Here is a 144,179-nt window from a genome sequence, read left to right as displayed (position 1 = left end):
CCTAACCCTAACGCCTCAAATACATGGAGTCATTTTTCCAGATGCGACCGGTCATAAAGTTCTAACCCTGAACATTTAGAAACCGGTATTGTCTTTATTTTAGAGCCTAAGGAACTCTTTCCGGCCGTAAAGCAAAAAACCGTGAGCCTAACAACTTCTTCACTCAAATCGACAGCTCAGACGATCAGAAAAGGCCGAGACCATTGAAAAAGTTGGCGTACCATTTCGGTCGATATGGAATTGCAGTACCCCAAAAAACAGTGTCACGATGGAGAACTTGTCCAGACACCATTTTCTACGATACTAACCCTCAATTATAAGGGCGCTTTCACCCCTAACCGTAACCCCTCAAATACATGGAGTCATTTTTCCAGATGCGACCGGTCATAAAGTTCAAACCCTGAACATTTAGAAACCGGTATTGTCTTTATTTTAGAGCCTAAAGAACTATCTTTCCGGCCGTAATGCAAAAAAGCCGTAAGCCTAACAACTTCTTCACTCAAATCGACAGCTCAAACGATCAAAAAAGGCCGAGCCCATTGAAAAAGTTGGCGTACCATTTCGGTCGATATGGAATTGCAGTACCCCAAAAAACAGTTTCACGATGGAGAACTTGTCCAGACACCATTTCCTACGATACTAACCCTCAATTTTAAGGGCGCTTTCTCCCCTAACCCTAACCCCTCAAATACATGGAGTCATTTTTCCAGATGCGATCGGTCATAAAGTTCTAACCCTGAACATTTAGAAACCGGTATTGTCTTTATTTTAGAGCCTAAGGAACTATCTTTCCGGCCGTAATGCAAAAAAGCCGTAAGCCTAACAACTTTTTCACTCAAATCGACAGCTCAGACGATCAGAAAAGGCCGAGACCATTGAAAAAGTTGGCGTACCATTTCGGTCGATATGGAATTGCAGTACCCCAAAAAACAGTTTCACGATGGAGAACTTGTCCAGACACCATTTCCTACTATACTAACCCTCAATTTTAAGGGCGCTTTCAACCCTAACCCTAACCCCTCAAATACATGGAGTCATTTTTCCAGATGCGACCGGTCATAAAGTTCTAACCCTGAACATTTAGAAATCGGTACTGTCTGTATTTTAGAGCCTAAAGAACTATCTTTCCGGCCGTAATGCAAAAAAGCCGTAAGCCTAACAACTTTTTCACTCAAATCGACAGCTCAGACGATCAGAAAAGGCCGAGACCATTGAAAAAGTTGGCGTACCATTTCGGTCGATATGGAATTGCAGTACCCCAAAAAACAGTTTCACGATGGAGAACTTGTCCAGACACCATTTCCTACGATACTAACCCTCAATTTTAAGGACGCTTTCACCCCTAACCCTAACGCCTCAAATACATGGAGTCATTTTTCCAGATGCGACCGGTCATAAAGTTCTAACCCTGAACATTTAGAAACCGGTATTGTCTTTATTTTAGAGCCTAAGGAACTATCTTTCCGGCCGTAATGCAAAAAAGCCGTAAGCCTAACAACTTTTTCACTCAAATCGACAGCTCAGACGATCAGAAAAGGCCGAGACCATTGAAAAAGTTGGCGTACCATTTCGGTCGATATGGAATTGCAGTACCCCAAAAAACAGTTTCACGATGGAGAACTTGTCCAGACACCATTTCCTACGATACTAACCCTCAATTTTAAGGACGCTTTCACCCCTAACCCTAACGCCTCAAATACATGGAGTCCATTTTCCAGATGCGACCGGTCATAAAGTTCTAACCCTGAACATTTAGAAACCGGTATTGTCTTTTTAATTTAGAGCCTAAGGAACTATCTTTCCGGCCGTAAAGCAAAAAACCGTAAGCCTAACAACTTCTTCACTCAAATCGACAGCTCAGACGATCAGAAAAGGCCGAGCCCATTGAAAAAGTTGGCGTACCATTTCGGTCGATATGGAATTGCAGTACCCACAAAAAACAGTGTCACGATGGAGAACTTGTCCAGACACCATTTTCTACGATACTAACCCTCAATTATAAGGGCGCTTTCAACCCTAACCCTAACCCCTCAAATACATGGAGTCATTTTTCCAGATGCGACCGGTCATAAAGTTCAAACCCTGAACATTTAGAAACCGGTATTGTCTTTATTTTAGAGCCTAAGGAACTATCTTTCCGGCCGTAATGCAAAAAAGCCGTAAGCCTAACAACTTCTTCACTCAAATCGACAGCTCAAACGATCAAAAAAGGCCGAGCCGATTGAAAAAGTTGGCGTACCATTTCGGTCGATATGGAATTGCAGTACCCCAAAAAACAGTTTCACGATGGAGAACTTGTCCAGACACCATTTCCTACGATACTAACCCTCAATTTTAAGGGCGCTTTCACCCCTAACCCTAAGCCTTCAAATACATAGAGTCATTTTTCCAGATGCGACCGGTCATAAAGTTCTAACCCTGAACATTTAGAAACCAGTACTGTCTGTTTTTTAGAGTCTAAGGAACTATCTTTCCGGCCGTAATGCAAAAAAGCCGTAAGCCTAACAACTTCTTCCCACAAATCGACAGCTCAGACGATCAGAAAAGGCCGAGACCATTGAAAAAGTTGGCGTACCATTTCGGTCGATATGGAATTGCAGTACCCCAAAAAACAGTTTCACGATGGAGAACTTGTCCAGACACCATTTCCTACGATACTAACCCTCAATTTTAAGGGCGCTTTCACCTCTAACCCTAACCCCTCAAATACATGGAGTCATTTTTCCAGATGCGACCGGTCATAAAGTTCTAACCCTGAACATTTAGAAATCGGTACTGTCTGTATTTTAGAGTCTAAGTAACTATCTTTCCGGCCGTAATGCAAAAAAGCCGTAAGCCTAACAACTTCTTCACTCAAATCGACAGCTCAAACGATCAGAAAAGGCCGAGACCATTGAAAAAGTTGGCTTACCATTTCGGTCGATATGGAATTGCAGTACCCCAAAAAACAGTTTCACGATGGAGAACTTGTCCAGACACCATTTCCTACGATACTAAACCTCAATTTTAAGGGCGCTTTCTCCCCTAACCCTAACGCCTCAAATACATGGAGTCCATTTTCCAGATGCGACCGGTCATAAAGTTCTAACCCTGAACATTTAGAAACCGGTATTGTCTTTTTAATTTAGAGCCTAAGGAACTATCTTTCCGGCCGTAAAGCAAAAAACCGTAAGCCTAACAACTTCTTCACTCAAATCGACAGCTCAGACGATCAGAAAAGGCCGAGCCCATTGAAAAAGTTGGCGTACCATTTCGGTCGATATGGAATTGCAGTACCCACAAAAAACAGTGTCACGATGGAGAACTTGTCCAGACACCATTTTCTACGATACTAACCCTCAATTATAAGGGCGCTTTCAACCCTAACCCTAACCCCTCAAATACATGGAGTCATTTTTCCAGATGCGACCGGTCATAAAGTTCAAACCCTGAACATTTAGAAACCGGTATTGTCTTTATTTTAGAGCCTAAGGAACTATCTTTCCGGCCGTAATGCAAAAAAGCCGTAAGCCTAACAACTTCTTCACTCAAATCGACAGCTCAAACGATCAAAAAAGGCCGAGCCCATTGAAAAAGTTGGCGTACCATTTCGGTCGATATGGAATTGCAGTACCCCAAAAAACAGTTTCACGATGGAGAACTTGTCCAGACACCATTTCCTACGATACTAAACCTCAATTTTAAGGGCGCTTTCTCCCCTAACCCTAACGCCTCAAATACATGGAGTCCATTTTCCAGATGCGACCGGTCATAAAGTTCTAACCCTGAACATTTAGAAACCGGTAATGTCTTTTTAATTTAGAGCCTAAGGAACTATCTTTCCGGCCGTAAAGCAAAAAACCGTAAGCCTAACAACTTCTTCACTCAAATCGACAGCTCAGACGATCAGAAAAGGCCGAGCCCATTGAAAAAGTTGGCGTACCATTTCGGTCGATATGGAATTGCAGTACCCACAAAAAACAGTGTCACGATGGAGAACTTGTCCAGACACCATTTTCTACGATACTAACCCTCAATTATAAGGGCGCTTTCAACCCTAACCCTAACCCCTCAAATACATGGAGTCATTTTTCCAGATGCGACCGGTCATAAAGTTCTAACCCTGAACATTTAGAAATCGGTACTGTCTGTATTTTAGAGTCTAAGGAACTATCTTTCCGGCCGTAATGCAAAAAAGCCGTAAGCCTAACAACTTCTTCACTCAAATCGACAGCTCAAACGATCAGAAAAGGCCGAGACCATTGAAAAAGTTGGCTTACCATTTCGGTCGATATGGAATTGCAGTACCCCAAAAAACAGTTTCACGATGGAGAACTTGTCCAGACACCATTTCCTACGATACTAAACCTCAATTATAAGGGCGCTTTCACCCCTAACCGTAACCCCTCAAATACATGGAGTCATTTTTCCAGATGCGACCGGTCATAAAGTTCAAACCCTGAACATTTAGAAACCGGTATTGTCTTTATTTTAGAGCCTAAGGAACTATCTTTCCGGCCGTAATGCAAAAAAGCCGTAAGCCTAACAACTTTTTCACTCAAATCGACAGCTCAGACGATCAGAAAAGGCCGAGACCATTGAAAAAGTTGGCGTACCATTTCGGTCGATATGGAATTGCAGTACCCCAAAAAACAGTTTCACGATGGAGAACTTGTCCAGACACCATTTCCTACTATACTAACCCTCAATTTTAAGGGCGCTTTCAACCCTAACCCTAACCCCTCAAATACATGGAGTCATTTTTCCAGATGCGACCGGTCATAAAGTTCTAACCCTGAACATTTAGAAATCGGTACTGTCTGTATTTTAGAGCCTAAAGAACTATCTTTCCGGCCGTAATGCAAAAAAGCCGTAAGCCTAACAACTTTTTCACTCAAATCGACAGCTCAGACGATCAGAAAAGGCCGAGACCATTGAAAAAGTTGGCGTACCATTTCGGTCGATATGGAATTGCAGTACCCCAAAAAACAGTTTCACGATGGAGAACTTGTCCAGACACCATTTCCTACGATACTAACCCTCAATTTTAAGGACGCTTTCACCCCTAACCCTAACGCCTCAAATACATGGAGTCATTTTTCCAGATGCGACCGGTCATAAAGTTCTAACCCTGAACATTTAGAAACCGGTATTGTCTTTATTTTAGAGCCTAAGGAACTATCTTTCCGGCCGTAATGCAAAAAAGCCGTAAGCCTAACAACTTTTTCACTCAAATCGACAGCTCAGACGATCAGAAAAGGCCGAGACCATTGAAAAAGTTGGCGTACCATTTCGGTCGATATGGAATTGCAGTACCCCAAAAAACAGTTTCACGATGGAGAACTTGTCCAGACACCATTTCCTACGATACTAACCCTCAATTTTAAGGACGCTTTCACCCCTAACCCTAACGCCTCAAATACATGGAGTCCATTTTCCAGATGCGACCGGTCATAAAGTTCTAACCCTGAACATTTAGAAACCGGTATTGTCTTTTTAATTTAGAGCCTAAGGAACTATCTTTCCGGCCGTAAAGCAAAAAACCGTAAGCCTAACAACTTCTTCACTCAAATCGACAGCTCAGACGATCAGAAAAGGCCGAGCCCATTGAAAAAGTTGGCGTACCATTTCGGTCGATATGGAATTGCAGTACCCACAAAAAACAGTGTCACGATGGAGAACTTGTCCAGACACCATTTTCTACGATACTAACCCTCAATTATAAGGGCGCTTTCAACCCTAACCCTAACCCCTCAAATACATGGAGTCATTTTTCCAGATGCGACCGGTCATAAAGTTCAAACCCTGAACATTTAGAAACCGGTATTGTCTTTATTTTAGAGCCTAAGGAACTATCTTTCCGGCCGTAATGCAAAAAAGCCGTAAGCCTAACAACTTCTTCACTCAAATCGACAGCTCAAACGATCAAAAAAGGCCGAGCCCATTGAAAAAGTTGGCGTACCATTTCGGTCGATATGGAATTGCAGTACCCCAAAAAACAGTTTCACGATGGAGAACTTGTCCAGACACCATTTCCTACGATACTAACCCTCAATTTTAAGGGCGCTTTCACCCCTAACCCTAAGCCTTCAAATACATAGAGTCATTTTTCCAGATGCGACCGGTCATAAAGTTCTAACCCTGAACATTTAGAAACCAGTACTGTCTGTATTTTAGAGTCTAAGGAACTATCTTTCCGGCCGTAATGCAAAAAAGCCGTAAGCCTAACAACTTCTTCCCACAAATCGACAGCTCAGACGATCAGAAAAGGCCGAGACCATTGAAAAAGTTGGCGTACCATTTCGGTCGATATGGAATTGCAGTACCCCAAAAAACAGTTTCACGATGGAGAACTTGTCCAGACACCATTTCCTACGATACTAACCCTCAATTTTAAGGGCGCTTTCACCTCTAACCCTAACCCCTCAAATACATGGAGTCATTTTTCCAGATGCGACCGGTCATAAAGTTCTAACCCTGAACATTTAGAAATCGGTACTGTCTGTATTTTAGAGTCTAAGTAACTATCTTTCCGGCCGTAATGCAAAAAAGCCGTAAGCCTAACAACTTCTTCACTCAAATCGACAGCTCAAACGATCAGAAAAGGCCGAGACCATTGAAAAAGTTGGCGTACCATTTCGGTCGATATGGAATTGCAGTACCCCAAAAAACAGTTTCACGATGGAGAACTTGTCCAGACACCATTTCCTACGATACTAAACCTCAATTTTAAGGGCGCTTTCTCCCCTAACCCTAACGCCTCAAATACATGGAGTCCATTTTCCAGATGCGACCGGTCATAAAGTTCTAACCCTGAACATTTAGAAACCGGTATTGTCTTTTTAATTTAGAGCCTAAGGAACTATCTTTCCGGCCGTAAAGCAAAAAACCGTAAGCCTAACAACTTCTTCACTCAAATCGACAGCTCAGACGATCAGAAAAGGCCGAGCCCATTGAAAAAGTTGGCGTACCATTTCGGTCGATATGGAATTGCAGTACCCACAAAAAACAGTGTCACGATGGAGAACTTGTCCAGACACCATTTTCTACGATACTAACCCTCAATTATAAGGGCGCTTTCAACCCTAACCCTAACCCCTCAAATACATGGAGTCATTTTTCCAGATGCGACCGGTCATAAAGTTCAAACCCTGAACATTTAGAAACCGGTATTGTCTTTATTTTAGAGCCTAAGGAACTATCTTTCCGGCCGTAATGCAAAAAAGCCGTAAGCCTAACAACTTCTTCACTCAAATCGACAGCTCAAACGATCAAAAAAGGCCGAGCCCATTGAAAAAGTTGGCGTACCATTTCGGTCGATATGGAATTGCAGTACCCCAAAAAACAGTTTCACGATGGAGAACTTGTCCAGACACCATTTCCTACGATACTAAACCTCAATTTTAAGGGCGCTTTCTCCCCTAACCCTAACGCCTCAAATACATGGAGTCCATTTTCCAGATGCGACCGGTCATAAAGTTCTAACCCTGAACATTTAGAAACCGGTAATGTCTTTTTAATTTAGAGCCTAAGGAACTATCTTTCCGGCCGTAAAGCAAAAAACCGTAAGCCTAACAACTTCTTCACTCAAATCGACAGCTCAGACGATCAGAAAAGGCCGAGCCCATTGAAAAAGTTGGCGTACCATTTCGGTCGATATGGAATTGCAGTACCCACAAAAAACAGTGTCACGATGGAGAACTTGTCCAGACACCATTTTCTACGATACTAACCCTCAATTATAAGGGCGCTTTCAACCCTAACCCTAACCCCTCAAATACATGGAGTCATTTTTCCAGATGCGACCGGTCATAAAGTTCTAACCCTGAACATTTAGAAATCGGTACTGTCTGTATTTTAGAGTCTAAGGAACTATCTTTCCGGCCGTAATGCAAAAAAGCCGTAAGCCTAACAACTTCTTCACTCAAATCGACAGCTCAAACGATCAGAAAAGGCCGAGACCATTGAAAAAGTTGGCTTACCATTTCGGTCGATATGGAATTGCAGTACCCCAAAAAACAGTTTCACGATGGAGAACTTGTCCAGACACCATTTCCTACGATACTAAACCTCAATTATAAGGGCGCTTTCACCCCTAACCGTAACCCCTCAAATACATGGAGTCATTTTTCCAGATGCGACCGGTCATAAAGTTCAAACCCTGAACATTTAGAAACCGGTATTGTCTTTATTTTAGAGCCTAAGGAACTATCTTTCCGGCCGTAATGCAAAAAAGCCGTAAGCCTAACAACTTTTTCACTCAAATCGACAGCTCAGACGATCAGAAAAGGCCGAGACCATTGAAAAAGTTGGCGTACCATTTCGGTCGATATGGAATTGCAGTACCCCAAAAAACAGTTTCACGATGGAGAACTTGTCCAGACACCATTTCCTACTATACTAACCCTCAATTTTAAGGGCGCTTTCAACCCTAACCCTAACCCCTCAAATACATGGAGTCATTTTTCCAGATGCGACCGGTCATAAAGTTCTAACCCTGAACATTTAGAAATCGGTACTGTCTGTATTTTAGAGCCTAAAGAACTATCTTTCCGGCCGTAATGCAAAAAAGCCGTAAGCCTAACAACTTTTTCACTCAAATCGACAGCTCAGACGATCAGAAAAGGCCGAGACCAATGAAAAAGTTGGCGTACCATTTCGGTCGATATGGAATTGCAGTACCCCAAAAAACAGTTTCACGATGGAGAACTTGTCCAGACACCATTTCCTACGATACTAACCCTCAATTTTAAGGACGCTTTCACCCCTAACCCTAACGCCTCAAATACATGGAGTCATTTTTCCAGATGCGACCGGTCATAAAGTTCTAACCCTGAACATTTAGAAACCGGTATTGTCTTTATTTTAGAGCCTAAGGAACTATCTTTCCGGCCGTAATGCAAAAAAGCCGTAAGCCTAACAACTTTTTCACTCAAATCGACAGCTCAGACGATCAGAAAAGGCCGAGACCATTGAAAAAGTTGGCGTACCATTTCGGTCGATATGGAATTGCAGTACCCCAAAAAACAGTTTCACGATGGAGAACTTGTCCAGACACCATTTCCTACGATACTAACCCTCAATTTTAAGGACGCTTTCACCCCTAACCCTAACGCCTCAAATACATGGAGTCATTTTTCCAGATGCGACCGGTCATAAAGTTCAAACCCTGAACATTTAGAAACCGGTATTGTCTTTATTTTAGAGCCTAAGGAACTATCTTTCCGGCCGTAATGCAAAAAAGCCGTAAGCCTAACAACTTCTTCACTCAAATCGACAGCTCAAACGATCAAAAAAGGCCGAGCCCATTGAAAAAGTTGGCGTACCATTTCGGTCGATATGGAATTGCAGTACCCCAAAAAACAGTTTCACGATGGAGAACTTGTCCAGACACCATTTCCTACGATACTAAACCTCAATTTTAAGGGCGCTTTCTCCCCTAACCCTAACGCCTCAAATACATGGAGTCCATTTTCCAGATGCGACCGGTCATAAAGTTCTAACCCTGAACATTTAGAAACCGGTAATGTCTTTTTAATTTAGAGCCTAAGGAACTATCTTTCCGGCCGTAAAGCAAAAAACCGTAAGCCTAACAACTTCTTCACTCAAATCGACAGCTCAGACGATCAGAAAAGGCCGAGCCCATTGAAAAAGTTGGCGTACCATTTCGGTCGATATGGAATTGCAGTACCCACAAAAAACAGTGTCACGATGGAGAACTTGTCCAGACACCATTTTCTACGATACTAACCCTCAATTATAAGGGCGCTTTCAACCCTAACCCTAACCCCTCAAATACATGGAGTCATTTTTCCAGATGCGACCGGTCATAAAGTTCTAACCCTGAACATTTAGAAATCGGTACTGTCTGTATTTTAGAGTCTAAGGAACTATCTTTCCGGCCGTAATGCAAAAAAGCCGTAAGCCTAACAACTTCTTCACTCAAATCGACAGCTCAAACGATCAGAAAAGGCCGAGACCATTGAAAAAGTTGGCTTACCATTTCGGTCGATATGGAATTGCAGTACCCCAAAAAACAGTTTCACGATGGAGAACTTGTCCAGACACCATTTCCTACGATACTAAACCTCAATTATAAGGGCGCTTTCACCCCTAACCGTAACCCCTCAAATACATGGAGTCATTTTTCCAGATGCGACCGGTCATAAAGTTCAAACCCTGAACATTTAGAAACCGGTATTGTCTTTTTAATTTAGAGCCTAAGGAACTATCTTTCCGGCCGTAAAGCAAAAAACCGTAAGCCTAACAACTTCTTCACTCAAATCGACAGCTCAGACGATCAGAAAAGGCCGAGCCCATTGAAAAAGTTGGCGTACCATTTCGGTCGATATGGAATTGCAGTACCCACAAAAAACAGTGTCACGATGGAGAACTTGTCCAGACACCATTTTCTACGATACTAACCCTCAATTATAAGGGCGCTTTCAACCCTAACCCTAACCCCTCAAATACATGGAGTCATTTTTCCAGATGCGACCGGTCATAAAGTTCAAACCCTGAACATTTAGAAACCGGTATTGTCTTTATTTTAGAGCCTAAGGAACTATCTTTCCGGCCGTAATGCAAAAAAGCCGTAAGCCTAACAACTTCTTCACTCAAATCGACAGCTCAAACGATCAAAAAAGGCCGAGCCCATTGAAAAAGTTGGCGTACCATTTCGGTCGATATGGAATTGCAGTACCCCAAAAAACAGTTTCACGATGGAGAACTTGTCCAGACACCATTTCCTACGATACTAACCCTCAATTTTAAGGGCGCTTTCACCCCTAACCCTAAGCCTTCAAATACATAGAGTCATTTTTCCAGATGCGACCGGTCATAAAGTTCTAACCCTGAACATTTAGAAACCAGTACTGTCTGTATTTTAGAGTCTAAGGAACTATCTTTCCGGCCGTAATGCAAAAAAGCCGTAAGCCTAACAACTTCTTCCCACAAATCGACAGCTCAGACGATCAGAAAAGGCCGAGACCATTGAAAAAGTTGGCGTACCATTTCGGTCGATATGGAATTGCAGTACCCCAAAAAACAGTTTCACGATGGAGAACTTGTCCAGACACCATTTCCTACGATACTAACCCTCAATTTTAAGGGCGCTTTCACCTCTAACCCTAACCCCTCAAATACATGGAGTCATTTTTCCAGATGCGACCGGTCATAAAGTTCTAACCCTGAACATTTAGAAATCGGTACTGTCTGTATTTTAGAGTCTAAGTAACTATCTTTCCGGCCGTAATGCAAAAAAGCCGTAAGCCTAACAACTTCTTCACTCAAATCGACAGCTCAAACGATCAGAAAAGGCAGAGACCATTGAAAAAGTTGGCGTACCATTTCGGTCGATATGGAATTGCAGTACCCCAAAAAACAGTTTCACGATGGAGAACTTGTCCAGACACCATTTCCTACGATACTAAACCTCAATTTTAAGGGCGCTTTCTCCCCTAACCCTAACGCCTCAAATACATGGAGTCCATTTTCCAGATGCGACCGGTCATAAAGTTCTAACCCTGAACATTTAGAAACCGGTATTGTCTTTTTAATTTAGAGCCTAAGGAACTATCTTTCCGGCCGTAAAGCAAAAAACCGTAAGCCTAACAACTTCTTCACTCAAATCGACAGCTCAGACGATCAGAAAAGGCCGAGCCCATTGAAAAAGTTGGCGTACCATTTCGGTCGATATGGAATTGCAGTACCCACAAAAAACAGTGTCACGATGGAGAACTTGTCCAGACACCATTTTCTACGATACTAACCCTCAATTATAAGGGCGCTTTCAACCCTAACCCTAACCCCTCAAATACATGGAGTCATTTTTCCAGATGCGACCGGTCATAAAGTTCAAACCCTGAACATTTAGAAACCGGTATTGTCTTTATTTTAGAGCCTAAGGAACTATCTTTCCGGCCGTAATGCAAAAAAGCCGTAAGCCTAACAACTTCTTCACTCAAATCGACAGCTCAAACGATCAAAAAAGGCCGAGCCCATTGAAAAAGTTGGCGTACCATTTCGGTCGATATGGAATTGCAGTACCCCAAAAAACAGTTTCACGATGGAGAACTTGTCCAGACACCATTTCCTACGATACTAAACCTCAATTTTAAGGGCGCTTTCTCCCCTAACCCTAACGCCTCAAATACATGGAGTCCATTTTCCAGATGCGACCGGTCATAAAGTTCTAACCCTGAACATTTAGAAACCGGTAATGTCTTTTTAATTTAGAGCCTAAGGAACTATCTTTCCGGCCGTAAAGCAAAAAACCGTAAGCCTAACAACTTCTTCACTCAAATCGACAGCTCAGACGATCAGAAAAGGCCGAGCCCATTGAAAAAGTTGGCGTACCATTTCGGTCGATATGGAATTGCAGTACCCACAAAAAACAGTGTCACGATGGAGAACTTGTCCAGACACCATTTTCTACGATACTAACCCTCAATTATAAGGGCGCTTTCAACCCTAACCCTAACCCCTCAAATACATGGAGTCATTTTTCCAGATGCGACCGGTCATAAAGTTCTAACCCTGAACATTTAGAAATCGGTACTGTCTGTATTTTAGAGTCTAAGGAACTATCTTTCCGGCCGTAATGCAAAAAAGCCGTAAGCCTAACAACTTCTTCACTCAAATCGACAGCTCAAACGATCAGAAAAGGCCGAGACCATTGAAAAAGTTGGCTTACCATTTCGGTCGATATGGAATTGCAGTACCCCAAAAAACAGTTTCACGATGGAGAACTTGTCCAGACACCATTTCCTACGATACTAAACCTCAATTATAAGGGCGCTTTCACCCCTAACCGTAACCCCTCAAATACATGGAGTCATTTTTCCAGATGCGACCGGTCATAAAGTTCAAACCCTGAACATTTAGAAACCGGTATTGTCTTTATTTTAGAGCCTAAGGAACTATCTTTCCGGCCGTAATGCAAAAAAGCCGTAAGCCTAACAACTTTTTCACTCAAATCGACAGCTCAGACGATCAGAAAAGGCCGAGACCATTGAAAAAGTTGGCGTACCATTTCGGTCGATATGGAATTGCAGTACCCCAAAAAACAGTTTCACGATGGAGAACTTGTCCAGACACCATTTCCTACTATACTAACCCTCAATTTTAAGGGCGCTTTCAACCCTAACCCTAACCCCTCAAATACATGGAGTCATTTTTCCAGATGCGACCGGTCATAAAGTTCTAACCCTGAACATTTAGAAATCGGTACTGTCTGTATTTTAGAGCCTAAAGAACTATCTTTCCGGCCGTAATGCAAAAAAGCCGTAAGCCTAACAACTTTTTCACTCAAATCGACAGCTCAGACGATCAGAAAAGGCCGAGACCATTGAAAAAGTTGGCGTACCATTTCGGTGGATATGGAATTGCAGTACCCCAAAAAACAGTTTCACGATGGAGAACTTGTCCAGACACCATTTCCTACGATACTAACCCTCAATTTTAAGGACGCTTTCACCCCTAACCCTAACGCCTCAAATACATGGAGTCATTTTTCCAGATGCGACCGGTCATAAAGTTCTAACCCTGAACATTTAGAAACCGGTATTGTCTTTATTTTAGAGCCTAAGGAACTATCTTTCCGGCCGTAATGCAAAAAAGCCGTAAGCCTAACAACTTTTTCACTCAAATCGACAGCTCAGACGATCAGAAAAGGCCGAGACCATTGAAAAAGTTGGCGTACCATTTCGGTCGATATGGAATTGCAGTACCCCAAAAAACAGTTTCACGATGGAGAACTTGTCCAGACACCATTTCCTACGATACTAACCCTCAATTTTAAGGACGCTTTCACCCCTAACCCTAACGCCTCAAATACATGGAGTCCATTTTCCAGATGCGACCGGTCATAAAGTTCTAACCCTGAACATTTAGAAACCGGTATTGTCTTTTTAATTTAGAGCCTAAGGAACTATCTTTCCGGCCGTAAAGCAAAAAACCGTAAGCCTAACAACTTCTTCACTCAAATCGACAGCTCAGACGATCAGAAAAGGCCGAGCCCATTGAAAAAGTTGGCGTACCATTTCGGTCGATATGGAATTGCAGTACCCACAAAAAACAGTGTCACGATGGAGAACTTGTCCAGACACCATTTTCTACGATACTAACCCTCAATTATAAGGGCGCTTTCAACCCTAACCCTAACCCCTCAAATACATGGAGTCATTTTTCCAGATGCGACCGGTCATAAAGTTCAAACCCTGAACATTTAGAAACCGGTATTGTCTTTATTTTAGAGCCTAAGGAACTATCTTTCCGGCCGTAATGCAAAAAAGCCGTAAGCCTAACAACTTCTTCACTCAAATCGACAGCTCAAACGATCAAAAAAGGCCGAGCCCATTGAAAAAGTTGGCGTACCATTTCGGTCGATATGGAATTGCAGTACCCCAAAAAACAGTTTCACGATGGAGAACTTGTCCAGACACCATTTCCTACGATACTAACCCTCAATTTTAAGGGCGCTTTCACCCCTAACCCTAAGCCTTCAAATACATAGAGTCATTTTTCCAGATGCGACCGGTCATAAAGTTCTAACCCTGAACATTTAGAAACCAGTACTGTCTGTATTTTAGAGTCTAAGGAACTATCTTTCCGGCCGTAATGCAAAAAAGCCGTAAGCCTAACAACTTCTTCCCACAAATCGACAGCTCAGACGATCAGAAAAGGCCGAGACCATTGAAAAAGTTGGCGTACCATTTCGGTCGATATGGAATTGCAGTACCCCAAAAAACAGTTTCACGATGGAGAACTTGTCCAGACACCATTTCCTACGATACTAACCCTCAATTTTAAGGGCGCTTTCACCTCTAACCCTAACCCCTCAAATACATGGAGTCATTTTTCCAGATGCGACCGGTCATAAAGTTCTAACCCTGAACATTTAGAAATCGGTACTGTCTGTATTTTAGAGTCTAAGTAACTATCTTTCCGGCCGTAATGCAAAAAAGCCGTAAGCCTAACAACTTCTTCACTCAAATCGACAGCTCAAACGATCAGAAAAGGCCGAGACCATTGAAAAAGTTGGCTTACCATTTCGGTCGATATGGAATTGCAGTACCCCAAAAAACAGTTTCACGATGGAGAACTTGTCCAGACACCATTTCCTACGATACTAAACCTCAATTTTAAGGGCGCTTTCTCCCCTAACCCTAACGCCTCAAATACATGGAGTCCATTTTCCAGATGCGACCGGTCATAAAGTTCTAACCCTGAACATTTAGAAACCGGTATTGTCTTTTTAATTTAGAGCCTAAGGAACTATCTTTCCGGCCGTAAAGCAAAAAACCGTAAGCCTAACAACTTCTTCACTCAAATCGACAGCTCAGACGATCAGAAAAGGCCGAGCCCATTGAAAAAGTTGGCGTACCATTTCGGTCGATATGGAATTGCAGTACCCCAAAAAACAGTTTCACGATGGAGAACTTGTCCAGACACCATTTCTTACGATACTAATCCTCAATTTTAAGGGCACTTTCTCCCCTAACCCTAACCCCTCAAATACATGGAGTCATTTTTCCAGATGCGACCGGTCATAAAGTTCTAACCCTGAACATTTAGAAACCAGTACTGTCTGTATTTTAGAGTCTAAGGAACTATCTTTCCGGCCGTAATGCAAAAAAGCCGTAAGCCTAACAACTTCTTCCCACAAATCGACAGCTCAGACGATCAGAAAAGGCCGAGACCATTGAAAAAGTTGGCGTACCATTTCGGTCGATATGGAATTGCAGTACCCCAAAAAACAGTTTCACGATGGAGAACTTGTCCAGACACCATTTCCTACTATACTAACCCTCAATTTTAAGGGCGCTTTCACCCCTAACCCTAACCCCTCAAATACATGGAATCATTTTTTCAGATGCGACCGGTCATAAAGTTCTAATCCTGAACATTTAGAAACCGGTATTGTCTTTATTTTAGAGCCTAAGGAACTATCTTTCCGGCCGTAATGCAAAAAAGCCGTAAGCCTAACAACTTTTTCACTCAAATCGACAGCTCAGACGATCAGAAAAGGCCGAGACCATTGAAAAAGTTGGCGTACCATTTCGGTCGATATGGAATTGCAGTAGCCCAAAAAAACAATTTCACGATGGAGAACTTGTCCAGACACCATTTCCTACGATACTAACCCTCAATTTTAAAGACGCTTTCACCCCTAACCCTAACCCCTCAAATACATGGAGTCATTTTTCCAGATGCGACCGGTCATAAAGTTCTAACCCTGAACATTTAGAAATCGGTACTGTCTGTATTTTAGAGTCTAAGGAACTATCTTTCCGGCCGTAATGCAAAAAAGCCGTAAGCCTAACAACTTCTTCACTCAAATCGACAGCTCAAACGATCAGAAAAGGCCGAGACCATTGAAAAAGTTGGCTTACCATTTCGGTCGATATGGAATTGCAGTACCCCAAAAAACAGTTTCACGATGGAGAACTTGTCCAGACACCATTTCCTACGATACTAACCCTCAATTTTAAGGGCGCTTTCTCCCCTAACCCTAACGCCTCAAATACATGGAGTCCATTTTCCAGATGCGACCGGTCATAAAGTTCTAACCCTGAACATTTAGAAACCGGTATTGTCTTTTTAATTTAGAGCCTAAGGAACTATCTTTCCGGCCGTAAAGCAAAAAACCGTAAGCCTAACAACTTCTTCACTCAAATCGACAGCTCAGACGATCAGAAAAGGCCGAGCCCATTGAAAAAGTTGGCGTACCATTTCGGTCGATATGGAATTGCAGTACCCACAAAAAACAGTTTCACGATGGAGAACTTGTCCAGACACCATTTTCTACGATACTAACCCTCAATTATAAGGGCGCTTTCAACCCTAACCCTAACCCCTCAAATACATGGAGTCATTTTTCCAGATGCGACCGGTCATAAAGTTCAAACCCTGAACATTTAGAAACCGGTATTGTCTTTATTTTAGAGCCTAAGGAACTATCTTTCCGGCCGTAATGCAAAAAAGCCGTAAGCCTAACAACTTCTTCACTCAAATCGACAGCTCAAACGATCAAAAAAGGCCGAGCCCATTGAAAAAGTTGGCGTACCATTTCGGTCGATATGGAATTGCAGTACCCCAAAAAACAGTTTCACGATGGAGAACTTGTCCAGACACCATTTCCTACGATACTAACCTTCAATTTTAAGGGCGCTTTCACCCCTAACCCTAAGCCTTCAAATACATAGAGTCATTTTTCCAGATGCGACCGGTCATAAAGTTCTAACCCTGAACATTTAGAAACCGGTATTGTCTTTATTTTAGAGCCTAAGGAACTATCTTTCCGGCCGTAATGCAAAAAAGCCGTAAGCCTAACAACTTTTTCACTCAAATCGACAGCTCAGACGATCAGAAAAGGCCGAGACCATTGAAAAAGTTGGCGTACCATTTCGGTCGATATGGAATTGCAGTACCCCAAAAAACAGTTTCACGATGGAGAACTTGTCCAGACACCATTTCCTACGATACTAACCCTCAATTTTAAGGGCGCTTTCACCTCTAACCCTAACCCCTCAAATACATGGAGTCATTTTTCCAGATGCGACCGGTCATAAAGTTCTAACCCTGAACATTTAGAAATCGGTACTGTCTGTATTTTAGAGTCTAAGGAACTATCTTTCCGGCCGTAATGCAAAAAAGCCGTAAGCCTAACAACTTCTTCACTCAAATCGACAGCTCAAACGATCAGAAAAGGCCGAGACCATTGAAAAAGTTGGCTTACCATTTCGGTCGATATGGAATTGCAGTACCCCAAAAAACAGTTTAACGATGGAGAACTTGTCCAGACACCATTTCCTACGATACTAACCCTCAATTTTAAGGGCGCTTTCACCCCTAACCCTAACGCCTCAAATACATGGAGTCATTTTTCCAGATGCGACCGGTCATAAAGTTCTAACCCTGAACATTTAGAAACCGGTATTGTCTTTATTTTAGAGCCTAAGGAACTCTTTCCGGCCGTAAAGCAAAAAACCGTGAGCCTAACAACTTCTTCACTCAAATCGACAGCTCAGACGATCAGAAAAGGCCGAGACCATTGAAAAAGTTGGCGTACCATTTCGGTCGATATGGAATTGCAGTACCCCAAAAAATAGTGTCACGATGGAGAACTTGTCCAGACACCATTTTCTACGATACTAACCCTCAATTATAAGGGCGCTTTCACCCCTAACCGTAACCCCTCAAATACATGGAGTCATTTTTCCAGATGCGACCGGTCATAAAGTTCAAACCCTGAACATTTAGAAACCGGTATTGTCTTTATTTTAGAGCCTAAAGAACTATCTTTCCGGCCGTAATGCAAAAAAGCCGTAAGCCTAACAACTTCTTCACTCAAATCGACAGCTCAAACGATCAAAAAAGGCCGAGCCCATTGAAAAAGTTGGCGTACCATTTCGGTCGATATGGAATTGCAGTACCCCAAAAAACAGTTTCACGATGGAGAACTTGTCCAGACACCATTTCCTACGATACTAACCCTCAATTTTAAGGGCGCTTTCTCCCCTAACCCTAACCCCTCAAATACATGGAGTCATTTTTCCAGATGCGATCGGTCATAAAGTTCTAACCCTGAACATTTAGAAACCGGTATTGTCTTTATTTTAGAGCCTAAGGAACTATCTTTCCGGCCGTAATGCAAAAAAGCCGTAAGCCTAACAACTTTTTCACTCAAATCGACAGCTCAGACGATCAGAAAAGGCCGAGACCATTGAAAAAGTTGGCGTACCATTTCGGTCGATATGGAATTGCAGTACCCCAAAAAACAGTTTCACGATGGAGAACTTGTCCAGACACCATTTCCTACTATACTAACCCTCAATTTTAAGGGCGCTTTCAACCCTAACCCTAACCCCTCAAATACATGGAGTCATTTTTCCAGATGCGACCGGTCATAAAGTTCTAACCCTGAACATTTAGAAATCGGTACTGTCTGTATTTTAGAGCCTAAGGAACTATCTTTCCGGCCGTAATGCAAAAAAGCCGTAAGCCTAACAACTTCTTCCCTCAAATCGACAGCTCAGACGATCAGAAAAGGCCGAGACCATTGAAAAAGTTGGCGTACCATTTCGGTCGATATGGAATTGCAGTACCCCAAAAAACAGTTTCACGATGGAGAACTTGTCCAGACACCATTTCTTACGATACTAATCCTCAATTTTAAGGGCACTTTCTCCCCTAACCCTAACCCCTCAAATACATGGAGTCATTTTTCCAGATGCGACCGGTCATAAAGTTCTAACCCTGAACATTTAGAAACCGGTATTGTCTTTATTTTAGAGCCTAAGGAACTATCTTTCCGGCCGTAATGCAAAAAAGCCGTAAGCCTAACAACTTTTTCACTCAAATCGACAGCTCAGACGATCAGAAAAGGCCGAGACCATTGAAAAAGTTGGCGTACCATTTCGGTCGATATGGAATTGCAGTACCCCAAAAAACAGTTTCACGATGGAGAACTTGTCCAGACACCATTTCCTACGATACTAACCCTCAATTTTAAGGACGCTTTCTCCCCTAACCCTAACGCCTCAAATACATGGAGTCCATTTTCCAGATGCGACCGGTCATAAAGTTCTAACCCTGAACATTTAGAAACCGGTATTGTCTTTATTTTAGAGCCTAAGGAACTATCTTTCCGGCCGTAAAGCAAAAAACCGTAAGCCTAACAACTTCTTCACTCAAATCGACAGCTCAGACGATCAGAAAATGCCGAGCCCATTGAAAAAGTTGGCGTACCATTTCGGTCGATATGGAATTGCAGTACCCCAAAAAACAGTGTCACGATGGAGAACTTGTCCAGACACCATTTTCTACGATACTAACCCTCAATTATAAGGGCGCTTTCAACCCTAACCGTAACCCCTCAAATAAATGGAGTCATTTTTCCAGATGCGACCGGTCATAAAGTTCAAACCCTGAACATTTAGAAACCGGTATTGTCTTTATTTTAGAGCCTAAGGAACTATCTTTCCGGCCGTAATGCAAAAAAGCCGTAAGCCTAACAACTTCTTCACTCAAATCGACAGCTCAAACGATCAAAAAAGGCCGAGCCCATTGAAAAAGTTGGCGTACCATTTCGGTCGATATGGAATTGCAGTACCCCAAAAAACAGTTTCACGATGGAGAACTTGTCCAGACACCATTTCCTACGATACTAACCCTCAATTTTAAGGGCGCTTTCACCCCTAACCCTAAACCTTCAAATACATAGAGTAATTTTTCCAGATGCGACCGGTCATAAAGTTCTAACCCTGAACATTTAGAAACCGGTATTGTCTTTATTTTAGAGCCTAAGGAACTATCTTTCCGGCCGTAATGCAAAAAAGCCGTAAGCCTAACAACTTTTTCACTCAAATCGACAGCTCAGACGATCAGAAAAGGCCGAGACCATTGAAAAAGTTGGCGTACCATTTCGGTCGATATGGAATTGCAGTACCCCAAAAAACAGTTTCACGATGGAGAACTTGTCCAGACACCATTTCCTACGATACTAACCCTCAATTTTAAGGGCGCTTTCACCTCTAACCCTAACCCCTCAAATACATGGAGTCATTTTTCCAGATGCGACCGGTCATAAAGTTCTAACCCTGAACATTTAGAAATCGGTACTGTCTGTATTTTAGAGTCTAAGTAACTATCTTTCCGGCCGTAATGCAAAAAAGCCGTAAGCCTAACAACTTCTTCACTCAAATCGACAGCTCAAACGATCAGAAAAGGCCGAGACCATTGAAAAAGTTGGCTTACCATTTCGGTCGATATGGAATTGCAGTACCCCAAAAAACAGTTTAACGATGGAGAACTTGTCCAGACACCATTTCCTACGATACTAACCCTCAATTTTAAGGGCGCTTTCACCCCTAACCCTAACGCCTCAAATACATGGAGTCATTTTTCCAGATGCGACCGGTCATAAAGTTCTAACCCTGAACATTTAGAAACCGGTATTGTCTTTATTTTAGAGCCTAAGGAACTCTTTCCGGCCGTAAAGCAAAAAACCGTGAGCCTAACAACTTCTTCACTCAAATCGACAGCTCAGACGATCAGAAAAGGCCGAGACCATTGAAAAAGTTGGCGTACCATTTCGGTCGATATGGAATTGCAGTACCCCAAAAAACAGTGTCACGATGGAGAACTTGTCCAGACACCATTTTCTACGATACTAACCCTCAATTATAAGGGCGCTTTCACCCCTAACCGTAACCCCTCAAATACATGGAGTCATTTTTCCAGATGCGACCGGTCATAAAGTTCAAACCCTGAACATTTAGAAACCGGTATTGTCTTTATTTTAGAGCCTAAAGAACTATCTTTCCGGCCGTAATGCAAAAAAGCCGTAAGCCTAACAACTTCTTCACTCAAATCGACAGCTCAAACGATCAAAAAAGGCCGAGCCCATTGAAAAAGTTGGCGTACCATTTCGGTCGATATGGAATTGCAGTACCCCAAAAAACAGTTTCACGATGGAGAACTTGTCCAGACACCATTTCCTACGATACTAACCCTCAATTTTAAGGGCGCTTTCTCCCCTAACCCTAACCCCTCAAATACATGGAGTCATTTTTCCAGATGCGATCGGTCATAAAGTTCTAACCCTGAACATTTAGAAACCGGTATTGTCTTTATTTTAGAGCCTAAGGAACTATCTTTCCGGCCGTAATGCAAAAAAGCCGTAAGCCTAACAACTTTTTCACTCAAATCGACAGCTCAGACGATCAGAAAAGGCCGAGACCATTGAAAAAGTTGGCGTACCATTTCGGTCGATATGGAATTGCAGTACCCCAAAAAACAGTTTCACGATGGAGAACTTGTCCAGACACCATTTCCTACTATACTAACCCTCAATTTTAAGGGCGCTTTCAACCCTAACCCTAACCCCTCAAATACATGGAGTCATTTTTCCAGATGCGACCGGTCATAAAGTTCTAACCCTGAACATTTAGAAATCGGTACTGTCTGTATTTTAGAGCCTAAGGAACTATCTTTCCGGCCGTAATGCAAAAAAGCCGTAAGCCTAACAACTTCTTCCCTCAAATCGACAGCTCAGACGATCAGAAAAGGCCGAGACCATTGAAAAAGTTGGCGTACCATTTCGGTCGATATGGAATTGCAGTACCCCAAAAAACAGTTTCACGATGGAGAACTTGTCCAGACACCATTTCTTACGATACTAATCCTCAATTTTAAGGGCACTTTCTCCCCTAACCCTAACCCCTCAAATACATGGAGTCATTTTTCCAGATGCGACCGGTCATAAAGTTCTAACCCTGAACATTTAGAAACCAGTACTGTCTGTATTTTAGAGTCTAAGGAACTATCTTTCCGGCCGTAATGCAAAAAAGCCGTAAGCCTAACAACTTTTTCACTCAAATCGACAGCTCAGACGATCAGAAAAGGCCGAGACCATTGAAAAAGTTGGCGTACCATTTCGGTCGATATGGAATTGCAGTACCCCAAAAAACAGTTTAACGATGGAGAACTTGTCCAGACACCATTTCCTACGATACTAACCCTCAATTTTAAGGGCGCTTTCACCCCTAACCCTAACGCCTCAAATACATGGAGTCATTTTTCCAGATGCGACCGGTCATAAAGTTCTAACCCTGAACATTTAGAAACCGGTATTGTCTTTATTTTAGAGCCTAAGGAACTCTTTCCGGCCGTAAAGCAAAAAACCGTGAGCCTAACAACTTCTTCACTCAAATCGACAGCTCAGACGATCAGAAAAGGCCGAGACCATTGAAAAAGTTGGCGTACCATTTCGGTCGATATGGAATTGCAGTACCCCAAAAAACAGTGTCACGATGGAGAACTTGTCCAGACACCATTTTCTACGATACTAACCCTCAATTATAAGGGCGCTTTCACCCCTAACCGTAACCCCTCAAATACATGGAGTCATTTTTCCAGATGCGACCGGTCATAAAGTTCAAACCCTGAACATTTAGAAACCGGTATTGTCTTTATTTTAGAGCCTAAAGAACTATCTTTCCGGCCGTAATGCAAAAAAGCCGTAAGCCTAACAACTTCTTCACTCAAATCGACAGCTCAAACGATCAAAAAAGGCCGAGCCCATTGAAAAAGTTGGCGTACCATTTCGGTCGATATGGAATTGCAGTACCCCAAAAAACAGTTTCACGATGGAGAACTTGTCCAGACACCATTTCCTACGATACTAACCCTCAATTTTAAGGGCGCTTTCTCCCCTAACCCTAACCCCTCAAATACATGGAGTCATTTTTCCAGATGCGATCGGTCATAAAGTTCTAACCCTGAACATTTAGAAACCGGTATTGTCTTTATTTTAGAGCCTAAGGAACTATCTTTCCGGCCGTAATGCAAAAAAGCCGTAAGCCTAACAACTTTTTCACTCAAATCGACAGCTCAGACGATCAGAAAAGGCCGAGACCATTGAAAAAGTTGGCGTACCATTTCGGTCGATATGGAATTGCAGTACCCCAAAAAACAGTTTCACGATGGAGAACTTGTCCAGACACCATTTCCTACTATACTAACCCTCAATTTTAAGGGCGCTTTCAACCCTAACCCTAACCCCTCAAATACATGGAGTCATTTTTCCAGATGCGACCGGTCATAAAGTTCTAACCCTGAACATTTAGAAATCGGTACTGTCTGTATTTTAGAGCCTAAAGAACTATCTTTCCGGCCGTAATGCAAAAAAGCCGTAAGCCTAACAACTTTTTCACTCAAATCGACAGCTCAGACGATCAGAAAAGGCCGAGACCATTGAAAAAGTTGGCGTACCATTTCGGTCGATATGGAATTGCAGTACCCCAAAAAACAGTTTCACGATGGAGAACTTGTCCAGACACCATTTCCTACGATACTAACCCTCAATTTTAAGGACGCTTTCACCCCTAACCCTAACGCCTCAAATACATGGAGTCATTTTTCCAGATGCGACCGGTCATAAAGTTCTAACCCTGAACATTTAGAAACCGGTATTGTCTTTATTTTAGAGCCTAAGGAACTATCTTTCCGGCCGTAATGCAAAAAAGCCGTAAGCCTAACAACTTTTTCACTCAAATCGACAGCTCAGACGATCAGAAAAGGCCGAGACCATTGAAAAAGTTGGCGTACCATTTCGGTCGATATGGAATTGCAGTACCCCAAAAAACAGTTTCACGATGGAGAACTTGTCCAGACACCATTTCCTACGATACTAACCCTCAATTTTAAGGACGCTTTCACCCCTAACCCTAACGCCTCAAATACATGGAGTCCATTTTCCAGATGCGACCGGTCATAAAGTTCTAACCCTGAACATTTAGAAACCGGTATTGTCTTTTTAATTTAGAGCCTAAGGAACTATCTTTCCGGCCGTAAAGCAAAAAACCGTAAGCCTAACAACTTCTTCACTCAAATCGACAGCTCAGACGATCAGAAAAGGCCGAGCCCATTGAAAAAGTTGGCGTACCATTTCGGTCGATATGGAATTGCAGTACCCACAAAAAACAGTGTCACGATGGAGAACTTGTCCAGACACCATTTTCTACGATACTAACCCTCAATTATAAGGGCGCTTTCAACCCTAACCCTAACCCCTCAAATACATGGAGTCATTTTTCCAGATGCGACCGGTCATAAAGTTCAAACCCTGAACATTTAGAAACCGGTATTGTCTTTATTTTAGAGCCTAAGGAACTATCTTTCCGGCCGTAATGCAAAAAAGCCGTAAGCCTAACAACTTCTTCACTCAAATCGACAGCTCAAACGATCAAAAAAGGCCGAGCCCATTGAAAAAGTTGGCGTACCATTTCGGTCGATATGGAATTGCAGTACCCCAAAAAACAGTTTCACGATGGAGAACTTGTCCAGACACCATTTCCTACGATACTAACCCTCAATTTTAAGGGCGCTTTCACCCCTAACCCTAAGCCTTCAAATACATAGAGTCATTTTTCCAGATGCGACCGGTCATAAAGTTCTAACCCTGAACATTTAGAAACCAGTACTGTCTGTATTTTAGAGTCTAAGGAACTATCTTTCCGGCCGTAATGCAAAAAAGCCGTAAGCCTAACAACTTCTTCCCACAAATCGACAGCTCAGACGATCAGAAAAGGCCGAGACCATTGAAAAAGTTGGCGTACCATTTCGGTCGATATGGAATTGCAGTACCCCAAAAAACAGTTTCACGATGGAGAACTTGTCCAGACACCATTTCCTACGATACTAACCCTCAATTTTAAGGGCGCTTTCTCCCCTAACCCTAACCCCTCAAATACATGGAGTCATTTTTCCTGATGCGATCGGTCATAAAGTTCTAACCCTGAACATTTAGAAACCGGTATTGTCTTTATTTTAGAGCCTAAGGAACTATCTTTCCGGCCGTAATGCAAAAAAGCCGTAAGCCTAACAACTTTTTCACTCAAATCGACAGCTCAGACGATCAGAAAAGGCCGAGACCATTGAAAAAGTTGGCGTACCATTTCGGTCGATATGGAATTGCAGTACCCCAAAAAACAGTTTCACGATGGAGAACTTGTCCAGACACCATTTCCTACTATACTAACCCTCAATTTTAAGGGCGCTTTCAACCCTAACCCTAACCCCTCAAATACATGGAGTCATTTTTCCAGATGCGACCGGTCATAAAGTTCTAACCCTGAACATTTAGAAATCGGTACTGTCTGTATTTTAGAGCCTAAGGAACTATCTTTCCGGCCGTAATGCAAAAAAGCCGTAAGCCTAACAACTTCTTCCCTCAAATCGACAGCTCAGACGATCAGAAAAGGCCGAGACCATTGAAAAAGTTGGCGTACCATTTCGGTCGATATGGAATTGCAGTACCCCAAAAAACAGTTTCACGATGGAGAACTTGTCCAGACACCATTTCTTACGATACTAATCCTCAATTTTAAGGGCACTTTCTCCCCTAACCCTAACCCCTCAAATACATGGAGTCATTTTTCCAGATGCGACCGGTCATAAAGTTCTAACCCTGAACATTTAGAAACCAGTACTGTCTGTATTTTAGAGTCTAAGGAACTATCTTTCCGGCCGTAATGCAAAAAAGCCGTAAGCCTAACAACTTCTTCCCACAAATCGACAGCTCAGACGATCAGAAAAGGCCGAGACCATTGAAAAAGTTGGCGTACCATTTCGGTCGATATGGAATTGCAGTACCCCAAAAAACAGTTTCACGATGGAGAACTTGTCCAGACACCATTTCCTACTATACTAACCCTCAATTTTAAGGGCGCTTTCACCCCTAACCCTAACCCCTCAAATACATGGAATCATTTTTTCAGATGCGACCGGTCATAAAGTTCTAATCCTGAACATTTAGAAACCGGTATTGTCTTTATTTTAGAGCCTAAGGAACTATCTTTCCGGCCGTAATGCAAAAAAGCCGTAAGCCTAACAACTTTTTCACTCAAATCGACAGCTCAGACGATCAGAAAAGGCCGAGACCATTGAAAAAGTTGGCGTACCATTTCGGTCGATATGGAATTGCAGTAGCCCAAAAAAACAATTTCACGATGGAGAACTTGTCCAGACACCATTTCCTACGATACTAACCCTCAATTTTAAAGACGCTTTCACCCCTAACCCTAACCCCTCAAATACATGGAGTCATTTTTCCAGATGCGACCGGTCATAAAGTTCTAACCCTGAACATTTAGAAATCGGTACTGTCTGTATTTTAGAGTCTAAGGAACTATCTTTCCGGCCGTAATGCAAAAAAGCCGTAAGCCTAACAACTTCTTCACTCAAATCGACAGCTCAAACGATCAGAAAAGGCCGAGACCATTGAAAAAGTTGGCTTACCATTTCGGTCGATATGGAATTGCAGTACCCCAAAAAACAGTTTCACGATGGAGAACTTGTCCAGACACCATTTCCTACGATACTAACCCTCAATTTTAAGGGCGCTTTCTCCCCTAACCCTAACGCCTCAAATACATGGAGTCCATTTTCCAGATGCGACCGGTCATAAAGTTCTAACCCTGAACATTTAGAAACCGGTATTGTCTTTTTAATTTAGAGCCTAAGGAACTATCTTTCCGGCCGTAAAGCAAAAAACCGTAAGCCTAACAACTTCTTCACTCAAATCGACAGCTCAGACGATCAGAAAAGGCCGAGCCCATTGAAAAAGTTGGCGTACCATTTCGGTCGATATGGAATTGCAGTACCCACAAAAAACAGTGTCACGATGGAGAACTTGTCCAGACACCATTTTCTACGATACTAACCCTCAATTGTAAGAGCGCTTTCAACCCTAACCCTAACCCCTCAAATACATGGAGTCATTTTTCCAGATGCGACCGGTCATAAAGTTCAAACCCTGAACATTTAGAAACCGGTATTGTCTTTATTTTAGAGCCTAAGGAACTATCTTTCCGGCCGTAATGCAAAAAAGCCGTAAGCCTAACAACTTCTTCACTCAAATCGACAGCTCAAACGATCAAAAAAGGCCGAGCCCATTGAAAAAGTTGGCGTACCATTTCGGTCGATATGGAATTGCAGTACCCCAAAAAACAGTTTCACGATGGAGAACTTGTCCAGACACCATTTCCTACGATACTAACCTTCAATTTTAAGGGCGCTTTCACCCCTAACCCTAAGCCTTCAAATACATAGAGTCATTTTTCCAGATGCGACCGGTCATAAAGTTCTAACCCTGAACATTTAGAAACCGGTATTGTCTTTATTTTAGAGCCTAAGGAACTATCTTTCCGGCCGTAATGCAAAAAAGCCGTAAGCCTAACAACTTTTTCACTCAAATCGACAGCTCAGACGATCAGAAAAGGCCGAGACCATTGAAAAAGTTGGCGTACCATTTCGGTCGATATGGAATTGCAGTACCCCAAAAAACAGTTTCACGATGGAGAACTTGTCCAGACACCATTTCCTACGATACTAACCCTCAATTTTAAGGGCGCTTTCACCTCTAACCCTAACCCCTCAAATACATGGAGTCATTTTTCCAGATGCGACCGGTCATAAAGTTCTAACCCTGAACATTTAGAAACCAGTACTGTCTGTATTTTAGAGTCTAAGGAACTATCTTTCCGGCCGTAATGCAAAAAGCCGTAAGCCTAACAACTTCTTCCCACAAATCGACAGCTCAAACGATCAGAAAAGGCCGAGACCATTGAAAAAGTTGGCTTACCATTTCGGTCGATATGGAATTGCAGTACCCCAAAAAACAGTTTCACGATGGAGAACTTGTCCAGACACCATTTCCTACGATACTAACCCTCAATTTTAAGGGCGCTTTCACCCCTAACCCTAACGCCTCAAATACATGGAGTCATTTTTCCAGATGCGACCGGTCATAAAGTTCTAACCCTGAACATTTAGAAACCGGTATTGTCTTTATTTTAGAGCCTAAGGAACTCTTTCCGGCCGTAAAGCAAAAAACCGTGAGCCTAACAACTTCTTCACTCAAATCGACAGCTCAGACGATCAGAAAAGGCCGAGACCATTGAAAAAGTTGGCGTACCATTTCGGTCGATATGGAATTGCAGTACCCCAAAAAACAGTGTCACGATGGAGAACTTGTCCAGACACCATTTTCTACGATACTAACCCTCAATTATAAGGGCGCTTTCACCCCTAACCGTAACCCCTCAAATACATGGAGTCATTTTTCCAGATGCGACCGGTCATAAAGTTCAAACCCTGAACATTTAGAAACCGGTATTGTCTTTATTTTAGAGCCTAAAGAACTATCTTTCCGGCCGTAATGCAAAAAAGCCGTAAGCCTAACAACTTCTTCACTCAAATCGACAGCTCAAACGATCAAAAAAGGCCGAGCCCATTGAAAAAGTTGGCGTACCATTTCGGTCGATATGGAATTGCAGTACCCCAAAAAACAGTTTCACGATGGAGAACTTGTCCAGACACCATTTCCTACGATACTAACCCTCAATTTTAAGGGCGCTTTCTCCCCTAACCCTAACCCCTCAAATACATGGAGTCATTTTTCCAGATGCGATCGGTCATAAAGTTCTAACCCTGAACATTTAGAAACCGGTATTGTCTTTATTTTAGAGCCTAAGGAACTATCTTTCCGGCCGTAATGCAAAAAAGCCGTAAGCCTAACAACTTTTTCACTCAAATCGACAGCTCAGACGATCAGAAAAGGCCGAGACCATTGAAAAAGTTGGCGTACCATTTCGGTCGATATGGAATTGCAGTACCCCAAAAAACAGTTTCACGATGGAGAACTTGTCCAGACACCATTTCCTACTATACTAACCCTCAATTTTAAGGGCGCTTTCAACCCTAACCCTAACCCCTCAAATACATGGAGTCCATTTTCCAGATGCGACCGGTCATAAAGTTCAAACCCTGAACATTTAGAAACCGGTAATGTCTTTATTTTAGAGCCTAAGGAACTATCTTTCCGGCCGTAATGCAAAAAAGCCGTAAGCCTAACAACTTCTTCACTCAAATCGACAGCTCAAACGATCAGAAAAGGCCGAGCCCATTGAAAAAGTTGGCGTACCATTTCGGTCGATATGGAATTGCAGTACCCCAAAAAACAGTTTCACGATGGAGAACTTGTCCAGACACCATTTCTTACGATACTAATCCTCAATTTTAAGGGCACTTTCTCCCCTAACCCTAACCCCTCAAATACATGGAGTCATTTTTCCAGATGCGACCGGTCATAAAGTTCTAACCCTGAACATTTAGAAACCAGTACTGTCTGTATTTTAGAGTCTAAGGAACTATCTTTCCGGCCGTAATGCAAAAAAGCCGTAAGCCTAACAACTTCTTCCCACAAATCGACAGCTCAGACGATCAGAAAAGGCCGAGACCATTGAAAAAGTTGGCGTACCATTTCGGTCGATATGGAATTGCAGTACCCCAAAAAACAGTTTCACGATGGAGAACTTGTCCAGACACCATTTCCTACTATACTAACCCTCAATTTTAAGGGCGCTTTCACCCCTAACCCTAACCCCTCAAATACATGGAATCATTTTTTCAGATGCGACCGGTCATAAAGTTCTAATCCTGAACATTTAGAAACCGGTATTGTCTTTATTTTAGAGCCTAAGGAACTATCTTTCCGGCCGTAATGCAAAAAAGCCGTAAGCCTAACAACTTCTTCACTCAAATCGACAGCTCAAACGATCAGAAAAGGCCGAGACCATTGAAAAAGTTGGCTTACCATTTCGGTCGATATGGAATTGCAGTACCCCAAAAAACAGTTTAACGATGGAGAACTTGTCCAGACACCATTTCCTACGATACAAACCTTCAATTTTAAGGGCGCTTTCTCCCCTAACCCTAACGCCTCAAATACATGGAGTCATTTTTCCAGATGCGACCGGTCATAAAGTTCTAACCCTGAACATTTAGAAACCGGTATTGTCTTTATTTTAGAGCCTAAGGAACTATCTTTCCGGCCGTAAAGCAAAAAACCGTGAGCCTAACAACTTCTTCACTCAAATCGACAGCTCAGACGATCAGAAAAGGCCGAGACCATTGAAAAAGTTGGCGTACCATTTCGGTCGATATGGAATTGCAGTACCCCAAAAAACAGTGTCACGATGGAGAACTTGTCCAGACACCATTTTCTACGATACTAACCCTCAATTATAAGGGCGCTTTCAACCCTAACCGTTACCCCTCAAATACATGGAGTCATTTTTCCAGATGCGACCGGTCATAAAGTTCAAACCCTGAACAATTAGAAACCGGTATTGTGTTTATTTTAGAGCCTAAGGAACTATCTTTCCGGCCGTAATGCAAAAAAGCCGTAAGCCTAACAACTTCTTTACTCAAATCGACAGCTCAAACGATCAAAAAAGGCCGAGCCCATTGAAAAAGTTGGCGTACCATTTCGGTCGATATGGAATTGCAGTACCACAAAAAACAGTTTCACGATGGAGAACTTGTCCAGACACCATTTCCTACGATACTAACCCTCAATTTTAAGGGCGCTTTCTCCCCTAACCCTAACCCCTCAAATACATGGAGTCATTTTTCCAGATGCGATCGGTCATAAAGTTCTAACCCTGAACATTTAGAAACCGGTATTGTCTTTATTTTAGAGCCTAAGGAACTATCTTTCCGGCCGTAATGCAAAAAAGCCGTAAGCCTAACAACTTTTTCACTCAAATCGACAGCTCAGACGATCAGAAAAGGCCGAGACCATTGAAAAAGTTGGCGTACCATTTCGGTCGATATGGAATTGCAGTAGCCCAAAAAACAGTTTCACGATGGAGAACTTGTCCAGACACCATTTCCTACGATACTAACCCTCAATTTTAAGGACGCTTTCACCCCTAACCCTAACCCCTCAAATACATGGAGTCATTTTTCCAGATGCGACCGGTCATAAAGTTCTAACCCTGAACATTTACAAATCGGTACTGTCTGTATTTTAGAGTCTAAGGAACTATCTTTGCGGCCGTAATGCAAAAAAGCCGTAAGCCTAACAACTTCTTCACTCAAATCGACAGCTCAAACGATCAGAAAAGGCCGAGACCATTGAAAAAGTTGGCTTACCATTTCGGTCGATATGGAATTGCAGTACCCCAAAAAACAGTTTCACGATGGAGAACTTGTCCAGACACCATTTCCTACGATACTAACCCTCAATTTTAAGGGCGCTTTCTCCCCTAACCCCTCAAATACATGGAGTCCATTTTCCAGATGCGACCGGTCATAAAGTTCTAACCCTGAACATTTAGAAACCGGTATTGTCTTTATTTTAGAGCCTAAGGAACTATCTTTCCGGCCGTAAAGCAAAAAACCGTAAGCCTAACAACTTCTTCACTCAAATCGACAGCTCAGACGATCAGAAAAGGCCGAGCCCATTGAAAAAGTTGGCGTACCATTTCGGTCGATATGGAATTGCAGTACCCCAAAAAACAGTGTCACGATGGAGAACTTGTCCAGACACCATTTTCTACGATACTAACCCTCAATTATAAGGGCGCTTTCAACCCTAACCCTAACCCCTCAAATACATGGAGTCATTTTTCCAGATGCGACCGGTCATAAAGTTCAAACCCTGAACATTTAGAAACCGGTATTGTCTTTTTAATTTAGAGCCTAAGGAACTATCTTTCCGGCCGTAAAGCAAAAAACCGTAAGCCTAACAACTTCTTCACTCAAATCGACAGCTCAGACGATCAGAAAAGGCCGAGCCCATTGAAAAAGTTGGCGTACCATTTCGGTCGATATGGAATTGCAGTACCCACAAAAAACAGTGTCACGATGGAGAACTTGTCCAGACACCATTTTCTACGATACTAACCCTCAATTATAAGGGCGCTTTCAACCCTAACTCTAACCCCTCAAATACATGGAGTCATTTTTCCAGATGCGACCGGTCATAAAGTTCAAACCCTGAACATTTAGAAACCGGTATTGTCTTTATTTTAGAGCCTAAGGAACTATCTTTCCGGCCGTAATGCAAAAAAGCCGTAAGCCTAACAACTTCTTCACTCAAATCGACAGCTCAAACGATCAAAAAAGGCCGAGCCCATTGAAAAAGTTGGCGTACCATTTCGGTCGATATGGAATTGCAGTACCCCAAAAAACAGTTTCACGATGGAGAACTTGTCCAGACACCATTTCCTACGATACTAACCCTCAATTTTAAGGGCGCTTTCACCCCTAACCCTAAGCCTTCAAATACATAGAGTCATTTTTCCAGATGCGACCGGTCATAAAGTTCTAACCCTGAACATTTAGAAACCGGTATTGTCTTTATTTTAGAGCCTAAGGAACTATCTTTCCGGCCGTAATGCAAAAAAGCCGTAAGCCTAACAACTTTTTCACTCAAATCGACAGCTCAGACGATCAGAAAAGGCCGAGACCATTGAAAAAGTTGGCGTACCATTTCGGTCGATATGGAATTGCAGTACCCCAAAAAACAGTTTCACGATGGAGAACTTGTCCAGACACCATTTCCTACGATACTAACCCTCAATTTTAAGGGCGCTTTCACCTCTAACCCTAACCCCTCAAATACATGGAGTCATTTTTCCAGATGCGACCGGTCATAAAGTTCTAACCCTGAACATTTAGAAATCGGTACTGTCTGTATTTTAGAGTCTAAGTAACTATCTTTCCGGCCGTAATGCAAAAAAGCCGTAAGCCTAACAACTTCTTCACTCAAATCGACAGCTCAAACGATCAGAAAAGGCCGAGACCATTGAAAAAGTTGGCTTACCATTTCGGTCGATATGGAATTGCAGTACCCCAAAAAACAGTTTAACGATGGAGAACTTGTCCAGACACCATTTCCTACGATACAAACCTTCAATTTTAAGGGCGCTTTCTCCCCTAACCCTAACGCCTCAAATACATGGAGTCATTTTTCCAGATGCGACCGGTCATAAAGTTCTAACCCTGAACATTTAGAAACCGGTATTGTCTTTATTTTAGAGCCTAAGGAACTATCTTTCCGGCCGTAAAGCAAAAAACCGTGAGCCTAACAACTTCTTCACTCAAATCGACAGCTCAGACGATCAGAAAAGGCCGAGACCATTGAAAAAGTTGGCGTACCATTTCGGTCGATATGGAATTGCAGTACCCCAAAAAACAGTGTCACGATGGAGAACTTGTCCAGACACCATTTTCTACGATACTAACCCTCAATTATAAGGGCGCTTTCAACCCTAACCGTAACCCCTCAAATACATGGAGTCATTTTTCCAGATGCGACCGGTCATAAAGTTCAAACCCTGAACAATTAGAAACCGGTATTGTGTTTATTTTAGAGCCTAAGGAACTATCTTTCCGGCCGTAATGCAAAAAAGCCGTAAGCCTAACAACTTCTTTACTCAAATCGACAGCTTCAACGTTCAAAAAAGGCCGAGCCCATTGAAAAAGTTGGCGTACCATTTCGGTCGATATGGAATTGCAGTACCACAAAAAACAGTTTCACGATGGAGAACTTGTCCAGACACCATTTCCTACGATACTAACCCTCAATTTTAAGGGCGCTTTCTCCCCTAACCCTAACCCCTCAAATACATGGAGTCATTTTTCCAGATGCGATCGGTCATAAAGTTCTAACCCTGAACATTTAGAAACCGGTATTGTCTTTATTTTAGAGCCTAAGGAACTATCTTTCCGGCCGTAATGCAAAAAAGCCGTAAGCCTAACAACTTTTTCACTCAAATCGACAGCTCAGACGATCAGAAAAGGCCGAGACCATTGAAAAAGTTGGCGTACCATTTCGGTCGATATGGAATTGCAGTAGCCCAAAAAACAGTTTCACGATGGAGAACTTGTCCAGACACCATTTCCTACGATACTAACCCTCAATTTTAAGGACGCTTTCACCCCTAACCCTAACCCCTCAAATACATGGAGTCATTTTTCCAGATGCGACCGGTCATAAAGTTCTAACCCTGAACATTTACAAATCGGTACTGTCTGTATTTTAGAGTCTAAGGAACTATCTTTGCGGCCGTAATGCAAAAAAGCCGTAAGCCTAACAACTTCTTCACTCAAATCGACAGCTCAAACGATCAGAAAAGGCCGAGACCATTGAAAAAGTTGGCTTACCATTTCGGTCGATATGGAATTGCAGTACCCCAAAAAACAGTTTCACGATGGAGAACTTGTCCAGACACCATTTCCTACGATACTAACCCTCAATTTTAAGGGCGCTTTCTCCCCTAACCCCTCAAATACATGGAGTCCATTTTCCAGATGCGACCGGTCATAAAGTTCTAACCCTGAACATTTAGAAACCGGTATTGTCTTTATTTTAGAGCCTAAGGAACTATCTTTCCGGCCGTAAAGCAAAAAACCGTAAGCCTAACAACTTCTTCACTCAAATCGACAGCTCAGACGATCAGAAAAGGCCGAGCCCATTGAAAAAGTTGGCGTACCATTTCGGTCGATATGGAATTGCAGTACCCCAAAAAACAGTGTCACGATGGAGAACTTGTCCAGACACCATTTTCTACGATACTAACCCTCAATTATAAGGGCGCTTTCAACCCTAACCCTAACCCCTCAAATACATGGAGTCATTTTTCCAGATGCGACCGGTCATAAAGTTCAAACCCTGAACATTTAGAAACCGGTATTGTCTTTTTAATTTAGAGCCTAAGGAACTATCTTTCCGGCCGTAAAGCAAAAAACCGTAAGCCTAACAACTTCTTCACTCAAATCGACAGCTCAGACGATCAGAAAAGGCCGAGCCCATTGAAAAAGTTGGCGTACCATTTCGGTCGATATGGAATTGCAGTACCCACAAAAAACAGTGTCACGATGGAGAACTTGTCCAGACACCATTTTCTACGATACTAACCCTCAATTATAAGGGCGCTTTCAACCCTAACTCTAACCCCTCAAATACATGGAGTCATTTTTCCAGATGCGACCGGTCATAAAGTTCAAACCCTGAACATTTAGAAACCGGTATTGTCTTTATTTTAGAGCCTAAGGAACTATCTTTCCGGCCGTAATGCAAAAAAGCCGTAAGCCTAACAACTTCTTCACTCAAATCGACAGCTCAAACGATCAAAAAAGGCCGAGCCCATTGAAAAAGTTGGCGTACCATTTCGGTCGATATGGAATTGCAGTACCCCAAAAAACAGTTTCACGATGGAGAACTTGTCCAGACACCATTTCCTACGATACTAACCCTCAATTTTAAGGGCGCTTTCACCCCTAACCCTAAGCCTTCAAATACATAGAGTCATTTTTCCAGATGCGACCGGTCATAAAGTTCTAACCCTGAACATTTAGAAACCGGTATTGTCTTTATTTTAGAGCCTAAGGAACTATCTTTCCGGCCGTAATGCAAAAAAGCCGTAAGCCTAACAACTTTTTCACTCAAATCGACAGCTCAGACGATCAGAAAAGGCCGAGACCATTGAAAAAGTTGGCGTACCATTTCGGTCGATATGGAATTGCAGTACCCCAAAAAACAGTTTCACGATGGAGAACTTGTCCAGACACCATTTCCTACGATACTAACCCTCAATTTTAAGGGCGCTTTCACCTCTAACCCTAACCCCTCAAATACATGGAGTCATTTTTCCAGATGCGACCGGTCATAAAGTTCTAACCCTGAACATTTAGAAATCGGTACTGTCTGTATTTTAGAGTCTAAGTAACTATCTTTCCGGCCGTAATGCAAAAAAGCCGTAAGCCTAACAACTTCTTCACTCAAATCGACAGCTCAAACGATCAGAAAAGGCCGAGACCATTGAAAAAGTTGGCTTACCATTTCGGTCGATATGGAATTGCAGTACCCCAAAAAACAGTTTAACGATGGAGAACTTGTCCAGACACCATTTCCTACGATACAAACCTTCAATTTTAAGGGCGCTTTCTCCCCTAACCCTAACGCCTCAAATACATGGAGTCATTTTTCCAGATGCGACCGGTCATAAAGTTCTAACCCTGAACATTTAGAAACCGGTATTGTCTTTATTTTAGAGCCTAAGGAACTATCTTTCCGGCCGTAAAGCAAAAAACCGTGAGCCTAACAACTTCTTCACTCAAATCGACAGCTCAGACGATCAGAAAAGGCCGAGACCATTGAAAAAGTTGGCGTACCATTTCGGTCGATATGGAATTGCAGTACCCCAAAAAACAGTGTCACGATGGAGAACTTGTCCAGACACCATTTTCTACGATACTAACCCTCAATTATAAGGGCGCTTTCAACCCTAACCGTAACCCCTCAAATACATGGAGTCATTTTTCCAGATGCGACCGGTCATAAAGTTCAAACCCTGAACAATTAGAAACCGGTATTGTGTTTATTTTAGAGCCTAAGGAACTATCTTTCCGGCCGTAATGCAAAAAAGCCGTAAGCCTAACAACTTCTTTACTCAAATCGACAGCTCAAACGATCAAAAAAGGCCGAGCCCATTGAAAAAGTTGGCGTACCATTTCGGTCGATATGGAATTGCAGTACCACAAAAAACAGTTTCACGATGGAGAACTTGTCCAGACACCATTTCCTACGATACTAACCCTCAATTTTAAGGGCGCTTTCACCTCTAACCCTAACCCCTCAAATACATGGAGTCATTTTTCCAGATGCGACCGGTCATAAAGTTCTAACCCTGAACATTTAGAAATCGGTACTGTCTGTATTTTAGAGTCTAAGTAACTATCTTTCCGGCCGTAATGCAAAAAAGCCGTAAGCCTAACAACTTCTTCACTCAAATCGACAGCTCAAACGATCAGAAAAGGCCGAGACCATTGAAAAAGTTGGCTTACCATTTCGGTCGATATGGAATTGCAGTACCCCAAAAAACAGTTTAACGATGGAGAACTTGTCCAGACACCATTTCCTACGATACAAACCTTCAATTTTAAGGGCGCTTTCTCCCCTAACCCTAACGCCTCAAATACATGGAGTCATTTTTCCAGATGCGACCGGTCATAAAGTTCTAACCCTGAACATTTAGAAACCGGTATTGTCTTTATTTTAGAGCCTAAGGAACTATCTTTCCGGCCGTAAAGCAAAAAACCGTGAGCCTAACAACTTCTTCACTCAAATCGACAGCTCAGACGATCAGAAAAGGCCGAGACCATTGAAAAAGTTGGCGTACCATTTCGGTCGATATGGAATTGCAGTAGCCCAAAAAACAGTTTCACGATGGAGAACTTGTCCAGACACCATTTCCTACGATACTAACCCTCAATTTTAAGGACGCTTTCACCCCTAACCCTAACCCCTCAAATACATGGAGTCATTTTTCCAGATGCGACCGGTCATAAAGTTCTAACCCTGAACATTTACAAATCGGTACTGTCTGTATTTTAGAGTCTAAGGAACTATCTTTGCGGCCGTAATGCAAAAAAGCCGTAAGCCTAACAACTTCTTCACTCAAATCGACAGCTCAAACGATCAGAAAAGGCCGAGACCATTGAAAAAGTTGGCTTACCATTTCGGTCGATATGGAATTGCAGTACCCCAAAAAACAGTTTCACGATGGAGAACTTGTCCAGACACCATTTCCTACGATACTAACCCTCAATTTTAAGGGCGCTTTCTCCCCTAACCCCTCAAATACATGGAGTCCATTTTCCAGATGCGACCGGTCATAAAGTTCTAACCCTGAACATTTAGAAACCGGTATTGTCTTTATTTTAGAGCCTAAGGAACTATCTTTCCGGCCGTAAAGCAAAAAACCGTAAGCCTAACAACTTCTTCACTCAAATCGACAGCTCAGACGATCAGAAAAGGCCGAGCCCATTGAAAAAGTTGGCGTACCATTTCGGTCGATATGGAATTGCAGTACCCCAAAAAACAGTGTCACGATGGAGAACTTGTCCAGACACCATTTTCTACGATACTAACCCTCAATTATAAGGGCGCTTTCAACCCTAACCCTAACCCCTCAAATACATGGAGTCATTTTTCCAGATGCGACCGGTCATAAAGTTCAAACCCTGAACATTTAGAAACCGGTATTGTCTTTGTCTCAAATACATGGAGTCATTTTTCCAGATGCGACCGGTCATAAAGTTCTAACCCTGAACATTTAGAAATCGGTACTGTCTGTATTTTAGAGTCTAAGGAACTATCTTTCCGGCCGTAATGCAAAAAAGCCGTAAGCCTAACAACTTCTTCACTCAAATCGACAGCTCAAACGATCAGAAAAGGCCGAGACCATTGAAAAAGTTGGCTTACCATTTCGGTCGATATGGAATTGCAGTACCCCAAAAAACAGTTTCACGATGGAGAACTTGTCCAGACACCATTTCCTACGATACTAACCCTCAATTTTAAGGGCGCTTTCTCCCCTAACCCTAACGCCTCAAATACATGGAGTCCATTTTCCAGATGCGACCGGTCATAAAGTTCTAACCCTGAACATTTAGAAACCGGTATTGTCTTTTTAATTTAGAGCCTAAGGAACTATCTTTCCGGCCGTAAAGCAAAAAACCGTAAGCCTAACAACTTCTTCACTCAAATCGACAGCTCAGACGATCAGAAAAGGCCGAGCCCATTGAAAAAGTTGGCGTACCATTTCGGTCGATATGGAATTGCAGTACCCACAAAAAACAGTGTCACGATGGAGAACTTGTCCAGACACCATTTTCTACGATACTAACCCTCAATTATAAGGGCGCTTTCAACCCTAACCCTAACCCCTCAAATACATGGAGTCATTTTTTCAGATGCGACCGGTCATAAAGTTCAAACCCTGAACATTTAGAAACCGGTATTGTCTTTATTTTAGAGCCTAAGGAACTATCTTTCCGGCCGTAATGCAAAAAAGCCGTAAGCCTAACAACTTCTTCACTCAAATCGACAGCTCAAACGATCAAAAAAGGCCGAGCCCATTGAAAAAGTTGGCGTACCATTTCGGTCGATATGGAATTGCAGTACCCCAAAAAACAGTTTCACGATGGAGAACTTGTCCAGACACCATTTCCTACGATACTAACCCTCAATTTTAAGGGCGCTTTCACCCCTAACCCTAAGCCTTCAAATACATAGAGTCATTTTTCCAGATGCGACCGGTCATAAAGTTCTAACCCTGAACATTTAGAAACCGGTATTGTCTTTATTTTAGAGCCTAAGGAACTATCTTTCCGGCCGTAATGCAAAAAAGCCGTAAGCCTAACAACTTTTTCACTCAAATCGACAGCTCAGACGATCAGAAAAGGCCGAGACCATTGAAAAAGTTGGCGTACCATTTCGGTCGATATGGAATTGCAGTACCCCAAAAAACAGTTTCACGATGGAGAACTTGTCCAGACACCATTTTCTACGATACTAACCCTCAATTTTAAGGGCGCTTTCACCCCTAACCCTAACGCCTCAAATACATGGAGTCATTTTTCCAGATGCGACCGGTCATAAAGTTCAAACCCTAAACATTTAGAAACCGGTATTGTCTTTATTTTAGAGTCAAAGGAACTATCTTTCCGGCCGTAATGCAAAAAAGCCGTAAGCCTAACAACTTCTTCACTAAAATCGACAGCTCAGAGGATCAGAAAAGGCCGAGCCCATTGAAAAAGTTGGCGTACCATTTCGGTCGATATGGAATTGCAGTACCCCAAAAAACAGTTTCACGATGGAGAACTTGTCCAGACACCATTTCCTACGATACTAACCCTCAATTTTAAGGGCACTTTCACCCCTAACCCTAACCCCTCAAATACATGGAGTCATTTTTCCAGATGCGACCGGTCATAAAGTTCTAACCCTGAACATTTAGAAACCGGTACTGTCTGTATTTTAGAGTCTAAGGAACTATCTTTCCGGCCGTAATGCAAAAAAGCCGTAAGCCTAACAACTTCTTCCCACAAATCGACAGCTCAAACGATCAGAAAAGGCCGAGACCATTGAAAAAGTTGGCTTACCATTTCGGTCGATATGGAATTGCAGTACCCCAAAAAACAGTTTCACGATGGAGAACTTGTCCAGACACCATTTCCTACGATACTAACCCTCAATTTTAAGGGCGCTTTCTCCCCTAACCCTAACGCCTCAAATACATGGAGTCAATTTTCCAGATGCGACCGGTCATAAAGTTCTAACCCTGAACATTTAGAAACCGGTATTGTCTTTTTAATTTAGAGCCTAAGGAACTATCTTTCCGGCCGTAAAGCAAAAAACCGTAAGCCTAACAACTTCTTCACTCAAATCGACAGCTCAGACGATCAGAAAAGGCCGAGCCCATTGAAAAAGTTGGCGTACCATTTCGGTCGATATGGAATTGCAGTACCCACAAAAAACAGTGTCACGATGGAGAACTTGTCCAGACACCATTTTCTACGATACTAACCCTCAATTATAAGGGCGCTTTCAACCCTAACCCTAACCCCTCAAATACATGGAGTCATTTTTCCAGATGCGACCGGTCATAAAGTTCAAACCCTGAACATTTAGAAACCGGTATTGTCTTTATTTTAGAGCCTAAGGAACTATCTTTCCGGCCGTAATGCAAAAAAGCCGTAAGCCTAACAACTTCTTCACTCAAATCGACAGCTCAAACGATCAAAAAAGGCCGAGCCCATTGAAAAAGTTGGCGTACCATTTCGGTCGATATGGAATTGCAGTACCCCAAAAAACCATTTCACGATGGAGAACTTGTCCAGACACCATTTCCTACGATACTAACCCTCAATTTTAAGGGCGCTTTCACCCCTAACCCTAAGCCTTCAAATACATAGAGTCATTTTTCCAGATGCGACCGGTCATAAAGTTCTAACCCTGAACATTTAGAAACCGGTATTGTCTTTATTTTAGAGCCTAAGGAACTATCTTTCCGGCCGTAATGCAAAAAAGCCGTAAGCCTAACAACTTTTTCACTCAAATCGACAGCTCAGACGATCAGAAAAGGCCGAGACCATTGAAAAAGTTGGCGTACCATTTCGGTCGATATGGAATTGCAGTACCCCAAAAAACAGTGTCACGATGGAGAACTTGTCCAGACACCATTTTCTACGATACTAACCCTCAATTATAAGGGCGCTTTCAACCCTAACCGTAACCCCTCAAATACATGGAGTCATTTTTCCAGATGCGACCGGTCATAAAGTTCAAACCCTGAACAATTAGAAACCGGTATTGTGTTTATTTTAGAGCCTAAGGAACTATCTTTCCGGCCGTAATGCAAAAAAGCCGTAAGCCTAACAACTTCTTTACTCAAATCGACAGCTTAAACGATCAAAAAAGGCCGAGCCCATTGAAAAAGTTGGCGTACCATTTCGGTCGATATGGAATTGCAGTACCACAAAAAACAGTTTCACGATGGAGAACTTGTCCAGACACCATTTCCTACGATACTAACCCTCAATTTTAAGGGCGCTTTCTCCCCTAACCCTAACCCCTCAAATACATGGAGTCATTTTTCCAGATGCGATCGGTCATAAAGTTCTAACCCTGAACATTTAGAAACCGGTATTGTCTTTATTTTAGAGCCTAAGGAACTATCTTTCCGGCCGTAATGCAAAAAAGCCGTAAGCCTAACAACTTTTTCACTCAAATCGACAGCTCAGACGATCAGAAAAGGCCGAGACCATTGAAAAAGTTGGCGTACTATTTCGGTCGATATGGAATTGCAGTAGCCCAAAAAACAGTTTCACGATGGAGAACTTGTCCAGACACCATTTCCTACGATACTAACCCTCAATTTTAAGGACGCTTTCACCCCTAACCCTAACCCCTCAAATACATGGAGTCATTTTTCCAGATGCGACCGGTCATAAAGTTCTAACCCTGAACATTTACAAATCGGTACTGTCTGTATTTTAGAGTCTAAGGAACTATCTTTGCGGCCGTAATGCAAAAAAGCCGTAAGCCTAACAACTTCTTCACTCAAATCGACAGCTCAAACGATCAGAAAAGGCCGAGACCATTGAAAAAGTTGGCTTACCATTTCGGTCGATATGGAATTGCAGTACCCCAAAAAACAGTTTCACGATGGAGAACTTGTCCAGACACCATTTCCTACGATACTAACCCTCAATTTTAAGGGCGCTTTCACCCCTAACCCTAACCCCTCAAATACATGGAGTCATTTTTCCAGATGCGACCGGTCATAAAGTTCTAACCCTGAACATTTAGAAATCGGTACTGTCTGTATTTTAGAATTTAAGGAACTATCTTTTCGGCCGTAATGCAAAAAACCCGTAAGCCTAACAACTTCTTCACTCAAATCGACAGCTCAGACGATCAGAAAAGGCCGAGCCCATTGAAAAAGTTGGCATACCATTTCGGTCGATATGGAATTGCAGTACCCCAAAAAATAGTTTAACGATGGAGAACTTGTCCAGACACCATTTCCTACGATACTAACCCTCAATTTAAATGGCGCTTTCACCCCTAACCCTAACCCCTCAAATACATGGAGTCATTTTTCCAGATGCGACCGGTCATAAAGTTCTAACCCTGAACATTTAGAAACCGGTATTGTCTTTATTTTAGAGCCTAAGGAACTATCTTTCCGGCCGTAATGCAAAAAAGCCGTAAGCCTAACAACTTCTTCACTCAAATCGACAGCTCAGACGATCAGAAAAGGCCGAGACCATTGAAAAAGTTGGCTTACCATTTCGGTCGATATGGAATTGCAGTAGCCCAAAAAACAGTTTCACGATGGAGAACTTGTCCAGACACCATTTCCTACGATACTAACCCTCAATTTTAAAGGCGCTTTCACCCCTAACCCTAACCCCTCAAATACATGGAGTCATTTTTCCAGATGCGACCGGTCATAAAGTTCTAACCCTGAACATTTAGAAACCGGTATTGTCTTTATTTTAGAGCCTAAGGAACTACCTTTCCGGCCGTAATGCAAGAAAGCCGTAAGCCTAACAACTTTTTCACTAAAATCGACAGCTCAGAGGATCAGAAAAGGCCGAGCCCATTGAAAAAGTTGGCGTACCATTTCGGTCGATATGGAATTGCAGTACCCCAAAAAACAGTTTCACGATGGAGAACTTGTCCAGACACCATTTCCTACGATACTAACCCTCAATTTTAAGGGCACTTTCACCCCTAACCCTAACCCCTCAAATACATGGAGTCATTTTTCCAGATGCGACCGGTCATAAAGTTCTAACCCTGAACATTTAGAAACCGGTACTGTCTGTATTTTAGAGTCTAAGGAACTATCTTTCCGGCCGTAATGCAAAAAAGCCGTAAGCCTAACAACTTCTTCCCACAAATCGACAGCTCAGACGATCAGAAAAGGCCGAGACCATTGAAAAAGTTGGCGTACCATTTCGGTCGATATGGAATTGCAGTACCCCAAAAAACAGTTTCACGATGGAGAACTTGTCCAGACACCATTTCCTACTATACTAACCCTCAATTTTAAGGGCGCTTTCACCCCTAACCCTAACCCCTCAAATACATGGAGTCATTTTTCCAGATGCGACCGGTCATAAAGTTCAAACCCTGAACATTTAGAAACCGGTATTGTCTTTATTTTAGAGCCTAAGGAACTATCTTTCCGGCCGTAATGCAAAAAAGCCGTAAGCCTAACAACTTCTTCACTCAAATCGACAGCTCAAACGATCAGAAAAGGCCGAGCCCATTGAAAAAGTTGGCGTACCATTTCGGTCGATATGGAATTGCAGTACCCCAAAAAACAGTTTCACGATGGAGAACTTGTCCAGACACCATTTCCTACGATACTAACCCTCAATTTTAAGGGCGCTTTCACCCCTAACCCTAAGCCTTCAAATACATGGAGTCATTTTTCCAGATGCGACCGGTCATAAAGTTCTAATCCTGAACATTTAGAAACCGGTATTGTCTTTATTTTAGAGCCTAAGGAACTATCTTTCCGGCCGTAATGCAAAAAAGCCGTAAGCCTAACAACTTTTTCACTCAAATCGACAGCTCAGACGATCAGAAAAGGCCGAGACCATTGAAAAATTTGGCGTACCATTTCGGTCGATATGGAATTGCAGTAGCCCAAAAAACAGTTTCACGATGGAAAACTTGTCCAGACACCATTTCCTACGATACTAACCCTCAATTTTAAGGACGCTTTCACCCCTAACCCTAACCCCTCAAATACATGGAGTCATTTTTCCAGATGCGACCGGTCATAAAGTTCTAACCCTGAACATTTAGAAATCGGTACTGTCTGTATTTTAGAGTCTACGGAACTATCTTTCCGGCCGTAATGCAAAAAAGCCGTAAGCCTAACAACTTCTTCACTCAAATCGACAGCTCAAACGATCAGAAAAGGCCGAGACCATTGAAAAAGTTGGCTTACCATTTCGGTCGATATGGAATTGCAGTACCCCAAAAAACAGTTTCACGATGGAGAACTTGTCCAGACACCATTTCCTACGATACTAACCCTCAATTTTAAGGGCGCTTTCTCCCCTAACCCTAACGCCTCAAATACATGGAGTCCATTTTCCAGATGCGACCGGTCATAAAGTTCTAACCCTGAACATTTAGAAACCGGTATTGTCTTTATTTTAGAGCCTAAGGAACTATCTTTCCGGCCGTAAAGCAAAAAACCGTAAGCCTAACAACTTCTTCACTCAAATCGACAGCTCAGACGATCAGAAAATGCCGAGCCCATTGAAAAAGTTGGCGTACCATTTCGGTCGATATGGAATTGCAGTACCCCAAAAAACAGTGTCACGATGGAGAACTTGTCCAGACACCATTTCCTACGATACTAACCCTAAATTATAAGGGCGCTTTCAACCCTAACCCTAACCCCTCAAATACATGGAGTCATTTTTCCAGATGCGACCGGTCATAAAGTTCAAACCCTGAACATTTAGAAACCGGTATTGTCTTTATTTTAGAGCCTAAGGAACTATCTTTCCGGCCGTAATGCAAAAAAGCCGTAAGCCTAACAACTTCTTCACTCAAATCGACAGCTCACACGATCAGAAAAGGCCGAGACCATTGAAAAAGTTGGCTTACCATTTCGGTCGATATGGAATTGCAGTACCCCAAAAAACAGTTTCACGATGGAGAACTTGTCCAGACACCATTTCCTACGATACTAACCCTCAATTTTAAGGGCGCTTTCTCCCCTAACCCTAACGCCTCAAATACATGGAGTCCATTTTCCAGATGCGACCGGTCATAAAGTTCTAACCCTGAACATTTAGAAACCGGTATTGTCTTTATTTTAGAGCCTAAGGAACTATCTTTCCGGCCGTAAAGCAAAAAACCGTAAGCCTAACAACTTCTTCACTCAAATCGACAGCTCAGACGATCAGAAAATGCCGAGCCCATTGAAAAAGTTGGCGTACCATTTCGGTCGATATGGAATTGCAGTACCCCAAAAAACAGTGTCACGATGGAGAACTTGTCCAGACACCATTTCCTACGATACTAACCCTAAATTATAAGGGCGCTTTCAACCCTAACCCTAACCCCTCAAATACATGGAGTCATTTTTCCAGATGCGACCGGTCATAAAGTTCAAACCCTGAACATTTAGAAACCGGTATTGTCTTTATTTTAGAGCCTAAGGAACTATCTTTCCGGCCGTAATGCAAAAAAGCCGTAAGCCTAACAACTTCTTCACTCAAATCGACAGCTCAAACGATCAGAAAAGGCCGAGCCCATTGAAAAAGTTGGCGTACCATTTCGGTCGATATGGAATTGCATTACCCCAAAAAACAGTTTCACGATGGAGAACTTGTCCAGACACCATTTCCTACGATACTAACCCTCAATTTTAAGGGCGCTTTCTCCCCTAACCCTAACGCCTCAAATACATGGAGTCATTTTTCCAGATGCGACCGTTCATAAAGTTCTAACCCTGAACATTTAGAAACCGGTATTGTCTTTATTTTAGAGCCTAAGGAACTATCTTTCCGGCCGTAAAGCAAAAAAACGTGAGCCTAACAACTTCTTCACTCAAATCGACAGCTCAGATGATCAGAAAAGGCCGAGCCCATTGAAAAAGTTGGCGTACCATTTCGGTCGATATGGAATTGCAGTACCCCAAAAAACAGTTTCACGATGGAGAACTTGTCCAGACACCATTTCCTACGATACTAACCCTCAATTTTAAGGGCGCTTTCTCCCCTAACCCTAACCCCTCAAATACATGGAGTCATTTTTCCAGATGCGATCGGTCATAAAGTTCTAACCCTGAACATTTAGAAACCGGTATTGTCTTTATTTTAGAGCCTAAGGAACTATCTTTCCGGCCGTAATGCAAAAAAGCCGTAAGCCTAACAACTTTTTCACTCAAATCGACAGCTCAGACGATCAGAAAAGGCCGAGACCATTGAAAAAGTTGGCGTACCATTTCGGTCGATATGGAATTGCAGTACCCCAAAAAACAGTTTCACGATGGAGAACTTGTCCAGACACCATTTCCTACTATACTAACCCTCAATTTTAAGGGCGCTTTCAACCCTAACCCTAACCCCTCAAATACATGGAGTCATTTTTCCAGATGCGACCGGTCATAAAGTTCTAACCCTGAACATTTAGAAATCGGTACTGTCTGTATTTTAGAGCCTAAGGAACTATCTTTCCGGCCGTAATGCAAAAAAGCCGTAAGCCTAACAACTTCTTCCCTCAAATCGACAGCTCAGACGATCAGAAAAGGCCGAGACCATTGAAAAAGTTGGCGTACCATTTCGGTCGATATGGAATTGCAGTACCCCAAAAAACAGTGTCACGATGGAGAACTTGTCCAGACACCATTTCCTACGATACTAACCCTAAATTTTAAGGGCGCTTTCTCCCCTAACCCTAACCCCTCAAATACATGGAGTCATTTTTCCAGATGCGATCGGTCATAAAGTTCTAACCCTGAACATTTAGAAACCGGTATTGTCTTTATTTTAGAGCCTAAGGAACTATCTTTCCGGCCGTAATGCAAAAAAGCCGTAAGCCTAACAACTTTTTCACTCAAATCGACAGCTCAGACGATCAGAAAAGGCCGAGACCATTGAAAAAGTTGGCGTACCATTTCGGTCGATATGGAATTGCAGTACCCCAAAAAACAGTTTCACGATGGAGAACTTGTCCAGACACCATTTCCTACTATACTAACCCTCAATTTTAAGGGCGCTTTCAACCCTAACCCTAACCCCTCAAATACATGGAGTCATTTTTCCAGATGCGACCGGTCATAAAGTTCTAACCCTGAACATTTAGAAACCGGTATTGTCTTTATTTTAGAGCCTAAGGAACTATCTTTCCGGCCGTAATGCAAAAAAGCCGTAAGCCTAACAACTTCTTCACTCAAATCGACAGCTCAAACGATCAGAAAAGGCCGAGCCCATTGAAAAAGTTGGCGTACCATTTCGGTCGATATGGAATTGCAGTACCCCAAAAAACAGTTTCACGATGGAGAACTTGTCCAGACACCATTTCCTACTATACTAACCCTCAATTTTAAGGGCGCTTTCAACCCTAACCCTAACCCCTCAAATACATGGAGTCATTTTTCCAGATGCGACCGGTCATAAAGTTCTAACCCTGAACATTTAGAAATCGGTACTGTCTGTATTTTAGAGCCTAAGGAACTATCTTTCCGGCCGTAATGCAAAAAAGCCGTAAGCCTAACAACTTCTTCCCTCAAATCGACAGCTCAGACGATCAGAAAAGGCCGAGACCATTGAAAAAGTTGGCGTACCATTTCGGTCGATATGGAATTGCAGTACCCCAAAAAACAGTGTCACGATGGAGAACTTGTCCAGACACCATTTCCTACGATACTAACCCTAAATTTTAAGGGCGCTTTCTCCCCTAACCCTAACCCCTCAAATACATGGAGTCATTTTTCCAGATGCGATCGGTCATAAAGTTCTAACCCTGAACATTTAGAAACCGGTATTGTCTTTATTTTAGAGCCTAAGGAACTATCTTTCCGGCCGTAATGCAAAAAAGCCGTAAGCCTAACAACTTTTTCACTCAAATCGACAGCTCAGACGATCAGAAAAGGCCGAGACCATTGAAAAAGTTGGCGTACCATTTCGGTCGATATGGAATTGCAGTACCCCAAAAAACAGTTTCACGATGGAGAACTTGTCCAGACACCATTTCCTACTATACTAACCCTCAATTTTAAGGGCGCTTTCAACCCTAACCCTAACCCCTCAAATACATGGAGTCATTTTTCCAGATGCGACCGGTCATAAAGTTCTAACCCTGAACATTTAGAAACCGGTATTGTCTTTATTTTAGAGCCTAAGGAACTATCTTTCCGGCCGTAATGCAAAAAAGCCGTAAGCCTAACAACTTCTTCACTCAAATCGACAGCTCAAACGATCAGAAAAGGCCGAGCCCATTGAAAAAGTTGGCGTACCATTTCGGTCGATATGGAATTGCAGTACCCCAAAAAACAGTTTCACGATGGAGAACTTGTCCAGACACCATTTCCTACGATACTAACCCTCAATTTTAAGGGCGCTTTCTCCCCTAACCCTAACGCCTCAAATACATGGAGTCATTTTTCCAGATGCGACCGGTCATAAAGTTCTAACCCTGAACATTTAGAAACCGGTATTGTCTTTATTTTAGAGCCTAAGGAACTATCTTTCCGGCCGTAAAGCAAAAAACCGTGAGCCTAACAACTTCTTCACTCAAATCGACAGCTCAGATGATCAGAAAAGGCCGAGCCCATTGAAAAAGTTGGCGTACCATTTCGGTCGATATGGAATTGCAGTACCCCAAAAAACAGTTTCACGATGGAGAACTTGTCCAGACACCATTTCCTACGATACTAACCCTCAATTTTAAGGGCGCTTTCTCCCCTAACCCTAACCCCTCAAATACATGGAGTCATTTTTCCAGATGCGATCGGTCATAAAGTTCTAACCCTGAACATTTAGAAACCGGTATTGTCTTTATTTTAGAGCCTAAGGAACTATCTTTCCGGCCGTAATGCAAAAAAGCCGTAAGCCTAACAACTTTTTCACTCAAATCGACAGCTCAGACTATCAGAAAAGGCCGAGACCATTGAAAAAGTTGGCGTACCATTTCGGTCGATATGGAATTGCAGTACCCCAAAAAACAGTTTCACGATGGAGAACTTGTCCAGACACCATTTCCTACTATACTAACCCTCAATTTTAAGGGCGCTTTCAACCCTAACCCTAACCCCTCAAATACATGGAGTCATTTTTCCAGATGCGACCGGTCATAAAGTTCTAACCCTGAACATTTAGAAATCGGTACTGTCTGTATTTTAGAGCCTAAGGAACTATCTTTCCGGCCGTAATGCAAAAAAGCCGTAAGCCTAACAACTTCTTCCCTCAAATCGACAGCTCAGACGATCAGAAAAGGCCGAGACCATTGAAAAAGTTGGCGTACCATTTCGGTCGATATGGAATTGCAGTACCCCAAAAAACAGTGTCACGATGGAGAACTTGTCCAGACACCATTTCCTACGATACTAACCCTAAATTTTAAGGGCGCTTTCTCCCCTAACCCTAACCCCTCAAATACATGGAGTCATTTTTCCAGATGCGATCGGTCATAAAGTTCTAACCCTGAACATTTAGAAACCGGTATTGTCTTTATTTTAGAGCCTAAGGAACTATCTTTCCGGCCGTAATGCAAAAAAGCCGTAAGCCTAACAACTTCTTCCCTCAAATCGACAGCTCAGACGATCAGAAAAGGCCGAGACCATTGAAAAAGTTGGCGTACCATTTCGGTCGATATGGAATTGCAGTACCCCAAAAAACAGTGTCACGATGGAGAACTTGTCCAGACACCATTTCCTACGATACTAACCCTAAATTATAAGGGCGCTTTCAACCCTAACCCTAACCCCTCAAACACATGGAGTCATTTTTCCAGATGCGACCGGTCATAAAGTTCAAACCCTGAACATTTAGAAACCGGTATTGTCTTTATTTTAGAGCCTAAGGAACTATCTTTCCGGCCGTAATGCAAAAAAGCCGTAAGCCTAACAACTTCTTCACTCAAATCGACAGCTCAAACGATCAGAAAAGGCCGAGCCCATTGAAAAAGTTGGCGTACCATTTCGGTCGATATGGAATTGCAGTACCCCAAAAAACAGTTTCACGATGGAGAACTTGTCCAGACACCATTTCCTACGATACTAACCCTCGATTTTAAGGGCGCTTTCTCCCCTAACCCTAACGCCTCAAATACATGGAGTCATTTTTCCAGATGCGACCGGTCATAAAGTTCTAACCCTGAACATTTAGAAACCGGTATTGTCTTTATTTTAGAGCCTAAGGAACTATCTTTCCGGCCGTAAAGCAAAAAACCGTGAGCCTAACAACTTCTTCACTCAAATCGACAGCTCAGATGATCAGAAAAGGCCGAGCCCATTGAAAAAGTTGGCGTACCATTTCGGTCGATATGGAATTGCAGTACCCCAAAAAACAGTGTCACGATGGAGAACTTGTCCAGACACCATTTTCTACGATACTAACCCTCAATTATAAGGGCGCTTTCAACCCTAACCCTAACCCCTCAAATACATGGAGTCATTTTTCCAGATGCGACCGGTCATAAAGTTCAAACCCTGAACATTTAGAAACCGGTATTGTCTTTTTAATTTAGAGCCTAAGGAACTATCTTTCCGGCCGTAAAGCAAAAAACCGTAAGCCTAACAACTTCTTCACTCAAATCGACAGCTCAGACGATCAGAAAAGGCCGAGCCCATTGAAAAAGTTGGCGTACCATTTCGGTCGATATGGAATTGCAGTACCCACAAAAAACAGTGTCACGATGGAGAACTTGTCCAGACACCATTTTCTACGATACTAACCCTCAATTATAAGGGCGCTTTCAACCCTAACTCTAACCCCTCAAATACATGGAGTCATTTTTCCAGATGCGACCGGTCATAAAGTTCAAACCCTGAACATTTAGAAACCGGTATTGTCTTTATTTTAGAGCCTAAGGAACTATCTTTCCGGCCGTAATGCAAAAAAGCCGTAAGCCTAACAACTTCTTCACTCAAATCGACAGCTCAAACGATCAAAAAAGGCCGAGCCCATTGAAAAAGTTGGCGTACCATTTCGGTCGATATGGAATTGCAGTACCCCAAAAAACAGTTTCACGATGGAGAACTTGTCCAGACACCATTTCCTACGATACTAACCCTCAATTTTAAGGGCGCTTTCACCCCTAACCCTAAGCCTTCAAATACATAGAGTCATTTTTCCAGATGCGACCGGTCATAAAGTTCTAACCCTGAACATTTAGAAACCGGTATTGTCTTTATTTTAGAGCCTAAGGAACTATCTTTCCGGCCGTAATGCAAAAAAGCCGTAAGCCTAACAACTTTTTCACTCAAATCGACAGCTCAGACGATCAGAAAAGGCCGAGACCATTGAAAAAGTTGGCGTACCATTTCGGTCGATATGGAATTGCAGTACCCCAAAAAACAGTTTCACGATGGAGAACTTGTCCAGACACCATTTCCTACGATACTAACCCTCAATTTTAAGGGCGCTTTCACCTCTAACCCTAACCCCTCAAATACATGGAGTCATTTTTCCAGATGCGACCGGTCATAAAGTTCTAACCCTGAACATTTAGAAATCGGTACTGTCTGTATTTTAGAGTCTAAGTAACTATCTTTCCGGCCGTAATGCAAAAAAGCCGTAAGCCTAACAACTTCTTCACTCAAATCGACAGCTCAAACGATCAGAAAAGGCCGAGACCATTGAAAAAGTTGGCTTACCATTTCGGTCGATATGGAATTGCAGTACCCCAAAAAACAGTTTAACGATGGAGAACTTGTCCAGACACCATTTCCTACGATACAAACCTTCAATTTTAAGGGCGCTTTCTCCCCTAACCCTAACGCCTCAAATACATGGAGTCATTTTTCCAGATGCGACCGGTCATAAAGTTCTAACCCTGAACATTTAGAAACCGGTATTGTCTTTATTTTAGAGCCTAAGGAACTATCTTTCCGGCCGTAAAGCAAAAAACCGTGAGCCTAACAACTTCTTCACTCAAATCGACAGCTCAGACGATCAGAAAAGGCCGAGACCATTGAAAAAGTTGGCGTACCATTTCGGTCGATATGGAATTGCAGTACCCCAAAAAACAGTGTCACGATGGAGAACTTGTCCAGACACCATTTTCTACGATACTAACCCTCAATTATAAGGGCGCTTTCAACCCTAACCGTAACCCCTCAAATACATGGAGTCATTTTTCCAGATGCGACCGGTCATAAAGTTCAAACCCTGAACAATTAGAAACCGGTATTGTGTTTATTTTAGAGCCTAAGGAACTATCTTTCCGGCCGTAATGCAAAAAAGCCGTAAGCCTAACAACTTCTTTACTCAAATCGACAGCTCAAACGATCAAAAAAGGCCGAGCCCATTGAAAAAGTTGGCGTACCATTTCGGTCGATATGGAATTGCAGTACCACAAAAAACAGTTTCACGATGGAGAACTTGTCCAGACACCATTTCCTACGATACTAACCCTCAATTTTAAGGGCGCTTTCTCCCCTAACCCTAACCCCTCAAATACATGGAGTCATTTTTCCAGATGCGATCGGTCATAAAGTTCTAACCCTGAACATTTAGAAACCGGTATTGTCTTTATTTTAGAGCCTAAGGAACTATCTTTCCGGCCGTAATGCAAAAAAGCCGTAAGCCTAACAACTTTTTCACTCAAATCGACAGCTCAGACGATCAGAAAAGGCCGAGACCATTGAAAAAGTTGGCGTACCATTTCGGTCGATATGGAATTGCAGTAGCCCAAAAAACAGTTTCACGATGGAGAACTTGTCCAGACACCATTTCCTACGATACTAACCCTCAATTTTAAGGACGCTTTCACCCCTAACCCTAACCCCTCAAATACATGGAGTCATTTTTCCAGATGCGACCGGTCATAAAGTTCTAACCCTGAACATTTACAAATCGGTACTGTCTGTATTTTAGAGTCTAAGGAACTATCTTTGCGGCCGTAATGCAAAAAAGCCGTAAGCCTAACAACTTCTTCACTCAAATCGACAGCTCAAACGATCAGAAAAGGCCGAGACCATTGAAAAAGTTGGCTTACCATTTCGGTCGATATGGAATTGCAGTACCCCAAAAAACAGTTTCACGATGGAGAACTTGTCCAGACACCATTTCCTACGATACTAACCCTCAATTTTAAGGGCGCTTTCTCCCCTAACCCCTCAAATACATGGAGTCCATTTTCCAGATGCGACCGGTCATAAAGTTCTAACCCTGAACATTTAGAAACCGGTATTGTCTTTATTTTAGAGCCTAAGGAACTATCTTTCCGGCCGTAAAGCAAAAAACCGTAAGCCTAACAACTTCTTCACTCAAATCGACAGCTCAGACGATCAGAAAAGGCCGAGCCCATTGAAAAAGTTGGCGTACCATTTCGGTCGATATGGAATTGCAGTACCCCAAAAAACAGTGTCATGATGGAGAACTTGTCCAGACACCATTTTCTACGATACTAACCCTCAATTATAAGGGCGCTTTCAACCCTAACCCTAACCCCTCAAATACATGGAGTCATTTTTCCAGATGCGACCGGTCATAAAGTTCAAACCCTGAACATTTAGAAACCGGTATTGTCTTTTTAATTTAGAGCCTAAGGAACTATCTTTCCGGCCGTAAAGCAAAAAACCGTAAGCCTAACAACTTCTTCACTCAAATCGACAGCTCAGACGATCAGAAAAGGCCGAGCCCATTGAAAAAGTTGGCGTACCATTTCGGTCGATATGGAATTGCAGTACCCACAAAAAACAGTGTCACGATGGAGAACTTGTCCAGACACCATTTTCTACGATACTAACCCTCAATTATAAGGGCGCTTTCAACCCTAACTCTAACCCCTCAAATACATGGAGTCATTTTTCCAGATGCGACCGGTCATAAAGTTCAAACCCTGAACATTTAGAAACCGGTATTGTCTTTATTTTAGAGCCTAAGGAACTATCTTTCCGGCCGTAATGCAAAAAAGCCGTAAGCCTAACAACTTCTTCACTCAAATCGACAGCTCAAACGATCAAAAAAGGCCGAGCCCATTGAAAAAGTTGGCGTACCATTTCGGTCGATATGGAATTGCAGTACCCCAAAAAACAGTTTCACGATGGAGAACTTGTCCAGACACCATTTCCTACGATACTAACCCTCAATTTTAAGGGCGCTTTCACCCCTAACCCTAAGCCTTCAAATACATAGAGTCATTTTTCCAGATGCGACCGGTCATAAAGTTCTAACCCTGAACATTTAGAAACCGGTATTGTCTTTATTTTAGAGCCTAAGGAACTATCTTTCCGGCCGTAATGCAAAAAAGCCGTAAGCCTAACAACTTTTTCACTCAAATCGACAGCTCAGACGATCAGAAAAGGCCGAGACCATTGAAAAAGTTGGCGTACCATTTCGGTCGATATGGAATTGCAGTACCCCAAAAAACAGTTTCACGATGGAGAACTTGTCCAGACACCATTTCCTACGATACTAACCCTCAATTTTAAGGGCGCTTTCACCTCTAACCCTAACCCCTCAAATACATGGAGTCATTTTTCCAGATGCGACCGGTCATAAAGTTCTAACCCTGAACATTTAGAAATCGGTACTGTCTGTATTTTAGAGTCTAAGTAACTATCTTTCCGGCCGTAATGCAAAAAAGCCGTAAGCCTAACAACTTCTTCACTCAAATCGACAGCTCAAACGATCAGAAAAGGCCGAGACCATTGAAAAAGTTGGCTTACCATTTCGGTCGATATGGAATTGCAGTACCCCAAAAAACAGTTTAACGATGGAGAACTTGTCCAGACACCATTTCCTACGATACAAACCTTCAATTTTAAGGGCGCTTTCTCCCCTAACCCTAACGCCTCAAATACATGGAGTCATTTTTCCAGATGCGACCGGTCATAAAGTTCTAACCCTGAACATTTAGAAACCGGTATTGTCTTTATTTTAGAGCCTAAGGAACTATCTTTCCGGCCGTAAAGCAAAAAACCGTGAGCCTAACAACTTCTTCACTCAAATCGACAGCTCAGACGATCAGAAAAGGCCGAGACCATTGAAAAAGTTGGCGTACCATTTCGGTCGATATGGAATTGCAGTACCCCAAAAAACAGTGTCACGATGGAGAACTTGTCCAGACACCATTTTCTACGATACTAACCCTCAATTATAAGGGCGCTTTCAACCCTAACCGTAACCCCTCAAATACATGGAGTCATTTTTCCAGATGCGACCGGTCATAAAGTTCAAACCCTGAACAATTAGAAACCGGTATTGTGTTTATTTTAGAGCCTAAGGAACTATCTTTCCGGCCGTAATGCAAAAAAGCCGTAAGCCTAACAACTTCTTTACTCAAATCGACAGCTCAAACGATCAAAAAAGGCCGAGCCCATTGAAAAAGTTGGCGTACCATTTCGGTCGATATGGAATTGCAGTACCACAAAAAACAGTTTCACGATGGAGAACTTGTCCAGACACCATTTCCTACGATACTAACCCTCAATTTTAAGGGCGCTTTCACCTCTAACCCTAACCCCTCAAATACATGGAGTCATTTTTCCAGATGCGACCGGTCATAAAGTTCTAACCCTGAACATTTAGAAATCGGTACTGTCTGTATTTTAGAGTCTAAGTAACTATCTTTCCGGCCGTAATGCAAAAAAGCCGTAAGCCTAACAACTTCTTCACTCAAATCGACAGCTCAAACGATCAGAAAAGGCCGAGACCATTGAAAAAGTTGGCTTACCATTTCGGTCGATATGGAATTGCAGTACCCCAAAAAACAGTTTAACGATGGAGAACTTGTCCAGACACCATTTCCTACGATACAAACCTTCAATTTTAAGGGCGCTTTCTCCCCTAACCCTAACGCCTCAAATACATGGAGTCATTTTTCCAGATGCGACCGGTCATAAAGTTCTAACCCTGAACATTTAGAAACCGGTATTGTCTTTATTTTAGAGCCTAAGGAACTATCTTTCCGGCCGTAAAGCAAAAAACCGTGAGCCTAACAACTTCTTCACTCAAATCGACAGCTCAGACGATCAGAAAAGGCCGAGACCATTGAAAAAGTTGGCGTACCATTTCGGTCGATATGGAATTGCAGTACCCCAAAAAACAGTGTCACGATGGAGAACTTGTCCAGACACCATTTTCTACGATACTAACCCTCAATTATAAGGGCGCTTTCAACCCTAACCGTAACCCCTCAAATACATGGAGTCATTTTTCCAGATGCGACCGGTCATAAAGTTCAAACCCTGAACAATTAGAAACCGGTATTGTGTTTATTTTAGAGCCTAAGGAACTATCTTTCCGGCCGTAATGCAAAAAAGCCGTAAGCCTAACAACTTCTTTACTCAAATCGACAGCTCAAACGATCAAAAAAGGCCGAGCCCATTGAAAAAGTTGGCGTACCATTTCGGTCGATATGGAATTGCAGTACCACAAAAAACAGTTTCACGATGGAGAACTTGTCCAGACACCATTTCCTACGATACTAACCCTCAATTTTAAGGGCGCTTTCTCCCCTAACCCTAACCCCTCAAATACATGGAGTCATTTTTCCAGATGCGATCGGTCATAAAGTTCTAACCCTGAACATTTAGAAACCGGTATTGTCTTTATTTTAGAGCCTAAGGAACTATCTTTCCGGCCGTAATGCAAAAAAGCCGTAAGCCTAACAACTTTTTCACTCAAATCGACAGCTCAGACGATCAGAAAAGGCCGAGACCATTGAAAAAGTTGGCGTACCATTTCGGTCGATATGGAATTGCAGTAGCCCAAAAAACAGTTTCACGATGGAGAACTTGTCCAGACACCATTTCCTACGATACTAACCCTCAATTTTAAGGACGCTTTCACCCCTAACCCTAACCCCTCAAATACATGGAGTCATTTTTCCAGATGCGACCGGTCATAAAGTTCTAACCCTGAACATTTACAAATCGGTACTGTCTGTATTTTAGAGTCTAAGGAACTATCTTTGCGGCCGTAATGCAAAAAAGCCGTAAGCCTAACAACTTCTTCACTCAAATCGACAGCTCAAACGATCAGAAAAGGCCGAGACCATTGAAAAAGTTGGCTTACCATTTCGGTCGATATGGAATTGCAGTACCCCAAAAAACAGTTTCACGATGGAGAACTTGTCCAGACACCATTTCCTACGATACTAACCCTCAATTTTAAGGGCGCTTTCTCCCCTAACCCCTCAAATACATGGAGTCCATTTTCCAGATGCGACCGGTCATAAAGTTCTAACCCTGAACATTTAGAAACCGGTATTGTCTTTATTTTAGAGCCTAAGGAACTATCTTTCCGGCCGTAAAGCAAAAAACCGTAAGCCTAACAACTTCTTCACTCAAATCGACAGCTCAGACGATCAGAAAAGGCCGAGCCCATTGAAAAAGTTGGCGTACCATTTCGGTCGATATGGAATTGCAGTACCCCAAAAAACAGTGTCACGATGGAGAACTTGTCCAGACACCATTTTCTACGATACTAACCCTCAATTATAAGGGCGCTTTCAACCCTAACCCTAACCCCTCAAATACATGGAGTCATTTTTCCAGATGCGACCGGTCATAAAGTTCAAACCCTGAACATTTAGAAACCGGTATTGTCTTTATTTTAGAGCCTAAGGAACTATCTTTGCGGCCGTAATGCAAAAAAGCCGTAAGCCTAACAACTTCTTTCCTCAAATCGACAGCTCAGACGATCAGAAAAGGCCGAGCCCATTGAAAAAGTTGGCGTACCATTTCGGTCGATATGGAATTGCAGTACCCCAAAAAACAGTTTCACGATGGAGAACTTGTCCAGACACCATTTCCTACGATACTAACCCTCAATTTTAAGGGCGCTTTCACCCCTAACCCTAACCCCTCAAATACATGGAGTCATTTTTCCAGATGCGACCGGTCATAAAGTTCTAACCCTGAACATTTAGAAATCGGTACTGTCTGTATTTTAGAATTTAAGGAACTATCTTTTCGGCCGTAATGCAAAAAAGCCGTAAGCCTAACAACTTCTTCACTCAAATCGACAGCTCAGACGATCAGAAAAGGCCGAGCCCATTGAAAAAGTTGGCATACCATTTCGGTCGATATGGAATTGCAGTACCCCAAAAAATAGTTTAACGATGGAGAACTTGTCCAGACACCATTTCCTACGATACTAACCCTCAATTTAAATGGCGCTTTCACCCCTAACCCTAACCCCTCAAATACATGGAGTCATTTTTCCAGATGCGACCGGTCATAAAGTTCTAACCCTGAACATTTAGAAACCGGTATTGTCTTTGTCTCAAATACATGGAGTCATTTTTCCAGATGCGACCGGTCATAAAGTTCTAACCCTGAACATTTAGAAATCGGTACTGTCTGTATTTTAGAGTCTAAGGAACTATCTTTCCGGCCGTAATGCAAAAAAGCCGTAAGCCTAACAACTTCTTCACTCAAATCGACAGCTCAAACGATCAGAAAAGGCCGAGACCATTGAAAAAGTTGGCTTACCATTTCGGTCGATATGGAATTGCAGTACCCCAAAAAACAGTTTCACGATGGAGAACTTGTCCAGACACCATTTCCTACGATACTAACCCTCAATTTTAAGGGCGCTTTCTCCCCTAACCCTAACGCCTCAAATACATGGAGTCCATTTTCCAGATGCGACCGGTCATAAAGTTCTAACCCTGAACATTTAGAAACCGGTATTGTCTTTTTAATTTAGAGCCTAAGGAACTATCTTTCCGGCCGTAAAGCAAAAAACCGTAAGCCTAACAACTTCTTCACTCAAATCGACAGCTCAGACGATCAGAAAAGGCCGAGCCCATTGAAAAAGTTGGCGTACCATTTCGGTCGATATGGAATTGCAGTACCCCAAAAAACAGTTTCACGATGGAGAACTTGTCCAGACACCATTTCCTACGATACTAACCCTCAATTTTAAGGGCGCTTTCACCCCTAACCCTAAGCCTTCAAATACATAGAGTCATTTTTCCAGATGCGACCGGTCATAAAGTTCTAACCCTGAACATTTAGAAACCGGTATTGTCTTTATTTTAGAGCCTAAGGAACTATCTTTCCGGCCGTAATGCAAAAAAGCCGTAAGCCTAACAACTTTTTCACTCAAATCGACAGCTCAGACGATCAGAAAAGGCCGAGACCATTGAAAAAGTTGGCGTACCATTTCGGTCGATATGGAATTGCAGTACCCCAAAAAACAGTTTCACGATGGAGAACTTGTCCAGACACCATTTTCTACGATACTAACCCTCAATTTTAAGGGCGCTTTCACCCCTAACCCTAACGCCTCAAATACATGGAGTCATTTTTCCAGATGCGACCGGTCATAAAGTTCAAACCCTAAACATTTAGAAACCGGTATTGTCTTTATTTTAGAGTCAAAGGAACTATCTTTCCGGCCGTAATGCAAAAAAGCCGTAAGCCTAACAACTTCTTCACTAAAATCGACAGCTCAGAGGATCAGAAAAGGCCGAGCCCATTGAAAAAGTTGGCGTACCATTTCGGTCGATATGGAATTGCAGTACCCCAAAAAACAGTTTCACGATGGAGAACTTGTCCAGACACCATTTCCTACGATACTAACCCTCAATTTTAAGGGCACTTTCACCCCTAACCCTAACCCCTCAAATACATGGAGTCATTTTTCCAGATGCGACCGGTCATAAAGTTCTAACCCTGAACATTTAGAAACCGGTACTGTCTGTATTTTAGAGTCTAAGGAACTATCTTTCCGGCCGTAATGCAAAAAAGCCGTAAGCCTAACAACTTCTTCCCACAAATCGACAGCTCAAACGATCAGAAAAGGCCGAGACCATTGAAAAAGTTGGCTTACCATTTCGGTCGATATGGAATTGCAGTACCCCAAAAAACAGTTTCACGATGGAGAACTTGTCCAGACACCATTTCCTACGATACTAACCCTCAATTTTAAGGGCGCTTTCTCCCCTAACCCTAACGCCTCAAATACATGGAGTCAATTTTCCAGATGCGACCGGTCATAAAGTTCTAACCCTGAACATTTAGAAACCGGTATTGTCTTTTTAATTTAGAGCCTAAGGAACTATCTTTCCGGCCGTAAAGCAAAAAACCGTAAGCCTAACAACTTCTTCACTCAAATCGACAGCTCAGACGATCAGAAAAGGCCGAGCCCATTGAAAAAGTTGGCGTACCATTTCGGTCGATATGGAATTGCAGTACCCACAAAAAACAGTGTCACGATGGAGAACTTGTCCAGACACCATTTTCTACGATACTAACCCTCAATTATAAGGGCGCTTTCAACCCTAACCCTAACCCCTCAAATACATGGAGTCATTTTTCCAGATGCGACCGGTCATAAAGTTCAAACCCTGAACATTTAGAAACCGGTATTGTCTTTATTTTAGAGCCTAAGGAACTATCTTTCCGGCCGTAATGCAAAAAAGCCGTAAGCCTAACAACTTCTTCACTCAAATCGACAGCTCAAACGATCAAAAAAGGCCGAGCCCATTGAAAAAGTTGGCGTACCATTTCGGTCGATATGGAATTGCAGTACCCCAAAAAACCATTTCACGATGGAGAACTTGTCCAGACACCATTTCCTACGATACTAACCCTCAATTTTAAGGGCGCTTTCACCCCTAACCCTAAGCCTTCAAATACATAGAGTCATTTTTCCAGATGCGACCGGTCATAAAGTTCAAACCCTGAACATTTAGAAACCGGTATTGTCTTTATTTTAGAGCCTAAGGAACTATCTTTCCGGCCGTAATGCAAAAAAGCCGTAAGCCTAACAACTTTTTCACTCAAATCGACAGCTCAGACGATCAGAAAAGGCCGAGACCATTGAAAAAGTTGGCGTACCATTTCGGTCGATATGGAATTGCAGTACCCCAAAAAACAGTGTCACGATGGAGAACTTGTCCAGACACCATTTTCTACGATACTAACCCTCAATTATAAGGGCGCTTTCAACCCTAACCGTAACCCCTCAAATACATGGAGTCATTTTTCCAGATGCGACCGGTCATAAAGTTCAAACCCTGAACAATTAGAAACCGGTATTGTGTTTATTTTAGAGCCTAAGGAACTATCTTTCCGGCCGTAATGCAAAAAAGCCGTAAGCCTAACAACTTCTTTACTCAAATCGACAGCTTAAACGATCAAAAAAGGCCGAGCCCATTGAAAAAGTTGGCGTACCATTTCGGTCGATATGGAATTGCAGTACCACAAAAAACAGTTTCACGATGGAGAACTTGTCCAGACACCATTTCCTACGATACTAACCCTCAATTTTAAGGGCGCTTTCTCCCCTAACCCCTCAAATACATGGAGTCCATATTCCAGATGCGACCGGTCATAAAGTTCTAACCCTGAACATTTAGAAACCGGTATTGTCTTTATTTTAGAGCCTAAGGAACTATCTTTCCGGCCGTAAAGCAAAAAACCGTAAGCCTAACAACTTCTTCACTCAAATCGACAGCTCAGACGATCAGAAAAGGCCGAGCCCATTGAAAAAGTTGGCGTACCATTTCGGTCGATATGGAATTGCAGTACCCCAAAAAACAGTGTCACGATGGAGAACTTGTCCAGACACCATTTTCTACGATACTAACCCTCAATTATAAGGGCGCTTTCAACCCTAACCCTAACCCCTCAAATACATGGAGTCATTTTTCCAGATGCGACCGGTCATAAAGTTCAAACCCTGAACATTTAGAAACCGGTATTGTCTTTATTTTAGAGCCTAAGGAACTATCTTTGCGGCCGTAATGCAAAAAAGCCGTAAGCCTAACAACTTCTTTCCTCAAATCGACAGCTCAGACGATCAGAAAAGGCCGAGCCCATTGAAAAAGTTGGCGTACCATTTCGGTCGATATGGAATTGCAGTACCCCAAAAAACAGTTTCACGATGGAGAACTTGTCCAGACACCATTTCCTACGATACTAACCCTCAATTTTAAGGGCGCTTTCACCCCTAACCCTAACCCCTCAAATACATGGAGTCATTTTTCCAGATGCGACCGGTCATAAAGTTCTAACCCTGAACATTTAGAAATCGGTACTGTCTGTATTTTAGAATTTAAGGAACTATCTTTTCGGCCGTAATGCAAAAAAGCCGTAAGCCTAACAACTTCTTCACTCAAATCGACAGCTCAGACGATCAGAAAAGGCCGAGCCCATTGAAAAAGTTGGCATACCATTTCGGTCGATATGGAATTGCAGTACCCCAAAAAATAGTTTAACGATGGAGAACTTGTCCAGACACCATTTCCTACGATACTAACCCTCAATTTAAATGGCGCTTTCACCCCTAACCCTAACCCCTCAAATACATGGAGTCATTTTTCCAGATGCGACCGGTCATAAAGTTCTAACCCTGAACATTTAGAAACCGGTATTGTCTTTATTTTAGAGCCTAAGGAACTATCTTTCCGGCCGTAATGCAAAAAAGCCGTAAGCCTAACAACTTCTTCACTCAAATCGACAGCTCAGACGATCAGAAAAGGCCGAGACCATTGAAAAAGTTGGCTTACCATTTCGGTCGATATGGAATTGCAGTAGCCCAAAAAACAGTTTCACGATGGAGAACTTGTCCAGACACCATTTCCTACGATACTAACCCTCAATTTTAAAGGCGCTTTCACCCCTAACCCTAACCCCTCAAATACATGGAGTCATTTTTCCAGATGCGACCGGTCATAAAGTTCTAACCCTGAACATTTAGAAACCGGTATTGTCTTTATTTTAGAGCCTAAGGAACTACCTTTCCGGCCGTAATGCAAGAAAGCCGTAAGCCTAACAACTTTTTCACTAAAATCGACAGCTCAGAGGATCAGAAAAGGCCGAGCCCATTGAAAAAGTTGGCGTACCATTTCGGTCGATATGGAATTGCAGTACCCCAAAAAACAGTTTCACGATGGAGAACTTGTCCAGACACCATTTCCTACGATACTAACCCTCAATTTTAAGGGCACTTTCACCCCTAACCCTAACCCCTCAAATACATGGAGTCATTTTTCCAGATGCGACCGGTCATAAAGTTCTAACCCTGAACATTTAGAAACCGGTACTGTCTGTATTTTAGAGTCTAAGGAACTATCTTTCCGGCCGTAATGCAAAAAAGCCGTAAGCCTAACAACTTCTTCCCACAAATCGACAGCTCAGACGATCAGAAAAGGCCGAGACCATTGAAAAAGTTGGCGTACCATTTCGGTCGATATGGAATTGCAGTACCCCAAAAAACAGTTTCACGATGGAGAACTTGTCCAGACACCATTTCCTACTATACTAACCCTCAATTTTAAGGGCGCTTTCACCCCTAACCCTAACCCCTCAAATACATGGAGTCATTTTTCCAGATGCGACCGGTCATAAAGTTCAAACCCTGAACATTTAGAAACCGGTATTGTCTTTATTTTAGAGCCTAAGGAACTATCTTTCCGGCCGTAATGCAAAAAAGCCGTAAGCCTAACAACTTCTTCACTCAAATCGACAGCTCAAACGATCAGAAAAGGCCGAGCCCATTGAAAAAGTTGGCGTACCATTTCGGTCGATATGGAATTGCAGTACCCCAAAAAACAGTTTCACGATGGAGAACTTGTCCAGACACCATTTCCTACGATACTAACCCTCAATTTTAAGGGCGCTTTCACCCCTAACCCTAAGCCTTCAAATACATGGAGTCATTTTTCCAGATGCGACCGGTCATAAAGTTCTAATCCTGAACATTTAGAAACCGGTATTGTCTTTATTTTAGAGCCTAAGGAACTATCTTTCCGGCCGTAATGCAAAAAAGCCGTAAGCCTAACAACTTTTTCACTCAAATCGACAGCTCAGACGATCAGAAAAGGCCGAGACCATTGAAAAATTTGGCGTACCATTTCGGTCGATATGGAATTGCAGTAGCCCAAAAAACAGTTTCACGATGGAAAACTTGTCCAGACACCATTTCCTACGATACTAACCCTCAATTTTAAGGACGCTTTCACCCCTAACCCTAACCCCTCAAATACATGGAGTCATTTTTCCAGATGCGACCGGTCATAAAGTTCTAACCCTGAACATTTAGAAATCGGTACTGTCTGTATTTTAGAGTCTACGGAACTATCTTTCCGGCCGTAATGCAAAAAAGCCGTAAGCCTAACAACTTCTTCACTCAAATCGACAGCTCAAACGATCAGAAAAGGCCGAGACCATTGAAAAAGTTGGCTTACCATTTCGGTCGATATGGAATTGCAGTACCCCAAAAAACAGTTTCACGATGGAGAACTTGTCCAGACACCATTTCCTACGATACTAACCCTCAATTTTAAGGGCGCTTTCTCCCCTAACCCTAACGCCTCAAATACATGGAGTCCATTTTCCAGATGCGACCGGTCATAAAGTTCTAACCCTGAACATTTAGAAACCGGTATTGTCTTTATTTTAGAGCCTAAGGAACTATCTTTCCGGCCGTAAAGCAAAAAACCGTAAGCCTAACAACTTCTTCACTCAAATCGACAGCTCAGACGATCAGAAAATGCCGAGCCCATTGAAAAAGTTGGCGTACCATTTCGGTCGATATGGAATTGCAGTACCCCAAAAAACAGTGTCACGATGGAGAACTTGTCCAGACACCATTTCCTACGATACTAACCCTAAATTATAAGGGCGCTTTCAACCCTAACCCTAACCCCTCAAATACATGGAGTCATTTTTCCAGATGCGACCGGTCATAAAGTTCAAACCCTGAACATTTAGAAACCGGTATTGTCTTTATTTTAGAGCCTAAGGAACTATCTTTCCGGCCGTAATGCAAAAAAGCCGTAAGCCTAACAACTTCTTCACTCAAATCGACAGCTCACACGATCAGAAAAGGCCGAGACCATTGAAAAAGTTGGCTTACCATTTCGGTCGATATGGAATTGCAGTACCCCAAAAAACAGTTTCACGATGGAGAACTTGTCCAGACACCATTTCCTACGATACTAACCCTCAATTTTAAGGGCGCTTTCTCCCCTAACCCTAACGCCTCAAATACATGGAGTCCATTTTCCAGATGCGACCGGTCATAAAGTTCTAACCCTGAACATTTAGAAACCGGTATTGTCTTTATTTTAGAGCCTAAGGAACTATCTTTCCGGCCGTAAAGCAAAAAACCGTAAGCCTAACAACTTCTTCACTCAAATCGACAGCTCAGACGATCAGAAAATGCCGAGCCCATTGAAAAAGTTGGCGTACCATTTCGGTCGATATGGAATTGCAGTACCCCAAAAAACAGTGTCACGATGGAGAACTTGTCCAGACACCATTTCCTACGATACTAACCCTAAATTATAAGGGCGCTTTCAACCCTAACCCTAACCCCTCAAATACATGGAGTCATTTTTCCAGATGCGACCGGTCATAAAGTTCAAACCCTGAACATTTAGAAACCGGTATTGTCTTTATTTTAGAGCCTAAGGAACTATCTTTCCGGCCGTAATGCAAAAAAGCCGTAAGCCTAACAACTTCTTCACTCAAATCGACAGCTCAAACGATCAGAAAAGGCCGAGCCCATTGAAAAAGTTGGCGTACCATTTCGGTCGATATGGAATTGCAGTACCCCAAAAAACAGTTTCACGATGGAGAACTTGTCCAGACACCATTTCCTACGATACTAACCCTCAATTTTAAGGGCGCTTTCTCCCCTAACCCTAACGCCTCAAATACATGGAGTCATTTTTCCAGATGCGACCGTTCATAAAGTTCTAACCCTGAACATTTAGAAACCGGTATTGTCTTTATTTTAGAGCCTAAGGAACTATCTTTCCGGCCGTAAAGCAAAAAAACGTGAGCCTAACAACTTCTTCACTCAAATCGACAGCTCAGATGATCAGAAAAGGCCGAGCCCATTGAAAAAGTTGGCGTACCATTTCGGTCGATATGGAATTGCAGTACCCCAAAAAACAGTTTCACGATGGAGAACTTGTCCAGACACCATTTCCTACGATACTAACCCTCAATTTTAAGGGCGCTTTCTCCCCTAACCCTAACCCCTCAAATACATGGAGTCATTTTTCCAGATGCGATCGGTCATAAAGTTCTAACCCTGAACATTTAGAAACCGGTATTGTCTTTATTTTAGAGCCTAAGGAACTATCTTTCCGGCCGTAATGCAAAAAAGCCGTAAGCCTAACAACTTTTTCACTCAAATCGACAGCTCAGACGATCAGAAAAGGCCGAGACCATTGAAAAAGTTGGCGTACCATTTCGGTCGATATGGAATTGCAGTACCCCAAAAAACAGTTTCACGATGGAGAACTTGTCCAGACACCATTTCCTACTATACTAACCCTCAATTTTAAGGGCGCTTTCAACCCTAACCCTAACCCCTCAAATACATGGAGTCATTTTTCCAGATGCGACCGGTCATAAAGTTCTAACCCTGAACATTTAGAAATCGGTACTGTCTGTATTTTAGAGCCTAAGGAACTATCTTTCCGGCCGTAATGCAAAAAAGCCGTAAGCCTAACAACTTCTTCCCTCAAATCGACAGCTCAGACGATCAGAAAAGGCCGAGACCATTGAAAAAGTTGGCGTACCATTTCGGTCGATATGGAATTGCAGTACCCCAAAAAACAGTGTCACGATGGAGAACTTGTCCAGACACCATTTCCTACGATACTAACCCTAAATTTTAAGGGCGCTTTCTCCCCTAACCCTAACCCCTCAAATACATGGAGTCATTTTTCCAGATGCGATCGGTCATAAAGTTCTAACCCTGAACATTTAGAAACCGGTATTGTCTTTATTTTAGAGCCTAAGGAACTATCTTTCCGGCCGTAATGCAAAAAAGCCGTAAGCCTAACAACTTTTTCACTCAAATCGACAGCTCAGACGATCAGAAAAGGCCGAGACCATTGAAAAAGTTGGCGTACCATTTCGGTCGATATGGAATTGCAGTACCCCAAAAAACAGTTTCACGATGGAGAACTTGTCCAGACACCATTTCCTACTATACTAACCCTCAATTTTAAGGGCGCTTTCAACCCTAACCCTAACCCCTCAAATACATGGAGTCATTTTTCCAGATGCGACCGGTCATAAAGTTCTAACCCTGAACATTTAGAAACCGGTATTGTCTTTATTTTAGAGCCTAAGGAACTATCTTTCCGGCCGTAATGCAAAAAAGCCGTAAGCCTAACAACTTCTTCACTCAAATCGACAGCTCAAACGATCAGAAAAGGCCGAGCCCATTGAAAAAGTTGGCGTACCATTTCGGTCGATATGGAATTGCAGTACCCCAAAAAACAGTTTCACGATGGAGAACTTGTCCAGACACCATTTCCTACGATACTAACCCTCAATTTTAAGGGCGCTTTCTCCCCTAACCCTAACGCCTCAAATACATGGAGTCATTTTTCCAGATGCGACCGGTCATAAAGTTCTAACCCTGAACATTTAGAAACCGGTATTGTCTTTATTTTAGAGCCTAAGGAACTATCTTTCCGGCCGTAAAGCAAAAAACCGTGAGCCTAACAACTTCTTCACTTAAATCGACAGCTCAGATGATCAGAAAAGGCCGAGCCCATTGAAAAAGTTGGCGTACCATTTCGGTCGATATGGAATTGCAGTACCCCAAAAAACAGTTTCACGATGGAGAACTTGTCCAGACACCATTTCCTACGATACTAACCCTCAATTTTAAGGGCGCTTTCTCCCCTAACCCTAACCCCTCAAATACATGGAGTCATTTTTCCAGATGCGATCGGTCATAAAGTTCTAACCCTGAACATTTAGAAACCGGTATTGTCTTTATTTTAGAGCCTAAGGAACTATCTTTCCGGCCGTAATGCAAAAAAGCCGTAAGCCTAACAACTTTTTCACTCAAATCGACAGCTCAGACTATCAGAAAAGGCCGAGACCATTGAAAAAGTTGGCGTACCATTTCGGTCGATATGGAATTGCAGTACCCCAAAAAACAGTTTCACGATGGAGAACTTGTCCAGACACCATTTCCTACTATACTAACCCTCAATTTTAAGGGCGCTTTCAACCCTAACCCTAACCCCTCAAATACATGGAGTCATTTTTCCAGATGCGACCGGTCATAAAGTTCTAACCCTGAACATTTAGAAATCGGTACTGTCTGTATTTTAGAGCCTAAGGAACTATCTTTCCGGCCGTAATGCAAAAAAGCCGTAAGCCTAACAACTTCTTCCCTCAAATCGACAGCTCAGACGATCAGAAAAGGCCGAGACCATTGAAAAAGTTGGCGTACCATTTCGGTCGATATGGAATTGCAGTACCCCAAAAAACAGTGTCACGATGGAGAACTTGTCCAGACACCATTTCCTACGATACTAACCCTAAATTTTAAGGGCGCTTTCTCCCCTAACCCTAACCCCTCAAATACATGGAGTCATTTTTCCAGATGCGATCGGTCATAAAGTTCTAACCCTGAACATTTAGAAACCGGTATTGTCTTTATTTTAGAGCCTAAGGAACTATCTTTCCGGCCGTAATGCAAAAAAGCCGTAAGCCTAACAACTTCTTCCCTCAAATCGACAGCTCAGACGATCAGAAAAGGCCGAGACCATTGAAAAAGTTGGCGTACCATTTCGGTCGATATGGAATTGCAGTACCCCAAAAAACAGTGTCACGATGGAGAACTTGTCCAGACACCATTTCCTACGATACTAACCCTAAATTATAAGGGCGCTTTCAACCCTAACCCTAACCCCTCAAACACATGGAGTCATTTTTCCAGATGCGACCGGTCATAAAGTTCAAACCCTGAACATTTAGAAACCGGTATTGTCTTTATTTTAGAGCCTAAGGAACTATCTTTCCGGCCGTAATGCAAAAAAGCCGTAAGCCTAACAACTTCTTCACTCAAATCGACAGCTCAAACGATCAGAAAAGGCCGAGCCCATTGAAAAAGTTGGCGTACCATTTCGGTCGATATGGAATTGCAGTACCCCAAAAAACAGTTTCACGATGGAGAACTTGTCCAGACACCATTTCCTACGATACTAACCCTCAATTTTAAGGGCGCTTTCTCCCCTAACCCTAACGCCTCAAATACATGGAGTCATTTTTCCAGATGCGACCGGTCATAAAGTTCTAACCCTGAACATTTAGAAACCGGTATTGTCTTTATTTTAGAGCCTAAGGAACTATCTTTCCGGCCGTAAAGCAAAAAACCGTGAGCCTAACAACTTCTTCACTCAAATCGACAGCTCAGATGATCAGAAAAGGCCGAGCCCATTGAAAAAGTTGGCGTACCATTTCGGTCGATATGGAATTGCAGTACCCCAAAAAACAGTTTCACGATGGAGAACTTGTCCAGACACCATTTCCTACTATACTAACCCTCAATTATAAGGGCGCTTTCAACCCTAACCCTAACCCCTCAAATACATGGAGTCATTTTTCCAGATGCGACCGGTCATAAAGTTCAAACCCTGAACATTTAGAAACCGGTATTGTCTTTATTTTAGAGCCTAAGGAACTATCTTTCCGGCCGTAATGCAAAAAAGCCGTAAGCCTAACAACTTCTTCACTCAAATCGACAGCTCAAACGATCAGAAAAGGCCGAGCCCATTGAAAAAGTTGGCGTACCATTTTGGTCGATATGGAATTGCAGTACCCCAAAAAACAGTTTCACGATGGAGAACTTGTCCAGACACCATTTCCTACGATACTAACCCTCAATTTTAAGGGCGCTTTCTCCCCTAACCCTAACCCCTCAAATACATGGAGTCATTTTTCCAGATGCGATCGGTCATAAAGTTCTAACCCTGAACATTTAGAAACCGGTATTGTCTTTATTTTAGAGCCTAAGGAACTATCTTTCCGGCCGTAATGCAAAAAAGCCGTAAGCCTAACAACTTTTTCACTCAAATCGACAGCTCAGACGATCAGAAAAGGCCGAGACCATTGAAAAAGTTGGCGTACCATTTCGGTCGATATGGAATTGCAGTACCCCAAAAAACAGTTTCACGATGGAGAACTTGTCCAGACACCATTTCCTACGATACTAATCCTCAATTTTAAGGGCACTTTCTCCCCTAACCCTAACCCCTCAAATACATGGAGTCATTTTTCCAGATGCGACCGGTCATAAAGTTCTAACCCTGAACATTTAGAAACCGGTATTGTCTTTATTTTAGAGCCTAAGGAACTATCTTTCCGGCCGTAAAGCAAAAAACCGTGAGCCTAACAACTTCTTCACTCAAATCGACAGCTCAGATGATCAGAAAAGGCCGAGCCCATTGAAAAAGTTGGCGTACCATTTCGGTCGATATGGAATTGCAGTACCCCAAAAAACAGTTTCACGATGGAGAACTTGTCCAGACACCATTTCCTACTATACTAACCCTCAATTTTAAGGGCGCTTTCAACCCTAACCCTAACCCCTCAAATACATGGAGTCATTTTTCCAGATGCGACCGGTCATAAAGTTCTAACCCTGAACATTTAGAAATCGGTACTGTCTGTATTTTAGAGCCTAAGGAACTATCTTTCCGGCCGTAATGCAAAAAAGCCGTAAGCCTAACAACTTCTTCCCTCAAATCGACAGCTCAGACGATCAGAAAAGGCCGAGACCATTGAAAAAGTTGGCGTACCATTTCGGTCGATATGGAATTGCAGTACCCCAAAAAACAGTGTCACGATGGAGAACTTGTCCAGACACCATTTCCTACGATACTAACCCTAAATTATAAGGGCGCTTTCAACCCTAACCCTAACCCCTCAAATACATGGAGTCATTTTTCCAGATGCGACCGGTCATAAAGTTCAAACCCTGAACATTTAGAAACCGGTATTGTCTTTATTTTAGAGCCTAAGGAACTATCTTTCCGGCCGTAATGCAAAAAAGCCGTAAGCCTAACAACTTCTTCACTCAAATCGACAGCTCAAACGATCAGAAAAGGCCGAGCCCATTGAAAAAGTTGGCGTACCATTTTGGTCGATATGGAATTGCAGTACCCCAAAAAACAGTTTCACGATGGAGAACTTGTCCAGACACCATTTCCTACGATACTAACCCTCAATTTTAAGGGCGCTTTCTCCCCTAACCCTAACCCCTCAAATACATGGAGTCATTTTTCCAGATGCGATCGGTCATAAAGTTCTAACCCTGAACATTTAGAAACCGGTATTGTCTTTATTTTAGAGCCTAAGGAACTATCTTTCCGGCCGTAATGCAAAAAAGCCGTAAGCCTAACAACTTTTTCACTCAAATCGACAGCTCAGACGATCAGAAAAGGCCGAGACCATTGAAAAAGTTGGCGTACCATTTCGGTCGATATGGAATTGCAGTACCCCAAAAAACAGTTTCACGATGGAGAACTTGTCCAGACACCATTTCCTACGATACTAATCCTCAATTTTAAGGGCACTTTCTCCCCTAACCCTAACCCCTCAAATACATGGAGTCATTTTTCCAGATGCGACCGGTCATAAAGTTCTAACCCTGAACATTTAGAAACCAGTACTGTCTGTATTTTAGAGTCTAAGGAACTATCTTTCCGGCCGTAATGCAAAAAAGCCGTAAGCCTAACAACTTCTTCCCACAAATCGACAGCTCAGACGATCAGAAAAGGCCGAGACCATTGAAAAAGTTGGCGTACCATTTCGGTCGATATGGAATTGCAGTACCCCAAAAAACAGTTTCACGATGGAGAACTTGTCCAGACACCATTTCCTACGATACTAACCCTCAATTTTAAGGGCGCTTTCTCCCCTAACCCTAACGCCTCAAATACATGGAGTCCATTTTCCAGATGCGACCGGTCATAAAGTTCTAACCCTGAACATTTAGAAACCGGTATTGTCTTTATTTTAGAGCCTAAGGAACTATCTTTCCGGCCGTAAAGCAAAAAACCGTAAGCCTAACAACTTCTTCACTCAAATCGACAGCTCAGACGATCAGAAAATGCCGAGCCCATTGAAAAAGTTGGCGTACCATTTCGGTCGATATGGAATTGCAGTACCCCAAAAAACAGTGTCACGATGGAGAACTTGTCCAGACACCATTTCCTACGATACTAACCCTAAATTATAAGGGCGCTTTCAACCCTAACCCTAACCCCTCAAATACATGGAGTCATTTTTCCAGATGCGACCGGTCATAAAGTTCAAACCCTGAACATTTTGAAACCGGTATTGTCTTTATTTTAGAGCCTAAGGAACTATTTTTCCGGCCGTAATGCAAAAAAGCCGTAAGCCTAACAACTTCTTCACTCAAATCGACAGCTCAAACGATCAGAAAAGGCCGAGCCCATTGAAAAAGTTGGCGTACCATTTCGGTCGATATGGAATTGCAGTACCCCAAAAAACAGTTTCACGATGGAGAACTTGTCCAGACACCATTTCCTACGATACTAACCCTCAATTTTAAGGGCGCTTTCTCCCCTAACCCTAACGCCTCAAATACATGGAGTCATTTTTCCAGATGCGACCGGTCATAAAGTTCTAACCCTGAACATTTAGAAACCGGTATTGTCTTTATTTTAGAGCCTAAGGAACTATCTTTCCGGCCGTAAAGCAAAAAACCGTGAGCCTAACAACTTCTTCACTCAAATCGACAGCTCAGATGATCAGAAAAGGCCGAGCCCATTGAAAAAGTTGGCGTACCATTTCGGTCGATATGGAATTGCAGTACCCCAAAAAACAGTTTCACGATGGAGAACTTGTCCAGACACCATTTCCTACGATACTAACCCTCAATTTTAAGGGCGCTTTCTCCCCTAACCCTAACCCCTCAAATATATGGAGTCATTTTTCCAGATGCGATCGGTCATAAAGTTCTAACCCTGAACATTTAGAAACCGGTATTGTCTTTATTTTAGAGCCTAAGGAACTATCTTTCCGGCCGTAATGCAAAAAAGCCGTAAGCCTAACAACTTTTTCACTCAAATCGACAGCTCAGACGATCAGAAAAGGCCGAGACCATTGAAAAAGTTGGCGTACCATTTCGGTCGATATGGAATTGCAGTACCCCAAAAAACAGTTTCACGATGGAGAACTTGTCCAGACACCATTTCCTACTATACTAACCCTCAATTTTAAGGGCGCTTTCAACCCTAACCCTAACCCCTCAAATACATGGAGTCATTTTTCCAGATGCGACCGGTCATAAAGTTCTAACCCTGAACATTTAGAAATCGGTACTGTCTGTATTTTAGAGCCTAAGGAACTATCTTTCCGGCCGTAATGCAAAAAAGCCGTAAGCCTAACAACTTCTTCCCTCAAATCGACAGCTCAGACGATCAGAAAAGGCCGAGACCATTGAAAAAGTTGGCGTACCATTTCGGTCGATATGGAATTGCAGTACCCCAAAAAACAGTGTCACGATGGAGAACTTGTCCAGACACCATTTCCTACGATACTAACCCTAAATTTTAAGGGCGCTTTCTCCCCTAACCCTAACCCCTCAAATACATGGAGTCATTTTTCCAGATGCGATCGGTCATAAAGTTCTAACCCTGAACATTTAGAAACCGGTATTGTCTTTATTTTAGAGCCTAAGGAACTATCTTTCCGGCCGTAATGCAAAAAAGCCGTAAGCCTAACAACTTTTTCACTCAAATCGACAGCTCAGACGATCAGAAAAGGCCGAGACCATTGAAAAAGTTGGCGTACCATTTCGGTCGATATGGAATTGCAGTACCCCAAAAAACAGTTTCACGATGGAGAACTTGTCCAGACACCATTTCCTACGATACTAACCCTCAATTTTAAGGGCGCTTTCTCCCCTAACCCTAACGCCTCAAATACATGGAGTCCATTTTCCAGATGCGACCGGTCATAAAGTTCTAACCCTGAACATTTAGAAACCGGTATTGTCTTTATTTTAGAGCCTAAGGAACTATCTTTCCGGCCGTAAAGCAAAAAACCGTAAGCCTAACAACTTCTTCACTCAAATCGACAGCTCAGACGATCAGAAAATGCCGAGCCCATTGAAAATGTTGGCGTACCATTTCGGTCGATATGGAATTGCAGTACCCCAAAAAACAGTGTCACGATGGAGAACTTGTCCAGACACCATTTCCTACGATACTAACCCTAAATTATAAGGGCGCTTTCAACCCTAACCCTAACCCCTCAAATACATGGAGTCATTTTTCCAGATGCGACCGGTCATAAAGTTCAAACCCTGAACATTTAGAAACCGGTATTGTCTTTATTTTAGAGCCTAAGGAACTATCTTTCCGGCCGTAATGCAAAAAAGCCGTAAGCCTAACAACTTCTTCACTCAAATCGACAGCTCAAACGATCAGAAAAGGCCGAGCCCATTGAAAAAGTTGGCGTACCATTTCGGTCGATATGGAATTGCAGTACCCCAAAAAACAGTTTCACGATGGAGAACTTTTCCAGACACCATTTCCTACGATACTAACCCTCAATTTTAAGGGCGCTTTCTCCCCTAACCCTAACGCCTCAAATACATGGAGTCATTTTTCCAGATGCGACCGGTCATAAAGTTCTAACCCTGAACATTTAGAAACCGGTATTGTCTTTATTTTAGAGCCTAAGGAACTATCTTTCCGGCCGTAAAGCAAAAAACCGTGAGCCTAACAACTTCTTCACTCAAATCGACAGCTCAGATGATCAGAAAAGGCCGAGCCCATTGAAAAAGTTGGCGTACCATTTCGGTCGATATGGAATTGCAGTACCCCAAAAAACAGTTTCACGATGGAGAACTTGTCCAGACACCATTTCCTACGATACTAACCCTCAATTTTAAGGGCGCTTTCTCCCCTAACCCTAACCCCTCAAATACATGGAGTCATTTTTCCAGATGCGATCGGTCATAAAGTTCTAACCCTGAACATTTAGAAACCGGTATTGTCTTTATTTTAGAGCCTAAGGAACTATCTTTCCGGCCGTAATGCAAAAAAGCCGTAAGCCTAACAACTTTTTCACTCAAATCGACAGCTCAGACGATCAGAAAAGGCCGAGACCATTGAAAAAGTTGGCGTACCATTTCGGTCGATATGGAATTGCAGTACCCCAAAAAACAGTTTCACGATGGAGAACTTGTCCAGACACCATTTCCTACTATACTAACCCTCAATTTTAAGGGCGCTTTCAACCCTAACCCTAACCCCTCAAATACATGGAGTCATTTTTCCAGATGCGACCGGTCATAAAGTTCTAACCCTGAACATTTAGAAATCGGTACTGTCTGTATTTTAGAGCCTAAGGAACTATCTTTCCGGCCGTAATGCAAAAAAGCCGTAAGCCTAACAACTTCTTCCCTCAAATCGACAGCTCAGACGATCAGAAAAGGCCGAGACCATTGAAAAAGTTGGCGTACCATTTCGGTCGATATGGAATTGCAGTACCCCAAAAAACAGTGTCACGATGGAGAACTTGTCCAGACACCATTTCCTACGATACTAACCCTAAATTTTAAGGGCGCTTTCTCCCCTAACCCTAACCCCTCAAATACATGGAGTCATTTTTCCAGATGCGATCGGTCATAAAGTTCTAACCCTGAACATTTAGAAACCGGTATTGTCTTTATTTTAGAGCCTAAGGAACTATCTTTCCGGCCGTAATGCAAAAAAGCCGTAAGCCTAACAACTTTTTCACTCAAATCGACAGCTCAGACGATCAGAAAAGGCCGAGACCATTGAAAAAGTTGGCGTACCATTTCGGTCGATATGGAATTGCAGTACCCCAAAAAACAGTTTCACGATGGAGAACTTGTCCAGACACCATTTCCTACTATACTAACCCTCAATTTTAAGGGCGCTTTCAACCCTAACCCTAACCCCTCAAATACATGGAGTCATTTTTCCAGATGCGACCGGTCATAAAGTTCTAACCCTGAACATTTAGAAACCGGTATTGTCTTTATTTTAGAGCCTAAGGAACTATCTTTCCGGCCGTAATGCAAAAAAGCCGTAAGCCTAACAACTTCTTCACTCAAATCGACAGCTCAAACGATCAGAAAAGGCCGAGCCCATTGAAAAAGTTGGCGTACCATTTCGGTCGATATGGAATTGCAGTACCCCAAAAAACAGTTTCACGATGGAGAACTTGTCCAGACACCATTTCCTACGATACTAACCCTCAATTTTAAGGGCGCTTTCTCCCCTAACCCTAACGCCTCAAATACATGGAGTCATTTTTCCAGATGCGACCGGTCATAAAGTTCTAACCCTGAACATTTAGAAACCGGTATTGTCTTTATTTTAGAGCCTAAGGAACTATCTTTCCGGCCGTAAAGCAAAAAAGCCGTAAGCCTAACAACTTCTTCACTAAAATCGACAGCTCAGAGGATCAGAAAAGGCCGAGCCCATTGAAAAAGTTGGCGTACCATTTCGGTCGATATGGAATTGCAGTACCCCAAAAAACAGTTTCACGATGGAGAACTTGTCCAGACACCATTTCCTACGATACTAACCCTCAATTTTAAGGGCACTTTCACCCCTAACCCTAACCCCTCAAATACATGGAGTCATTTTTCCAGATGCGACCGGTCATAAAGTTCTAACCCTGAACATTTAGAAATCGGTACTGTCTGTATTTTAGAGCCTAAGGAACTATCTTTCCGGCCGTAATGCAAAAAAGCCGTAAGCCTAACAACTTCTTCCCACAAATCGACAGCTCAGACGATCAGAAAAGGCCGAGACCATTGAAAAAGTTGGCGTACCATTTCGGTCGATATGGAATTGCAGTACCCCAAAAAACAGTTTCACGATGGAGAACTTGTCCAGACACCATTTCCTACTATACTAACCCTCAATTTTAAGGGCGCTTTCACCCCTAACCCTAACCCCTCAAATACATGGAATCATTTTTTCAGATGCGACCGGTCATAAAGTTCTAACCCTGAACATTTAGAAACCGGTACTGTCTGTATTTTAGAGTCTAAGGAACTATCTTTCCGGCCGTAATGCAAAAAAGCCGTAAGCCTAACAACTTCTTCACTCAAATCGACAGCTCAGACGATCAGAAAAGGCCGAGCCCGTTGAAAAAGTTGGCGTACCATTTCGGTCGATATGGAATTGCAGTACCCCAAAAAACAGTTTCACGATGGAGAACTTGTCCAGACACCATTTCCTACGATACTAACCCTCAATTTTAAGGGCGCTTTCACCCCTAACCCTAAGCCTTCAAATACATGGAGTCATTTTTCCAGATGCGACCGGTCATAAAGTTCTAATCCTGAACATTTAGAAACCGGTATTGTCTTTATTTTAGAGCCTAAGGAACTATCTTTCCGGCCGTAATGCAAAAAAGCCGTAAGCCTAACAACTTTTTCACTCAAATCGACAGCTCAGACGATCAGAAAAGGCCGAGACCATTGAAAAATTTGGCGTACCATTTCGGTCGATATGGAATTGCAGTAGCCCAAAAAACAGTTTCACGATGGAAAACTTGTCCAGACACCATTTCCTACGATACTAACCCTCAATTTTAAGGACGCTTTCACCCCTAACCCTAACCCCTCAAATACATGGAGTCATTTTTCCAGATGCGACCGGTCATAAAGTTCTAACCCTGAACATTTAGAAATCGGTACTGTCTGTATTTTAGAGTCTACGGAACTATCTTTCCGGCCGTAATGCAAAAAAGCCGTAAGCCTAACAACTTCTTCACTCAAATCGACAGCTCAAACGATCAGAAAAGGCCGAGACCATTGAAAAAGTTGGCTTACCATTTCGGTCGATATGGAATTGCAGTACCCCAAAAAACAGTTTCACGATGGAGAACTTGTCCAGACACCATTTCCTACGATACTAACCCTCAATTTTAAGGGCGCTTTCTCCCCTAACCCTAACGCCTCAAATACATGGAGTCCATTTTCCAGATGCGACCGGTCATAAAGTTCTAACCCTGAACATTTAGAAACCGGTATTGTCTTTATTTTAGAGCCTAAGGAACTATCTTTCCGGCCGTAAAGCAAAAAACCGTAAGCCTAACAACTTCTTCACTCAAATCGACAGCTCAGACGATCAGAAAATGCCGAGCCCATTGAAAAAGTTGGCGTACCATTTCGGTCGATATGGAATTGCAGTACCCCAAAAAACAGTGTCACGATGGAGAACTTGTCCAGACACCATTTCCTACGATACTAACCCTAAATTATAAGGGCGCTTTCAACCCTAACCCTAACCCCTCAAATACATGGAGTCATTTTTCCAGATGCGACCGGTCATAAAGTTCAAACCCTGAACATTTAGAAACCGGTATTGTCTTTATTTTAGAGCCTAAGGAACTATCTTTCCGGCCGTAATGCAAAAAAGCCGTAAGCCTAACAACTTCTTCACTCAAATCGACAGCTCAAACGATCAGAAAAGGCCGAGCCCATTGAAAAAGTTGGCGTACCATTTCGGTCGATATGGAATTGCAGTACCCCAAAAAACAGTTTCACGATGGAGAACTTGTCCAGACACCATTTCCTACGATACTAACCCTCAATTTTAAGGGCGCTTTCTCCCCTAACCCTAACCCCTCAAATACATGGAGTCATTTTTCCAGATGCGATCGGTCATAAAGTTCTAACCCTGAACATTTAGAAACCGGTATTGTCTTTATTTTAGAGCCTAAGGAACTATCTTTCCGGCCGTAATGCAAAAAAGCCGTAAGCCTAACAACTTTTTCACTCAAATCGACAGCTCAGACGATCAGAAAAGGCCGAGACCATTGAAAAAGTTGGCGTACCATTTCGGTCGATATGGAATTGCAGTACCCCAAAAAACAGTTTCACGATGGAGAACTTGTCCAGACACCATTTCCTACTATACTAACCCTCAATTTTAAGGGCGCTTTCAACCCTAACCCTAACCCCTCAAATACATGGAGTCATTTTTCCAGATGCGACCGGTCATAAAGTTCTAACCCTGAACATTTAGAAATCGGTACTGTCTGTATTTTAGAGCCTAAGGAACTATCTTTCCGGCCGTAATGCAAAAAAGCCGTAAGCCTAACAACTTCTTCCCTCAAATCGACAGCTCAGACGATCAGAAAAGGCCGAGACCATTGAAAAAGTTGGCGTACCATTTCGGTCGATATGGAATTGCAGTACCCCAAAAAACAGTGTCACGATGGAGAACTTGTCCAGACACCATTTCCTACTATACTAACCCTCAATTTTAAGGGCGCTTTCAACCCTAACCCTAACCCCTCAAATACATGGAGTCATTTTTCCAGATGCGACCGGTCATAAAGTTCTAACCCTGAACATTTAGAAACCGGTATTGTCTTTATTTTAGAGCCTAAGGAACTATCTTTCCGGCCGTAATGCAAAAAAGCCGTAAGCCTAACAACTTCTTCACTCAAATCGACAGCTCAAACGATCAGAAAAGGCCGAGCCCATTGAAAAAGTTGGCGTACCATTTCGGTCGATATGGAATTGCAGTACCCCAAAAAACAGTTTCACGATGGAGAACTTGTCCAGACACCATTTCCTACTATACTAACCCTCAATTTTAAGGGCGCTTTCACCCCTAACCCTAACCCCTCAAATACATGGAATCATTTTTTCAGATGCGACCGGTCATAAAGTTCTAACCCTGAACATTTAGAAACCGGTACTGTCTGTATTTTAGAGTCTAAGGAACTATCTTTCCGGCCGTAATGCAAAAAAGCCGTAAGCCTAACAACTTCTTCACTCAAATCGACAGCTCAAACGATCAGAAAAGGCCGAGCCCGTTGAAAAAGTTGGCGTACCATTTCGGTCGATATGGAATTGCAGTACCCCAAAAAACAGTGTCACGATGGAGAACTTGTCCAGACACCATTTTCTACGATACTAACCCTCAATTATAAGGGCGCTTTCAACCCTAACCCTAACCCCTCAAATACATGGAGTCATTTTTCCAGATGCGACCGGTCATAAAGTTCAAACCCTGAACATTTAGAAACCGGTATTGTCTTTATTTTAGAGCCTAAGGAACTATCTTTCCGGCCGTAATGCAAAAAAGCCGTAAGCCTAACAACTTCTTCACTCAAATCGACAGCTCAAACGATCAGAAAAGGCCGAGCCCATTGAAAAAGTTGGCGTACCATTTCGGTCGATATGGAATTGCAGTACCCCAAAAAACAGTTTCACGATGGAGAACTTGTCCAGACACCATTTCCTACGATACTAACCCTCAATTTTAAGGGCGCTTTCTCCCCTAACCCTAACGCCTCAAATACATGGAGTCATTTTTCCAGATGCGACCGGTCATAAAGTTCTAACCCTGAACATTTAGAAACCGGTATTGTCTTTATTTTAGAGCCTAAGGAACTATCTTTCCGGCCGTAAAGCAAAAAACCGTGAGCCTAACAACTTCTTCACTCAAATCGACAGCTCAGATGATCAGAAAAGGCCGAGCCCATTGAAAAAGTTGGCGTACCATTTCGGTCGATATGGAATTGCAGTACCCCAAAAAACAGTTTCACGATGGAGAACTTGTCCAGACACCATTTCCTACGATACTAACCCTCAATTTTAAGGGCGCTTTCTCCCCTAACCCTAACCCCTCAAATACATGGAGTCATTTTTCCAGATGCGATCGGTCATAAAGTTCTAACCCTGAACATTTAGAAACCGGTATTGTCTTTATTTTAGAGCCTAAGGAACTATCTTTCCGGCCGTAATGCAAAAAAGCCGTAAGCCTAACAACTTTTTCACTCAAATCGACAGCTCAGACGATCAGAAAAGGCCGAGACCATTGAAAAAGTTGGCGTACCATTTCGGTCGATATGGAATTGCAGTACCCCAAAAAACAGTTTCACGATGGAGAACTTGTCCAGACACCATTTCCTACTATACTAACCCTCAATTTTAAGGGCGCTTTCAACCCTAACCCTAACCCCTCAAATACATGGAGTCATTTTTCCAGATGCGACCGGTCATAAAGTTCTAACCCTGAACATTTAGAAATCGGTACTGTCTGTATTTTAGAGCCTAAGGAACTATCTTTCCGGCCGTAATGCAAAAAAGCCGTAAGCCTAACAACTTCTTCCCTCAAATCGACAGCTCAGACGATCAGAAAAGGCCGAGACCATTGAAAAAGTTGGCGTACCATTTCGGTCGATATGGAATTGCAGTACCCCAAAAAACAGTGTCACGATGGAGAACTTGTCCAGACACCATTTCCTACGATACTAACCCTAAATTTTAAGGGCGCTTTCTCCCCTAACCCTAACCCCTCAAATACATGGAGTCCATTTTCCAGATGCGACCGGTCATAAAGTTCTAACCCTGAACATTTAGAAACCGGTATTGTCTTTATTTTAGAGCCTAAGGAACTATCTTTCCGGCCGTAAAGCAAAAAACCGTAAGCCTAACAACTTCTTCACTCAAATCGACAGCTCAGACGATCAGAAAATGCCGAGCCCATTGAAAAAGTTGGCGTACCATTTCGGTCGATATGGAATTGCAGTACCCCAAAAAACAGTGTCACGATGGAGAACTTGTCCAGACACCATTTCCTACGATACTAACCCTAAATTATAAGGGCGCTTTCAACCCTAACCCTAACCCCTCAAATACATGGAGTCATTTTTCCAGATGCGACCGGTCATAAAGTTCAAACCCTGAACATTTAGAAACCGGTATTGTCTTTATTTTAGAGCCTAAGGAACTATCTTTCCGGCCGTAATGCAAAAAAGCCGTAAGCCTAACAACTTCTTCACTCAAATCGACAGCTCAAACGATCAGAAAAGGCCGAGCCCATTGAAAAAGTTGGCGTACCATTTCGGTCGATATGGAATTGCAGTACCCCAAAAAACAGTTTCACGATGGAGAACTTGTCCAGACACCATTTCCTACGATACTAACCCTCAATTTTAAGGGCGCTTTCTCCCCTAACCCTAACGCCTCAAATACATGGAGTCATTTTTCCAGATGCGACCGGTCATAAAGTTCTAACCCTGAACATTTAGAAACCGGTATTGTCTTTATTTTAGAGCCTAAGGAACTATCTTTCCGGCCGTAAAGCAAAAAACCGTGAGCCTAACAACTTCTTCACTCAAATCGACAGCTCAGATGATCAGAAAAGGCCGAGCCCATTGAAAAAGTTGGCGTACCATTTCGGTCGATATGGAATTGCAGTACCCCAAAAAACAGTTTCACGATGGAGAACTTGTCCAGACACCATTTCCTACGATACTAACCCTCAATTTTAAGGGCGCTTTCTCCCCTAACCCTAACCCCTCAAATACATGGAGTCATTTTTCCAGATGCGATCGGTCATAAAGTTCTAACCCTGAACATTTAGAAACCGGTATTGTCTTTATTTTAGAGCCTAAGGAACTATCTTTCCGGCCGTAATGCAAAAAAGCCGTAAGCCTAACAACTTTTTCACTCAAATCGACAGCTCAGACGATCAGAAAAGGCCGAGACCATTGAAAAAGTTGGCGTACCATTTCGGTCGATATGGAATTGCAGTACCCCAAAAAACAGTTTCACGATGGAGAACTTGTCCAGACACCATTTCCTACTATACTAACCCTCAATTTTAAGGGCGCTTTCAACCCTAACCCTAACCCCTCAAATACATGGAGTCATTTTTCCAGATGCGACCGGTCATAAAGTTCTAACCCTGAACATTTAGAAATCGGTACTGTCTGTATTTTAGAGCCTAAGGAACTATCTTTCCGGCCGTAATGCAAAAAAGCCGTAAGCCTAACAACTTCTTCCCTCAAATCGACAGCTCAGACGATCAGAAAAGGCCGAGACCATTGAAAAAGTTGGCGTACCATTTCGGTCGATATGGAATTGCAGTACCCCAAAAAACAGTGTCACGATGGAGAACTTGTCCAGACACCATTTCCTACGATACTAACCCTAAATTTTAAGGGCGCTTTCTCCCCTAACCCTAACCCCTCAAATACATGGAGTCATTTTTCCAGATGCGATCGGTCATAAAGTTCTAACCCTGAACATTTAGAAACCGGTATTGTCTTTATTTTAGAGCCTAAGGAACTATCTTTCCGGCCGTAATGCAAAAAAGCCGTAAGCCTAACAACTTTTTCACTCAAATCGACAGCTCAGACGATCAGAAAAGGCCGAGACCATTGAAAAAGTTGGCGTACCATTTCGGTCGATATGGAATTGCAGTACCCCAAAAAACAGTTTCACGATGGAGAACTTGTCCAGACACCATTTCCTACTATACTAACCCTCAATTTTAAGGGCGCTTTCAACCCTAACCCTAACCCCTCAAATACATGGAGTCATTTTTCCAGATGCGACCGGTCATAAAGTTCTAACCCTGAACATTTAGAAACCGGTATTGTCTTTATTTTAGAGCCTAAGGAACTATCTTTCCGGCCGTAATGCAAAAAAGCCGTAAGCCTAACAACTTCTTCACTCAAATCGACAGCTCAAACGATCAGAAAAGGCCGAGCCCATTGAAAAAGTTGGCGTACCATTTCGGTCGATATGGAATTGCAGTACCCCAAAAAACAGTTTCACGATGGAGAACTTGTCCAGACACCATTTCCTACGATACTAACCCTCAATTTTAAGGGCGCTTTCTCCCCTAACCCTAACGCCTCAAATACATGGAGTCATTTTTCCAGATGCGACCGGTCATAAAGTTCTAACCCTGAACATTTAGAAACCGGTATTGTCTTTATTTTAGAGCCTAAGGAACTATCTTTCCGGCCGTAAAGCAAAAAACCGTGAGCCTAACAACTTCTTCACTCAAATCGACAGCTCAGATGATCAGAAAAGGCCGAGCCCATTGAAAAAGTTGGCGTACCATTTCGGTCGATATGGAATTGCAGTACCCCAAAAAACAGTTTCACGATGGAGAACTTGTCCAGACACCATTTCCTACGATACTAACCCTCAATTTTAAGGGCGCTTTCTCCCCTAACCCTAACCCCTCAAATACATGGAGTCATTTTTCCAGATGCGATCGGTCATAAAGTTCTAACCCTGAACATTTAGAAACCGGTATTGTCTTTATTTTAGAGCCTAAGGAACTATCTTTCCGGCCGTAATGCAAAAAAGCCGTAAGCCTAACAACTTTTTCACTCAAATCGACAGCTCAGACGATCAGAAAAGGCCGAGACCATTGAAAAAGTTGGCGTACCATTTCGGTCGATATGGAATTGCAGTACCCCAAAAAACAGTTTCACGATGGAGAACTTGTCCAGACACCATTTCCTACTATACTAACCTTCAATTTTAAGGGCGCTTTCAACCCTAACCCTAACCCCTCAAATACATGGAGTCATTTTTCCAGATGCGACCGGTCATAAAGTTCTAACCCTGAACATTTAGAAATCGGTACTGTCTGTATTTTAGAGCCTAAGGAACTATCTTTCCGGCCGTAATGCAAAAAAGCCGTAAGCCTAACAACTTCTTCCCTCAAATCGACAGCTCAGACGATCAGAAAAGGCCGAGACCATTGAAAAAGTTGGCGTACCATTTCGGTCGATATGGAATTGCAGTACCCCAAAAAACAGTGTCACGATGGAGAACTTGTCCAGACACCATTTCCTACGATACTAACCCTAAATTTTAAGGGCGCTTTCTCCCCTAACCCTAACCCCTCAAATACATGGAGTCCATTTTCCAGATGCGACCGGTCATAAAGTTCTAACCCTGAACATTTAGAAACCGGTATTGTCTTTATTTTAGAGCCTAAGGAACTATCTTTCCGGCCGTAATGCAAAAAAGCCGTAAGCCTAACAACTTTTTCACTCAAATCGACAGCTCAGACGATCAGAAAAGGCCGAGACCATTGAAAAAGTTGGCGTACCATTTCGGTCGATATGGAATTGCAGTACCCCAAAAAACAGTTTCACGATGGAGAACTTGTCCAGACACCATTTCCTACTATTCTAACCCTCAATTTTAAGGGCGCTTTCAACCCTAACCCTAACCCCTCAAATACATGGAGTCATTTTTCCAGATGCGACCGGTCATAAAGTTCTAACCCTGAACATTTAGAAATCGGTACTGTCTGTATTTTAGAGCCTAAGGAACTATCTTTCCGGCCGTAATGCAAAAAAGCCGTAAGCCTAACAACTTCTTCCCTCAAATCGACAGCTCAGACGATCAGAAAAGGCCGAGACCATTGAAAAAGTTGGCGTACCATTTCGGTCGATATGGAATTGCAGTACCCCAAAAAACAGTGTCACGATGGAGAACTTGTCCAGACACCATTTCCTACGATACTAACCCTAAATTATAAGGGCGCTTTCAACCCTAACCCTAACCCCTCAAACACATGGAGTCATTTTTCCAGATGCGACCGGTCATAAAGTTCAAACCCTGAACATTTAGAAACCGGTATTGTCTTTATTTTAGAGCCTAAGGAACTATCTTTCCGGCCGTAATGCAAAAAAGCCGTAAGCCTAACAACTTCTTCACTCAAATCGACAGCTCAAACGATCAGAAAAGGCCGAGCCCATTGAAAAAGTTGGCGTACCATTTCGGTCGATATGGAATTGCAGTACCCCAAAAAACAGTTTCACGATGGAGAACTTGTCCAGACACCATTTCCTACGATACTAACCCTCAATTTTAAGGGCGCTTTCTCCCCTAACCCTAACGCCTCAAATACATGGAGTCATTTTTCCAGATGCGACCGGTCATAAAGTTCTAACCCTGAACATTTAGAAACCGGTATTGTCTTTATTTTAGAGCCTAAGGAACTATCTTTCCGGCCGTAAAGCAAAAAACCGTGAGCCTAACAACTTCTTCACTCAAATCGACAGCTCAGATGATCAGAAAAGGCCGAGCCCATTGAAAAAGTTGGCGTACCATTTCGGTCGATATGGAATTGCAGTACCCCAAAAAACAGTTTCACGATGGAGAACTTGTCCAGACACCATTTCCTACTATACTAACCCTCAATTTTAAGGGCGCTTTCAACCCTAACCCTAACCCCTCAAATACATGGAGTCATTTTTCCAGATGCGACCGGTCATAAAGTTCTAACCCTGAACATTTAGAAATCGGTACTGTCTGTATTTTAGAGCCTAAGGAACTATCTTTCCGGCCGTAATGCAAAAAAGCCGTAAGCCTAACAACTTCTTCCCTCAAATCGACAGCTCAGACGATCAGAAAAGGCCGAGACCATTGAAAAAGTTGGCGTACCATTTCGGTCGATATGGAATTGCAGTACCCCAAAAAACAGTGTCACGATGGAGAACTTGTCCAGACACCATTTCCTACGATACTAACCCTAAATTATAAGGGCGCTTTCAACCCTAACCCTAACCCCTCAAATACATGGAGTCATTTTTCCAGATGCGACCGGTCATAAAGTTCAAACCCTGAACATTTAGAAACCGGTATTGTCTTTATTTTAGAGCCTAAGGAACTATCTTTCCGGCCGTAATGCAAAAAAGCCGTAAGCCTAACAACTTCTTCACTCAAATCGACAGCTCAAACGATCAGAAAAGGCCGAGCCCATTGAAAAAGTTGGCGTACCATTTTGGTCGATATGGAATTGCAGTACCCCAAAAAACAGTTTCACGATGGAGAACTTGTCCAGACACCATTTCCTACGATACTAACCCTCAATTTTAAGGGCGCTTTCTCCCCTAACCCTAACCCCTCAAATACATGGAGTCATTTTTCCAGATGCGATCGGTCATAAAGTTCTAACCCTGAACATTTAGAAACCGGTATTGTCTTTATTTTAGAGCCTAAGGAACTATCTTTCCGGCCGTAATGCAAAAAAGCCGTAAGCCTAACAACTTCTTCACTCAAATCGACAGCTCAAACGATCAGAAAAGGCCGAGCCCATTGAAAAAGTTGGCGTACCATTTTGGTCGATATGGAATTGCAGTACCCCAAAAAACAGTTTCACGATGGAGAACTTGTCCAGACACCATTTCCTACGATACTAACCCTCAATTTTAAGGGCGCTTTCTCCCCTAACCCTAACGCCTCAAATACATGGAGTGATTTTTCCAGATGCGACCGGTCATAAAGTTCTAACCCTGAACATTTAGAAACCGGTATTGTCTTTATTTTAGAGCCTAAGGAACTATCTTTCCGGCCGTAAAGCAAAAAACCGTGAGCCTAACAACTTCTTCACTCAAATCGACAGCTCAGATGATCAGAAAAGGCCGAGCCCATTGAAAAAGTTGGCGTACCATTTCGGTCGATATGGAATTGCAGTACCCCAAAAAACAGTTTCACGATGGAGAACTTGTCCAGACACCATTTCCTACGATACTAACCCTCAATTTTAAGGGCGCTTTCTCCCCTAACCCTAACCCCTCAAATACATGGAGTCATTTTTCCAGATGCGATCGGTCATAAAGTTCTAACCCTGAACATTTAGAAACCGGTATTGTCTTTATTTTAGAGCCTAAGGAACTATCTTTCCGGCCGTAATGCAAAAAAGCCGTAAGCCTAACAACTTTTTCACTCAAATCGACAGCTCAGACGATCAGAAAAGGCCGAGACCATTGAAAAAGTTGGCGTACCATTTCGGTCGATATGGAATTGCAGTACCCCAAAAAACAGTTTCACGATGGAGAACTTGTCCAGACACCATTTCCTACTATACTAACCCTCAATTTTAAGGGCGCTTTCAACCCTAACCCTAACCCCTCAAATACATGGAGTCATTTTTCCAGATGCGACCGGTCATAAAGTTCTAACCCTGAACATTTAGAAATCGGTACTGTCTGTATTTTAGAGCCTAAGGAACTATCTTTCCGGCCGTAATGCAAAAAAGCCGTAAGCCTAACAACTTCTTCCCTCAAATCGACAGCTCAGACGATCAGAAAAGGCCGAGACCATTGAAAAAGTTGGCGTACCATTTCGGTCGATATGGAATTGCAGTACCCCAAAAAACAGTGTCACGATGGAGAACTTGTCCAGACACCATTTCCTACGATACTAACCCTAAATTTTAAGGGCGCTTTCTCCCCTAACCCTAACCCCTCAAATACATGGAGTCATTTTTCCAGATGCGATCGGTCATAAAGTTCTAACCCTGAACATTTAGAAACCGGTATTGTCTTTATTTTAGAGCCTAAGGAACTATCTTTCCGGCCGTAATGCAAAAAAGCCGTAAGCCTAACAACTTTTTCACTCAAATCGACAGCTCAGACGATCAGAAAAGGCCGAGACCATTGAAAAAGTTGGCGTACCATTTCGGTCGATATGGAATTGCAGTACCCCAAAAAACAGTTTCACGATGGAGAACTTGTCCAGACACCATTTCCTACTATACTAACCCTCAATTTTAAGGGCGCTTTCAACCCTAACCCTAACCCCTCAAATACATGGAGTCATTTTTCCAGATGCGACCGGTCATAAAGTTCTAACCCTGAACATTTAGAAACCGGTATTGTCTTTATTTTAGAGCCTAAGGAACTATCTTTCCGGCCGTAATGCAAAAAAGCCGTAAGCCTAACAACTTCTTCACTCAAATCGACAGCTCAAACGATCAGAAAAGGCCGAGCCCATTGAAAAAGTTGGCGTACCATTTCGGTCGATATGGAATTGCAGTACCCCAAAAAACAGTTTCACGATGGAGAACTTGTCCAGACACCATTTCCTACGATACTAACCCTCAATTTTAAGGGCGCTTTCTCCCCTAACCCTAACGCCTCAAATACATGGAGTCATTTTTCCAGATGCGACCGGTCATAAAGTTCTAACCCTGAACATTTAGAAACCGGTATTGTCTTTATTTTAGAGCCTAAGGAACTATCTTTCCGGCCGTAAAGCAAAAAACCGTGAGCCTAACAACTTCTTCACTCAAATCGACAGCTCAGATGATCAGAAAAGGCCGAGCCCATTGAAAAAGTTGGCGTACCATTTCGGTCGATATGGAATTGCAGTACCCCAAAAAACAGTTTCACGATGGAGAACTTGTCCAGACACCATTTCCTACGATACTAACCCTCAATTTTAAGGGCGCTTTCTCCCCTAACCCTAACCCCTCAAATACATGGAGTCATTTTTCCAGATGCGATCGGTCATAAAGTTCTAACCCTGAACATTTAGAAACCGGTATTGTCTTTATTTTAGAGCCTAAGGAACTATCTTTCCGGCCGTAATGCAAAAAAGCCGTAAGCCTAACAACTTTTTCACTCAAATCGACAGCTCAGACGATCAGAAAAGGCCGAGACCATTGAAAAAGTTGGCGTACCATTTCGGTCGATATGGAATTGCAGTACCCCAAAAAACAGTTTCACGATGGAGAACTTGTCCAGACACCATTTCCTACTATACTAACCCTCAATTTTAAGGGCGCTTTCAACCCTAACCCTAACCCCTCAAATACATGGAGTCATTTTTCCAGATGCGACCGGTCATAAAGTTCTAACCCTGAACATTTAGAAATCGGTACTGTCTGTATTTTAGAGCCTAAGGAACTATCTTTCCGGCCGTAATGCAAAAAAGCCGTAAGCCTAACAACTTCTTCCCTCAAATCGACAGCTCAGACGATCAGAAAAGGCCGAGACCATTGAAAAAGTTGGCGTACCATTTCGGTCGATATGGAATTGCAGTACCCCAAAAAACAGTGTCACGATGGAGAACTTGTCCAGACACCATTTCCTACGATACTAACCCTAAATTTTAAGGGCGCTTTCTCCCCTAACCCTAACCCCTCAAATACATGGAGTCATTTTTCCAGATGCGATCGGTCATAAAGTTCTAACCCTGAACATTTAGAAACCGGTATTGTCTTTATTTTAGAGCCTAAGGAACTATCTTTCCGGCCGTAATGCAAAAAAGCCGTAAGCCTAACAACTTTTTCACTCAAATCGACAGCTCAGACGATCAGAAAAGGCCGAGACCATTGAAAAAGTTGGCGTACCATTTCGGTCGATATGGAATTGCAGTACCCCAAAAAACAGTTTCACGATGGAGAACTTGTCCAGACACCATTTCCTACTATTCTAACCCTCAATTTTAAGGGCGCTTTCAACCCTAACCCTAACCCCTCAAATACATGGAGTCATTTTTCCAGATGCGACCGGTCATAAAGTTCTAACCCTGAACATTTAGAAATCGGTACTGTCTGTATTTTAGAGCCTAAGGAACTATCTTTCCGGCCGTAATGCAAAAAAGCCGTAAGCCTAACAACTTCTTCCCTCAAATCGACAGCTCAGACGATCAGAAAAGGCCGAGACCATTGAAAAAGTTGGCGTACCATTTCGGTCGATATGGAATTGCAGTACCCCAAAAAACAGTGTCACGATGGAGAACTTGTCCAGACACCATTTCCTACGATACTAACCCTAAATTATAAGGGCGCTTTCAACCCTAACCCTAACCCCTCAAACACATGGAGTCATTTTTCCAGATGCGACCGGTCATAAAGTTCAAACCCTGAACATTTAGAAACCGGTATTGTCTTTATTTTAGAGCCTAAGGAACTATCTTTCCGGCCGTAATGCAAAAAAGCCGTAAGCCTAACAACTTCTTCACTCAAATCGACAGCTCAAACGATCAGAAAAGGCCGAGCCCATTGAAAAAGTTGGCGTACCATTTCGGTCGATATGGAATTGCAGTACCCCAAAAAACAGTTTCACGATGGAGAACTTGTCCAGACACCATTTCCTACGATACTAACCCTCAATTTTAAGGGCGCTTTCTCCCCTAACCCTAACGCCTCAAATACATGGAGTCATTTTTCCAGATGCGACCGGTCATAAAGTTCTAACCCTGAACATTTAGAAACCGGTATTGTCTTTATTTTAGAGCCTAAGGAACTATCTTTCCGGCCGTAAAGCAAAAAACCGTGAGCCTAACAACTTCTTCACTCAAATCGACAGCTCAGATGATCAGAAAAGGCCGAGCCCATTGAAAAAGTTGGCGTACCATTTCGGTCGATATGGAATTGCAGTACCCCAAAAAACAGTTTCACGATGGAGAACTTGTCCAGACACCATTTCCTACTATACTAACCCTCAATTTTAAGGGCGCTTTCAACCCTAACCCTAACCCCTCAAATACATGGAGTCATTTTTCCAGATGCGACCGGTCATAAAGTTCTAACCCTGAACATTTAGAAATCGGTACTGTCTGTATTTTAGAGCCTAAGGAACTATCTTTCCGGCCGTAATGCAAAAAAGCCGTAAGCCTAACAACTTCTTCCCTCAAATCGACAGCTCAGACGATCAGAAAAGGCCGAGACCATTGAAAAAGTTGGCGTACCATTTCGGTCGATATGGAATTGCAGTACCCCAAAAAACAGTGTCACGATGGAGAACTTGTCCAGACACCATTTCCTACGATACTAACCCTAAATTATAAGGGCGCTTTCAACCCTAACCCTAACCCCTCAAATACATGGAGTCATTTTTCCAGATGCGACCGGTCATAAAGTTCTAACCCTGAACATTTAGAAACCAGTACTGTCTGTATTTTAGAGTCTAAGGAACTATCTTTCCGGCCGTAATGCAAAAAAGCCGTAAGCCTAACAACTTCTTCCCACAAATCGACAGCTCAGACGATCAGAAAAGGCCGAGACCATTGAAAAAGTTGGCGTACCATTTCGGTCGATATGGAATTGCAGTACCCCAAAAAACAGTTTCACGATGGAGAACTTGTCCAGACACCATTTCCTACTATACTAACCCTCAATTTTAAGGGCGCTTTCACCCCTAACCCTAACCCCTCAAATACATGGAATCATTTTTTCAGATGCGACCGGTCATAAAGTTCTAATCCTGAACATTTAGAAACCGGTATTGTCTTTATTTTAGAGTCTAAGGAACTATCTTTCCGGCCGTAATGCAAAAAAGCCGTAAGCCTAACAACTTTTTCACTCAAATCGACAGCTCAGACGAACAGAAAAGGCCGAGACCATTGAAAAAGTTGGCGTACCATTTCGGTCGATATGGAATTGCAGTACCCCAAAAAACAGTTTCACGATGGAAAACTTGTCCAGACACCATTTCCTACGATACTAACCCTCAATTTTAAGGACGCTTTCACCCCTAACCCTAACCCCTCAAATACATGGAGTCATTTTTCCAGATGCGACCGGTCATAAAGTTCTAACCCTGAACATTTAGAAACCGGTATTGTCTGTATTTTAGAGCCTAAGGAACTATTTTTCCGGCCGTAATGCAAAAAAGCCGTAAGCCTAACAACTTCTTCACTCAAATCGACAGCTCAGACGATCAGAAAAGGCCGAGACCATTGAAAAAGTTGGCGTACCATTTCGGTCGATATGGAATTGCAGTACCCCAAAAAACAGTTTCACGATGGAGAACTTGTCCAGACACCATTTCCTACGATACTAATCCTCAATTTTAAGGGCACTTTCTCCCCTAACCCTAACCCCTCAAATACATGGAGTCATTTTTCCAGATGCGACCGGTCATAAAGTTCTAACCCTGAACATTTAGAAACCAGTACTGTCTGTATTTTAGAGTCTAAGGAACTATCTTTCCGGCCGTAATGCAAAAAAGCCGTAAGCCTAACAACTTCTTCCCACAAATCGACAGCTCAGACGATCAGAAAAGGCCGAGACCATTGAAAAAGTTGGCGTACCATTTCGGTCGATATGGAATTGCAGTACCCCAAAAAACAGTTTCACGATGGAGAACTTGTCCAGACACCATTTCCTACTATACTAACCCTCAATTTTAAGGGCGCTTTCACCCCTAACCCTAACCCCTCAAATACATGGAATCATTTTTTCAGATGCGACCGGTCATAAAGTTCTAATCCTGAACATTTAGAAACCGGTATTGTCTTTATTTTAGAGCCTAAGGAACTATCTTTCCGGCCGTAATGCAAAAATGCCGTAAGCCTAACAACTTTTTCACTCAAATCGACAGCTCAGACGATCAGAAAAGGCCGAGACCATTGAAAAAGTTGGCGTACCATTTCGGTCGATATGGAATTGCAGTACCCCAAAAAACAGTTTCACGATGGAGAACTTGTCCAGACACCATTTCCTACGATACTAAACCTCAATTTTAAGGGCGCTTTCTCCCCTAACCCTAACGCCTCAAATACATGGAGTCCATTTTCCAGATGCGACCGGTCATAAAGTTCTAACCCTGAACATTTAGAAACCGGTATTGTCTTTTTAATTTAGAGCCTAAGGAACTATCTTTCCGGCCGTAAAGCAAAAAACCGTAAGCCTAACAACTTCTTCACTCAAATCGACAGCTCAGACGATCAGAAAAGGCCGAGCCCATTGAAAAAGTTGGCGTACCATTTCGGTCGATATGGAATTGCAGTACCCACAAAAAACAGTGTCACGATGGAGAACTTGTCCAGACACCATTTTCTACTATACTAACCCTCAATTATAAGGGCGCTTTCTCCCCTAACCCTAACGCCTCAAATACATGGAGTCATTTTTCCAGATGCGACCGGTCATAAAGTTCTAACCCTGAACATTTAGAAACCGGTATTGTCTTTATTTTAGAGCCTAAGGAACTATCTTTCCGGCCGTAAAGCAAAAAACCGTGAGCCTAACAACTTCTTCACTCAAATCGACAGCTCAGACGATCAGAAAAGGCCGAGACCATTGAAAAAGTTGGCGTACCATTTCGGTCGATATGGAATTGCAGTACCCCAAAAAACAGTGTCACGATGGAGAACTTGTCCAGACACCATTTTCTACGATACTAACCCTCAATTATAAGGGCGCTTTCACCCCTAACCGTAACCCCTCAAATACATGGAGTCATTTTTCCAGATGCGACCGGTCATAAAGTTCAAACCCTGAACATTTAGAAACCGGTATTGTCTTTATTTTAGAGCCTAAAGAACTATCTTTCCGGCCGTAATGCAAAAAAGCCGTAAGCCTAACAACTTTTTCACTCAAATCGACAGCTCAGACGATCAGAAAAGGCCGAGACCATTGAAAAAGTTGGCGTACCATTTCGGTCGATATGGAATTGCAGTACCCCAAAAAACAGTTTCACGATGGAGAACTTGTCCAGACACCATTTCCTACTATACTAACCCTCAATTTTAAGGGCGCTTTCAACCCTAACCCTAACCCCTCAAATACATGGAGTCATTTTTCCAGATGCGACCGGTCATAAAGTTCTAACCCTGAACATTTAGAAATCGGTACTGTCTGTATTTTAGAGCCTAAGGAACTATCTTTCCGGCCGTAATGCAAAAAAGCCGTAAGCCTAACAACTTCTTCCCTCAAATCGACAGCTCAGACGATCAGAAAAGGCCGAGACCATTGAAAAAGTTGGCGTACCATTTCGGTCGATATGGAATTGCAGTACCCCAAAAAACAGTTTCACGATGGAGAACTTGTCCAGACACCATTTCTTACGATACTAATCCTCAATTTTAAGGGCACTTTCTCCCCTAACCCTAACCCCTCAAATACATGGAGTCATTTTTCCAGATGCGACCGGTCATAAAGTTCTAACCCTGAACATTTAGAAACCAGTACTGTCTGTATTTTAGAGTCTAAGGAACTATCTTTCCGGCCGTAATGCAAAAAAGCCGTAAGCCTAACAACTTCTTCCCACAAATCGACAGCTCAGACGATCAGAAAAGGCCGAGACCATTGAAAAAGTTGGCGTACCATTTCGGTCGATATGGAATTGCAGTACCCCAAAAAACAGTTTCACGATGGAGAACTTGTCCAGACACCATTTCCTACTATACTAACCCTCAATTTTAAGGGCGCTTTCACCCCTAACCCTAACCCCTCAAATACATGGAATCATTTTTTCAGATGCGACCGGTCATAAAGTTCTAATCCTGAACATTTAGAAACCGGTATTGTCTTTATTTTAGAGCCTAAGGAACTATCTTTCCGGCCGTAATGCAAAAAAGCCGTAAGCCTAACAACTTTTTCACTCAAATCGACAGCTCAGACGATCAGAAAAGGCCGAGACCATTGAAAAAGTTGGCGTACCATTTCGGTCGATATGGAATTGCAGTAGCCCAAAAAAACAATTTCACGATGGAGAACTTCTCCAGACACCATTTCCTACGATACTAACCCTCAATTTTAAGGACGCTTTCACCCCTAACCCTAACCCCTCAAATACATGGAGTCATTTTTCCAGATGCGACCGGTCATAAAGTTCTAACCCTGAACATTTAGAAATCGGTACTGTCTGTATTTTAGAGTCTAAGGAACTATCTTTCCGGCCGTAATGCAAAAAAGCCGTAAGCCTAACAACTTCTTCACTCAAATCGACAGCTCAAACGATCAGAAAAGGCCGAGACCATTGAAAAAGTTGGCTTACCATTTCGGTCGATATGGAATTGCAGTACCCCAAAAAACAGTTTCACGATGGAGAACTTGTCCAGACACCATTTCCTACGATACTAACCCTCAATTTTAAGGGCGCTTTCTCCCCTAACCCTAACGCCTCAAATACATGGAGTCCATTTTCCAGATGCGACCGGTCATAAAGTTCTAACCCTGAACATTTAGAAACCGGTATTGTCTTTTTAATTTAGAGCCTAAGGAACTATCTTTCCGGCCGTAAAGCAAAAAACCGTAAGCCTAACAACTTCTTCACTCAAATCGACAGCTCAGACGATCAGAAAAGGCCGAGCCCATTGAAAAAGTTGGCGTACCATTTCGGTCGATATGGAATTGCAGTACCCACAAAAAACAGTTTCACGATGGAGAACTTGTCCAGACACCATTTTCTACGATACTAACCCTCAATTATAAGGGCGCTTTCAACCCTAACCCTAACCCCTCAAATACATGGAGTCATTTTTCCAGATGCGACCGGTCATAAAGTTCAAACCCTGAACATTTAGAAACCGGTATTGTCTTTATTTTAGAGCCTAAGGAACTATCTTTCCGGCCGTAATGCAAAAAAGCCGTAAGCCTAACAACTTCTTCACTCAAATCGACAGCTCAAACGATCAAAAAAGGCCGAGCCCATTGAAAAAGTTGGCGTACCATTTCGGTCGATATGGAATTGCAGTACCCCAAAAAACAGTTTCACGATGGAGAACTTGTCCAGACACCATTTTCTACGATACTAACCCTCAATTTTAAGGGCGCTTTCACCCCTAACCCTAAGCCTTCAAATACATAGAGTCATTTTTCCAGATGCGACCGGTCATAAAGTTCTAACCCTGAACATTTAGAAACCGGTATTGTCTTTATTTTAGAGCCTAAGGAACTATCTTTCCGGCCGTAATGCAAAAAAGCCGTAAGCCTAACAACTTTTTCACTCAAATCGACAGCTCAGACGATCAGAAAAGGCCGAGACCATTGAAAAAGTTGGCGTACCATTTCGGTCGATATGGAATTGCAGTACCCCAAAAAACAGTTTCACGATGGAGAACTTGTCCAGACACCATTTCCTACTATACTAACCCTCAATTTTAAGGGCGCTTTCAACCCTAACCCTAACCCCTCAAATACATGGAGTCATTTTTCCAGATGCGACCGGTCATAAAGTTCTAACCCTGAACATTTAGAAATCGGTACTGTCTGTATTTTAGAGCCTAAGGAACTATCTTTCCGGCCGTAATGCAAAAAAGCCGTAAGCCTAACAACTTCTTCCCTCAAATCGACAGCTCAGACGATCAGAAAAGGCCGAGACCATTGAAAAAGTTGGCGTACCATTTCGGTCGATATGGAATTGCAGTACCCCAAAAAACAGTTTCACGATGGAGAACTTGTCCAGACACCATTTCCTACGATACTAATCCTCAATTTTAAGGGCACTTTCTCCCCTAACCCTAACCCCTCAAATACATGGAGTCATTTTTCCAGATGCGACCGGTCATAAAGTTCTAACCCTGAACATTTAGAAATCGGTACTGTCTGTATTTTAGAGTCTAAGTAACTATCTTTCCGGCCGTAATGCAAAAAAGCCGTAAGCCTAACAACTTCTTCACTCAAATCGACAGCTCAAACGATCAGAAAAGGCCGAGACCATTGAAAAAGTTGGCTTACCATTTCGGTCGATATGGAATTGCAGTACCCCAAAAAACAGTTTAACGATGGAGAACTTGTCCAGACACCATTTCCTACGATACTAACCCTCAATTTTAAGGGCGCTTTCTCCCCTAACCCTAACGCCTCAAATACATGGAGTCATTTTTCCAGATGCGACCGGTCATAAAGTTCTAACCCTGAACATTTAGAAACCGGTATTGTCTTTATTTTAGAGCCTAAGGAACTATCTTTCCGGCCGTAAAGCAAAAAACCGTGAGCCTAACAACTTCTTCACTCAAATCGACAGCTCAGACGATCAGAAAAGGCCGAGACCATTGAAAAAGTTGGCGTACCATTTCGGTCGATATGGAATTGCAGTACCCCAAAAAACAGTGTCACGATGGAGAACTTGTCCAGACACCATTTTCTACGATACTAACCCTCAATTATAAGGGCGCTTTCACCCCTAACCGTAACCCCTCAAATACATGGAGTCATTTTTCCAGATGCGACCGGTCATAAAGTTCAAACCCTGAACATTTAGAAACCGGTATTGTCTTTATTTTAGAGCCTAAGGAACTATCTTTCCGGCCGTAATGCAAAAAAGCCGTAAGCCTAACAACTTCTTCACTCAAATCGACAGCTCAAACGATCAGAAAAGGCCGAGCCCATTGAAAAAGTTGGCGTACCATTTCGGTCGATATGGAATTGCAGTACCCCAAAAAACAGTTTCACGATGGAGAACTTGTCCAGACACCATTTCCTACGATACTAACCCTCAATTTTAAGGGCGCTTTCACCCCTAACCCTAAGCCTTCAAATACATGGAGTCATTTTTCCAGATGCGACCGGTCATAAAGTTCTAATCCTGAACATTTAGAAACCGGTATTGTCTTTATTTTAGAGCCTAAGGAACTATCTTTCCGGCCGTAATGCAAAAAAGCCGTAAGCCTAACAACTTTTTCACTCAAATCGACAGCTCAGACGATCAGAAAAGGCCGAGACCATTGAAAAATTTGGCGTACCATTTCGGTCGATATGGAATTGCAGTAGCCCAAAAAACAGTTTCACGATGGAAAACTTGTCCAGACACCATTTCCTACGATACTAACCCTCAATTTTAAGGACGCTTTCACCCCTAACCCTAACCCCTCAAATACATGGAGTCATTTTTCCAGATGCGACCGGTCATAAAGTTCTAACCCTGAACATTTAGAAATCGGTACTGTCTGTATTTTAGAGCCTAAGGAACTATCTTTCCGGCCGTAATGCAAAAAAGCCGTAAGCCTAACAACTTCTTCCCTCAAATCGACAGCTCAGACGATCAGAAAAGGCCGAGACCATTGAAAAAGTTGGCGTACCATTTCGGTCGATATGGAATTGCAGTACCCCAAAAAACAGTGTCACGATGGAGAACTTGTCCAGACACCATTTCCTACGATACTAACCCTAAATTTTAAGGGCGCTTTCTCCCCTAACCCTAACCCCTCAAATACATGGAGTCCATTTTCCAGATGCGACCGGTCATAAAGTTCTAACCCTGAACATTTAGAAACCGGTATTGTCTTTATTTTAGAGCCTAAGGAACTATCTTTCCGGCCGTAAAGCAAAAAACCGTAAGCCTAACAACTTCTTCACTCAAATCGACAGCTCAGACGATCAGAAAATGCCGAGCCCATTGAAAAAGTTGGCGTACCATTTCGGTCGATATGGAATTGCAGTACCCCAAAAAACAGTGTCACGATGGAGAACTTGTCCAGACACCATTTCCTACGATACTAACCCTAAATTATAAGGGCGCTTTCAACCCTAACCCTAACCCCTCAAATACATGGAGTCATTTTTCCAGATGCGACCGGTCATAAAGTTCAAACCCTGAACATTTAGAAACCGGTATTGTCTTTATTTTAGAGCCTAAGGAACTATCTTTCCGGCCGTAATGCAAAAAAGCCGTAAGCCTAACAACTTCTTCACTCAAATCGACAGCTCAAACGATCAGAAAAGGCCGAGCCCATTGAAAAAGTTGGCGTACCATTTCGGTCGATATGGAATTGCAGTACCCCAAAAAACAGTTTCACGATGGAGAACTTGTCCAGACACCATTTCCTACGATACTAACCCTCAATTTTAAGGGCGCTTTCTCCCCTAACCCTAACGCCTCAAATACATGTAGTCATTTTTCCAGATGCGACCGGTCATAAAGTTCTAACCCTGAACATTTAGAAACCGGTATTGTCTTTATTTTAGAGCCTAAGGAACTATCTTTCCAGCCGTAAAGCAAAAAACCGTGAGCCTAACAACTTCTTCACTCAAATCGACAGCTCAGATGATCAGAAAAGGCCGAGCCCATTGAAAAAGTTGGCGTACCATTTCGGTCGATATGGAATTGCAGTACCCCAAAAAACAGTTTCACGATGGAGAACTTGTCCAGACACCATTTCCTACGATACTAACCCTCAATTTTAAGGGCGCTTTCTCCCCTAACCCTAACCCCTCAAATACATGGAGTCATTTTTCCAGATGCGATCGGTCATAAAGTTCTAACCCTGAACATTTAGAAACCGGTATTGTCTTTATTTTAGAGCCTAAGGAACTATCTTTCCGGCCGTAATGCAAAAAAGCCGTAAGCCTAACAACTTTTTCACTCAAATCGACAGCTCAGACGATCAGAAAAGGCCGAGACCATTGAAAAAGTTGGCGTACCATTTCGGTCGATATGGAATTGCAGTACCCCAAAAAACAGTTTCACGATGGAGAACTTGTCCAGACACCATTTCCTACTATACTAACCCTCAATTTTAAGGGCGCTTTCAACCCTAACCCTAACCCCTCAAATACATGGAGTCATTTTTCCAGATGCGACCGGTCATAAAGTTCTAACCCTGAACATTTAGAAATCGGTACTGTCTGTATTTTAGAGCCTAAGGAACTATCTTTCCGGCCGTAATGCAAAAAAGCCGTAAGCCTAACAACTTCTTCCCTCAAATCGACAGCTCAGACGATCAGAAAAGGCCGAGACCATTGAAAAAGTTGGCGTACCATTTCGGTCGATATGGAATTGCAGTACCCCAAAAAACAGTGTCACGATGGAGAACTTGTCCAGACACCATTTCCTACGATACTAACCCTAAATTTTAAGGGCGCTTTCTCCCCTAACCCTAACCCCTCAAATACATGGAGTCATTTTTCCAGATGCGATCGGTCATAAAGTTCTAACCCTGAACATTTAGAAACCGGTATTGTCTTTATTTTAGAGCCTAAGGAACTATCTTTCCGGCCGTAATGCAAAAAAGCCGTAAGCCTAACAACTTTTTCACTCAAATCGACAGCTCAGACGATCAGAAAAGGCCGAGACCATTGAAAAAGTTGGCGTACCATTTCGGTCGATATGGAATTGCAGTACCCCAAAAAACAGTTTCACGATGGAGAACTTGTCCAGACACCATTTCCTACTATACTAACCCTCAATTTTAAGGGCGCTTTCAACCCTAACCCTAACCCCTCAAATACATGGAGTCATTTTTCCAGATGCGACCGGTCATAAAGTTCTAACCCTGAACATTTAGAAACCGGTATTGTCTTTATTTTAGAGCCTAAGGAACTATCTTTCCGGCCGTAATGCAAAAAAGCCGTAAGCCTAACAACTTCTTCACTCAAATCGACAGCTCAAACGATCAGAAAAGGCCGAGCCCATTGAAAAAGTTGGCGTACCATTTCGGTCGATATGGAATTGCAGTACCCCAAAAAACAGTTTCACGATGGAGAACTTGTCCAGACACCATTTCCTACGATACTAACCCTCAATTTTAAGGGCGCTTTCTCCCCTAACCCTAACGCCTCAAATACATGGAGTCATTTTTCCAGATGCGACCGGTCATAAAGTTCTAACCCTGAACATTTAGAAACCGGTATTGTCTTTATTTTAGAGCCTAAGGAACTATCTTTCCGGCCGTAAAGTAAAAAACCGTGAGCCTAACAACTTCTTCACTCAAATCGACAGCTCAGATGATCAGAAAAGGCCGAGCCCATTGAAAAAGTTGGCGTACCATTTCGGTCGATATGGAATTGCAGTACCCCAAAAAACAGTTTCACGATGGAGAACTTGTCCAGACACCATTTCCTACGATACTAACCCTCAATTTTAAGGGCGCTTTCTCCCCTAACCCTAACCCCTCAAATACATGGAGTCATTTTTCCAGATGCGATCGGTCATAAAGTTCTAACCCTGAACATTTAGAAACCGGTATTGTCTTTATTTTAGAGCCTAAGGAACTATCTTTCCGGCCGTAATGCAAAAAAGCCGTAAGCCTAACAACTTTTTCACTCAAATCGACAGCTCAGACGATCAGAAAAGGCCGAGACCATTGAAAAAGTTGGCGTACCATTTCGGTCGATATGGAATTGCAGTACCCCAAAAAACAGTTTCACGATGGAGAACTTGTCCAGACACCATTTCCTACTATTCTAACCCTCAATTTTAAGGGCGCTTTCAACCCTAACCCTAACCCCTCAAATACATGGAGTCATTTTTCCAGATGCGACCGGTCATAAAGTTCTAACCCTGAACATTTAGAAATCGGTACTGTCTGTATTTTAGAGCCTAAGGAACTATCTTTCCGGCCGTAATGCAAAAAAGCCGTAAGCCTAACAACTTCTTCCCTCAAATCGACAGCTCAGACGATCAGAAAAGGCCGAGACCATTGAAAAAATTGGCGTACCATTTCGGTCGATATGGAATTGCAGTACCCCAAAAAACAGTGTCACGATGGAGAACTTGTCCAGACACCATTTCCTACGATACTAACCCTAAATTATAAGGGCGCTTTCAACCCTAACCCAAACCCCTCAAACACATGGAGTCATTTTTCCAGATGCGACCGGTCATAAAGTTCAAACCCTGAACATTTAGAAACCGGTATTGTCTTTATTTTAGAGCCTAAGGAACTATCTTTCCGGCCGTAATGCAAAAAAGCCGTAAGCCTAACAACTTCTTCACTCAAATCGACAGCTCAAACGATCAGAAAAGGCCGAGCCCATTGAAAAAGTTGGCGTACCATTTCGGTCGATATGGAATTGCAGTACCCCAAAAAACAGTTTCACGATGGAGAACTTGTCCAGACACCATTTCCTACGATACTAACCCTCAATTTTAAGGGCGCTTTCTCCCCTAACCCTAACGCCTCAAATACATGGAGTCATTTTTCCAGATGCGACCGGTCATAAAGTTCTAACCCTGAACATTTAGAAACCGGTATTGTCTTTATTTTAGAGCCTAAGGAACTATCTTTCCGGCCGTAAAGCAAAAAACCGTGAGCCTAACAACTTCTTCACTCAAATCGACAGCTCAGATGATCAGAAAAGGCCGAGCCCATTGAAAAAGTTGGCGTACCATTTCGGTCGATATGGAATTGCAGTACCCCAAAAAACAGTTTCACGATGGAGAACTTGTCCAGACACCATTTCCTACTATACTAACCCTCAATTTTAAGGGCGCTTTCAACCCTAACCCTAACCCCTCAAATACATGGAGTCATTTTTCCAGATGCGACCGGTCATAAAGTTCTAACCCTGAACATTTAGAAATCGGTACTGTCTGTATTTTAGAGCCTAAGGAACTATCTTTCCGGCCGTAATGCAAAAAAGCCGTAAGCCTAACAACTTCTTCCCTCAAATCGACAGCTCAGACGATCAGAAAAGGCCGAGACCATTGAAAAAGTTGGCGTACCATTTCGGTCGATATGGAATTGCAGTACCCCAAAAAACAGTGTCACGATGGAGAACTTGTCCAGACACCATTTCCTACGATACTAACCCTAAATTATAAGGGCGCTTTCAACCCTAACCCTAACCCCTCAAATACATGGAGTCATTTTTCCAGATGCGACCGGTCATAAAGTTCAAACCCTGAACATTTAGAAACCGGTATTGTCTTTATTTTAGAGCCTAAGGAACTATCTTTCCGGCCGTAATGCAAAAAAGCCGTAAGCCTAACAACTTCTTCACTCAAATCGACAGCTCAAACGATCAGAAAAGGCCGAGCCCATTGAAAAAGTTGGCGTACCATTTTGGTCGATATGGAATTGCAGTACCCCAAAAAACAGTTTCACGATGGAGAACTTGTCCAGACACCATTTCCTACGATACTAACCCTCAATTTTAAGGGCGCTTTCTCCCCTAACCCTAACCCCTCAAATACATGGAGTCATTTTTCCAGATGCGATCGGTCATAAAGTTCTAACCCTGAACATTTAGAAACCGGTATTGTCTTTATTTTAGAGCCTAAGGAACTATCTTTCCGGCCGTAATGCAAAAAAGCCGTAAGCCTAACAACTTCTTCACTCAAATCGACAGCTCAGACGATCAGAAAAGGCCGAGCCCATTGAAAAAGTTGGCGTACCATTTTGGTCGATATGGAATTGCAGTACCCCAAAAAACAGTTTCACGATGGAGAACTTGTCCAGACACCATTTCCTACTATACTAACCCTCAATTTTAAGGGCGCTTTCAACCCTAACCCTAACCCCTCAAATACATGGAGTCATTTTTCCAGATGCGACCGGTCATAAAGTTCTAACCCTGAACATTTAGAAATCGGTACTGTCTGTATTTTAGAGCCTAAGGAACTATCTTTCCGGCCGTAATGCAAAAAAGCCGTAAGCCTAACAACTTCTTCCCTCAAATCGACAGCTCAGACGATCAGAAAAGGCCGAGACCATTGAAAAAGTTGGCGTACCATTTCGGTCGATATGGAATTGCAGTACCCCAAAAAACAGTGTCACGATGGAGAACTTGTCCAGACACCATTTCCTACGATACTAACCCTAAATTATAAGGGCGCTTTCAACCCTAACCCTAACCCCTCAAATACATGGAGTCATTTTTCCAGATGCGACCGGTCATAAAGTTCAAACCCTGAACATTTAGAAACCGGTATTGTCTTTATTTTAGAGCCTAAGGAACTATCTTTCCGGCCGTAATGCAAAAAAGCCGTAAGCCTAACAACTTCTTCACTCAAATCGACAGCTCAAACGATCAGAAAAGGCCGAGCCCATTGAAAAAGTTGGCGTACCATTTTGGTCGATATGGAATTGCAGTACCCCAAAAAACAGTTTCACGATGGAGAACTTGTCCAGACACCATTTCCTACGATACTAACCCTCAATTTTAAGGGCGCTTTCTCCCCTAACCCTAACCCCTCAAATACATGGAGTCATTTTTCCAGATGCGATCGGTCATAAAGTTCTAACCCTGAACATTTAGAAACCGGTATTGTCTTTATTTTAGAGCCTAAGGAACTATCTTTCCGGCCGTAATGCAAAAAAGCCGTAAGCCTAACAACTTCTTCACTCAAATCGACAGCTCAAACGATCAGAAAAGGCCGAGCCCATTGAAAAAGTTGGCGTACCATTTTGGTCGATATGGAATTGCAGTACCCCAAAAAACAGTTTCACGATGGAGAACTTGTCCAGACACCATTTCCTACGATACTAACCCTCAATTTTAAGGGCGCTTTCTCCCCTAACCCTAACGCCTCAAATACATGGAGTCATTTTTCCAGATGCGACCGGTCATAAAGTTCTAACCCTGAACATTTAGAAACCGGTATTGTCTTTATTTTAGAGCCTAAGGAACTATCTTTCCGGCCGTAAAGCAAAAAACCGTGAGCCTAACAACTTCTTCACTCAAATCGACAGCTCAGATGATCAGAAAAGGCCGAGCCCATTGAAAAAGTTGGCGTACCATTTCGGTCGATATGGAATTGCAGTACCCCAAAAAACAGTTTCACGATGGAGAACTTGTCCAGACACCATTTCCTACGATACTAACCCTCAATTTTAAGGGCGCTTTCTCCCCTAACCCTAACGCCTCAAATACATGGAGTCATTTTTCCAGATGCGACCGGTCATAAAGTTCTAACCCTGAACATTTAGAAACCGGTATTGTCTTTATTTTAGAGCCTAAGGAACTATCTTTCCGGCCGTAAAGCAAAAAACCGTGAGCCTAACAACTTCTTCACTCAAATCGACAGCTCAGATGATCAGAAAAGGCCGAGCCCATTGAAAAAGTTGGCGTACCATTTCGGTCGATATGGAATTGCAGTACCCCAAAAAACAGTTTCACGATGGAGAACTTGTCCAGACACCATTTCCTACGATACTAACCCTCAATTTTAAGGGCGCTTTCTCCCCTAACCCTAACGCCTCAAATACATGGAGTCATTTTTCCAGATGCGACCGGTCATAAAGTTCTAACCCTGAACATTTAGAAACCGGTATTGTCTTTATTTTAGAGCCTAAGGAACTATCTTTCCGGCCGTAAAGCAAAAAACCGTGAGCCTAACAACTTCTTCACTCAAATCGACAGCTCAGATGATCAGAAAAGGCCGAGCCCATTGAAAAAGTTGGCGTACCATTTCGGTCGATATGGAATTGCAGTACCCCAAAAAACAGTTTCACGATGGAGAACTTGTCCAGACACCATTTCCTACGATACTAACCCTCAATTTTAAGGGCGCTTTCTCCCCTAACCCTAACCCCCCAAATACATGGAGTCATTTTTCCAGATGCGATCGGTCATAAAGTTCTAACCCTGAACATTTAGAAACCGGTATTGTCTTTATTTTAGAGCCTAAGGAACTATCTTTCCGGCCGTAATGCAAAAAAGCCGTAAGCCTAACAACTTTTTCACTCAAATCGACAGCTCAGACGATCAGAAAAGGCCGAGACCATTGAAAAAGTTGGCGTACCATTTCGGTCGATATGGAATTGCAGTACCCCAAAAAACAGTTTCACGATGGAGAACTTGTCCAGACACCATTTCCTACTATACTAACCCTCAATTTTAAGGGCGCTTTCAACCCTAACCCTAACCCCTCAAATACATGGAGTCATTTTTCCAGATGCGACCGGTCATAAAGTTCTAACCCTGAACATTTAGAAATCGGTACTGTCTGTATTTTAGAGCCTAAGGAACTATCTTTCCGGCCGTAATGCAAAAAAGCCGTAAGCCTAACAACTTCTTCCCTCAAATCGACAGCTCAGACGATCAGAAAAGGCCGAGACCATTGAAAAAGTTGGCGTACCATTTCGGTCGATATGGAATTGCAGTACCCCAAAAAACAGTGTCACGATGGAGAACTTGTCCAGACACCATTTCCTACGATACTAACCCTAAATTTTAAGGGCGCTTTCTCCCCTAACCCTAACCCCTCAAATACATGGAGTCATTTTTCCAGATGCGATCGGTCATAAAGTTCTAACCCTGAACATTTAGAAACCGGTATTGTCTTTATTTTAGAGCCTAAGGAACTATCTTTCCGGCCGTAATGCAAAAAAGCCGTAAGCCTAACAACTTTTTCACTCAAATCGACAGCTCAGACGATCAGAAAAGGCCGAGACCATTGAAAAAGTTGGCGTACCATTTCGGTCGATATGGAATTGCAGTACCCCAAAAAACAGTTTCACGATGGAGAACTTGTCCAGACACCATTTCCTACTATTCTAACCCTCAATTTTAAGGGCGCTTTCAACCCTAACCCTAACCCCTCAAATACATGGAGTCATTTTTCCAGATGCGACCGGTCATAAAGTTCTAACCCTGAACATTTAGAAATCGGTACTGTCTGTATTTTAGAGCCTAAGGAACTATCTTTCCGGCCGTAATGCAAAAAAGCCGTAAGCCTAACAACTTCTTCCCTCAAATCGACAGCTCAGACGATCAGAAAAGGCCGAGACCATTGAAAAAGTTGGCGTACCATTTCGGTCGATATGGAATTGCAGTACCCCAAAAAACAGTGTCACGATGGAGAACTTGTCCAGACACCATTTCCTACGATACTAACCCTAAATTATAAGGGCGCTTTCAACCCTAACCCTAACCCCTCAAACACATGGAGTCATTTTTCCAGATGCGACCGGTCATAAAGTTCAAACCCTGAACATTTAGAAACCGGTATTGTCTTTATTTTAGAGCCTAAGGAACTATCTTTCCGGCCGTAATGCAAAAAAGCCGTAAGCCTAACAACTTCTTCACTCAAATCGACAGCTCAAACGATCAGAAAAGGCCGAGCCCATTGAAAAAGTTGGCGTACCATTTCGGTCGATATGGAATTGCAGTACCCCAAAAAACAGTTTCACGATGGAGAACTTGTCCAGACACCATTTCCTACGATACTAACCCTCAATTTTAAGGGCGCTTTCTCCCCTAACCCTAACGCCTCAAATACATGGAGTCATTTTTCCAGATGCGACCGGTCATAAAGTTCTAACCCTGAACATTTAGAAACCGGTATTGTCTTTATTTTAGAGCCTAAGGAACTATCTTTCCGGCCGTAAAGCAAAAAACCGTGAGCCTAACAACTTCTTCACTCAAATCGACAGCTCAGATGATCAGAAAAGGCCGAGCCCATTGAAAAAGTTGGCGTACCATTTCGGTCGATATGGAATTGCAGTACCCCAAAAAACAGTTTCACGATGGAGAACTTGTCCAGACACCATTTCCTACTATACTAACCCTCAATTTTAAGGGCGCTTTCAACCCTAACCCTAACCCCTCAAATACATGGAGTCATTTTTCCAGATGCGACCGGTCATAAAGTTCTAACCCTGAACATTTAGAAATCGGTACTGTCTGTATTTTAGAGCCTAAGGAACTATCTTTCCGGCCGTAATGCAAAAAAGCCGTAAGCCTAACAACTTCTTCCCTCAAATCGACAGCTCAGACGATCAGAAAAGGCCGAGACCATTGAAAAAGTTGGCGTACCATTTCGGTCGATATGGAATTGCAGTACCCCAAAAAACAGTGTCACGATGGAGAACTTGTCCAGACACCATTTCCTACGATACTAACCCTAAATTATAAGGGCGCTTTCAACCCTAACCCTAACCCCTCAAATACATGGAGTCATTTTTCCAGATGCGACCGGTCATAAAGTTCAAACCCTGAACATTTAGAAACCGGTATTGTCTTTATTTTAGAGCCTAAGGAACTATCTTTCCGGCCGTAATGCAAAAAAGCCGTAAGCCTAACAACTTCTTCACTCAAATCGACAGCTCAAACGATCAGAAAAGGCCGAGCCCATTGAAAAAGTTGGCGTACCATTTTGGTCGATATGGAATTGCAGTACCCCAAAAAACAGTTTCACGATGGAGAACTTGTCCAGACACCATTTCCTACGATACTAACCCTCAATTTTAAGGGCGCTTTCTCCCCTAACCCTAACCCCTCAAATACATGGAGTCATTTTTCCAGATGCGACCGGTCATAAAGTTCTAACCCTGAACATTTAGAAACCAGTACTGTCTGTATTTTAGAGTCTAAGGAACTATCTTTCCGGCCGTAATGCAAAAAAGCCGTAAGCCTAACAACTTCTTCCCACAAATCGACAGCTCAGACGATCAGAAAAGGCCGAGACCATTGAAAAAGTTGGCGTACCATTTCGGTCGATATGGAATTGCAGTACCCCAAAAAACAGTTTCACGATGGAGAACTTGTCCAGACACCATTTCCTACTATACTAACCCTCAATTTTAAGGGCGCTTTCACCCCTAACCCTAACCCCTCAAATACATGGAATCATTTTTTCAGATGCGACCGGTCATAAAGTTCTAATCCTGAACATTTAGAAACCGGTATTGTCTTTATTTTAGAGTCTAAGGAACTATCTTTCCGGCCGTAATGCAAAAAAGCCGTAAGCCTAACAACTTTTTCACTCAAATCGACAGCTCAGACGAACAGAAAAGGCCGAGACCATTGAAAAAGTTGGCGTACCATTTCGGTCGATATGGAATTGCAGTACCCCAAAAAACAGTTTCACGATGGAAAACTTGTCCAGACACCATTTCCTACGATACTAACCCTCAATTTTAAGGACGCTTTCACCCCTAACCCTAACCCCTCAAATACATGGAGTCATTTTTCCAGATGCGACCGGTCATAAAGTTCTAACCCTGAACATTTAGAAATCGGTACTGTCTGTATTTTAGAGTCTAAGGAACTATCTTTCCGGCCGTAATGCAAAAAAGCCGTAAGCCTAACAACTTCTTCACTCAAATCGACAGCTCAAACGATCAGAAAAGGCCGAGACCATTGAAAAAGTTGGCTTACCATTTCGGTCGATATGGAATTGCAGTACCCCAAAAAACAGTTTCACGATGGAGAACTTGTCCAGACACCATTTCCTACGATACTAACCCTCAATTTTAAGGGCGCTTTCTCCCCTAACCCTAACGCCTCAAATACATGGAGTCCATTTTCCAGATGCGACCGGTCATAAACTTCTAACCCTGAACATTTAGAAACCGGTATTGTCTTTATTTTAGAGCCTAAGGAACTATCTTTCCGGCCGTAAAGCAAAAAACCGTAAGCCTAACAACTTCTTCACTCAAATCGACAGCTCAGACGATCAGAAAATGCCGAGCCCATTGAAAAAGTTGGCGTACCATTTCGGTCGATATGGAATTGCAGTACCCCAAAAAACAGTGTCACGATGGAGAACTTGTCCAGACACCATTTCCTACGATACTAATCCTCAATTTTAAGGGCACTTTCTCCCCTAACCCTAACCCCTCAAATACATGGAGTCATTTTTCCAGATGCGACCGGTCATAAAGTTCTAACCCTGAACATTTAGAAACCAGTACTGTCTGTATTTTAGAGTCTAAGGAACTATCTTTCCGGCCGTAATGCAAAAAAGCCGTAAGCCTAACAACTTCTTCCCACAAATCGACAGCTCAGACGATCAGAAAAGGCCGAGACCATTGAAAAAGTTGGCGTACCATTTCGGTCGATATGGAATTGCAGTACCCCAAAAAACAGTTTCACGATGGAGAACTTGTCCAGACACCATTTCCTACTATACTAACCCTCAATTTTAAGGGCGCTTTCACCCCTAACCCTAACCCCTCAAATACATGGAATCATTTTTTCAGATGCGACCGGTCATAAAGTTCTAATCCTGAACATTTAGAAACCGGTATTGTCTTTATTTTAGAGCCTAAGGAACTATCTTTCCGGCCGTAATGCAAAAAAGCCGTAAGCCTAACAACTTTTTCACTCAAATCGACAGCTCAGACGATCAGAAAAGGCCGAGACCATTGAAAAAGTTGGCGTACCATTTCGGTCGATATGGAATTGCAGTACCCCAAAAAACAATTTCACGATGGAAAACTTGTCCAGACACCATTTCCTACGATACTAACCCTCAATTTTAAGGACGCTTTCACCCCTAACCCTAACCCCTCAAATACATGGAGTCATTTTTCCAGATGCGACCGGTCATAAAGTTCTAACCCTGAACATTTAGAAATCGGTATTGTCTTTATTTTAGAGCCTAAGGAACTATCTTTCCGGCCGTAATGCAAAAAAGCCGTAAGCCTAACAACTTCTTCACTCAAATCGACAGCTCAAACGATCAGAAAAGGCCGAGCCCATTGAAAAAGTTGGCGTACCATTTCGGTCGATATGGAATTGCAGTACCCCAAAAAACAGTTTCACGATGGAGAACTTGTCCAGACACCATTTCCTACGATACTAACCCTCAATTTTAAGGGCGCTTTCTCCCCTAACCCTAACCCCTCAAATACATGGAGTCATTTTTCCAGATGCGATCGGTCATAAAGTTCTAACCCTGAACATTTAGAAACCGGTATTGTCTTTATTTTAGAGTCTAAGGAACTATCTTTCCGGCCGTAATGCAAAAAAGCCGTAAGCCTAACAACTTCTTCACTCAAATCGACAGCTCAGACGATCAGAAAAGGCCGAGACCATTGAAAAAGTTGGCGTACCATTTCGGTCGATATGGAATTGCAGTACCCCAAAAAACAGTTTCACGATGGAGAACTTGTCCAGACACCATTTCCTACTATACTAACCCTCAATTTTAAGGGCGCTTTCACCCCTAACCCTAACCCCTCAAATACATGGAATCATTTTTTCAGATGCGACCGGTCATAAAGTTCTAATCCTGAACATTTAGAAACCGGTATTGTCTTTATTTTAGAGCCTAAGGAACTATCTTTCCGGCCGTAATGCAAAAATGCCGTAAGCCTAACAACTTTTTCACTCAAATCGACAGCTCAGACGATCAGAAAAGGCCGAGACCATTGAAAAAGTTGGCGTACCATTTCGGTCGATATGGAATTGCAGTACCCCAAAAAACAGTTTCACGATGGAGAACTTGTCCAGACACCATTTCCTACGATACTAAACCTCAATTTTAAGGGCGCTTTCTCCCCTAACCCTAACGCCTCAAATACATGGAGTCCATTTTCCAGATGCGACCGGTCATAAAGTTCTAACCCTGAACATTTAGAAACCGGTATTGTCTTTTTAATTTAGAGCCTAAGGAACTATCTTTCCGGCCGTAAAGCAAAAAACCGTAAGCCTAACAACTTCTTCACTCAAATCGACAGCTCAGACGATCAGAAAAGGCCGAGCCCATTGAAAAAGTTGGCGTACCATTTCGGTCGATATGGAATTGCAGTACCCACAAAAAACAGTGTCACGATGGAGAACTTGTCCAGACACCATTTTCTACTATACTAACCCTCAATTATAAGGGCGCTTTCTCCCCTAACCCTAACGCCTCAAATACATGGAGTCATTTTTCCAGATGCGACCGGTCATAAAGTTCTAACCCTGAACATTTAGAAACCGGTATTGTCTTTATTTTAGAGCCTAAGGAACTATCTTTCCGGCCGTAAAGCAAAAAACCGTGAGCCTAACAACTTCTTCACTCAAATCGACAGCTCAGACGATCAGAAAAGGCCGAGACCATTGAAAAAGTTGGCGTACCATTTCGGTCGATATGGAATTGCAGTACCCCAAAAAACAGTGTCACGATGGAGAACTTGTCCAGACACCATTTTCTACGATACTAACCCTCAATTATAAGGGCGCTTTCACCCCTAACCGTAACCCCTCAAATACATGGAGTCATTTTTCCAGATGCGACCGGTCATAAAGTTCAAACCCTGAACATTTAGAAACCGGTATTGTCTTTATTTTAGAGCCTAAAGAACTATCTTTCCGGCCGTAATGCAAAAAAGCCGTAAGCCTAACAACTTTTTCACTCAAATCGACAGCTCAGACGATCAGAAAAGGCCGAGACCATTGAAAAAGTTGGCGTACCATTTCGGTCGATATGGAATTGCAGTACCCCAAAAAACAGTTTCACGATGGAGAACTTGTCCAGACACCATTTCTTACGATACTAATCCTCAATTTTAAGGGCACTTTCTCCCCTAACCCTAACCCCTCAAATACATGGAGTCATTTTTCCAGATGCGACCGGTCATAAAGTTCTAACCCTGAACATTTAGAAACCAGTACTGTCTGTATTTTAGAGTCTAAGGAACTATCTTTCCGGCCGTAATGCAAAAAAGCCGTAAGCCTAACAACTTCTTCCCACAAATCGACAGCTCAGACGATCAGAAAAGGCCGAGACCATTGAAAAAGTTGGCGTACCATTTCGGTCGATATGGAATTGCAGTACCCCAAAAAACAGTTTCACGATGGAGAACTTGTCCAGACACCATTTCCTACTATACTAACCCTCAATTTTAAGGGCGCTTTCACCCCTAACCCTAACCCCTCAAATACATGGAATCATTTTTTCAGATGCGACCGGTCATAAAGTTCTAATCCTGAACATTTAGAAACCGGTATTGTCTTTATTTTAGAGCCTAAGGAACTATCTTTCCGGCCGTAATGCAAAAAAGCCGTAAGCCTAACAACTTTTTCACTCAAATCGACAGCTCAGACGATCAGAAAAGGCCGAGACCATTGAAAAAGTTGGCGTACCATTTCGGTCGATATGGAATTGCAGTAGCCCAAAAAAACAATTTCACGATGGAGAACTTCTCCAGACACCATTTCCTACGATACTAACCCTCAATTTTAAGGACGCTTTCACCCCTAACCCTAACCCCTCAAATACATGGAGTCATTTTTCCAGATGCGACCGGTCATAAAGTTCTAACCCTGAACATTTAGAAATCGGTACTGTCTGTATTTTAGAGTCTAAGGAACTATCTTTCCGGCCGTAATGCAAAAAAGCCGTAAGCCTAACAACTTCTTCACTCAAATCGACAGCTCAAACGATCAGAAAAGGCCGAGACCATTGAAAAAGTTGGCTTACCATTTCGGTCGATATGGAATTGCAGTACCCCAAAAAACAGTTTCACGATGGAGAACTTGTCCAGACACCATTTCCTACGATACTAACCCTCAATTTTAAGGGCGCTTTCTCCCCTAACCCTAACGCCTCAAATACATGGAGTCCATTTTCCAGATGCGACCGGTCATAAAGTTCTAACCCTGAACATTTAGAAACCGGTATTGTCTTTTTAATTTAGAGCCTAAGGAACTATCTTTCCGGCCGTAAAGCAAAAAACCGTAAGCCTAACAACTTCTTCACTCAAATCGACAGCTCAGACGATCAGAAAAGGCCGAGCCCATTGAAAAAGTTGGCGTACCATTTCGGTCGATATGGAATTGCAGTACCCACAAAAAACAGTGTCACGATGGAGAACTTGTCCAGACACCATTTTCTACGATACTAACCCTCAATTATAAGGGCGCTTTCAACCCTAACCCTAACCCCTCAAATACATGGAGTCATTTTTCCAGATGCGACCGGTCATAAAGTTCAAACCCTGAACATTTAGAAACCGGTATTGTCTTTATTTTAGAGCCTAAGGAACTATCTTTCCGGCCGTAATGCAAAAAAGCCGTAAGCCTAACAACTTCTTCACTCAAATCGACAGCTCAAACGATCAAAAAAGGCCGAGCCCATTGAAAAAGTTGGCGTACCATTTCGGTCGATATGGAATTGCAGTACCCCAAAAAACAGTTTCACGATGGAGAACTTGTCCAGACACCATTTTCTACGATACTAACCCTCAATTTTAAGGGCGCTTTCACCCCTAACCCTAAGCCTTCAAATACATAGAGTCATTTTTCCAGATGCGACCGGTCATAAAGTTCTAACCCTGAACATTTAGAAACCGGTATTGTCTTTATTTTAGAGCCTAAGGAACTATCTTTCCGGCCGTAATGCAAAAAAGCCGTAAGCCTAACAACTTTTTCACTCAAATCGACAGCTCAGACGATCAGAAAAGGCCGAGACCATTGAAAAAGTTGGCGTACCATTTCGGTCGATATGGAATTGCAGTACCCCAAAAAACAGTTTCACGATGGAGAACTTGTCCAGACACCATTTCCTACTATACTAACCCTCAATTTTAAGGGCGCTTTCAACCCTAACCCTAACCCCTCAAATACATGGAGTCATTTTTCCAGATGCGACCGGTCATAAAGTTCTAACCCTGAACATTTAGAAATCGGTACTGTCTGTATTTTAGAGCCTAAGGAACTATCTTTCCGGCCGTAATGCAAAAAAGCCGTAAGCCTAACAACTTCTTCCCTCAAATCGACAGCTCAGACGATCAGAAAAGGCCGAGACCATTGAAAAAGTTGGCGTACCATTTCGGTCGATATGGAATTGCAGTACCCCAAAAAACAGTTTCACGATGGAGAACTTGTCCAGACACCATTTCCTACGATACTAATCCTCAATTTTAAGGGCACTTTCTCCCCTAACCCTAACCCCTCAAATACATGGAGTCATTTTTCCAGATGCGACCGGTCATAAAGTTCTAACCCTGAACATTTAGAAATCGGTACTGTCTGTATTTTAGAGTCTAAGTAACTATCTTTCCGGCCGTAATGCAAAAAAGCCGTAAGCCTAACAACTTCTTCACTCAAATCGACAGCTCAAACGATCAGAAAAGGCCGAGACCATTGAAAAAGTTGGCTTACCATTTCGGTCGATATGGAATTGCAGTACCCCAAAAAACAGTTTAACGATGGAGAACTTGTCCAGACACCATTTCCTACGATACTAACCCTCAATTTTAAGGGCGCTTTCTCCCCTAACCCTAACGCCTCAAATACATGGAGTCATTTTTCCAGATGCGACCGGTCATAAAGTTCTAACCCTGAACATTTAGAAACCGGTATTGTCTTTATTTTAGAGCCTAAGGAACTATCTTTCCGGCCGTAAAGCAAAAAACCGTGAGCCTAACAACTTCTTCACTCAAATCGACAGCTCAGACGATCAGAAAAGGCCGAGACCATTGAAAAAGTTGGCGTACCATTTCGGTCGATATGGAATTGCAGTACCCCAAAAAACAGTGTCACGATGGAGAACTTGTCCAGACACCATTTTCTACGATACTAACCCTCAATTATAAGGGCGCTTTCACCCCTAACCGTAACCCCTCAAATACATGGAGTCATTTTTCCAGATGCGACCGGTCATAAAGTTCAAACCCTGAACATTTAGAAACCGGTATTGTCTTTATTTTAGAGCCTAAAGAACTATCTTTCCGGCCGTAATGCAAAAAAGCCGTAAGCCTAACAACTTCTTCACTCAAATCGACAGCTCAAACGATCAAAAAAGGCCGAGCCCATTGAAAAAGTTGGCGTACCATTTCGGTCGATATGGAATTGCAGTACCCCAAAAAACAGTTTCACGATGGAGAACTTGTCCAGACACCATTTCTTACGATACTAATCCTCAATTTTAAGGGCACTTTCTCCCCTAACCCTAACCCCTCAAATACATGGAGTCATTTTTCCAGATGCGACCGGTCATAAAGTTCTAACCCTGAACATTTAGAAATCGGTACTGTCTGTATTTTAGAGTCTAAGTAACTATCTTTCCGGCCGTAATGCAAAAAAGCCGTAAGCCTAACAACTTCTTCACTCAAATCGACAGCTCAAACGATCAGAAAAGGCCGAGACCATTGAAAAAGTTGGCTTACCATTTCGGTCGATATGGAATTGCAGTACCCCAAAAAACAGTTTAACGATGGAGAACTTGTCCAGACACCATTTCCTACGATACTAACCCTCAATTTTAAGGGCGCTTTCTCCCCTAACCCTAACGCCTCAAATACATGGAGTCATTTTTCCAGATGCGACCGGTCATAAAGTTCTAACCCTGAACATTTAGAAACCGGTATTGTCTTTATTTTAGAGCCTAAGGAACTATCTTTCCGGCCGTAAAGCAAAAAACCGTGAGCCTAACAACTTCTTCACTCAAATCGACAGCTCAGACGATCAGAAAAGGCCGAGACCATTGAAAAAGTTGGCGTACCATTTCGGTCGATATGGAATTGCAGTACCCCAAAAAACAGTGTCACGATGGAGAACTTGTCCAGACACCATTTTCTACGATACTAACCCTCAATTATAAGGGCGCTTTCACCCCTAACCGTAACCCCTCAAATACATGGAGTCATTTTTCCAGATGCGACCGGTCATAAAGTTCAAACCCTGAACATTTAGAAACCGGTATTGTCTTTATTTTAGAGCCTAAAGAACTATCTTTCCGGCCGTAATGCAAAAAAGCCGTAAGCCTAACAACTTCTTCACTCAAATCGACAGCTCAAACGATCAAAAAAGGCCGAGCCCATTGAAAAAGTTGGCGTACCATTTCGGTCGATATGGAATTGCAGTACCCCAAAAAACAGTTTCACGATGGAGAACTTGTCCAGACACCATTTCTTACGATACTAATCCTCAATTTTAAGGGCACTTTCTCCCCTAACCCTAACCCCTCAAATACATGGAGTCATTTTTCCAGATGCGACCGGTCATAAAGTTCTAACCCTGAACATTTAGAAACCAGTACTGTCTGTATTTTAGAGTCTAAGGAACTATCTTTCCGGCCGTAATGCAAAAAAGCCGTAAGCCTAACAACTTCTTCCCACAAATCGACAGCTCAGACGATCAGAAAAGGCCGAGACCATTGAAAAAGTTGGCGTACCATTTCGGTCGATATGGAATTGCAGTACCCCAAAAAACAGTTTCACGATGGAGAACTTGTCCAGACACCATTTCCTACTATACTAACCCTCAATTTTAAGGGCGCTTTCACCCCTAACCCTAACCCCTCAAATACATGGAATCATTTTTTCAGATGCGACCGGTCATAAAGTTCTAATCCTGAACATTTAGAAACCGGTATTGTCTTTATTTTAGAGCCTAAGGAACTATCTTTCCGGCCGTAATGCAAAAAAGCCGTAAGCCTAACAACTTCTTCACTCAAATCGACAGCTCAGACGATCAGAAAAGGCCGAGACCATTGAAAAAGTTGGCGTACCATTTCGGTCGATATGGAATTGCAGTACCCCAAAAAACAGTGTCACGATGGAGAACTTGTCCAGACACCATTTTCTACGATACTAACCCTCAATTATAAGGGCGCTTTCACCCCTAACCGTAACCCATCAAATACATGGAGTCATTTTTCCAGATGCGACCGGTCATAAAGTTCAAACCCTGAACATTTAGAAACCGGTATTGTCTTTATTTTAGAGCCTAAAGAACTATCTTTCCGGCCGTAATGCAAAAAAGCCGTAAGCCTAACAACTTTTTCACTCAAATCGACAGCTCAGACGATCAGAAAAGGCCGAGACCATTGAAAAAGTTGGCGTACCATTTCGGTCGATATGGAATTGCAGTACCCCAAAAAACAGTTTCACGATGGAGAACTTGTCCAGACACCATTTCTTACGATACTAATCCTCAATTTTAAGGGCACTTTCTCCCCTAACCCTAACCCCTCAAATACATGGAGTCATTTTTCCAGATGCGACCGGTCATAAAGTTCTAACCCTGAACATTTAGAAACCAGTACTGTCTGTATTTTAGAGTCTAAGGAACTATCTTTCCGGCCGTAATGCAAAAAAGCCGTAAGCCTAACAACTTCTTCCCACAAATCGACAGCTCAGACGATCAGAAAAGGCCGAGACCATTGAAAAAGTTGGCGTACCATTTCGGTCGATATGGAATTGCAGTACCCCAAAAAACAGTTTCACGATGGAGAACTTGTCCAGACACCATTTCCTACTATACTAACCCTCAATTTTAAGGGCGCTTTCACCCCTAACCCTAACCCCTCAAATACATGGAATCATTTTTTCAGATGCGACCGGTCATAAAGTTCTAATCCTGAACATTTAGAAACCGGTATTGTCTTTATTTTAGAGCCTAAGGAACTATCTTTCCGGCCGTAATGCAAAAAAGCCGTAAGCCTAACAACTTCTTCACTCAAATCGACAGCTCAGACGATCAGAAAAGGCCGAGACCATTGAAAAAGTTGGCGTACCATTTCGGTCGATATGGAATTGCAGTAGCCCAAAAAAACAATTTCACGATGGAGAACTTGTCCAGACACCATTTCCTACGATACTAACCCTCAATTTTAAGGACGCTTTCACCCCTAACCCTAACCCCTCAAATACATGGAGTCATTTTTCCAGATGCGACCGGTCATAAAGTTCTAACCCTGAACATTTAGAAATCGGTACTGTCTGTATTTTAGAGTCTAAGGAACTATCTTTCCGGCCGTAATGCAAAAAAGCCGTAAGCCTAACAACTTCTTCACTCAAATCGACAGCTCAAACGATCAGAAAAGGCCGAGACCATTGAAAAAGTTGGCTTACCATTTCGGTCGATATGGAATTGCAGTACCCCAAAAAACAGTTTCACGATGGAGAACTTGTCCAGACACCATTTCCTACGATACTAACCCTCAATTTTAAGGGCGCTTTCTCCCCTAACCCTAACGCCTCAAATACATGGAGTCATTTTTCCAGATGCGACCGGTCATAAAGTTCTAACCCTGAACATTTAGAAATCGGTACTGTCTGTATTTTAGAGCCTAAGGAACTATCTTTCCGGCCGTAATGCAAAAAAGCCGTAAACTGTTTTTTGGGGTACTGCAATTCCATATCGACCGAAATGGTAAGCCAACTTTTTCAATGGTCTCGGCCTTTTCTGATCGTTTGAGCTGTCGATTTGAGTGAAGAAGTTGTTAGGCTTACGGCTTTTTTGCATTACGGCCGGAAAGATAGTTACTTAGACTCTAAAATACAGACAGTACCGATTTCTAAATGTTCAGGGTTAGAACTTTATGACCGGTCGCATCTGGAAAAATGACTCCATGTATTTGAGGGGTTAGGGTTAGAGGTGAAAGCGCCCTTAAAATTGAGGGTTAGTATCGTAGGAAATGGTGTCTGGACAAGTTCTCCATCGTGAAACTGTTTTTTGGGGTACTGCAATTCCATATCGACCGAAATGGTACGCCAACTTTTTCAATGGGCTCGGCCTTTTTTGATCGTTTGAGCTGTCGATTTGAGTGAAGAAGTTGTTAGGCTTACGGCTTTTTTGCATTACGGCCGGAAAGATAGTTCCTTAGGCTCTAAAATAAAGACAATACCGGTTTCTAAATGTTCAGGGTTTGAACTTTATGACCGGTCGCATCTGGAAAAATGACTCCATGTATTTGAGGGGTTAGGGTTAGGGTTGAAAGCGCCCTTATAATTGAGGGTTAGTATCGTAGAAAATGGTGTCTGGACAAGTTCTCCATCGTGACACTGTTTTTTGTGGGTACTGCAATTCCATATCGACCGAAATGGTACGCCAACTTTTTCAATGGGCTCGGCCTTTTCTGATCGTCTGAGCTGTCGATTTGAGTGAAGAAGTTGTTAGGCTTACGGTTTTTTGCTTTACGGCCGGAAAGATAGTTCCTTAGGCTCTAAATTAAAAAGACAATACCGGTTTCTAAATGTTCAGGGTTAGAACTTTATGACCGGTCGCATCTGGAAAATGGACTCCATGTATTTGAGGCGTTAGGGTTAGGGGAGAAAGCGCCCTTAAAATTGAGGTTTAGTATCGTAGGAAATGGTGTCTGGACAAGTTCTCCATCGTGAAACTGTTTTTTGGGGTACTGCAATTCCATATCGACCGAAATGGTAAGCCAACTTTTTCAATGGTCTCGGCCTTTTCTGATCGTTTGAGCTGTCGATTTGAGTGAAGAAGTTGTTAGGCTTACGGCTTTTTTGCATTACGGCCGGAAAGATAGTTCCTTAGACTCTAAAATACAGACAGTACCGATTTCTAAATGTTCAGGGTTGGAACTTTATGACCGGTCGCATCTGGAAAAATGACTCCATGTATTTGAGGGGTTAGGGTTAGGGGTGAAAGCGTCCTTAAAATTGAGGGTTAGTATCGTAGGAAATGGTGTCTGGACAAGTTCTCCATCGTGAAACTGTTTTTTGGGCTACTGCAATTCCATATCGACCGAAATGGTACGCCAACTTTTTCAATGGTCTCGGCCTTTTCTGATCGTCTGAGCTGTCGATTTGAGTGAAAAAGTTGTTAGGCTTACGGCATTTTTGCATTACGGCCGGAAAGATAGTTCCTTAGGCTCTAAAATAAAGACAATACCGGTTTCTAAATGTTCAGGATTAGAACTTTATGACCGGTCGCATCTGAAAAAATGATTCCATGTATTTGAGGGGTTAGGGTTAGGGTTAGGGTTAGGGTTAGGGTTAGGGTTAGGGTTAGGGTTAGGGTTAGGGTTAGGGTTAGGGTTAGGGTTAGGGTTAGGGTTAGGGTTAGGGTTAGGGTTAGGGTTAGGGTTAGGGTTAGGGTTAGGGTTAGGGTTAGGGTTAGGGTTAGGGTTAGGGTTAGGGTTAGGGTTAGGGTTAGGGTTAGGGTTAGGGTTAGGGTTAGGGTTAGGGCTATAGTCTATGACAATTGGCTACGGTAACAATTTGTCATTTACGTAGCCATTTGTCAATTGCCCAGCCAATTTTTTACCCTTGGGTAGCCAATTGATAATTAGTCTGACAAATGGTTACTTGTATCTGACAATTGGCTACGAAATTCGTAGCAATTTGTTAGAGACCATACCTTTTGACAAATTGTTACCCGTGCGCATTGTCAAATACATTTGACGATGTGTAACTTCGTAGCCATTTGTTAGTTAAGCCAATTTTTGTCAGTGACAAATAACAAATTGCTACCTATTTGTCAAATGGCTACCGTAAACCACCAGGGATGGCGCGGTGGAGCAGAAAATTTGTTAATCTTTGTTGAAAGGCTGTAGTGACCGTAGTAACATTTTAAAAGGCACTAAAACGGCTTTACATCAACCAAAAAGTCATTCATTAACATGGTGCGCTATGATTTCATCGAAATGTCGGTAAATAAGAAAACATTGTCGAATTAAACTTCCACTTTGCAATAAAATTTGAAAATGTTATATCATTAGCCTAAAACCTGGCACAAAAGACTTTTTGGTTGGTCGATGCAAAGTTTTTGCCTTCCTAACATAAAATCTTTGAAATGAATTATTTCAAATTTTTTCTGACTCTCCCCCTTTCTGTGAGAATTGGACCATGAACGTAGACATTTGTCAAATAGATCTAAGTTAATCATTTATTGACCGCATCTTTAGAGGAGCTTCGCTATAAATTTACAGTAAACAAGAAAAAGCAAGTTTGAACAAAATTTAGTTCAACTAAACCATAGTATGGGTTAATTATCACTATCAAATCTTTCAGTTAAGATGAATAAAAAAACATTCCCTGTACGTTTAAAATTGTTTTTTAGTGTTAATCAAACACAGGTAGACAAAAATCATAAAGATATTTTTAGTGAAACACCGAGGATAGTGCAGAAAAATCGATTAACAAAGATGGGATAAACAAGGAAAAGACGCGAGACACGATACAGAGCGGGACGTTTCTTGCAGGAAATCAGCCGAAACATTTTATTTGATAAACTTTAACGTAAACAATTTATTGCAGTTTATGTTGGCGTTGCTTTAATTTCGATAACCCACAAGTTTTACATAAAGCGGACCTTGAGATGACAAACGAAAAGTTAATTTTTAAAAGTGAATATTTCGGTTCTTCCGTTGCTGCAATGAAATTTTCTTACCATAAAATTTAAACCAATTTCAAAGCTGGACCTACTACAAACAGGAAACGAAAATTTCAAAGAATTAACTTAAATTTCGTGACGTCACACGTAACCATTTGTCAAACGGCGGGTTTTCGAGGAACTTAAATGGTCGCAATCCCAAAGATTATATTTCAATCATTTTGTAAATCTGTTGCACGAGAGAATTAAAAATTGGCATGTAATTGAGGCTGTTTCTTCCTTCCACTCCCCTACAAGATTAAGCCTTGATATTTTTGTATTGAGCAAGAAATCGGGAAACAGTAATTGGAAAATTTTCAAACAAACTAGAGGCTTCCAGCTACCAAACGAGCACAAATACTTTTAACAATCACAAAATTTACCAAGTAAACCATTTTCTTTTGCTCTAGTTTATTTGGTTATGTGGTCAATGGTCGAGATACGAAAATAATTCTAATTGACTTTTCTGGAAAATTTAATTGAAAAATGCACTTCCGATAATATAGAACATTGTAACGCAGCTTGTTGCCAACAAGTATTTTATTATTTATATGAAATTCCAAACCGAATTTAAAATACATTACAATTGACAATTGGCAACGAAAAAGTCCTAACCCAGACCCGGAAAGTTAAACTCGTCACAAAATCTTTTTTTTAACAATAAAGACGGGAAAGTTAACAAAAATTCGTGAATGTTGTCCTGGCAACGTCGGTACCAATTTGTGTTACGATAGACTGTAAAATAAACGGATTATTGCAGTTTATGTTGGCTAAGCTTTTATTTCGAGAAATCCACAAGTTTCTCGTATGGCAGACCTTGAGATGCCAAACGAAAAGTGAATTTTTAAAAGTGATTATTTCGGTTCTTCTGTTGCTGCAATCTAATTGTCTGTGCATAAATATTAAAACCATTTCGAATCTGGACCCTTTTCGGACATAAAACGAAAATTATAAAGGATTAACTAAATTTTCGTGACGTCATAAGTAACCATTTGTCAAAAAGCAAGTATTTAGCAGATTTAAAATGGTCGCAATCCCAACGATTATATTTCAATTATTTCGTAAACCTGTCCCACGAGAGCAATAAAAATTGGCATGCGACTGAGGCTGCTTTATCCTTCCACTCACCAGCAAGATTAAGGCTTAGTCTTTTTGTATTACGCTAAAAAACGCGGAAATTTTGTTGCAAATTTTACAGAAAAATTAGAAACTTCCAGTTACCAAACATGGGATTATGTTTACAACAGGCGCAAAGCTTAGGAACTAAACTTTTCTATTTTGCTCTAGTTTATTTCGTTATCTAGTCATTGGCAGAAATTTGAAAATATTTCTAATTGAATTTTCTGACAAAGTTAATAAAATATTGCTATTCCGAGAATATACAACTTTGCAACGCAGCTTGTAGCGGTCAGGTATTTCATTATTAATAAGAAAATCCGAAGCAAATTAAAAATAAATTGCAATTGACAGTTGGCAACGAAAAAGTCCTAACCCAGACCCGGAAAGTTAAACTTGCCACGAAATCGTTATTGTTAACAGTAAAGACATGAAAGTTAACAAAAATCCTGATTGTTGTCCCGGCAACATCTGTTCCAATTTTTATTACGATAGACTGTGAAATAAACGAATTATTGCAGTTTATGTTGACGATGCTTTTATTTAGAGAAATCCACAAGTTTCTAGTATGGCGGACCTTGAGATGCCAAACGAAAAGTGAATTTTTAAAAGTGACTATTTCGGTTCTTCTGTTGCTGCAATCTAATTTTCTGTGCATAAATATTATAACCATTTCGAATCTGGACCGTTTTCGGACAGAAATCGAAAATTATAAAGGATTAACTAAAATTTCGTGACGTCATAAGTAACCATTTGTCAAAAAGCAAGCATTCAGCAGATTTAAAATGGTCGCAATCCCAACGATTATTATTCAATTATTTCGTAAACCTGTCCCACGAGAGCAATAAAAATTGGCATGCGACTGAGGCTGCTTTATCCTTCCACTCACCTGCAAGATTAAGGCTTAGTCTTTTTGTATTACGCTAAAAAACGCGGAAATTTTGTTGCAAATTTTACAGAAAAATTAGAAACTTCCAGTTACCAAACATGGGATTATGTTTACAACAGGCGCAAAGCTTAGGAACTAAACTTTTCTATTTTGCTCTAGTTTATTTCGTTATCTAGTCATTGGCAGAAATTTGAAAATATTTCTAATTGAATTTTCTGACAAAGTTAATAAAATATTGTTATTCCGAGAATATGCAACTTTGTAACGCAGCTTGTAGCGGATGGGTATTTTATTATTAATAAGAAAATCCGAAGCAAATTAAAAATAAATTGCAATTGACAATTGGCAACGAAAAAGTCCTAACCCAGACCCGGAAAGTTAAACTTGCCACGAAATCGTTATTGTTAACAGTAAAGACATGAAAGTTAACAAAAATCCTGATTGTTGTCCCGGCAACATCTGTTCCAATTTTTATTACGATAGACTGTGAAATAAACGAATTATTGCAGTTTATGTTGACGATGCTTTTATTTAGAGAAATCCACAAGTTTCTAGTATGGCGGACCTTGAGATGCCAAACGAAAAGTGAATTTTTAAAAGTGACTATTTCGGTTCTTCTGTTGCTGCAATCTAATTTTCTGTGCATAAATATTATAACCATTTCGAATCTGGACCGTTTTCGGACAGAAATCGAAAATTATAAAGGATTAACTAAAATTTCGTGACGTCATAAGTAACCATTTGTCAAAAAGCAAGCATTCAGCAGATTTAAAATGGTCGCAATCCCAACGATTATTATTCAATTATTTCGTAAACCTGTCCCACGAGAGCAATAAAAATTGGCATGCGACTGAGGCTGCTTTATCCTTCCACTCACCTGCAAGATTAAGGCTTAGTCTTTTTGTATTACGCTAAAAAACGCGGAAATTTTGATGCAAATTTTACAGAAAAATTAGAAACTTCCAGTTACCAAACATGGGATTATGTTTACAACAGGCGCAAAGCTTAGGAACTAAACTTTTCTATTTTGCTCTAGTTTATTTCGTTATCTAGTCATTGGCAGAAATTTGAAAATATTTCTGATTGAATTTTCTGACAAAGTTAAAAAACATTTTTCGTTTTTACAATTTGCCCTTTTTAGCTTGATATTTTAATAAGCAGTTAACTACCGCTGATTATTCTAACAAATATGAAACTCCTGTCTACACCTATTCAGCAAATGGTTACACTCAGTAGCCATTTGTAAATAGCAAAAGGTTACCATGGGTAACCATTTGTTAACCCTAGTTAACAATTGGTAACTCGAAGTAGCCATTTGTTAACCCTAATTAACAAATGGTTACTCGAAGTAGCCATTTGTTAACCCTATTTAACAATTGGTAACTCGAAGTAACTATTTGTTAAATAGGGTTACCAATTGCTAAATAGTTAAGTTACCAATTGCTAAATAGGGTTAACAAATGGCTACTTCGAGTAACCATTTGTTAATTAGGGTTAACAAATGGCTACTTTGAGTTACCAATTGTTAACTAGGGTTAACAAATGGTTACCCATGGTAACCTTTTGCTATTTACAAATGGCTACTGAGTGTAACCATTTGCTAAATAGGGTTAAGAAATAGTTACTGAGTGTGACCATTTGCTGTAAGCAGGAGTTTCATATTTGTTAGAATAATCAGCGGTAGTTAACTGCTTATTAAAATATCAAGCTAAAAAGCGCAAATTGTTAATAACGATAAATTTTTTTTAACTTAAAGACGCCATAATTATCACAAAGCGTGACTGTTGTGTGGCCAACGTCCGTGCAATTTTTTCTATGGATAAACGCTAACATAAACGAAGTAATGCAGTTTATGTTGGTGATGCTTTCATTTAAATAACCCACACGTATTTCGTATATCGGACCTTAACATGTTGTACGCATACGAAATTTCTAAAAGTAAATATTTTGATTCTTCTGTTGCTGCAATGAAATTTTCTTACGATGAAAATTAAACCAGTTTTAAAGCTGGACCCACTACAAACAGGAAACGAAAATTACAAAGGATTAACTTGAATTTCGTGACGTCACACGTAACCATTTGTCAAACGGCGGGTTTTCGAGGAACTTAAATGGTCGCAATCCCAAAGATTATATTTCAATCATTTTGTAAATCTGTTGCACGAGAGAATTAAAAATTGGCATGTAATTGAGGCTGTTTCTTCCTTCCACTCCCCTACAAGATTAAGCCTTGATATTTTTGTATTGAGCAAGAAATCGGGAAACAGTAATTGGAAAATTTTCAAACAAACTAGAGGCTTCCAGCTACCAAACGAGCACAAATACTTTTAACAATCACAAAATTTACCAAGTAAACCATTTTCTTTTGCTCTAGTTTATTTGGTTATGTACTCAATGGTCGAGATACGAAAATAATTCTAATTGACTTTTCTGGAAAATTTAATTGAAAAATGCACTTCCGATAATATAGAACATTGTAACGCAGCTTGTTGCCAACAAGTATTTTATTATTTATATGAAATTCCAAACCGAATTTAAAATACATTACAATTGACAATTGGCAACGAAAAAGTCCTAACCCAGACCCGGAAAGTTAAACTCGTCACAAAATCTTTTTTTTTAACAGTAAAGACGGGAAAGTTAACAAAAATTCGTGAATGTTGTCCTGGCAACGTCGGTACCAATTTGTGTTACGATAGACTGTGAAATAAACGGATTATTGCAGTTTATGTTGGCTAAGCTTTTATTTCGAGAAATCCACAAGTTTCTCGTATGGCAGACCTTGAGATGCCAAACGAAAAGTTTATTTTTAAAAGTGATTATTTCGGTTCTTCTGTTGCTGCAATCTAATTGTCTGTGCATAAATATTAAAACCATTTCGAAACTGGACCCTTTTCGAAATTAAAACGAAAATTATAAAGGATTAACTAAATTTTCGTGGCGTCATAAGTAACCATTTGTCAAAAAGCAAGTATTTAGCAGATTTAAAATGGTCGCAATCCCAAAGATTATATTTGAATTATTTCGCAAACTTGTTTCACGAGAGCAATAAAAATTGGCAAACGACTGAGGCTGCTTTATCCTTCCAGTCACCTGCAAGATTAAGGCTTAGTCTTTTTGTGTTGAGCAAAAAAATGCGAAAATTTAACTGCAAAAATTACGGAAAAATTAGGAACTTCCAGCTACCAAACGTGGGCTTATGTTTGCAGCATTCGCAAAGTTAACGAACTAAACCTTTCTATTTTGCTCTGGTTTATTTCGTTATCTAGTCATTGGAAGATATTTGAAAATATTTCTAATTGAATTTTTTGACAAAGTTAATAAAATATTGTTATTCCGAGAATATACAACTTTGTAACGCAGCTTGTAGCTGATGGGTATTTTATTATTAATAAGAAAATCCGAAGCAAATTAAAAATAAATTGCAATTGACAATTGGCAACGAAAAAGTCCTAACCCAGACCCGGAAAGTTAAACTTGCCACGAAATCGTTATTGTTAACAGTAAAGACATGAAAGTTAACAAAAATCCTGATTGTTGTCCCGGCAACATCTGTGCCAATTTTTATTACGATAGACTGTGAAATAAACGAATTATTGCAGTTTATGTTGACGATGCTTTTATTTAGAGAAATCCACAAGTTTCTAGTATGGCGGACCTTGAGATGCCAAAGGAAAAGTGAATTTTTAAAAGTGATTATTTCGGTTCTTCTGTTGCTGCAATCTAATTGTCTGTGCATAAATATTAAAACCATTTCGAAACTGGACCCTTTTCGGACAGAAATCAAAAATTATAAAGGATTAACTAAAATTTCGTGACGTCATAAGTAACCATTTGTCAAAAAGCAAGCATTCAGCAGATTTAAAATGGTCGCAATCCCAACGATTATTATTCAATTATTTCGTAAACCTGTCCCACGAGAGCAATAAAAATTGGCATGCGACTGAGGCTGCTTTATCCTTCCACTCACCTGCAAGATTAAGGCTTAGTCTTTTTGTATTACGCTAAAAAACGCGGAAATTTTGTTGCAAATTTTACAGAAAAATTAGAAACTTCCAGTTACCAAACATGGGATTATGTTTACAACAGGCGCAAAGCTTAGGAACTAAACTTTTCTATTTTGCTCTAGTTTATTTCGTTATCTAGTCATTGGCAGAAATTTGAAAATATTTCTGATTGAATTTTCTGACAAAGTAAAAAAACATATTTCGTTTTTACAATTTGCCCTTTTTAGCTTGATATTTTAATAAGCAGTTAACTACCGCTGATTATTCTAACAAATATGAAACTCCTGTCTACACCTATTCAGCAAATGGTTACACTCAGTAGCCATTTGTAAATAGCAAAAGGTTACCATGGGTAACCATTTGTTAACCCTAGTTAACAATTGGTAACTCGAAGTAGCCATTTGTTAACCCTAATTAACAAATGGTTACTCGAAGTAGCCATTTGTTAACCCTATTTAACAATTGGTAACTCGAAGTAACTATTTGTTAAATAGGGTTACCAATTGCTAAATAGTTAAGTTACCAATTGCTAAATAGGGTTAACAAATGGCTACTGAGAGTAGCCATTTGTTAATTAGGGTTAACAAATGGCTACTTTGAGTTACCAATTGTTAACTAGGGTTAACAAATGGTTACCCATGGTAACCTTTTGCTATTTACAAATGGCTACTGAGTGTAACCATTTGCTAAATAGGGTTAAGAAATAGTTACTGAGTGTGACCATTTGCTGAATAGGTTAAAGCAGGAGTTTCATATTTGTTAGATTAATCAGCGGTAGTTAATTGCTTATTAAAATATCAAGCTAAAAAGCGCAAATTGTTAATAACGAAAAATTATTTTTAACTTAAAGACGTCATAATTATCACAAAGCGTGACTGTTGTGTGGCCAACGTCCGTGCAATTTTTTCTATGGATAAACGCTAACATAAACGAAGTAATGCAGTTTATGTTGGTGATGCTTTCAATTAAATAACCCACACGTATTTCGTATATCGAACCTTAACATGTTGTACGCATACGAAATTTCTAAAAATAAATATTTTGATTCTTCTGTTGCTGCAATGAAATTTTCTTACGATGAAAATTAAACCATTTTTAAAGCTGGACTCACTACAAACAGGAAACGAAAATTACAAAGGATTAACTTGAATTTCGTGACGTCACACGTAACCATTTGTCAAACGGCGGGTTTTCGAGGAACTTAAATGGTCGCAATCCCAAAGATTATATTTCAATCATTTTGTAAATCTGTTGCACGAGAGAATTAAAAATTGGCATGTAATTGAGGCTGTTTCTTCCTTCCACTCCCCAACAAGATTAAGCCTTGATATTTTTGTATTGAGCAAGAAATCGGGAAACAGTAATTGGGAAATTTTCAAACAAACTAGAGGCTTCCAGCTACCAAACGAGCACAAATACTTTTAACAATCACAAAATTTACCAAGTAAACCCTTTTGTTTTGCTCTAGTTTGTTTGGTTTTGTAGTCAATGGTCGAGATACGAAAATAATTCTAATTGACTTTTCTGGAAAATTTAATTAAAAAATGCACTTCCGAGAATATAGAACATTGTAACGCAGCTTGTTGCCAACAAGTATTTTATTATTTACATGAAACTCCAAACCGAATTTAAAATACATTACAATTGACAATTGGCAACGAAAAAGTCTTAACCCAGACCCGGAAAGTTAAACTGGTAACAAAATCTTTTTTTTTAACAGTAAAGACGTGAAAGTTAAAAAAATTCGTGAATGTTGTCCCGGCAACGTCGGTACCAATTTTTGTTACGATAGACTTTGACATTAACGAATTATTGCAGTTTATGTTGACGATACTTTTGTTTCGATAAACCACAAGTTTCTCGTATAGCGGACCTTGAGATGCCAAAGGAAAAGTGAATTTTTAAAAGTGAATATTTCGGTTGTCCTGTTGCTGCAATCTAATTGTCTGTGCATAAATATTAAAACCATTTCGAAACTGGACCCTTTTCGAAATTAAAACGAAAATTATAAAGGATTAACTAAATTTTCGTGACGTCATAAGTAACCATTTGTCAAAAAGCAAGTATTTAGCAGATTTAAAATGGTCGCAATCCCAAAGATTATATTTGAATTATTTCGCAAACTTGTTTCACGAGAGCAATAAAAATTGGCAAACGACTGAGGCTGCTTTATCCTTCCAGTCACCTGCAAGATTAAGGCTTAGTCTTTTTGTGTTGAGCAAAAAAATGCGAAAATTTAACTGCAAAAATTACGGAAAAATTAGGAACTTCCAGCTACCAAACGTGGGCTTATGTTTGCAGCATTCGCAAAGTTAACGAACTAAACCTTTCTATTTTGCTCTGGTTTATTTCGTTATCTAGTCATTGGAAGATATTTGAAAATATTTCTAATTGAATTTTTTGACAAAGTTAATAAAATATTGTTATTCCGAGAATATACAACTTTGTAACGCAGCTTGTAGCTGATGGGTATTTTATTATTAATAAGAAAATCCGAAGCAAATTAAAAATAAATTGCAATTGACAATTGGCAACGAAAAAGTCCTAACCCAGACCCGGAAAGTTAAACTTGCCACGAAATCGTTATTGTTAACAGTAAAGACATGAAAGTTAACAAAAATCCTGATTGTTGTCCCGGCAACATCTGTTAAAACCATTTCGAAACTGGACCCTTTTCGAAATTAAAACGAAAATTATAAAAGATTAACTAAATTTTCGTGACGTCATAAGTAACCATTTGTCAAAAAGCAAGTATTTAGCAGATTTAAAATGGTCGCAATCCCAAAGATTATATTTGAATTATTTCGCAAACTTGTTTCACGAGAGCAATAAAAATTGGCAAACGACTGAGGCTGCTTTATCCTTCCAGTCACCTGCAAGATTAAGGCTTAGTCTTTTTGTGTTGAGCAAAAAAATGCGAAAATTTAACTGCAAAAATTACGGAAAAATTAGGAACTTCCAGCTACCAAACGTAGGCTTATGTTTGCAGCATTCGCAAAGTTAACGAACTAAACCTTTCTATTTTGCTCTAGTTTATTTCGTTATCTAGTCATTGGAAGATATTTGAAAATATTTCTAATTGAATTTTTTGACAAAGTTAATAAAATATTGTTATTCCGAGAATATACAACTTTGTAACGCAGCTTGTAGCTGATGGGTATTTTATTATTAATAAGAAAATCCGAAGCAATTTAAAAATAAATTGCAATTGACAATTGGCAACGAAAAAGTCCTAACCCAGACCCGGAAAGTTAAACTTGCCACGAAATCGTTATTGTTAACAGTAAAGACATGAAAGTTAACAAAAATCCTGATTGTTGTCCCGGCAACATCTGTGCCAATTTTTATTACGATAGACTGTGAAATAAACGAATTATTGCAGTTTATGTTGACGATGCTTTTATTTAGAGAAATCCACAAGTTTCTAGTATGGCGGACCTTGAGATGCCAAACGAAAAGTGAATTTTTAAAAGTGATTATTTCGGTTCTTCTGTTGCTGCAATCTAATTGTCTGTGCATAAATATTAAAACCATTTCGAATCTGGACCGTTTTCGGACAGAAATCGAAAATTATAAAGGATTAACTAAAATTTCGTGACGTCATAAGTAACCATTTGTCAAAAAGCAAGCATTCAGCAGATTTAAAATGGTCGCAATCCCAACGATTATTATTCAATTATTTCGTAAACCTGTCACACGAGAGCAATAAAAATTGGCATGCGACTGAGGCTGCTTTATCCTTCCACTCACCTGCAAGATTAAGGCTTAGTCTTTTTGTATTACGCTAAAAAACGCGGAAATTTTGTTGCAAATTTTACAGAAAAATTAGAAACTTCCAGTTACCAAACATGGGATTATGTTTACAACAGGCGCAAAGCTTAGGAACTAAATTTTTCTATTTTGCTCTAGTTTATTTCGTTATCTAGTCATTGGCAGAAATTTGAAAATATTTCTAATTGAATTTTCTGACAAAGTTAATAAAATATTGTTATTCCGAGAATATGCAACTTTGTAACGCAGCTTGTAGCGGATGGGTATTTTATTATTAATAAGAAAATCCGAAGCAAATTAAAAATAAATTGCAATTGACAATTGGCAACGAAAAAGTCCTAACCCAGACCCGGAAAGTTAAACTTGCCACGAAATCGTTATTGTTAACAGTAAAGACATGAAAGTTAACAAAAATCGTGATTGTTGTCCCGACAACATCTGTTCCAATTTTAATTACGATAGACTGTGAAATAAACGAATTATTGCAGTTTATGTTGACGATGCTTTTATTTAGAGAAATCCACAAGTTTCTAGTATGGCGGACCTTGAGATGCCAAACGAAAAGTGAATTTTTAAAAGTGACTATTTCGGTTCTTCTGTTGCTGCAATGTAATTTTCTGTGCATAAATATTATAACCATTTCGAATCTGGACCGTTTTCGGACAGAAATCGAAAATTATAAAGGATTAACTAAAATTTCGTGACGTCATAAGTAACCATTTGTCAAAAAGCAAGCATTCAGCAGATTTAAAATGGTCGCAATCCCAACGATTATTATTCAATTATTTCGTAAACCTGTCCCACGAGAGCAATAAAAATTGGCATGCGACTGAGGCTGCTTTATCCTTCCACTCACCTGCAAGATTAAGGCTTAGTCTTTTTGTATTACGCTAAAAAACGCGGAAATTTTGTTGCAAATTTTACAGAAAAATTAGAAACTTCCAGTTACCAAACATGGGATTATGTTTACAACAGGCGCAAAGCTTAGGAACTAAACTTTTCTATTTTGCTCTAGTTTATTTCGTTATCTAGTCATTGGCAGAAATTTGAAAATATTTCTGATTGAATTTTCTGACAAAGTAAAAAAACATATTTCGTTTTTACAATTTGCCCTTTTTAGCTTGATATTTTAATAAGCAGTTAACTACCGCTGATTATTCTAACAAATATGAAACTCCTGTCTACACCTATTCAGCAAATGGTTACACTCAGTAGCCATTTGTAAATAGCAAAAGGTTACCATGGGTAACCATTTGTTAACCCTAGTTAACAATTGGTAACTCGAAGTAGCCATTTGTTAACCCTAATTAACAAATGGTTACTCGAAGTAGCCATTTGTTAACCCTATTTAACAATTGGTAACTCGAAGTAACTATTTGTTAAATAGGGTTACCAATTGCTAAATAGTTAAGTTACCACTTGCTAAATAGGGTTAACAAATGGCTACTGAGAGTAGCCATTTGTTAATTAGGGTTAACAAATGGCTACTTTGAGTTACCAATTGTTAACTAGGGTTAACAAATGGTTACCCATGGTAACCTTTTGCTATTTACAAATGGCTACTGAGTGTAACCATTTGCTAAATAGGGTTAAGAAATAGTTACTGAGTGTGACCATTTGCTGAATAGGTTAAAGCAGGAGTTTCATATTTGTTAGATTAATCAGCGGTAGTTAATTGCTTATTAAAATATCAAGCTAAAAAGCGCAAATTGTTAATAACGATAAATTATTTTTAACTTAAAGACGTCATAATTATCACAAAGCGTGACTGTTGTGTGGCCAACGTCCGTGCAATTTTTTCTATGGATAAACGCTAACATAAACGAAGTAATGCAGTTTATGTTGGTGATGCTTTCAATTAAATAACCCACACGTATTTCGTATATCGGACCTTAACATGTTGTACGCATACGAAATTTCTAAAAGTAAATATTTTGATTCTTCTGTTGCTGCAATGAAATTTTCTTACGATGAAAATTAAACCATTTTTAAAGCTGGACCCACTACAAACAGGAAACGAAAATTACAAAGGATTAACTTGAATTTCGTGACGTCACACGTAACCATTTGTCAAACGGCGGGTTTTCGAGGAACTTAAATAGTCGCAATCCAAAAGATTATATTTCAATCATTTTGTAAATCTGTTGCACGAGAGAATTAAAAATTGGCATGTAATTGAGGCTGTTTCTTCCTTCCACTCCCCAACAAGATTAAGCCTTGATATTTTTGTATTGAGCAAGAAATCGGGAAACAGTAATTGGAAAATTTTCAAACAAACTAGAGGCTTCCAGCTACCAAACGAGCACAAATACTTTTAACAATCACAAAATTTACCAAGTAAACCTTTTTGTTTTGCTCTAGTTTGTTTGGTTTTGTAGTCAATGGTCGAGATACGAAAATAATTCTAATTGACTTTTCTGGAAAATTTAATTAAAAAATGCACTTCCGAGAATATAGAACATTGTAACGCAGCTTGTTGCCAACAAGTATTTTATTATTTACATGAAACTCCAAACCGAATTTAAAATACATTACAATTGACAATTGGCAACGAAAAAGTCTTAACCCAGACCCGGAAAGTTAAACTGGTAACAAAATCTTTTTTTTTAACAGTAAAGACGTGAAAGTTAAAAAAATTCGTGAATGTTGTCCCGGCAACGTCGGTACCAATTTTTGTTACGATAGACTTTGACATTAACGAATTATTGCAGTTTATGTTGACGATACTTTTGTTTCGATAAACCACAAGTTTCTCGTATAGCGGACCTTGAGATGCCAAACGAAAAGTGAATTTTTAAAAGTGAATATATCGGTTGACTTGTTGCTGCAATCTAATTGTCTGTGGTTTCATTTCGATAAACCACAAGTTTCTCGTATAGCGGACCTTGAGATGCCAAACGAAAAGTGAATTTTTAAAAGTGAATATTTCGGTTGACTTGTTGCTGCAATCTAATTGTCTGTGGTTTCATTTCGATAAACCACAAGTTTCTCGTATAGCGGACTTTGAGATGCCAAACGAAAAGTGAATTTTTAAAAGTGAATATTTCGGTTGACTTGTTGCTGCAATCTAATTGTCTGTGGTTTCATTTCGATAAACCACAAGTTTCTCGTATAGCGGACCTTGAGATGCCAAACGAAAAGTGAATTTTTAAAAGTGAATATATCGGTGCTTAAGTTGCTGCATCTAAATGATCTTTGCATAAACATTAAAGCAATTTCAAAACTTGACCCATTACGATCAGGAAACGAAAATTATAAACATTTAACTTATTTTTCGTGACGTCACAGGTAACCATTTGTCAAAAGGGATATAATTGACGGACTTAAAATGGTCGTAATCCCAACAATTACATTTTTTAACATAAAGACGTCATAGTTAATACAAAGCGTGATTTTTGTGCCAGCAACTTTGGGGGCAAATTTTATGCACACAGAAAAATTCCCCACCACCCCTGATTTTGGCGTCGTTGACATCGTTGCCAATTTATTGACACGCGTTCACCTATTTGTCGTTTTTATTGTATTTATTTTTGTATTGTTCGCACCGCAATAAATACTTCTCCAAAAGTCGAAAATGCTTTGGTTCCATGATGGGCAGTTTATCTTTTAAATTAATTGTTTGTCTCATTTAGATAAAACTTTTATGTTGAGTTTATGACGTCATAGACATACTTTGTCCGCGTAAATTTTCCCAATTCAAAATTTTATTGCAGTGAAATGCACATGGCAGTCTTTGTACATAGGTGTAAGTACACAGCGGCGGAAGCCGTAACATTTCTTCATGAAAATTCTAATATTGATGAGCTTGATGACACAGAAAATATGCAAGATGAAGTACTTCAAGCTCATGAAAGTGACACTTCAATTGACGAATATTTGTAGGATGGTCGCAACACCAACGATTATATTGCAAATTATTTCGCAATCTTTTGCACGAAAGCAATAAAAATTGGCAAGTGATCCTGGCTGCTTCATCCTTCCACTCACCTACAAAAATAAACCTCAGTCTTTTTGTAATAAGCCAGAAACCGCGGAAATTTAACTGCAAACTTTACGGACAAACTAGACATTTCCAGTTACAAAACGTGCGACTTATGCTTGCAACAATCTCAAAGTTTACGAATGTTGGCGATGCGTTTATTTCGCAAAAACCACAAGTTTATCATATGGCGGACCTTGAGATGCCAAACGAAAAGTGAATTTTTAAAAGTGAATATTTCGGTTCTTCTGTTGCTGCAATCTAATTGTCTTTGCATAAATATTAAAACCATTTCGAAACTGGACCCTTTTCGGACAGAAAATGAAAACTATAAAGGATTAACTTAATTTTCGTTACGTCATAAGTAACCATTTGTCAAAAAGCAAGTAATCCACGGATTTAAAATGGTCGCAATCCCAACGATTATATTGCAATTATTTCTTAAACCTGTTCCACGAGAGCATTAAAAATTGGCAAGCGACTGAGGCTGCTTTATCCTTCCACTCACCTGCAAGATTAAGGCTTAGTCTTTTTGTGTTAAGCTAAAAAACGCGGAAATTTAATTGCAAAATTTACGGAAAAATTAGACACTTCCAGTTACCAAACGTGCGCTTATGTTTGCAACATTCGCAAAGTTTACGAACTAAACGTTTTTATTTTGCTCTAGTTTATTTCGTTATGTAGTCATTGGCAGATATTTGAAATAATTTTTAATTGACTTTTCTGACAAAGTTAATCGAAAATTGCTCTTCCGAGAATATACAACTTTGTAACGCAGCTTGTAGCCGACAGTTATATTATTATTTATAAGAAATTCCAAAGCAAATTTGAAATACATTGCAATTGACAATTGGCAACGAAAAAGTCTTAATCCTGACCGGGAAAGTTGAACTTGTCACGAAATCGTTATTTTTAACAGTAAAGACATGAAAGTTCACAAAAATCGTGATTGTTGTCCCGGCAACGTTTGTGCCAAGTTGTGTTACGATAGACTGTGAAATAAACGAATTATTGCAGTTTATGTTGGCTAGGCTTTTATTTCGAGAAAATCCACAAGTTTCTCGTATGGCGGACCTTGAGATGCCAAACGAAAAGTTTATTTTTAAAAGTGATTATTTCGGTTCTTCTGCTGCTGCAATCTAATTGTCTGTGCATAAATATTAAAACCATTTCGAAACTGGGACATTTTCGGACAGAAATCGAAAATTATAAAGGATTAACTAAATTTTCGTGACGTCATAAGTAACCATTTGTCAAAAAGCAAGTATTCAGCAGTTTTAAAATGGTCGCAATCCCAACGATTATATTTCAATTATTTAGTGAACCTGTTCCACGAGAGCAATAAAAATTGGCCAGCGACTGAGTCTGGGTTATCCTTCCACTCACCTACAAGATTAAGGCTTAGTCTTTTTGTATTAAGCTAAAAAACGCGGAAATGTTGTTGCAAATTTAACTGAAAAATTAGACACTTCCAGTTACGAAACGTGCGCTTATGTTTGCAACAGTCGCAAAGTTTACGAACTAAACTTTTCTATTTTCCTCTAGTTTATTTCGTTATGTAGTCATTGGCAGATATTTGAAAATATTTCTAATTGAATTTTCTGACAAAGTTAATTGAAAATTTCTATTCCGAGAACATAAAACTTTGTAACGCAGCTTGTAGCGGACAGGTATTTTATTATTTATAAGAAACTCCGAAGCAAATTTAAAATACATTACAATTGACAATTGGCAACGAAATAGTCCTAATCCTGACCCGGAAAGTTAAACTTACCACAAAATCGTTAATTTTAATAGTGAAGGTGTGAAAGTTAACAAAAATGGGGACTGTTGTGCAGGCAACGTTGGTACAAATTTTTGTTACGATAGACTGTGACATAAACGAATTATTGCATTTTATGTTGACGAGGCTTTTATTTCGAGAAAACCACAAGTTTCTCGTATAGCGGACCTTGAGATGCCAAACGAAAAGTGAATTTTTAAAAGTGAATATTTCGGTTCTTCTGTTGCTGCAATGTAATTGTCTTTGCATAAATATTAAAACCATTTCGAAACTGGACCCTTTTCGGACGGAAAATGAAAACTATAAAGGATTAACTAAATTTTCGTTACGTCATAAGTAACCATTTGTCAAAAAGCAAGTAATCCACGGATTTAAAATGGTCGCAATCCCAACGATTATATTGCAATTATTTCTTAAACCTGTTCCACGAGAGCATTAAAAATTGGCAAGCGACTGAGGCTGCTTTATCCTTCCACTCACCTGCAAGATTAAGGCTTAGTCTTTTTGTATTAAGCTAAAAAACGCGGAAATTTTGTTGCAAATTTTACTGAAAAATTAGACACTTCCAGTTACCAAACGTGAGATTATGTTTGCAACATTCGCAAAGTTTACGAACTAAACGTTTTTATTTTGCTCTAGTTTATTTCGTTATGTAGTCATTGGCAGATATTTGAAAATATTTCTAATTGACTTTTCTGACAAAGTTAATTGAAAATTGCTATTCCGAGAATATAAAACTTTGTAACGCAGCTTGTAGCGGACAGGTATTTTATTATTTATAAGAAAATCCAAAGCAAATTTAAAATACATTACAATTGACAATTGGCAACGAAAAAGTCCTAACCCTGACCCGGAAAGTTAAACTTGCCACGAAATCTTTGTTTTTAACAGTAAAGACGTGAAACCTAACAAAAATCGGGACTGTTTTGCCGGTAACATCGATATCAATTTTTGTTACGATAGACTGTGACATAAACGAATTGTTGCAGTTTATGTTGACGATGCTTTTATTTCGATAAAACCACAAGTTTCTCGTATAGCGGACCTTGAGATGCCAAACAAAAGGTGAATTTTTAAATGTGAATATTTCGGTTCTTCTGTTGCTGCAATGTAATTGTCTTTGGGTAAATATTAAAACCATTTTAAAACTGGACCGTTTTCGGACAGAAAACGAAAGTTACAAAAGATTAATTTAATGTTCGTGACGTAATAGGTAGACATTTGTCAAAAATCAACTAATTGACGGATTTAAAATGGTCGTAATCCCGATAATTATATTGCAATTGTTTGGTAAATTTGTTGCACGATAGCATTAAAAATTGGCAAGCGATTGAGGCTGCTTCGTTCTTCGACTCACATCTATGATGAATGCTAAATGTTTTTTTTTCTTAGCGATAAATCGCAGAAAATTAACTGCAGATTTTTTGAACAAATTCGACATTTCCAGCTACCAAAGCAGCACCTAAATTTGCAGCAAATGCCAAAGCTACCAGTTGTATATGTTTATTTTGCTTTAAATTAATTGGCTAAGGAATTATGGGCCGAAATATGAAAATATTTTAATTTGTGTTTTCCGGCAAAGTTGATTGAAAATTCCACTTCCGACTACATGGAACTCTGTAATGCGGACTATAGCCAACAGGTACAATATTATTTATGAAAAAATACCAAGAAAACATAAAATAAACCACTTATGACAATTTGCAACGAAACAATGCTAACCCTGAACCGGAAGGAAAAACTTGTCACGAAATCGTTATTTTTTAACATAAAGACTTCATAGTTAACACAAAGCGTGATTGTTGTGACTTCGGGGCCAGATTTTGTTACGATAGACTGTAACATAAACGAATTATTGCAGTTTATGTTGGCGAGGCTTTTATTTCGATAAAACCACAAGTTTCTCGTATGGCGGACCTTGAGATGCCAAACGAAAAGTGAATTTTTAAAAGTGAATATATCGGTGCTTAAGTTGCTGCATCTAAATGATCTTTGCATAAACATTAAAGCAATTTCAAAACTTGACCCATTACGATCAGGAAACGAAAATTATAAACATTTAATTTAATTTTTGTGACGTCACAGGTAACCATTTGTCAAAAGGGATATAATCGACGGACTTAAAATGGTCGTAATCCTAACAATTATATTTTTTAACATAAAGACGTCATAATTAATACAAAGCGTGATTTTTGTGCCAGCAACTTTGGGGACAAATTTTATGCACACAGAAAAATTCCCCATCACACCTGATTTTGGCGTCGTTGACATCGTTGCCAATTTATTGACACGCGTTCACCTTTTTGTCGTTTTTATTGTATTTATTTTTGTATTGTTCGCACCGCAATAAACACTTCTCCAAAAGTCGAAGATGCTTTGGTTCCATGATTGGTAGTTTATCTTTTAAATTAATTGTTTGTCTCATTTAGATAAAACTTTTATGTTGAGTTTATGACGTCATAGACATACTTTGTCCGCGTAAATTTTCCCAATTTAAAATTTTATTGCAGTGAAATGCACATGGCAGTCTTTGTACATAGGTGTAAGTACACAGCGGCGGAAGCCGTAACATTTCTTCATGAAAATTCTGACATTGATGAGTCTGATGACACAGTAGATATGCAAGATGAATTTCTTCAAGCTCATGAAAGTGACACTTCAATTGACGAATATTTGTAGGATGGTCGCAACACCAACGATTATATTGCAAATTATTTCGCAATCTTTTGCACGAAAGCAATAAAAATTGGCAAGCGATCCTGGCTGCTTCATCCTTCCACTCACCTACAAAAATAAACCTCAGTCTTTTTGTAATAAGCCAGAAACCGCGGAAAATTAACTGCAAACTTTACGGACAAACTAGACATTTCCAGTTACAAAACGTGCGACTTATGCTTGCAACAATCTCAAAGTTTACGAATGTTGGCGATGCGTTTATTTCGCGAAAACCACAAGTTTATCATATGGCGGACCTTGAGATGCCAAACGAAAAGTGAATTTTTAAAAGTGAATATTTCGGTTCTTCTGTTGCTGCAATCGAATTGTCTTTGCATAAATATTAAAACCATTTCGAAACTGGACCCTTTTCGGACAGAAAATGAAAACTATAAAGGATTAACTAAATTTTCGTTACGTCATAAGTAGCCATTTGTCAAAAAGCAAGTAATCCACGGATTTAAAATGGTCGCAATCCCAACGATTATATTGCAATTATTTCTTAAACCTGTTCCACGAGAGCATTAAAAATTGGCAAGCGACTGAGGCTGCTTTATCCTTCCACTCACCTGCAAGATTAAGGCTTAGTCTTTTTGTGTTAAGCTAAAAAACGCGGAAATTTAATTGCAAAATTTACGGAAAAATTAGAAACTTCCAGTTACCAAACGTGCGCTTATGTTTGCAACATTCGCAAAGTTTACGAACTAAACTTTTTTCTTTTGCTCTAGTTTATTTCGTTATGTAGTCATTGGCAGATATTTGAAAATATTTCTAATTGACTTTTCTGACAAAGTTAATCGAAAATTGCTCTTCCGAGAATATACAACTTTGTAACGCAGCTTGTAGCCGACAGTTATATTATTATTTATAAGAAATTCCAAAGCAAATTTAAAATACATTGCAATTGACAATTGGCAACGAAAAAGTCTTAATCCTGACCCGGAAGGTTGAACTTGTCACGAAATCTTTATTTTTAACAGTAAAGACATGAAAATTAACAAAAATCGTGATTGTTGTCCCGGCAATGTTTGTACCGATTTTTGGTAGAATAGACTGTGAAATAAACGAATTATTGCAGTTTATGTTGGCGAGGCTTTTATTTCGAGAAAACCACAAGTTTCTCGTATAGCGGACTTTGAGATGCCAAACGAAATGTTAATTTTTAAAAGTGAATATTTCGGTTCTTCTGTTGCTGCAATCTAATTGTCTTTGCATAAATATTAAAACCATTTCGAAACTAGACCCTTTTCGGACAGAAATCGAAAATTATAAAGGATTAACTAAATTTTCCTTACGTCATAAGTAACCATTTGTCAAAAAGCAAGTATTCCACGGATTTAAAATGGTCGCAATCCCAACGATTATATTTCAATTATTTCGTAAACCTGTTCCACGAGAGCAATAAAAATTGACAAGCGACTGACGCTGCTTTATCCTTCCAGCCACCTGCAAGATTAAGCCTTAGTCTTTTTGTATTGAGCAAAAATATGCGAAAATTTAAATGCAAATATTACGGAAAAATTAGGCACTTCCAGCTACCAAACGTGGGCTTATGTTTGCAGCATTCGCAAAGTTTACGAACTAAACCTTTCTATTTTGCTCTAGTTTATTTCGTTATGTAGTCATTGACAGAAATTTGAAAATATTTGTAATTGAATTTTTTGACAAAGTTAATAAAATATTGTTATTCCGAGAATATGCAACTTTGTAACGCAGCTTGTAGCGGACAGGTATTTTATTATTTATAAGAAAATCCAAAGCAAATTTAAAATACATTACAATTGACAATTGGCAACGAAAAAGTCCTAACCCTGACCCGGAAAGTTAAACTTGCCACGAAATCTTTGTTTTTAACAGTAAAGACGTGAAACCTAACAAAAATCGGGACTGTTTTGCCGGTAACATCGATATCAATTTTTGTTACGATAGACTGTGACATAAACGAATTGTTGCAGTTTATGTTGACGATGCTTTTATTTCGATAAAACCACAAGTTTCTCGTATAGCGGACCTTGAGATGCCAAACAAAAGGTGAATTTTTAAATGTGAATATTTCGGTTCTTCTGTTGCTGCAATGTAATTGTCTTTGGGTAAATATTAAAACCATTTTAAAACTGGACCGTTTTCGGACAGAAAACGAAAGTTACAAAAGATTAATTTAATGTTCGTGACGTAATAGGTAGACATTTGTCAAAAATCAACTAATTGACGGATTTAAAATGGTCGTAATCCCGATAATTATATTGCAATTGTTTGGTAAATTTGTTGCACGATAGCATTAAAAATTGGCAAGCGATTGAGGCTGCTTCGTTCTTCGACTCACATCTATGATGAATGCTAAATGTTTTTTTTTCTTAGCGATAAATCGCAGAAAATTAACTGCAGATTTTTTGAACAAATTCGACATTTCCAGCTACCAAAGCAGCACCTAAATTTGCAGCAAATGCCAAAGCTACCAGTTGTATATGTTTATTTTGCTTTAAATTAATTGGCTAAGGAATTATGGGCCGAAATATGAAAATATTTTAATTTGTGTTTTCCGGCAAAGTTGATTGAAAATTCCACTTCCGACTACATGGAACTCTGTAATGCGGACTATAGCCAACAGGTACAATATTATTTATGAAAAAATACCAAGAAAACATAAAATAAACCACTTATGACAATTTGCAACGAAACAATGCTAACCCTGAACCGGAAGGAAAAACTTGTCACGAAATCTTTATTTTTTAACATAAAGACTTCATAGTTAACACAAAGCGTGATTGTTGTGACTTCGGGGCCAGATTTTGTTACGATAGACTGTAACATAAACGAATTATTGCAGTTTATGTTGGCGAGGCTTTTATTTCGATAAAACCACAAGTTTCTCGTATAGCGGACCTTGAGATGCCAAACGAAAAGTGAATTTTTAAAAGTGAATATATCGGTGCTTAAGTTGCTGCATCTAAATGATCTTTGCATAAACATTAAAGCAATTTCAAAACTTGACCCATTACGATCAGGAAACGAAAATTATAAACATTTAATTTAATTTTTGTGACGTCACAGGTAACCATTTGTCAAAAGGGATATAATCGACGGACTTAAAATGGTCGTAATCCTAACAATTATATTTTTTAACATAAAGACGTCATAATTAATACAAAGCGTGATTTTTGTGCCAGCAACTTTGGGGACAAATTTTATGCACACAGAAAAATTCCCCACCACACCTGATTTTGGCGTCGTTGACATCGTTGCCAATTTATTGACACGCGTTCACCTTTTTGTCGTTTTTATTGTATTTATTTTTGTATTGTTCGCACCGCAATAAACACTTCTCCAAAAGTCGAAGATGCTTTGGTTCCATGATGGGTAGTTTATCTTTTAAATTAATTGTTTGTCTCATTTAGATAAAACTTTTATGTTGAGTTTATGACGTCATAGACATACTTTGTCCGCGTAAATTTTCCCAATTTAAAATTTTATTGCAGTGAAATGCACATGGCAGTCTTTGTACATAGGTGTAAGTACACAGCGGCGGAAGCCGTAACATTTCTTCATGAAAATTCTGACATTGATGAGTCTGATGACACAGTAGATATGCAAGATGAATTTCTTCAAGCTCATGAAAGTGACACTTCAATTGACGAATATTTGTAGGATGGTCGCAACACCAACGATTATATTGCAAATTATTTCGCAATCTTTTGCACGAAAGCAATAAAAATTGGCAAGCGATCCTGGCTGCTTCATTCTTCCACTCACCTACAAAAATAAACCTCAGTCTTTTTGTAATAAGCCGGAAACCGCGGAAAATTAACTGCAAACTTTACGGACAAACTAGACATTTCCAGTTACAAAACGTGCGACTTATGCTTGCAACAATCTCAAAGTTTACGAATGTTGGCGATGCGTTTATTTCGCGAAAACCACAAGTTTATCATATGGCGGACCTTGAGATGCCAAACGAAAAGTGAATTTTTAAAAGTGAATATTTCGGTTCTTCTGTTGCTGCAATCGAATTGTCTTTGCATAAATATTAAAACCAT

The sequence above is a fragment of the Clavelina lepadiformis genome, chromosome 9, assembly GCF_947623445.1.
Source record: "Clavelina lepadiformis chromosome 9, kaClaLepa1.1, whole genome shotgun sequence".
Classification (NCBI taxonomy): Eukaryota; Metazoa; Chordata; class Ascidiacea; order Aplousobranchia; family Clavelinidae; genus Clavelina; species Clavelina lepadiformis.
Note: the sequence above shows the minus strand (reverse complement) of the source record.